Genomic DNA, 136132 nt, shown 5'->3' on the forward strand with positions numbered 1-136132 from the left:
GAGCCCGGTGCGAGAGTGAAGCTGACTGGCACGGCCTGTGTGGCCTGCAGAGATGACCGAGAGCTGCCCGACGGGGCCGGTGTCCTCCCCGGACTCCACCGCAGCCCAGCCCGGGCCTCGCTCAGTAACGGGGAAGGTGGGCGGCCTGCTGCTGCTGGGACATCGTCTGCTCTCAGGCTCTTCCCCCTTCCAGCCATGCCTTGCTTTGGAAATGGGCCTGGACACCTCCCAAATCAAGGTCAGAGGTCAGCCCACTTTTCTCTTTGCTCGCGAAGCCTGAGGTCCTCTTTCTCCTAGCCTCCCTGCCTCCCCGGCCCTCGTGGCTGGGTTTTCTGGGCCAGATCCACAGATCAGAAAGTGACAGGTGGTGTGGCTGCTGCCAGAGGAACAGAAGGAAGGAAGGTCCCTCCACCTCATGTACTTAGCATGTTTTCAGCCGGGGGCGAGGCCCACCAGTCCGAGGCCTTGGGGCCTACTCAGAAAGAGCTTGGGCTGGTCCCAGGTCCGCCCCCACCACCGTCTTCCCTCGCGATGCCAGCCTCCAGCCCGGCCCAGGTGCAGAGCTCATGGGAAGACGGGCAGCAGCCAGGCCCTGCTCCCTCAGCGCCCCTGGCCGGGAAGGCCAGGCGGGGCTTCGACAGTTACCAGGGGAATAAAGTCCTGTTGGCTCTCATGCACACGCACACAGCCCTGTTCTCTCAGGAGTTTTATTTCCTCAGCAACTGCTGCTCCCAGGGCTGGGCTCATGCTCGTGTCGGGCCAGGGCCCAGGTGGGCATCTCCCCCGGACTGGGCAACATCGGACGCCCAAGCCGAGTTCCTGCAGCGCCCACCCCAGGCTCAGGCCCAGGCCCACCCCGGAGGGAGTCTCGTGACTCCCAGTTGAAGTCGCTATAGCAGCCCCTCCCCGTGGGCCAGCTGGGCTGTGCGGCAGCAGGTTCCAGAACCAAGCGGTGAAGTCCAGGCCAGACTGGCCTGACAGCACCCAAAGGAGACTGTCCGGGTAAGACTTGGCCAGAGAGGCTTCCTGTCCTCGTCTCTGCCCCTCCCCCACTCCTCTTGGGTGAAGGCCGGCCACTAAGTGGAAGGAGAGTTGCGGTCCAGCAGGAAGGTGATGGTGTGCTTCAGCTCCTGGGCCTGTGCGGGCACAGGCATGTGAGGCCAGGGCTCCCCAGCCAGCCCCCTGCCTCTGCCCCCAGCCCCACCACGCCGGAGCAGTGGGCAGAGGCCTGGGCCCGCTCTCGGGCACACCAGGCCTGGGTGAGGCGCTTGCCACCTTCTCAGGGCGCAGAGGCCACGCACCTGCGGCAGCTCAAACCAGATGGTCTGGGGGTTGTCAGCCGAGCCATAGTTGAGTTCCAGGCCAGGGGAGTCCTCAGGCCCCAGTGGGCTCAGCACGCGGAGCCGCTGCAGGTCCCTCAGGGCGATGGAGTAGCACAGTTCCTGGGGCCGGGGAGGGGGGACAGGGGGAGAGATAGCGGAGCTTGGTCCCTCTGGGGGAGGGGTCGCTGTAGGTGGTGGGAGGCAAGTGGCCCAGGAGCCTGGCCCACCTGAGAGCTGGGGTCCACGAGGATGAGGTGCTGGCGGTTCAGCCCCAGCAGGCCAGGGCTGGGCAGGGCCGGCTTGCTTACTCTCGGCACCATGTAGACAGTGTGGCCAAAGAGGGGCAGCTCACTCGCGGCCTCTGCGGATGGAGGGGCAGAGCAGGAGCTCTGACCGCTGGGGCCCTGGGACCTGCCGGACTTTGCCCCCAGGACAGAGGAGAGGGCAGGGCAGGTGGAGAGCTTCCTCAGCCCCTCCACCCTCACCCCTTCCTTGCTGGGGCTCCCGCCTCTGCCCCAGCTGCCCCCTAGCCCCGGACCCACCTATGAAGCTGATCTGCGCTTCCTGAGAGCTGCATCCTCGCAACTGCCACAGCTCCTGGCCCATCAGCCTCTTCACAGCGGCCACGTTCATCTGACATTGCAGGTGCTTCGGCAAGTAAGCCAGTAGGTCTTGCCTAGGACACAGCCTGGTCAGTCAAAGCCGGGCATACAGCAGGTGCTAAGTAGATGAACCAGTGGCTACCGTGGGTGAGACCGGGGATCCAGACACATGAATGAGGCATGGGTTCTGCCTTTGAGGAGCGTGGAGGGGTGGGCAGGTGTACCCAGCCCCCCATTTGGTTAGGGCCACAAAGGGTACAAGTGGCCTTGACCTTGGAGGAGGGGGTAGGGGTGGTGGGGTGACAGGCGTGAGGGCTGTGTTCACACTCACTCTGAGGGGGGCTCCTCGTGGTTCCTGCTGAGGTGCTGCAAGGCAGCCAGCCTGGCAAGTCGGGCATCTTCCTGGGCGCTGACCAGCAGCTTCCCCTGCAGGTAGTCCCGCAGCACCTGAGGGGGGAGCAGTGAGGGGGCAGCTGTGCCCCAAAGCCCCACCTAGTGGGTGGCTCCTGGGCCTCAAGCCCTCCCCCCACCCAGGGAGGGACTCTCCCTCAAGCTGCAGCCTAGGTTCCAACCACCAGCGGCGCAGCAGCGCGGGGCCGAGTGGGGCTGACCTGGCCGTAGTGGGTGCTGACGTAGGTGGGATTATCGAAGTGCAGCGGGGTCTCCCAGCCGAGCCGCCGGCTGTGCAGGCTCACGTCCAGACCCACCACCTCGCTGTTGAGGTACTCCCGGGGCCACAGGGGCCGCACCAGCTGGCCTGCGCGGGGAGCCTGGGTCCACAGCCTGCCCTGCCGCCCGGGGCCAGCCCCGCCCACGACCCTGCCAGCCCCAGTGTGGGAGCTGCCTCCCCCGTGGCCAGAAGAGCGGACTTGGCAGGCAAGGCCACGTCCCTGAGTCCAGCCGGGCCACGCTTCCTCCCCAGGCCAGGTGGCCTACCTTCCCCTTTGATGAGGAAGAGGGCAAATTCCTGCACTTCATGGGGGTCCGTGATGCCCATCTGCCCACACATCTCCTCCAGCACTTCTGCTGCCACCTGGACATGCGGACAGGGCCGTGACGGGGGTGCTGGGGAGGGAAGGAGGCTGCAGCAGGGGAGGGATGTCCCCAGAACTGATGCCCACGGCTTCCCTGGGTCTCCCCAGCCCCTCCTCTGTGTCCCTGTGCTCACCGTGAAAGTGTGGGTGTTGGTCTTGTACTCCACACCCCCGGGCAGGTGAATTAGGAGCAGGTGGACTACTTGTCCTTTCTGCCAAAGCAGGTACGGGGTCAGCCCCCCAGTGGGCAGAGGCCCCGGCTCCCCCACCCAGAGGGAGTCCCAGAACACCCAGCCGCCTGCACCCCCTGTACCAGGAAAGCCTGCATTTCGCCTGGGGAGGGCAGCTGCCGGCGACCCCCGTACTTGACTGTGTGCTGGAGGTGCCCCTGGCAGCGCCGGGCCAGCTCTGCAGAGAGGAGCCAGGCTGGGGTCATGAGCATCCCCAAACCCCTCCCCAAGCAGCCGAGACCCCAGCCTGGAAGCCCCTCCCACTGGCACCTTGGCTCAGGGCCGAGTGCTGCAGAAACTTGGTCACGTAGGGCATCAGCAAGGTTGATGGGGGAAAGTAGCCTGTGAGGAGGCTGAGGAAAGTCCACCCTCGAGCGCAGAGTCTCCTGCAGGGCAGAGAGCCTGGGCTTTGGGCCGGCCGGGCAGCAGCACTTTGGGCCGCCCCCGAGAGGCCCACGACCGACCCCCGCCCGTCCCCCACTCTCACGGCCGGGGGTGTCCTGTGATCTGCTTCATGGCCTGGCAGTAAATCTCATCCCTGAGGTTCTCCTCCTGGCACAGCTGTGGGGAGAGGAAGGGCAGGGGGCAGCGGGTCGGGGGCAGAGCTGCAGTGCAGTGCAGTGCGGTGGAGTGAGGGATGGCGTGGGATCTGAAGTCGGAGAAGTCCTGCCAGTGGCCGTGGGCTGGGGGCCAAGTCAGGGTGACAGCCCACCGTCGTCTCTCGGTCTTGGTTTCACTCGGCTTAATAGCATCTGCACAGCTGGCCACTCAGTAAGTCGCCGTCTTTCCCCGCTTCCAGGCCGCGCTCGGCCCTGTCCTCTTTCTCTGGTCCCTCTGTCTTAGTCCTCTCTGCTGACCCCCCTCATCTCCCTGACTCCTAAGGGCTGCAGTGCCCTTGGGCCTTTGTCTGCTGATGACTCCCGGTGCCTGCCTCCAGCCCAGACTTCTCCCATGAAGCCCAGACCTTCCACTTGGCAGACTGGGACTTCAGACTTCACGCATCCCAAACAGATTCCTCCACCAGGCCGGCCCCATCCTCACTCAGGCTTCCTTGTGGTGACCAGCATTGCTCTGGCCTAGGCCCCCGTGTCCCCCTCGGCCCCTCGCTCTCACACCCACGTGCACTTCACAGCTAGCCCTGCTGCTTGGGGTCCTTCTTCTCCCCTCTGCTGCTGCCTCTGGGCCTGGGCCAGCCACGTCTCACCTGGGATCGTGGCAGGAACCCTCTCCTTGCCCTTAAACTCCCAGAATCGCAAATGACCGCCAGAGCGACCCCACGAAATGTAAGCCACGTCTCTCCTCAAAACCCTCCAGTGTTTTCCCAGATCTCGAAAAATCCAAGTCCTGACAGTGGACCACAAGGCCTCCCGTGACCCGGACCCTCTGTCCCTCCTGGTCCTCGCCTCCACTCTCCCCCTTGCTCACTGGGCTCCAGCCACACTGGCCCTGCTGGGGCTGAGGCTCACCCCCGCCTCTGCCTGCGTGCGTGCCCCCATGCCCTGCCCCCATGCATACGTGCCTCACTCCCTGGCCTTCTTCAGGTCTCTGCTCCAGGGTCACCTTGTCACCAAGCCTTCTGCACTGAAACAGCCCCTCCCCTGCTTTATCACTCCACAGCACTCTTTGCCCTGGACACGTTGCCTCAGGGTTTACCGAGTGTCTCCTCTAACCAGGCTGCAAGCTCTGCAGGGACTCGGCCTGCTTGGTTCACTGCCCTGCCGCCAGCACGTAGGTGCTCGATAACTAATTTTGGATGCGTTGAATGTATAGTGACCAGGGGACAGGGGGTCCCATGGAGGCCCAGGCAGGAGGACAGGAAGGGGCCCTCAGGGCTCACTGACTCCCCACAGCTTCCGGCTCACTTTCCTACCTTCAGCAGCCCGTAGAGGAGATCCAGGTCGTTCTTGCCCCGGGGCTTGGACTGGTCCCCCATAAACTGCATCAGAGCTGCGGGCAGGATGAAAAGCACGGTGAGCTGGGCTGGGGGCCTGGCACTGGCTCGTGCTGTCGCTGTGCAGGGCCATCTCATGCCTTGCTCTCAGAATGCGTGTGAGCCAGGCGGAGCAGCAGTCTCAGCTGTACCGATGAGGAGACAGGGTTCAGAGAGATCCTGTGGCCACCCAGGGCTACACCAAGCGCATAGCAAGCCAGACCCACCGCTGCCTTCCAGCCCAGACTCCACACAACCCACAGCCCCCTGGGCATGAGTAGAAGTGGGTGAGGGTCATGTGGTATAGGAGCCACCGGTGAGCTTCCCCGAGTCGGCGAACTCAAGGACAGAAGGCGACCAGGTGCCTGGGTCCCGGGCACTGCAGACATGGCGACCCAGGACACCGTGGCTACTTACCCTGGAAGCTTCCCACAGCCCGCCTGTTCACGTCCTCGTCACTGACACTGATGAGTGATGCCTGGATGGGAGCCTGCGGCCAAAGAGGCTGCCTGTGGGTCTGGGGCCATGGGGGCCAGGGGCCAGGTCTGCTGTCCCGGCTCCTCCCCACTGTCCCCCTTACCTTGCTGTACTGCACCAGGCTGGCCATGGCCTTCCTCTCGGCATCTTCACCTGTCTGGCCCAGCCTGAGGGGGCGGAGGGGAGGACAGCCCCGCTTGCTCAGCCCTCCCACCCCCATCCCAGGCTGGGTAGGGAGGGTGCTAAGAGCCCTGGCCCGGTGGCTCTGAGCAGGGAGTGTCCCACTTCAGGGACACTGAGGATGGGCGGGCATGGGGCGGGCCCAGGGCACTCACAGAGTCTGGGGCTTCCGGAAGTAGCACAGGGCAAATTCCTGCATGGTGTAGTCGGAGTCCGTGGGCAGGGTGACGCAGGCCACAGACGGGGACGGGCTGGTGGCCAAGTTGTCACTGTGTGCCTGGCTCCAGGGGTGGGTGGAGAACTTAGGAGCACAGGAGACCTAGCGCCACCTGAGTGTCACCTGGCCTGTCCAGCGGCCCTGCCCAAGCCCCCGCCCCAGCCCAGCCCAAGAGAAGCAGGCAGAGTAGCTGCAGTGAGCACACCACCAGAAGCCGGGACAGTCAAGAGCTGTTTATTGAGCACCTTCCAGGTGGCGCTGAGCTAGCTACCACGAGGGCCACACGAGAGGCAGACCGCCCAGCCCTGCTGGGGAGACAGGACAAGACATCGGGAGCCGGCAGAGAGGCGGCATCAGACCAAGCGCTGCCCACCAGGCTTGGGGTGGCCCTCCGCCGCTCTGGGGCAGTCGAGCCCTTTCTTTCCTCGACTCCTAGTTAGGCCTCGCCTCGGCGTCTCCCGTCTTCCTCACCTCCGACGCTTTATCCCACTCTCTGTGCTGCAGCTGACTCTTGTGCCGGCCATTCCTCTGCTCCATCGAGAAGGAAAAGTCCGGAGCAGCAGCCGGCTGCACTATGTCAGCAGGAAAGAGTCCGGATCGGCCCCCGGTGGAGCCAAACTGCCAGCCTGGGGGAAACATCCAAGGACGGTGCCTCACCCTCCTGGGCCCTCTGCCCGCCCACCGGGTGCCAGCCGCCCTGCTTGCCCCGGGGATACCTGGCTCCAGAGTGGCCACCGGCAACAGCTTGATGAGGTCCCCCCGTTGGAAGCTGAGGAGGCTGTGGTCGTCAGTGAGGTAGCTTCGCAGGGCAATGACGTAGCCGGAGTCCTGCAGGCGGGTGGGTGAGCGGCCAGCCTGCTTATGACTCCGTCCTGCCCGTCCCACCTGCTCCCCCGTTGGCGTCACTCTCCACCAAGCGCCCCCAAGTTCCAGCCCCACCCCAGGCAGCTTGAAGGAGCTTGGCTGACGGCCCCGAGTCCAGGCAAACCAGACGGGGTGCGACGCAGCGGTGTTGGAGGCCCCCCGCCCGGCGCCCTGCCGGCCCGCACTTGCCTTCCTGAGCTCGCTCAGGAGCAGCTCAACCATGGCCTTGACGGCTCCCGCCCGCACTGTGTGTAGCAGCAGCTGTTCCCTCTTCAGTGACAGCTCCAGGGCGGAGCCAGCCCGGCACTCCACACCCAGTACCTCAGCAAAGCTGTGCAGAGGGTGGGGCGTGAGCTGGGCGCCGTCTCGCCGGCCCACGCCACACCCCAGCCCAGGCTCACCTGTACGAGCGGAGAGTCTTCAGCTGGTCGGGGTGGAAGCTGGGGCCTTGGGTCACCTTGAGCAGTCTCAGCCCCCGGTGGGACACGGCCAGCAGCTGCACGTCGCTGCCACCCTCGCCCTGCCCGGAAGGTGGTTGGCTCACGGACAGGCTCCGGGCTCCCCGCGGCCGGCCAAGACACCCTGGGGCTGCTCAGGCCAGTGCTATTCTTCGTTGGTTCCACTGGGGCCCAGCCCACCCCCAGCTCTAATCCTGCTGCGGAAGGCCAAGGTGGCCTCCAGCCCTGGGCGCTGCCATCCCCAGCCTCACTGACCGAGACGGGGAAGATGCGGGAGAAGTAATTGGCCCAGTTGTCCCTGGCGGCCACCACGATGCGCTTCTTGACACTGTCCTCAGCTGTGTCCAGGGAGTCCAGGCCCACCTCCAGGTCTCCTGTTGGGCAGAAATGGCCCCAGGCCGTCCTCAGGCTCCCTCACAGCGGGGACCCCAGAGTCTACTCCCTCCCTCTGGGCAGGCCCAACCCCCAGCACTCCGGCTCCCTGACTCCAGGGTCCCTGCACCCTACGCAGCAGGTCTTTCATCCTGTGCCTCTCGTCCTGGGAGATCCGGATGCAGGACTCCGCAAAGGTGTCCCTCAGGATCTGGGGGCAAAGCCAGGCGGTCACCACCAGGTCCTGAGGCCACAGCCCACCCCAGAAGCAGCCACGCATGGAGGAAAAGCTGGAGAGCCCCATAGGCACGTGGGTGGAGCAGGGAGGGATGCCTGGCCTTCCAAGCCCAGGGCCACGTCCACCCGGAGCTCCCACCTGCCTCCCCCAAGCTGCTGCTCCTCTGTCAGCTGAGATAAGCTTCCCTGAAGGAACACGGGACTTGGGGGAGGGGGAGGGGGAGGGGGGGCAGCTACTGTAGAACCGGGGAGAACAGACACAAGCATTGGGAGCATCTAGAGGTGGCAAAGGGACAAGCACGAGCGAGCACCTGCTGTGTGCCAGGCCTGTGTTGGGTGCTGTATACGCTTTATTTTTAATCCTCGTCATAAGTCAAAAATGGCCCTTATTCTGAGGGATGTTGGGAGGATTAAATAAATGAAGGCAGGGCTTGAAACACACCAGCGTCCCGCAAGCGGGGCTGCTCTCCTGCCTGGGGTGCGGGCGGTCTGCCTGTACAGGTCCCAGGTGGGCTGGGCTCTCACCTGCTCACAGAGGAGCCTGAGGCAGTAGGGGTGGCTGAAGTTCTCCCGGGGGTAGAACACCTGGGCGAGGGCAGGGGCGTGTGAGAGTGCGCCCGGACAGTGCCCCCGCCAGCCCCCCTCCCGCCCCACCTCTGCCTCCCGGGCCGGAGGAGGTGGGGCTGGGGAAGCAGCCCCCAGTGTCTGTGTGTGGAGAGGAGATGCTGGGGCCCCAGGCTGGCGCCCCTACAGCCAGCGCCCCGTCCCCCACCCAGGGAGGCCAGGCTGCGGCCCGCCCTCGCGCCCACCTCCTTGCGCAGGAACAACCTCCAGGGGGCGCTGGCGTAGGAGAAGCACACGCTGCCCGAGGGCACGAGCAGCTGGGTGGAGATCCCCTGGTCCCCCATGGGCTCCACAAAGCCTGGCGGATAGAGGGGCCGAAGGACATCAGGCGAGGAGCTGCCCAAGCCGGAATGATGCAGGCACGGAGAGAGAAGACCCTCGGCCCACTAGGGCCCCACGTGGCCCAGCTCAGTCCACCTCCGCTGCCTCCCTCCCCCCGCTCCGTCCCATCGCCGGCCTCCATCTCCAGCTTCCCACGTTCCCCACTGTCCCTGACGTGCGTGGGCCCCCCCGACTACGTCAGCGGGGTCACTAAACTCCTGACGAGGCCCACGCCCCGTGACGGTCCCTCCGTGCCAGACAGGCCCCAGGGGTGCCCGCGCCCCCCCCCCCCCCCCGCAGGAACGCGGAAGCTGGGGCTCCTCACCCACGGCTCCAAAGTCCGGAAGTGCGAGCAGCTGACCTCGACCGTGAGCGCTGAGAGGCCCTTGGGAATCCTGCCCCCGCCCCCCACAAAGCCCACCGCCCGGGGATATGGGGTTTCTCACTGTGCGGCTCAGCTGGAGGGGTCGCTGGGTCCAAGGGTGGAGGCAGTGGAGGTGCTGGCGGAGGGGGGGGTCTCTGGGCAGTGGGTGGGTTCTGGCCAAACAGCTCTTGAAGGGGCCCCTGCTTCTCCTTGATGGAGTTGGAGGGCACACGCCGTGGCTGGCCCTCGGGTCGAGGGGCCACAGCTGGTGGGGGGCCCTTCCCTGGGCTGGGGGACAGCGTCTGCGTCTGGGGAGGCACAGAGAATACACCCAGGCTGTGACTAGCGGCCAGGTCTCCCCCGGGGAGCCTCAGGAGGGCTCTGGCGCGGAGCAGCGCGCTCTGGTCAGGACGGGGCCTCACCGAGGGCAGCGAGGAGGCACCACTGATCCCCAGCTTAGCCAGAGCCTCATCCTTAGGGTTGTTTTTCTTCAGGAAGATCTGGGGGGGCTTCCTGAGAGAAGGAAGAGACCAGGAGTCCACACGGTGACGCTGGGCAGCGGGCAGTCCCGGCCGTGCTCCCCCTCCCCACCACCGGGGCGCACCTGGGCGGCTGCGCGGGCACGGGCACGGGGCCTGGGCGGCTCTGGCATATGCGGATGATGTCGCGGATCTCCCTGCTGGGCTCCGCCTGCCGGGGCTCAGCGTCCGAGCTACGCACCACGGCTCTGCCCTCTGCCGGCCGGCGACCACCGCCAGGCCCTGCCTCTGTGGCTGGCTCAGCCTCAGCCTCCTGTGCAGCTTTGGCCCCATCTCGTGTCAGTGGCTTTTTCACTACTGGGGGAGGAGGAGGTGACGGCACTGACCAGAAGGAGAGGAAAGATGTGAGACCCTGTGCAGAACCACAAAGCCTGCCCCCCCACCCCGCTCCCCACCACCTGCTCTCGGTTCCTCTTCTTCCGGCTCCTCCTCCTGCTCCTCCCCCTGGGGGATCTTCACCTTGGCCGGAGGCCTCATCGTCTCCACCTTGATCTGCTGCTGCCCTGTAAATGCCCCAGATGGCCCTCGCTATTACTCTCCACCTGGCCCGCCCGTCTGGGCTCCTGGACAGGCCACACTGACCTAGAGGAACAGAGTACACCCCGCCGTCCCCTGGCCAGGATGGGGCGGTGGCTGAGTTTTTGTGTGGGATTGCCACCCCAAGGGCCCTCACCCAACTTCTGGAAATAGTCCCGTTTCTGCTGGAAGCTCGTGGGCCGCCGGGGCCTGTCTTCAGCCTTCTGTGAGGTCTCCTGTGGCAGGAGGGGAAAGAGAAGGAGCTGCCCTGCCAGACAAGTTGCCACTCACAGAGCAAACCCACTCGGATCCGTGGGGCTGGAGCCTGGCAGCATCTTTTCTGCATCTTCCCGCACCCCCCATGCCATGTCTCCCACTTCTGTGGCCTTGGAGCCTGCTGCCCCACCCCAGCCCTGCCACCTGCCTGGCCTCGGCTCTTCACCCTCAGGCAGGCACCTACCAGTTCCAGGTCACGCTCTGGCTCCTTCTGGGGGGTGGGTGTCTTCTTGGGCTTGGGGGTGATGGCTGGGGGTGGAGTCAGGGAGGCAGCTCCAGGGGCCTGGGCCTGGGCATGATGCTCCAGGGGCTGGCTCTGGCGCTGCTTTGCCTGCTGCTCAAGGGACAAGGTCATGGCCTGGGTGGTCATCTGCTGGGCCTGACGGAGGAAGGGTGGTGTGCCAGGTAAGAGCTGGCCTAGCCTCGCCCCACAGGTCTGTACCCACTAGGCAATCCATGGGCCCTGCCCATCCTCACCAGGATCAGCGCCTGCTGGTTGATGAAGTTCTGCTGCTGGACTGCCAGCTGCCTCGCGTCCACGCTGGGAAGCAGGGGCTGTGGCTGTGGCTGCGGCTGTGGTGGCACCACAACGGCTGCGAGTATGGCAGGCAGTCAGGGTGGACGAGCGCCATGGCTGAGCTCCCAGCCCTCTGCCCACTGTGCCCTCTAGGCCCCAGGCAACACCCTCCCTCCTCCAGTCCCTACCTGAGAAGGGACACAGTGGCTATAGTCCAGCCTTACCTGGCATGGCGGGGACCGCCCCCATTGCTGGCATCATGGGCACGGGTGCAGGCATCATGGCTGGCTGGTATCCGGGCATCTGCATCATCCCTGAGTACACTGAGGGAACAGGGCCCCACGCCAGGTCGGTCCCTACTTGGGCCCACAGACAGCCTCCCTTTAGCCCCAGGCAAAGAGAAGAGTACGGGCCACCAGGGTGCTGGCCAGAGCTCTGATTGCAGCTGCGTGGGGATCCCAGGCCGTGCTTGCCTGTGTTGCTGGGCAGGGAGGCCCTGGATGGGTGCTCAGCCCCACACTCACCCACGGGATAGCTGCCTTGCTGCATGGGCCCCATGGCGCCCCCTCCCTTCATGCGGCCACTCAGAGCCCTGCCTTGCTCCAGATCCTGAAGGGACAAAAGTCACAGGTCCCAAGGTCAGAGCTAGAGCCCTAGGAGGGATGGGAGGGGCAGCAGAGGCCCCAGGGGCGTAGGGGCAGCAGTGGGGTGGGGTCTGCGTGCAGGACACTCACGCTGAGGCACGGGGACAAGAGGTGGTCCAGGAAGCCATCCAGACTCCCTGAGGTCCGGGAGTCACCTGTGGAGGGTTACTGTCACCTGCCTGGGGCGTGGGGCTTCTGGCACCCCCATTCCCAGCGCTCTGCCAACCTCAGTGTGCCCACTCCCAGCCTTACCTGTGCGACCCCTGCTGGGCAGAGTTGGGGCTGGGCCTGGAGGGGGACCTGGGGGCAGTGAGGGGGCCTGGATGCCAGGGGCCGGGGGGATGTCCTCGGCTCTGCAGGAGATAGTGGGCCCAGCTGAGGAGGTGGCCTGGCCGGGGGGGTTCCCAGGTTGAGGCAAGGTGTAGAAGCTGCTGTAGGGGTCATCCCCCTGCGGTGGGCGGAGGCTTGGGGGCGGGCGGGCTGGGCCTGTGGCAGCACCTGTGAACCTCCGCGGATGACAGGGTGGCTGAGGGGGTCACCTACGACAGGATAGGGACAGGAGCAGGCCAGGGGTGCTGTGGGTGGCACCTACAAGCCACGGGGGGCGATTGGGTAGCTGTGGGGACCGGCCGGGTCCCCCAGATCCTCGGTCCGGCCGATCAGGTCCAACACGAAGTCGCAGCCAGCCAAGTCCTGCCAGGAGTCCTTAGAGTGCAGTGACACAGACCAGCCACGCGGGGGCGGATCCAGGCCTCTGGGTGAGACAAGGGCATGGAGCAGAGGGTGGTCAGCCAGGCAGGCGGACGACCATCCGGAAGGGACAAGGACCTGAGGGTGGGCTGGGGGGAGGGGGTTGTGGAAGGGGACAGGAACCTGGCTGAGGACCCAATGCAACTCACAGCCCTCTACTTTATCTGCAACTCACAGCCCTCTACTTCTACAGTGGCTCTGATGCATTTGTTCATTCAATTTGATGAGAATCTGGACCAGATCCAGCAGGTATACTCTCTACTTGCTCTCCGTCTTGAATCTACTGTCTGGACCCTGCCCACCTACCCCGACCCCTCGCCCCCATCCCGCCCCCCGGGGAGCAGGTTTTGGCCTTGGAGCAGCCGCAGGAGGTGCTTGGCGGGAGGGCGGGCTGGGAGCATGAGGAAAACCAGGAGGTGGACAGGACAATGGCCAGTGTGGGCTGCGCTCGCCCATCCCAGGCCCCGCACACCTGCTCTGCAGAATCCACCCGGCGAGTTGCTCCCCTGTGGTCCAGGACTCCACCTCGGCCGAGAAGCACTCCTCTGCAGGGACGAGGGGTAGGGGCAAGAGTGAGGGACAGCAGGGTCCACCCGGACGGGAAGGGAATACTGTCCCGTGGCGGTTCCGAAAGCAGGAGAGCAGGGAGGTCAGGGTCACATGGGGAGGGCTGAGGAGGGAAGGGGGTCGAGGGAGGGCGAGAGTGCCGGGCAGGCTGCAGCGTGGGCCTGGGGAGGCCCGAGAGGAGGCAGGCGTCACCGGTGAAGGTGAAGACATCCAGCGCCATGCGGCCCTGCCTCCATCCGGCCGTCCACTCGAGCTGGGTGGGCGGGTGGGCCCGCTCGGACCCAGGGGCCCGCTGCGTCTGCTGCAGGGCTCCCAGCAGCCTGTGCTGGCACAGTGCTGCCATGCCCCCGGGGGCCTGGTCGGACACGAATCTGCGGGCACAGCACAGGGCTGCCGTGGGTATGGGGTGGCCCGCTGAGCACACCCACGGGGCCCCCGCCTGCCGGGGCCCTTACTTGAGCAGCGGCTTCTGCAGGGTGGACACCGGGGGGAAGGCACCGAGCAGAACAGCCAGGAGGGCCCAGCCGCGCTGCCTCTGCTGCTCGTCCGGCTGGTGCCAGAGCTGGGCTGCGAGCTGACTGAAGAGCTCGTTGCGCAGCCCTGGCCGGCGCTGCCCCTGCCGCACCAGGTACTGGCCCATGGTCCGCTCCTGCCAGGGCTCCAGGGACGCGTCCCCCAGGAACCGCAGCATCTACAAGCACAGAGCGAGGGGAGGCAGGGCGTGGGGGCTCCCGGTGCCCGGCCAGCACCCCTTGCACGGGCCCACCCTGCCCCTCCCCAGTGTGTCACTCACCACCTTGTTGATATCCAGGGCATGCTGAGGGTTCTCACTGTCCAGCCGGGTCAGGGGTTTGGTCAGCAGCTGCCCAGGTCTGGGCAGGGATGGCTCCTGCAGGGAAGGAGGGCGACACAGTGCCTGAGCAGGGGCTGTTGTGTGCTGACCTGCCAGACACAGCCGCGGGGGAGCCCCAAGGGAGCACGCGCCCTGCGAGAGGAAGAGGGGCCGGTGAGGAAAACCATCTTAAAAATACATCTCGGGGGGCTTCCCTGGTGGCGCAGCGGTTAAGAACTCGCCTGCCAGTGTAGGAGGCACGGGTTCGAGCCGTGGTCAGGGAAGATCCCACATGCCGCGGAGCAGCTAAGTCTGTGCACCACAACTGCTGAGCCTGCGCTCTCTAGAGCCCGCGAGCCACAACTACTGAAGCCCGCGTGCCTAGAGCCCGTGCTCCGCAACAAGAGAAGCCACCGCAATGAGAAGCCCGCACACTGCAACGAAGAGTAGCCCCCGCTCACCGCAAATAGAGAAAGCTGCGTGCAGCAACAAAGACCCAATGCAGCCAAAAATAAATAAATAAATAAATTTATTAAAAGAAAAATACATCTTGGGACTTCCCTGGTGGTCCAGCGGTTAAAAGTCCCACGCTCCCAATGCAGGGGGCTGGGGTTTGATCCCTGGTCAGGGAACTAGATCCTGCATGCCACAACTAAAAAGGGTCCCGCATGCTGCAACTAAAGATCCTGCACAGGCAACGAAGATCCCGTGTGCCGCAGCTAAGACCTGGCGCAGCCAAATAAATAAATAAATATTAAGAAAAAAAAACCTCTCAATCACTCCTTCTGATTAGAAAACTAAAGCTCGTGCATGCGGAAAACTCAGAAAACACGGAAAAGGGTGAAGAATAAAAACCACCATTAACATTCCACTGCCAGATAAAACCACAGTTAACATTTTCGCCTCTTTGTTTCTAATCTTACTTTCTACGTGTAGGTACACACGTCATCTCCCCACCCTCCCTGTTTACAAAATTGGGATCGTACTCTACGTGCAGTTTTGAATCCCGCTTTTGCTGCCAACACTGTAGCCTGGACACTTTGCCTTGTCATTCAACATGCTTTAACGACATGGCTTCAATGGCAGGGCAGTGCCACAGGTGTAACAAAGGTGTGGCACTGCAGATAAGTAACCAGCAACACGTTTAGGTTCAACGGTTTCCGAGCAACGCAGTTGCATCCACAGCCCCGCGACAGGAGAGGGAGGAGGGGACTGGAGACAGAAGGACAGACACAGCTTCTGCCTGATGGGGGCTAACGTCTGGGCAGACGTGGGCATCAGCTGTGTAGAGCTAAGGCCTGGGGGCCCACCTGAAAGCCGATGGAGATGAAGCTGGAGAAGGGGAATTGGTCGATGTCGGGTGGGAGGGTCAGGCTGGGCCGTGCGGGAACTTCCGGGGGCATGGCCTCGGTGATGTTCTCGGCCAGGGTGTGCTGACAGCCTGGGATGACGTAGGCGGCAGCCCAGAAACGCCCAGGTAAGGCGCCTGGCTCTGGCGCCGCCTCCACCTCTCAGCATCAGCCCCCAGCTCCAGTGCAGAGGGAGCCGGGCAGTGAGCTGGGGGGACCCAGAGCATCAGAGGGAGGGACCACAGGGACAGAGCCTCCGCCCAGGAGGGGGTCATGGCAAGAGCGACGCCCATCAGGACTCACCTTCCGCTGTCTTCAGCATGACAGCCAGCTCAGCCGGGATCTCCAAGTGCCCCAGCTCCTAGCAGGGAGGAGCAATTGACCAGGAACTAAGGGAAGGGGCATAGGAACCCAGGGGCCCTCCTCACCCCCAGGGCTGTAAGCTTCCCCTCCAAAGACCAAGGATTCTAGTCCTGGACACTCAAACAAATAAAGCCCCCAGAGGGAAACCAAGAGCACCCCAGGCCTCTTCTTGGGGGACAATGGATGGGCCTGAGGGACAGGACCCATCTCGGCACCCCTGGAACCCCACGCTCCCCCTCAAGCCAGGCCAGGTTCAGCAGGCTCACAACCCGGCAGACACCCTCCAGCTTCCAGGCCACCTACCATGCTTGGCCCCTTCTTGGAGGCCCCGACGCTGTGCCAGCTGCACCGATGCCCAAGCTGTTGGGGGAGATGCAGGAGGAGACGATGCCCCCGTGAGGTGCCACCAGGAGCTCCCTAGAGGCCCCTCCCCCGCTCAGCAGTGCAGCTGCCCCCTCCTCCTCCCAGGAGGACCCCACACCAGTGGAGGAAGGGGTGCAGACCCAGGGGGCCAGCTGTCTGCCCCCAGCCCTCCAGAGCCCTCACTAGCCTTAGCGCTGTGGCTGTCTCTGCCCGTCTGCCAGGGCACCGGGAAGAGGAGGGAAGAAGGGAAGGAATGGTCCCAAGGGACAAAGTCCAGCCAGGAAGGGGCCAGAGAGTGGGGCAGTACGTGGGCATTGACCTTTGAGCTGTTTTATGGCCCTCAGATTGGAGTCACAGGGCAAGAGGGGAACAGTCCAAGGGAGGCCTGGAGGGGATGGGAGGCACCCCCAGCCAGCAGGGGAGAGTCAGGCCCTGGCAGTGGGCAGGGATGAAGGAAGGCGACAGCCTCCTGGAGGCCCCAGGCTACCCTGGCCAGGCAGAGGGGGATGGAAGGAGCTCCACCAGCAATGGTCTCCGAGGCCTCGGTCCTCGTGCGGCTACACTTGGAGGGTGGACACTGTCGGGATTTGGCCAACGTGGCCGGCAAGGCTGCCTGGCTTGTCCCCTGAGCTGCCCTGGGCAGGACCCATCCATGTGCTTCACCTGCCCTCTCCGCTGTCTCCAGAGCAGGCGCCGGCCCGCCAGCAGGATGGTGTTCAGCTGCCCCAGAGCTGCCCGCCGCTGGAGGTACCACTTCCTGGAGGCCGGGAAGGGGGTTGGTGAGGAGTCCAAACTCACAGCCGATACCTGAATCCTCCAAGCCAAGACATGAATGTAAAATCGGACCCCAGTGAAGCCCCCGGCTGCCGAAGGGAAGCAACAGGGAAAGGACGCGACACTTCGAAAGACCAGCAGGTAAACTGAGATGCTGCTGTGTCCGAGGATCAAGATCTGGGACTCTGGCGCCGACCACCCAGGCTCGTTCCCCTACCGTTTAGTCACTGCGGTCTTGGATAAGTTACTTTACCTCTCTGGGGTTTATCTGCTTTTGTTTTTTGGCCACGCCGCATGGCATGTGGAATCTGAGTTCCCCGACCAGGGATCAAACCCGGCCCTGGCAGTGAAAGCGCTGAGTCGTGGACTTCCCTAGTGGCGCAGTGGTCAAGAATCCGCCTGCCAATGCGGGGGACACAGGTTCGAGCCCTAGTCCGGGATGACCCCATATGCCGCGGAGCAACTAAGCCCGTGCGCCACAACTACTGAACCTGCGCTCTAGAGCCCACAAGCCACAACTACTGAAGCCCGTGCGCCTAGAGCCCGTGCTCCGTGACAAGAGAAGCCACCGTAATGAGAAGCCTGCACACCACAAGGAAGAGTAGCCCCCGCTCGCCGCAGCTAGAGAAAGCCCGCACGCAGCAAGGAAGACCCAACACAGCCAAAAATAAATAAATAAATAAATTTATTAAAAAAAAAAAAAAAGAAAGAAAGAAAGAAAGCGCGCACTGAGTCCTAACCACTGGACCGCCAGGGAATTCCCTACTTTACCTCTGTGTTTTATTTTCATCATCTCTAAATTGAGAAGTATTGTAATGCCTGCCCCACAATAAGATGAAATGAATAGAGTCTGGCATATTATTATTTAAGAAGCAGAACTTCTAAAAAATGAAAAAATAACATTCACTGGAAGTCTAACAGGAGATCCTGGAAGAGACAATATCTTTGAGAATTTTCCAGATATAAGAAAGACCAGACTCCTCAATGAAGGAGCCCTGAGCATGATAAATATTTAAAAATAAATCTATATATACTACTAGACATAACATAGATAAACAACAAGGATCTACTGTATAGCACAGGGAACTATATTTAATATCTTGTAATTACCTATAATGGAAAAAAATCTGAAAATGCGTATATATATGTATTATGTATGTATGTATATATTTGTAACTGAATCATTTTGCTGTACACCTGAAACATCGTAAATCACTATACTTCAATAAAAACATAAATAAATCTATAGCTTTTGTACATAAAAGGACACTTTCAAGAGAATGAAAAGAGGGCTTCCCTGGTGACGCAGTGGTTGGGAATCCACCTGCCAATACAAGGGACATGGGTTCGAGCCCTGGTCCGGGAAGATCCCACATGCTGTGGAGCAGCTAAGCCTGTGCACCACAATTACTGGGCCTATGCTCTAGAGCCCGTGAGCCGAAACTACTCAGCCCACATGCCACAATCACTGAAGCCCGCGTGCCTAGAGCCCATGCTCCACAACACGACAAGCCACCGCAATGAGAAGCCAGCACACCACAACAAAGAGTAGCCCTCGCTTGCCGCAACTAGAGAAAGCCCATGTGCAGCAACGAAGACCCAATGCAGCCAAAAATGAATAATAAATTAAATAAATTTTAAAATTTTAATTTAAAAAAGAGAATGAAAAGACAACCCACGTAATGGGAGACTACTTGCAAATCACACATTTGATAAAGGTTTAATATCCAGAACATATAAAGAACTCCTACAACTCAATGAAAAAAAAAAACAACCCAATTAAAAAGCAGGCAGAGGGGGACTTCCCTGGTGGCATAGTGGTTAAGAAATCGCCTGCCAACGCAGGGGACAAGGGTTCGAGCCCTGGTCCGGGAAGATCCCACATGCTGCGGAGCAACTAAGCCTGTGCACCACAACTACTGAGCCTGCGCTCTAGAGCCCACAAGCCACAACTACTGAGACCGCAAGCCACAACTACTGAGCCCGTGTGCCACAACTACTGAAGCCCACGCACCTAGAGCCCGTGCTCCGCAACAAGAGAAGCCACCACAATGAGAAGCCCGCGCACCGCAACGAAGAGCAGCCCCTGCTCACCGCAACTAGAGAAAGCCCACGCACAGCAACGAAGACTCGACACAGCCAAAAATAAATAAATAAATAAATTCCCATAGAAAAAAAAAAGCAGGCAGAGGACTTGAATAGATATTTCTCCAAAGAGATACACAAATGGCCAAGAAGTACATGAAAAGATGCTCAACATCATTAGTCATTAAAGAAATGCAAATCAAAACCACAATGAGATACCACCTCACACCCACTAGGATGGCTATCATTTAAAAAGCAGAAAATAACAAGTATTGGCAAAGATGCAGAGAAACTGGGACCTTCACACATTGCTGGTAGGAATATAAAATGGTTCAGCCGCTGTGGAAAACAGTTTGGCAATTCCTCAAAAAGGTAAAGACAGAGTTACCATATAACTCAGGATTTCCACTCCCAGATAGAGACCCAAAAGAACCAAAAGCAGAAACTTGAACAGTTACTTGTACACTTGTGTTGATAGCAGCCTTATTCACAATAAGCCAAAAGGTAGAAACAACCCACTGACAGATAAGTGGATAAACAAAATGCGGTCCATCCACACAATGGAACAATTTTCAGCCATAAAAAAGACATGAAGTTCTGACACATGTTACGACAGGGACGAACCCTGAAAACGCTATGCTTAGTGCAGTAATGTAAAAGGAATTTCTATGGGTCAACTTAGACGGCATATCTAGAATAGGCAAATTCAAAGCAATGGAAAGCATACTGGAGGTTACCGGGGGCGGGAGGGAAGGGAGAGGGAGGCATCATTGCTGAATGGGTATAGAGTTCCCGCTGGTGATGAAAACGTTTTGGAAACATATAGTGGTGACGGGTGCCCCCTTCTCCAAGGCTTCCCTGGTGTCCATGGTACTGCCTTCATTTTGTTCTCAGTCCTTAAACAATCCCCTTTGGGGCGACTGGAAGCTGGTTTACTGTCTGCATCTGACTCCCCAGCTAGCTTGGAAGGCACCATCTCTGTGCCTGTGTGAAGATGCTGGCACCTTCCTCCCTGTGTTGCCAGCACCTGGCCCAGGGTAGATGGAGAAGATGGTCAACCAACAGCTGTTGGATGGATGAGTGAAGACGGGCAGTGAAGGGTGAGTGGGGATGGAGCTAATGAGGCGAGAAGGGTGAGGGGAGCATCATAGGACCACGAAGCCCAAAGAGCCTGGAGTGTAAAAGTCCGGCCTACATCGAGGCTGGAGAAGTAGGCAGGGCCTCACACAACCTGATTCACGCTTTTAAAAGAGTATTCTTGCTGCAGAGTGGAGAACAGATTAGAAAAAAGAACAGTCAAGGAGTCAAGACCGCAGGTTTGACTGGCCTAGCAGGTAATGAGCTTCTCGTGGCTGGGGGTATTCAAGCAGAGACGGCATGGTGGGGATGCCAGCAAGGAGAGTCCGGTGCTGATGGGAAGCAGGAAGACTAGCCTTGAGGCCCTACGCCCCCCCGACCCTGCCCCACCACCGTGAGGAGGCCTACAGTCTCGCCCCACTCTGCACACCTGGCCTGGAGCCCACGCACGCGAATCCGTGGTAGGAGGCGAAGGCGTTGACAGGAGAGGCTGGTGCAGAGGCCTCGGTGCAGGGTGAGCAGGGCCTGGGCGCGCTGCTGGGCCCGGTGCCGCTCCAGCTGCTGCCAGCCCAGCTCCCGCAGTAGCACCTGGGGGCAGAGGTTTGGGCTGGGGGCAGGCCAGGTGGCTGGAGACCACCCTGCCCTTCTCCCGAGGCCTCAGCCTCCTCCTTTCTGCCAAACTATTGATTCTACTGGGGTGCCCGGGACACCCGGCCCACTCCATCTCCCCACCACCCAGAAGGACCACCAAATCATGAGTTGGTCCCAAAATGTTCCTCCCACTTTCCAGCCATACCTGCTGCTTCCCTGCTCATACACACCACCCACCTGGGTGGCTCCCAGGTGACAGAGGGGCGACTCAGCCCCAAACACCTGGTTCAGGATGGCGCCACATCTTTCCCGGTCAGAGAGCTCTTCCTGTCCCTCTGTCCCCAGGGCCCGGAACCTGCCCCAAGGACGGAGAACCTTGCGGAGGTCGGAACAAGCACAGCAGGGACCTCCCTCCACGCTCATTTGACCCCTGAATCCCTCGGGGTCTATTCAGTCTATAAGTAATTCAACAATGATTTGGAAAGCACCTACTATGTGCCAGGCACTAAGGAGAGTTTTGCTGAGAGGACAAGGGGCAGGTGAATGCACAGAGCCGTGGAGAGGTGTGCGGGTGACGAACAGTGAAAGGAGACGCAGATGGAGGAAGAGAAGGAGAGACAGAGAGAAAGGAAGGAGGGCGGGTTGGACGTCAGGCCCAGGGTCCCTGGGAAAGTGTGTCCATCCCCCGCTCCCCAAAAAGCCCCAGGTCCGCCAGCCACTCCAGGGGGCCTTCCTAGTGAGCCCTGGCCCTGAGGTGCCTGCGCCCCGGGGCTGCCCGCATCCTGGGCCCCTACCTGGCCAGGAAGGCCTGGAAAGGCACGCGAACGGGGAAGTTGGCGCTGCGGGTACACACGGCCTCCAGGATGCCCGCCTGGCGCAGTTGCTCTGCCACGTGACCCACATCAAAGAGGCCCGGAAGCTGTGGCCACGGGGCAGAGCCAAGGAGAGCTGAATTGAGGGGCTCAGAGCTGTGGGGAAGGTGGGGCAGGGCCGAGGAGGGCTGAGGGGGGCGGGCAGGGGTGGGAGGGCTCTGGCGCCAGGTGCTGGGAGAGCTCACCTTTCCCGGGTTGGGGTTGAGGCACTGGATGAAATAGACATGGCTCCTGGTGGGTGGAAGGGGCGGTCACTTGAGCACAGACTGGCCCCTCCATTCAAACTCCCTGGGGTTGAGTGTGGGGGGCCCTATTCTCACCTGCCCAGCCGGGCTAGGAGGTCCCCCAGGGAATGCTGGAAGCGAGAGGTCAGCGTGGGTTTGCCTGGTCCGTCCCCAGACTCGGGCTCTGCTTCCTGGAACAGGCTACCCACCAGCTGTGGGGTGAGAGGGGGCCAAGCCAGCTCACCTGGGCCTGTCCAGCCTGCCCCTCACCCCAACCCCCGGGGAGCCAGGGTGGGCCGGCCAAAGGTTCAGGTTGCCAGGGGCTTGAAGACCAGCTCCTTGGGCAAGGCTGTCAGGGTGGAGAGGGCAGAATGGGGGGACAGGGCGGCTGGCAGGGGCACCTGGAGCTGGCTCTGGGCAAGCATTTCCACCACAGCAGGGTCAAGATGATCCTGGTTTCTGTTTAAAAACTTGTGAACCTGCAAGAGATAATGTGGGGGTGGGGGGAGGGGAAGCCAAGGAGAGAAGGCTGGGTGTGGAAGCCAGTCCCTTTGCAAAATAATCCAGCCTCTCCCCTCTGAGTTATAAGGCCACCTTTGACACAACACTGTAAATCAACTATACTTCATTAAAAAAAAATGTTTTACAAAGGCCCCCTTTGAAGTTGGACTCATCTCACACCACGTACCAAAATTAACTCAAAATGAATGGATCAAAGACCCAGATGTAAGGCCTGAAACTATAAAACTCTTAGAAGAAAACAAAGGGAGAAAGCTTCATGACATTGGACTTGGCAATGATTTCCTGAATATGACACTAAAAGCACAGGCAACAAAGGAAAAATAGATAAACTGGATTTCATTAAAATGAAAAACTTTTGTGTATCAAAATACAGTACTAAGAGGGTGAAAAGACAGCCTACAAAATGGGAGAAAATATCACATAAAGTGGGTTAATATGCAGATTATGTAAAGAACTCCTACAACTTAACAACAACAAAAAAATAAAACAACTCAATTCAGGACTTCCCTGGTGGCACAGTGGTTAAGGATCCGCCTGCCAATGCGGGGGGCACTGGTTCGATCCCTGGTCCAGGAAGACCCCACATGCCGCATAGCAACTAAGCCCATGCACCACAACTACTGAGCCCACATGCCACAACTACTGAAGCCCACACACCTAGAGCCCGTGCTCCGCAACAAGAGAAGCCACCACAATGAGAAGGCCGTGCACCGCAATGAAGAGTAGCCCCCTGCTCGCTGCAACTAGAGAAAGCCTGCGTGTGGCAACGAAGACCCAAGGCAGCCAAAAATAAATAAATAAACCCCAAACCAACTCAATTCAAAAATGGGCAAAGGACTTGAATAGATATTTCTCCAAAGATACACAAATGGCCAAGAAGCACATGAAAAGATGCTTGACATCGTTAGTCATTAGAGAAATGCAAATCAAAACCACAATGAAAAAAAAACAAACAAAAAAACCCAATGAGATACCTCTTCACACCCACTAGGATGACTATAATTTTCAAAAATGGAAAATAACAAGTATTTGCAAGGATGTAGAAAAACTGGAACCCCCAATACATTGCTGGTGGGACTATAAAATGGTGCAATCACTGAGGAATAGTTTGGTGGCTCCTCAAAAAGGTAAACATAGCATTACCATATGACCCAGCAAACCTACTCTTAGGCAGATACCTAAAAGAATTGAAAGCAGCGACTCAAACAGTTACTTGTACACCCATGTTCACAGCAGCGTTATTCACAATAGCCAAAAAGGTGGAAACAATTCATGTCCATCAGCAGATGAATGGATAAACAAAATGTGGTCTATACATACAACGGAATATTATTCAGCCATAAAAAGGAAGGAAATTCTGACACATGCTACAACATGGATGAACCTTGGAAGCATTATGCTTAATGCAATGAGTCAGACACATAAGGAGTTTGTGTGTGTGTGTGTTATGATTCCACTTACATAAGAATAGGCAAATTTATAGATACAGAAAGTAGATTAGATATTGCCAGAGTCTGAGGAAGGGGGAATTGCAGCTTAATGTTTAATGGGTAAGTTGTTTCTGTTTGGGATAATGAAAAAGTACTGGAAATGGATAGCAGTGATGGTTACACAACATTGTGAATGTAAAGACACTGAAATGTACGCTTAAAAATGGTTAGAATGGGAAATTTTATGTTGTGTATACTTTACCACATTTTTTTAAAGGCCGTCTTTGTCACATACCCAGTTCTTTGTTACACTTTTGGGTCTGTTTATTGGGTTTTCACTTCTGTCTCATTGATGGGTCTGCTCCTTATCAATACCATACTCTTTTAATTGCTAGAGCTTTAAAATATGTTTTAATATCTGATAGAGCAAATTCCTCCATAATCATTTGCTTTTTATATCTTATTAGCTATTCTTATGCATTTATTTTCCATATAATACTTCAGAATAATTTTGTTAAAATCCACCTCTCCTTCTCTCATAAAAGCCCCATTGGAGTATTGTCTGGAATTACATGACTTTTCTAGATTAACTGGGAAAGAGTGAACATTATAGGGCTCCCCAACAGGAATGTGGCTTTTCCCTCCATTTTTAAGTCTTCTTTTGTGACCTTCAATACAATTTTATAGTTTTCTTTAGTCAATCTCCTTCTGTTTCTTCCTTTTTTCTTTTAGATGTGATTTTTTTTTGAGGTATAATTGACATATACTCCTTGTGTTTCACGTGTGGATAACTCCTGTGTAGTTTGTATGTTTTCTTCTACAACCAGAGCATGTCACCTCCTCCAGGAAGCCTTACCTGACTTGCCCCACCTCAAACCAGTCACCTGGTCCTAGCCTTTAAACCAGGCCCCCTCCCTTCAGCAGCTCTCCTCCTGGGTAGGTGTGCAGTAGTCATGAAACTCATAAAGGGGAGAGGAGAATCCCTTCAGTGAGCACCTAGTATCTGCCAGGCACCTGACCCGCCATTTCCATGTAATTGCATTAATCCTCAGGACAATGCTAGAGGCTGGACTCCCATTCCCCTTTTACAGATGAGGAAATGGAGGCTCAGAAGGAGAAGTAGACTGCCTGAGGTTATCAGAGCCAGGTCCCATGCATACACTCTGCCCCTCTTGGACTGGAGGGTCCCAAGGCCTTGACCCTCCCCACCCCATAATGCCCACCCAGAACTCAGTAAGTCATGCACTAGGTGAGGCCAAGGGGCCAGGTGGGGACAGATGGCCAAGCCTTGGAAGGGGCCTCCCCACACGTACCCCTCTCACCCGTCAGGTGACTCCCCAGGGTCACATTGCCCTCACTGATTCACCCTGATACCTGGTAGGTGACGGTCCCAGCATAATGCCGTACGGTGAAGATGGGAAGGGGCAGCTGGGGCTTGGTGTAATGCGGGTGGTCGCCGTGGTGGTAGTGGCACTTCTGCAGGAAGGTGTGGTCCGTGGCCTGAGAAGAGGAAGAGCTTCTCAGGCCTTTGCAGGTGCCATTCCCCTGCTGGGACTGTGCTTCCCTCCCCTGCCCCCCAAAACCACATGCACTGAACAGAAGGTGAGCTTTGGTTTTTGGTCCCCAAACTTCTTTTTCAGGAAGAGTCACTCCACATCTGAGTACTTATAAAGGGCACAGCTTCTATCCCAGGGACTATTTTGAAAAATTGGTTCCCATTTGAGAAAAAACACAGTAGCCTTGTATACCTCAGTCAATAAGATTTGGTGGCTTAGAGGACCCTTGATGAAATCATTTAAAAGAAATGGGGCTAGGGGAACTTTAAGGCAGATTTAGCAATCGTTCCTGGGAGTCTGGTCTCACAGTTACATGTGTTTCTGAACAAGTCTTTCAAAGATACTTTTAAAAAGCCATCCGGTAAGAGATTATTTTATAGTGCTAAGGAACTTATAACAACAAATACTTGGGGAAACCCTCACAAGCCCCTCATGGGGCCTGCACAGTCCCCACCACCCTGCCCCTCAGGCACAATTTTCCCCCTTCTGCAGGAGGACTCTTGGAGAAGTCGGGAATCTCACTCAGGATCACCCAGAGACAGGATTTGAAGCCAGTTTGGCCACTGCTTTCCCAAGCTGCGCTGAGGGCCTGTGGGCAGGGTCCCAGGACCTCAGCACTTTATTGCTACCCTGGGAGTTCCTGCTGGCTCTGGCCTGGCCACCAGGGCCCCCACTCCTTGTCCCCGACACTGAGGGCTCACCTGGGACAGCCATGTCTGGGCATCCAGGATATTCAGGAGGCTGTGGGGCTGGTCTACCAGGAGATCCAAGCAGGACTCCTGTGGAGGCTGGGTGATGGGCACCCAGGGCAACAACTCCCTCCGACACTCCTCCTGGGAACAGCCAGCATTTAGTTTACAGAGACCATCCATGTTCATGGGGGGACCTCATCTGAGCCAGAGCAAGGATGGCCCTCCCACTTTACAGATGAGTAAACTGAGCCTCAGAAGGACTGAGACGGCCCATAGCAAGGGGGCTTTGGGGCAGAGCTCTCGGTGTAGTACCTTCTCTTTACCAGGGATGGCCTCTGTTCTGGGAAACAGCTGGGTGTCCCCCTGCCACCTCCATGCCCAGCTCCCCATACCTCCTCCTGGGCCAGAAGCATCTGGCTAGAGAAGAGCTGCAGGCGCTCGCTGGCGAGATTGTTGCACAGCTGCTCCAGGCCGTTGACCCGCAGTGCCTGGGAGGGGCGCGTGGGCAGTGAGGTGGGCACCCACACGAGGTGGGGGCACAGGGCAGCTGGTCGGGGGTCTAGCACACAGGCCTGGTTCCCTTCATCCCCCTCCCACAGCTGCCCCCATTCTCCCCAGCACTAGGCGGGAGTGGTGCCCTAGGGCTGATGCTTCCTCCTCCAGGGACAAGACCAAAGATCCTGACACAGCATGCAGGCCACCTCAGCCCAGTCCCAGCCTCGATCATGCTTCCTCCCTCCAACAACCCACACCCCTGCCTTCTGTCTTAGCACCACTGTGAGCCTTCGGGCCTCTGATCATAGCCATCCTGTGGTCTAGAAGACACCTCTTGCTACAGCCTAACTCGCTGGCTATCAGAATGCCACATCCTCGTAAGCAGAGCTCCAGGCTGCCGCCTCCAAGAAGCCTTCCAGCATCCTTCCTGTTGGAATTACAGGCTCCTTCCTCTGTGCCCCTCAGCACTTTCCTAGTAAGCCCAGCAGAGCCCCCGCTTCGTGTAGCTTTGCACAGTTTTGACATGTTCTAAAATACACACAAGAGCACGCATGTGCGTACATGCGCACGCACACACACACACACGGGCAACGGTCATCCCCTCCTCAGAGAGCGGATAGTCACCAAGGACACACTGGAGAGGAGGAGAGAGCAGGGGACTGGGCACAGTGCCCATCCAAGGACTGAGGTGGGGGCCACCTCCTCTTGCTCTCGCCCCTCCTCCCTGCCTTGAGGAAACAGGATGTTCTGGAAAGGGGTGAAGAGCTTATGAAAAACTCAGTGTGATTTGGGGGATTCCCTCTCTTCCCTCTCCTCTGGGTACACAGCAGGCGAGGCTGACCCATCCGAGGGTCTTTCATTGTCTTAAGGGCTCCTGTGAGACTCTGCAAGGCCAAGCAGGCAGAACTCTCCAGAGCCGACGTCAGGGCTGGACAGGGCAGATGGCTGTACCTATGGAGCACGCAGCTGTCTCGTGGACCATCTTATGGTCAGAAAGGCAAGCAGCGCACTAGCGCCCCCACAAAGGGAAGCTGCTGGGGTCCCCAGAAATAACCAGGATGAGGTGGGCACCCCGTCCTGGGCCCCGCCCCCAGGGGTGACCTCAAAGCCGTAGACATCGACGACAGTGACAGTGACCACGCTGCCTCCCTCCCCGGGGGGTGCCAGCTGCACATTGGTTCTCCTCAGAAGCCAGGTGAAGAGCCGCGAGTACAGGGCCTTGGCCAGGGCGTCCCTGTGGGCATGGGGAGTGAGCCTCGTGCAGCAGGGGCCAGGCCTGCTCACAGCTCTCTCCTGTCCCCAGGGCCACCTGGCATTGATGGCACTTTCCACGGGCAGGGATCTCGAGACCCGGCCATAGGGCGTCTCCTGAGGGCAGAGGATGTGCATGTGGTACGTCAGGCCCAAGGCCCATACTAGTGCTCCCCAAGCCTTCGGGTGGACTGGTCAGGCCCCCGCCTCCCCAGGACCCCCGAGCTCACCATGACCCTCCTGGTGACAGCCCCCTCCAGGCGCTCGGGCGGCACCCGCAGCAACCGGGCTGCTGTGTGGATCTCAGCCCAGCTGGACACGGCAGCCACCTCCTGTGACTCCCTCTGGACAGGCGGGAGGGGGCAGGGAGAGCTCTGCTTGTGGACTGGCTGTTTCCCATGGGGCAGGGGCAGGGCCTTGCTTTGCCTGGCAAGGTGCCCTGTTACCCAAAGGTAGATCTGGGCAGGTAGGAGCTGGCTCCGGAGTCTGAGGGCCTGAGTGTGAATCCTGACTTTACCTCTCCACTAACTGGCGGCCCTGACAAGTCTCTTTCCTTCTCCGAGTCTCCACCGTCTTATTGTTAAAGGCGAAACAACAATTTTTATGTTATGGTGTTCTCAGGAGCAATGAATTAGAAAATATGTGCAGGGAATTCCTCAGCGGTCCAGTGGTTATAGGACTCGGCACATTCACTGCCGGGGGCCCGGGTTCAATCCCTGGTCAGGGAACTAAGATCCCGCAAGCTGCGTGGTGTGGCCAAAAGAAAAAAAAAAAAAAAGAAAATATATGTAGAGTGATCTACACAGTGCCAGGTACATAATAGCTGCTCAATTAATGCCAAGCATCCTCCTTAGGGTGGCAGTTTAGTGGGACAGGATCGGTATAGATGCAGAAGACCCTGGTTTCAGTTTTCTCATCTGTACGATGGGAGTTCATCTGCCTTCTGGGGCAGTGGTGAGGCCCTGATGGTGGCCCGGGGCCTTACTGTCTCCTAGACACAAGTGTTTGGCATTGTTATTTCTGCCCTCGTGATGATGCAAACAAGCCACCACCAATCCAGTGTCTCAGAGGGAGCTCACCTCTGAAGAGGAGAGGCAGATGTTGCCCAGCTGCAGGACAGAGGCCAGCACAGCCCAGACGGCAGTCAACTCCTCGGTGCACAAGCCCAGCACCTGCAGGGCCTTCACCAGTCCTGTGAAGTCCTGGGCATCCTCCTTGCCCCGGAGCCTGCAGGCCCGGCCCTGCAGAGCACAGCAGGGGTGAGGGGTGAGGAGTCTGGCCACCCGCAGCTTCCCTCTCCTCAGACCCTCCCCTGGGCAGGCCCCGTTGTCCAGCACCGAGGGGGCCTTCCCCCACCTGGTTGAGGTAGTAGTAGGTCTCCGGCCCCTGTAGGGAGAGCCGTTCCCGTTCCATGGGGTCCAGCCCCGCCAGCAGCTCATAAAAAACATGGAAGCTCCGCTCAGCCTGGGCCTCAGGGGAGAAGGACTGGCTTAGGGAGAGCAACGGCCTGGTCCTGTGCCCCAGGGGAGCAAGGACAAGTCCTGGGGAAGGCAGGCTTGGGGGCTGAGGGACCACAGCCGCTCACAGCGGCCCCTCCCTCTTTCCCGCTCTGGGAGCAGCGGGCCAGGTCATACCTGAAACACCACCCTCGAGGTCTCAAGCAGATAATGTGACACAGAGGCTCCCAGGATGACCCCTCTGTGGACACAGGACACTCAGTGAGGGACCCACCGTGGGCTGGGCCCAAGGGCAGCAGTCTCAGCTTCCCAGTAAGGGAAACTGATCATGGGTGACCCTGCCCACCTGGACCCCCGTCACTCACTGCTTCAGGCAGAGGCCTAAGACCTGGCCAAAGCGGCTGGCGTTGGCGTTGAGGACTGTCTTGGCGTGGCCAAAGCTGCTGAGCATGGGCAGCACGTCGTCCAGCTGGATGGGGGAGGGGCATTCAAGTACCCCTGGGAGCAGCAGTGGTGCCCACCGATCAGGCATCCCGGCCGAGGAAACTATGTCCCTGGCAGCTCTGTTGGCCCACGGAGGGGTCAGTCACCCCAGCCCTCCCTGCCCCCGCAGTAGGCAATGCCTGGGGATGCCCCCGAGGGGAAGCCAGAGGCCTGAAGACCACCCTTCTGGCCCAAAGGAGTAGCATGGTCCCTCTTGGATCCCTGGGAAATGGCGAGCTGCCCATCACCTGACATCCTCTGTCCCTTGTCTGCCCCTGCTCCAGGCTGCTTAGGAACTGCACAATCTTTCTGGAAGCTTCTGTCTTCCCAGAGCCGCTGTGCCCACTGCAGGAGGCAGAGGCTGGCAGGGTCTCCAGGAAGGGGCACATAGGACAATCCCATTGAGCCCGAAAGTGGGGATATGCCCACCTGGAAGTGATACCTGCCCTAAAGGAGACTCCCAGAAATGCAGAAACATAGACCTGGGGCGTAGAGACCAAACAGAAAAAAGTCCCCAAGATGCCTCGTTCAAGGGGCACAGTCTTAGGAAGTCCAGAGCTGTTGCCCAGCAGTGGACCAGACAGGCAGTTTCAAATGCAGACCTCACATCCCCTTCCTCCTGGCCTTCAGTGTGGCCTGAAAGTTCAGCCAAGCAGGGCAGCCAGCACTCACCCCAGGAGGATGCAGGTGCCCTGCCCAGTGCTCTGAGACAGGCTATAGGCTGCTGCCACGATGGCAAAGATGTGTCTGGGGGAGGAGGGTGGAAGCAGATGAGAAGGTTACCAGAGATGGGCATCTGGGGCCTCCTGGGCGTAGGCAGGTCGTGCCTGCCATGCCCTGGACCTCAGTCAATGGGACATGCTGGGGGTGAGCAGAGGGCTGGTGGGGCAAATTCACGTACGGGGTGGTGTTAGGGGTCTTCCTAGGGTGGTAGCTGGCCAGGACCTCAGGTGAGAAGAGAGGCAGGGGCCGGCGGGGGTTCAGAGCGAGCAGGAGGGGCCCCCCAAAGGTCTGGGAGGAAAGTGGAAGCTCTCATCAGAACATGGAGGGAGCAGGTGATGCAAATAGAGTGGAGCTCTGATGCCCCCGGCCCCTCCCCGCTCTGCAGGACCCCAGAGAGGGTTCAGCACCCAGCCCAGGGAGGAGAAAGATGGAGGGGAAAGCTCTCCAGGGGTGCCCGGAGGGCCCTCTGATCCCTGAGGAAAGGGAATCCCAGCCCACCATCCCCTCTTGGGTCTCCCGTACATAGATTCGGCCCAGGTAAAACCTCTTCTTGAGGCACAGCAGCACGGAGCTGTCGCACACCGGCCTGTAGGGAAGCAGGGTGGAGAAGCAGGGAGTTGGGGGCAGAAGATCCTGGGTTAGCGCTGCTACTGGCTTCAGAGACACTTCCACCAAGTCATGCACCCTCTCCGAGCTGGTCCATAATACAGGGGTCCGGCTGCTAAGCAAATTACCAGCGCCGTGGGCGCTACAAGCAGGACCAGGCTGCTGACCCAGAGGGAAGCTTTGTGCCAATTAGAGAAGGAAGGAGCACCTGATTCTCACCCCTCACCTGCCCCTTCCAACCAGACGACCTTGTGTGGCAAAATCCCATGTAAGGATACAATTCATAAAAGAACGGGGGTAGGATGGGATACGAGTAAGTGTGACCCAGGCATGGCAGGTTTGGGACCGCGCCCGCTCACCGCAGCCGGGCCAGGTCCTCGGTGTCTTCCAGGCCTTCCCCCAGGCTCCTGTCCTCGGCGCTGGGAAAGGGCGGCGCCTCCAGGCCCGGCCCGAGGCTCAGCTCCAGGTCCTTCTCCAGCGCCTCCTCGGTCTCATCCTCCGGCTCCCATCGATCCCTCAGGAACCTGCAGGGGCTCGGGCTCCTCTCCCGCCGCAGGCGGGTCTCCAAGATGAGTCGGGGCAGCAGTGCTTCGGTGCCAAACCCAGGGTCCTCCCGGGGGTCCTCGCCCTGTGCCCAGTGCACCGGAGCCTCGGCTCCCAAGGTCTCCGGCTCCGCTTCGCTGCTGGAGCCTCTCTCGAGTGGGGGCTCGTCGGAGGGAGTCGGGCCGAGAGAGCCGTGGCAGCGCCCGGCCACCCCTTCTCCACTCGCCCTGCGCCCCTCACTGTCCCCTGAAGCCCCCGCACAAGACGAAAAGTGCCCCTCCCCAGCGGGGGCGTCCGCGGACGCTTCCTCTGAGCTCTGGCTGCTCGAGGTCCTCCCTGCCCTGTGGATCCTGGGGAACATGACCGCAAACTTGGGATCTGGAGTCGGGTCCGCGTCCTCAGAAGGGTCGTCGGGGGCTGGCCTTTCCGCAACCTGCGGGGAACTCGAGCCGCCACCAGGGGGAGCCCTCGGTCGCCCGCCCAGCCCAGCTACGCCCGCCAGGCTCAGCTCTAGACCGCGGCTCAGCCCCGGCCCGCGGCCCCGCCCCTCGCCCGCCCGCGGCCGGAGCTGCAGCCACCGCAGGAGGCCCAGGCCCCGTGCCACCCGCAGGAGCCGGTCCTTGAGGCCCGAGCGGCAGGGACCCGCGGCCTGGGGAGCGGGCCCTGGCGGGGGCCTCGCGCGAAGCCTGCCGGGCGCCACCAGGGCGACCAGCGGCGCTGGGTCCCTGGACCCTTCTCCTCCAGCCCCCGCTTCGCTCACGCCCTCCTCCTCTCGCACCTTCCCCACCCCCTCTCCGACCTGGGTACGCTGACCCCGGGCGGTCGAGGCCTCGGCTCTAACGGCCTCGGGGCCCCTCGGCTCAGCCTCGGGCTGCACCCCACTGTTTCTCGCGTCCCGGGCCCGCCTGGGATCTCGAGAAGCCCGCGAGCTCCGGGGAACGCACGCGCGGCTGCCCTCGAGGGGACTGGAGGCCGCGGCTTTACTGGCCGGTTCAGCCTCTTCGGCCTCAGTGGACCCGCTTGTCGTTCCTGGGGCTGCCCGTACGCTCCGTCCAGGCCCGGCTCCCTCCAGACTCAAGTCTGTGTCAGTCTCGGAATCCTCGGTTTCTCCCTGGGGCCTCGCCCCCGACGATTTTTCCGGGCTCCGGGGCCCGGCGGGGGGCTTGTCACCGCCTCTGCCGTCGCTGCCCAGGCCGTCGCTGCTCGGGCGTTCTCTCGGCGCCTCCAGCGCTGACTCCGGACCGGTTTGGGTGCTTCCCGAGCCCATGTCCGTTTGCTCCGAGTTGGGCCGCTGCTCTGGGGCCCCACCGCTCTGGCTGCCGCTCTCCAGGGCCTCGCGGGCTTCGCTGTCCGGGCAGGAGCTGGCCCCGTCTCCATCAGACGTGTCCCCATTGAGGCTGCGGGTCTCTTGGTGGCCCCGCTGAACCGAGCGTCCCCGCCCTTTTCCTCCTCTCCTGCGGCGGTCGCGCCCGCGTGTCCTTCCTCCTCCGAGGAGACCCTTCTCCTCCAGGCGCCCCCCACGGCCGTCCCCAGGCTTGTGGTTCTCCTTAGGCCCGCATCCCCGACGCCAAGCGCTGCCTCGTCTCCCCGCAGCCTCCGGTGGCGGCCCAGCCTCTGGCCGTCTGCAGTCGCCGTTCTCCTCTACGGTGGGCTTCCTGCGGCCACCGGGGGTCTCCTGGCCCCCCGCGGTGCAGGGATCCAAGAGTGGTCTTGCCCCGTGGGCTTTACCGCGGCCCTGTCGGCGCTCCCGGCTGGGAGCGCTGTCCGCGCTGGCCGACCCGGATTCCTGCTCCCCGGAGGTCGGCCTCCCGGGTCCCTCCGGCCGCTGGGGCGTTTTGCCCTTGCTCCTGACCATGGTTTGTTTCCCGGCGTCTCCTTCCTGTCCTCTTCCCTAGGAGCTGGCTGCCCGCAGGTGCCCTCGGCAGCACATCACAGGTTGCGGCTACAGGCTCAATCTACCCGCCCCCGCATCTCCCGCTTTATGCGTGAGCATCAATAATGCAGGTGGCTGCGGGTCCTGACCTCCTCGGCCAACAATAGAGTGGAGGCCACCCAGGAAAGAGGAGCTGCAACTGCGGACAAAGGCCGTGGACAGGGCAACCGTGCCGCCTGGAGTTGCTGCCGGCCAGGTCAGCCTGGCACCACGCCAAATCGAGGGGGCCCATGCTCTGCTCCCGCCTCACTGCTTCTTCAGCAGGGCGTGAAGGGGTGCCAAAAGAACCGTCCTCCTCGTCCTGGGGTCTCTAGGGGAATCCGTCCTCCTCCCTGCATTGGCAGGCGGATTCTTAACCACTGCGCCACCAGGGAAGTCCAGGTTACCCATTTCTTGTATTGCCTTCAAGAGCTATCCACGCACAGAAAAGCAAGTATTCTTTTTCCCTTTGAGCACAGGTGGAATCTTTTCTAGCTCATGGCTCTCCACTCTGCTTTTTCCAATCTAACAGATTAACTTGGAGATTTCATAATAGTGCATAATGATCTTCTTTTCTTTTTACCACTGCATAATAATCCAGCAAATGAACGTGCCATAGTTTAACCAATTCTTTATTGATAGTGTGAAAATTAATCAAGGGAAACCTTACTAAAATGGAGTCCAGAGGCCAGAAGGGGGAGCTCTTACACGCTTACCCCTCCACCTCAATGCAGATCCCAAGGGAAAGAAATGTACTTTGTACTACAGCCAGCTGGAGGAAAAAAGATTTTCTCCTTGCCTGGCACAGCTCAGCCAATGAGAAACTGTCAAACTAAGACAATGAAAAGCCACTGTGCTTCAAATTCCCAATTTCCTCCAATGGTCTTTTTGTTTATAACAGCCTTTCCCAACTTCCCCTTCTCCTCTATAAAAAAGTTTCCTCTCCTTTGCTTTAGCAGGGTTGCGTGTTGCTGGCCATAGTTGCTATCCTGTGTTGTAATTCTTTGCTGCTCTTGAATAAACCTGTTTTCCTGGTAAAATAACTGACTTTTTAAAATTGCTTTAGGCTAACAGACTTTTATGTCTGAAACGGAGGATGCCTTCATCTCAGCTTTTGCTTCAGTTACAAACAACATTGACTCCACCTGTGTCCAAGCAGAATCAATTCCTAGAAGTAGAATTGCTGGGCCATAGGGTATGTGTATTTGTAATTTGGAGTGCTCCAAAATTTCCTCCATGGAGGCTGTATCAATTTACACTCCCACAAACAAGATAGGAGGCCACCCATTTTAACATGGCACTGAGGCATGGTGTTACCTAACATTTTTGCCACTCTGAAACGTGACAAATCTCAGTGTCTTTTAAATTCATTTCTCTGTGAAAATAAGCAGCTTTCCTCCATCTTACAGCCTTTTTTTTTTTTTTCCTGAGACCTGTCTTTTCTCATTCTTTACCCATCTTTGTATTGATGCGGATCTGTTTCTTGATGGTTATACTGTAGTTAAACCCAGGCAGGATTCATGAGCCCTTTTTGGATGGCCCCAGGGCTCCGGGGCACCCAAGATGGAGTCAGATGAGATCTCCAGCCAGGGCCTGTGACCTGCCCCGCAGGGCTCCGTGCCCCTGCTGACCACTCACTCTGGCCTCTCCTCACCAGCAGCCCCGCCCAGAATCAGAGTGGGGGAGGTAACATTCCAGATTGTGGCCCTTTCCTTGGTATGCTCTCCAGTTGGCTTGTACCTGCCTTGTACCCACCTCTCTGCACATCTCCTGGAGCCAGCCTCAGACCTGGGTGGAGCGGCTGCAAGCACTCACGTTACCCAGGAGGGCCACTCACAGCCCAGAGGCCTGGTTTGAGCAAGGAGTTGAAAGTGACTTGGCCTTTGCCAAGGAAGCAGCCTTCTAGTGAAGGAAGCAGCTGTCCCAAAGGAACACAAGCTCATGGGTAACATCAGTTACCATGTAGCTCATAAAACTGGTGTCTTTGTGAAAGTCTGTAAGCTGTGCTTCCCCACCACCAATACTGACCAAGGCAAAGGGCGATGAGACTCATAGGGCTCGTTTCACCTGCAGAAAGCAGGAAGTGGGGTGATGTGCTCACACCATGGGTGATTACACAGCACTGTCAGCAACACACACGGGTTATTTCACAAACGCAATGGTGAGTGAAGAAGCCAGAAAGAGCTATAGAGTCACTGTATGACTCTATTTACATAAAGTACGAAAAGAGCAAACTGAGCTAGTTATAGAGTGGTGCCTGGGGTGGGGGCTGGGAGGTTGGTAGTGACTAGAAGGGTCACAAGGGAGCCTCCATGGGTGATACTGTTTGTTCAGTTGGTGGAGGTTTATCGGGTTGTACTCCTATGACTTGTGCTATTCTGTATGCGTTTTATAATTTAAAAGGTAACACAGAGAAAGAGCTCACTGGTTTGCCCTGGACTAATAATAATGATGATGTGCTAGGTACTGTTCTAAGTACTACACTTAATTTTTTTTTTTTCTTTTGGCCACGCCCTGCGGCCTGTGGGATCTTAGTTCCCCAGCCAGGGATTGAACCCAGGCCCTCAGCAGTGAAAGCACGGAGTCCTAACCACTGGACCGCCAGGGAATTCCCTGAATTCACTTAATTCTTGAAAGCACTCTAAGAGGTTGGTGCTATAAGGATTCCCATTTTATGGATGATAAGACTGAGGCACACAGCTGAGTGTCAGAACTGGAATGCCAGGAATTCCCTGGCAGGCCAGTGGTTAGGACTCTCTGCTTTCACTGCTGAGGGCCTGGGTTCAATCCCTGGTTGGGGAACTAAGATCCCACAAGCTGCACAGCGCGGCCAAAAATAAATATATTATTATATATATAAAAAAAAGAAGTGGGATGCCCACTCAGGCAGTCTGGCTCCCAAGACCTGGCAAAAGAACATGTGTGAGGAGCTACCATCAGCTACACACAGAACTTCCATTTGTCCAGCCCATTACAATGTGTCCTGTGAGCTCTGGGGGCAGAGGGAGAGCTCCACACCTGTCTCTAATCTCCTACCTTCTCCCCTGCCCTCCTCTCCCTCTGGTTGATCCAGGACAGAGCTCGGATCTCACTCAGCTCCGTGGGCGTGGCCACTTCTGATCCTCTGAGTCTCAGTTAGTTCTCTTCCCAAGCTTCATTTCATTCAAACCCCCCAAAACCCTAGGAAGGAGATATGGTCTCATTTCACAGATGGGGAAACGGCACTGAGAGGGTAAGTGGCTTAAAGACACACAGCCAGTAAGTGAGAAATTGGGGACCCAATTCAAGGGTCCCGCTATTCTTTTTCTTTAATTAATTAATTTATTGGCTACATTGGGTCTTCGTTGCTGCACGCGGGCTTTCTCCAGTGGCTAGCAGGGGCTACTTTCCGTTGCGGTGCGCGGGCTTCTCATTGTCGTGGCTTCTCTTGGTGCAGAGCATGGGCTATAGGCACGCAGGCTTCAGTAGTTGTGGCATGTGGGCTCACTAGTTGTGGCTTGCGGGCTCTAGAGCACAGGCTCACTAGTTGTGGTGCACGGGCTCAGTTGCTCCACGGCATGTGGGATCTTCCCGAACCAGGGCTCAAACCCATATCTCCTGCATTGGCAGGTGGATTCTTAACCACTGCGCCACCAGGGAAGCCCGGGTCCCGCTATTCTGCTCCATGACACTTCTGCTGAGAATTGGCTTCAGAACCAGACAGGCTTGGTCCCTCCCCTGTCCCACTTCCTGGCTGTGTGATTTCCAACAATCTCCGGGGAACTCCCCTGGACAAACCTGATAGCAGGGCAGAGGGGCCCCAGCCCCAAGCCCAGTTCTCCCCTTTGCCTCCTCCTTCCCACTCATTCCTTCATCTGCTTTGCTCATGAGGACTGTGAGCTCCTCCTCCGGTCTGTGCAAGCCCTCTTCTGACTCCACTCCACACTCCTTCCCTCCCTCCTGATCCATTTCCTCCTCTCCTGGCCTCACCCACCTCACAGTAACTTTCACCTCCTTTGGTTGGGTGTTTACTGGGAGCCAGCTGCTGTGGGATGTTACAGATTCTCATTTAATCCTTTCAGTCCTCTGAGGTCGGCCCTATTATCACAGCCCATTTTGGAGATAAGTAAACAAAGGCGCAGGAGTGAGGTCATCTATCCAAGGTCACACAGCCGGTCACAGGCAAAGCCAGTGATGGAGGGTTGGATCCGCCCGACTTTCAGATGTAGGTGAACACTGTCTTCCACCGCTGGATGCCGAAGGCCCTCAGATCTAAGTCTCCAGACTGGCTGCCTGTGGTACGTCTCCAGGGACTTTGGTTTTTTTTTTTTTTGCGGTACGCGGGCCTCTCACTGTTCTGGCCTCTCCCGTTGCGGAGCACAGGCTCCGGACGCGCAGGCTCGGCGGCCATGGCGCACGGGCCCAGCCGCTCCGTGGCACGTGGGATCTTCCCAGACCGGGGCACGAACCCGTGTCCCCTGCATCGGCAGGCTGACTCTCAACCACTGCGCCACCAGGGAAGCCCCCTCCAGGGCCTTTGGAATTGGCAGTGACTCCTCCCACTCACTCACCGGTCTATCTGGCAGCCATCCTGGTCAACTCAACCTCTCAATACCTCCGTTTCACCACTCCCATCACCTCTCCCTGGACACCCCACTTCTCCCTTGGGGCCAGCCCAGCTCCCGTCAATCCCCTTTCTAGAGCACGCCTATCCATAAAAATGGTTGGTCTCACACTCCTAATATGAGAACTTTTCTTCTGAAATATTTGAACCACCAACGTAAGCTAACGCTTCAAAGCATAGTGTACGCAAGGCAAATCTCGTCCTTAATGCGTGCGGGGTAAATCCATTTTCAAAGAGCCCTCCTGGATTTTCAGGTGCGTGTGTGCTTGTTGACTTCTTGTTCGAGCTGATTAGCTGGATCATTGCGGCAGTCACGAAGCCATGGAGGTGTCGGCTCTGCCATTTTCTTCTCATTTGTTGGCGTTTGCATTGTTACTGTGATCTTCAAGTCTTGGTTTCTTGGCAGGAAACTTCGTGTCGCTTGTCCATTAGTGTGAGGTAATTTAGGCCAATTGAATAAAAGACATGGAAGCCCCCCTAAACTGGCAGTCACAAAACCATACCTGTCTCCCTAGGTGGGGAGCCCAGCTCTCTGGGTGTGATGTTCCCACTCCTTCCTTGGCACCCACTTTTGGCGCAGGATCCTCTGACCCACAGACTGAGGACCCCAGTGCCAACCCAAGTTAGAGAAGACATCCTATGCATCAAACTCTAAGATGTTCTCCCTGACCCTGACAGAGGGCCTCCCCCATCATTAGCCCATTGACCTCGAGGTCTCATAGGAACCTGGCAACAGACCACGAGGGAATACCGTTATCCCATTTCCCAGGAGAAACTGCTGCAGAGCAGGTAAGTAATTTGCCTGAGTGGAACTTGGTTGCTGTAGCTGCGGCTGAAGCTACAGTAGTCTTTAGAAGAATAAATCTCCTCATGGAACTTCCCTGCTTAAAGCCCTCCAGAAGGGACTTCCCTGGCGGTCCAGCACCTCCATTGCAGGGGGCGTGGGTTCGATCCCTGGTCTGGGAACTAAGATCCCACGTGCCACGCAGCGCGGCAGAAAAAAAACGTCCTTCAAAGGCTTCCGCTGTCTCAGGATGGAGTCCAGACTGTCTTGCAGAGGGAGCAGTTCTCCCCACCTCCCCCACGCCCGTGGCTTTGCCTTTATCTGCCCAGCATCCTTTCTCCACTTCTTCCCAGGACAGCATTTTCTTCCTTTGGGGAGCTGTCCCTCCCACTCCTCGCGGCTCTTGGGGCTCCATCTCAGTAAGCCCCCACTATTCCTCTAAGGAGAAACAAGGGATGCTTGAGTGGTCCAAGTTCCAAAATGCAGCGACTCTTGAGCTGGACGTGCTGGGCCGGAGGGTGGGTGCAGAGGATGCTCCCACGGTGTGTCCGTCCTGGGACCTGGGCCTCAGCTCCTCCTCTGCTCCCTGAGTAATCCGTGTCCTTCCAACAGGCCCTTTCCGCACTCAGGCCAGGGTGGGTTCCTGCGGCCCGTGGCAGTGCCCTCACCCTCACGAGGCTCCTGGACTGGCCCTGGCATTTTCAGCTCATTTCCTGCTAGCCACCCTCAGCTCTTCACTCGTTCTACGGCGAGCAGAACACTCCCTCTCGTGCTGCTGTACCTCCCCGCCCCCAGTCCTCTGCACCGAACAGTCTGCCCAGCCAGCTCCCGGTCACCTCTCCCGTCACACTTAACGTCACCTCCCCAGGCACATTTCTCACAAGCCCCCAGATCTCCCTCGTCTTAACACTTCCTGCACTCGTAAGGACCCCACGAGGGCAGGGATCACATTGTCTTGGCCACCTCTGAACCCCAAGCACCTGGCGTATAGCTGGTGCTCAGTGAAGACAGGTGAATAAAGATGTAGCCCAAGTAGAATCAAACCCCGGGCTTATAAAGACCTTAACTGCCCCCCATGCCTCAGCAGCACCCCATAGTCCTTCCCTGAAGTCCGGAAGAAGCCATCGGGCCTGAGATACTGTGTGCATCTTCCCCTCCGAACAGCAAGGGAAGGCCAGCCAGGGGCAGCTAGGGGCCTCCCATTGCCCCCCACCCAGGGATGCAGTCAGACTCAGTTCAGTTAACTTTTACCATTTATTCCCAAAGAGAGAAGGCATATAGCGTTCGGACACAACCAGATACAGTTTGATCTGATTCAAAGAGCTTAAAAAACAGATTCTCCTGAGCACCAGCCTGGTCCAGGGGACGGACCCAAGGGGCAAAGGCAAGGAACCAGCTAACGATCATTTCTATTTACGTGGAAAATCTCTGCACAATTAAAAAAGTAAAGTCGTTGGGCCAGTCCAGTGAAGAGGTAATAAGGTGTTTATTAAAAACTTTTTCACCCGGAGGCAGTTAACATTTATAATTTAAAACCCAGCCCACTACAAAAAGCGGGGAGACGGGGATAAAAACTGTGCAACATTGACAAAAGGACCGAGAGGGTCAAGGACCGAGGAGGGAGAGCCCCAGGGGCCTGGGGTCCCTCCTCTCCCAAGGCCAGAAGCAGCAGCAGGGTGGGCACTGGGGGTGCCCCCAGCCCCTGCACGGCCCAGTGTACGGGCCTCTCCAGGTGGGGCAGTGCCCCCAGGAAGAGCCGTCAGTAGTGTGTGTTCGTCGTGCAGAAGGAGATAGAGCCACAGCAACTCAGGAGCATCCTGGGTGGGACGGGGGCCTCAGTCACCCGCCTGAGCCCAGACACGGAGGTTTTCGGGCAAGTGGGGGTGTGTGTCAGGGCTGGGATAGGCCTAAGGGCCTTGGGGAGCGGGGACAGGGGCTCCTGTCCCTCCTATCCCTCCCTAGGAGCGTGCCCCACCCCACCGTGCAGCAGCACCCAGAGCCCCTACCTCCCCCATTGCTGAGGCCGTACCCCACGGCCACTCGTTGAGAACGCCAATCACCACAGCTCCTGCGTGGGCAAAGACAGGGCCGTCACCGTCCACGGGGGCTGCAGACAAGGACCCTCATTCCCAGAGCTCCCCTGGAACGTCTCCCGGCACCAGGGGCCCAGCCCTGCAAGCCTGAGAGTCACTCACCCTCGGTCTCCCTCCAGCGTGCTCTGGATCTCCTTCAGGACTCCTGCGGGGCAGGGGGGCAGGGGTGGGGAGCAGAGGCGTGGTGAGGCAAGCTGGGGCTGGGCCAGACACCCCCCTTTCTGCCCCTTCTACTGATGGGGTGAACGGGCCTGCCCTCCTTCAGGAAAACGGCCCTCGTTCCCACCCTGGCCTTCCAAGCACGCTCCCACCCCCCGCCCCGCACATCCCCCCTGCCAGCCAGCCCACCAGCACCTGCCCTGACTCACTCTCGTCATTGAGCAGAGCGTGCTCCATCACAGGGCCCGACCTCCTCTCTGGAAGGCAGAGGCCAGGCCAGGTGAGCCTTGGGCCCTCCTCTGCCCCAGCTCCCTGCTTCTGGGGGTGGGGTTGCTGAAGCCTGAACCCAGGACTGGAAGGGAAGCTGTTTCGACTCCCAGCCCGAACACCGCCTGCTCACCTGGGATCCCCTTCCCTCCCCAGGTGTGCTCACAACGCCTCGGCCCCCACACGCCCCTGGCCCCCAAGAGGCCTGTCTTACCCTCTCCATCACTCTGGCTCCCTGAGTTCCTGTGGAGAAGAGACAGTAAGGATGGGGGGCCACTAGGCTCCCCGTTCTGGAAAGCCCTGGTCCCGTGAAGAATGAGGTCGACTGACGAACTTGCGTGGGAGGGTGGGGCATACAAAGCGGGGCAAGGAGGCAGAGCTGGGAGGGTGGGCTGAGTTCACGGGGGAAGGGGACTCTGACCAGCCCCCAGGGGGCACCCCAGGGAGGGTGGGGTGAGGAGGGGCTGGAGCAAAGGCCACCTGGCCTCTTACCCACCTGGCTTTGCCCGAGGCCTTTTCAGGGCCCGACCCGTCGCGGGGGCGGCTGTGGTTCTTCGTTTCTGCTGAATCCACCAGGCACCGGGGCTCAACCAGCCACTTGGTGGAGAGAGAGAAGCGCTCAAACTCGGAGGGTGAGATCAGGTAGAAACCTGGTGGATGGAGAAGCCTGGCAGGTGAGGCCAGCCTGAGTCTCCCAGACCTTGTGGCTGCCAACAGAGCTGCCCCCCCAGGGGGGATTAGGGGCCAGAGGCTCCCGAAGTTCTCTGCCTGAGGAGCCTGGCCTTGACCGGAATACCCCCGACTGCCCTTCCCAGCAGCCCTCGCAGCAGAGCAGGAGCCCCAAACGCAGCCCTGCGGGCAGAGGTCCCAACGTGCCCACCGCCTGCACACCTTGGCCATATTTGGTGAAGACGCAGGAGGCGATGCCGCTGACGTCCTCCCGGCGGATGCAGCTGTACCGCACCTGGGGCTTGAGCAGGGGCAGCGAGACCACCTGGATGTCGCCCAGGTTGGTGAGGACAGCCAGGTGATGTTCCCCGTAGTCCTCGGCTCGACAGCTGCCGAAGCGGGCCGCACTGACCCGCCGCACCCGCGAGCCCTCCAGGGCGGTCAGCTTCAGCTTCAGCCTGGCACTGACCTTGGGCAGCGCGAACACCTAGGGCACAGGGCAGCCAGTCACACCTGCAGCCAGACCAGTTTGCAGAGCTTCATCCAGTCAAACGAGGACTTCCCGCTTCCCTGCCCGATGCTGCCGCTGGGCCTGGCCCTCAGATGTGTGGTCGCTGCACTCAGACTGCGAGGACGCCAGTCCCTGTCTGTGTTTTCTGTCCCTTCCCCAGACACAGGTCCTGCTTCAGTGTCCCCACCACTGACCCTGGGGCCCGGGGGCTCCATCAAGACCCCGCTTCTTTCCTGTGCCTCTGCAGCCCTCACACAGCAACTACAAACACTACGTTAAGTGAGTCCCAGCCGTTGTCATTTGTGCTGGGGATTCCTGGGGGACCCCACCTCCTCCCATAAGGCACCTTGAACTGCTCCTCCGACACGACAAGCAGCTGGTGGCTTCCCTGCATGTCGGGGCTCTTTGACAGGTCGTGGGCCACTTCCAGGGGCTCGGGAAGGGGCACACTGTGTCCGTCCAGCACCAGGATCCCCACCACGGGCGCTCGGTGCATCAGCTGGATCTCCTTGGCTGCAGGGACGGAGGTAGGCGACGGGGCTGGTGGTTGGGCGGAGCACGAGGCTGGAGACATCATCCCGCTCCCAGCCGAGGCAGACAAGTGCTCTCCCCCCGGCCAGCACTCACCCTGCTCCGCCCGCACCGGCTCATCCATTCTCCGCTCAGCGGGGGGCACGCGCAGGGCAAAGGCGTAGACGGTACCTCCATTGGTGCCAGCCCACAGCGAGGGGCAGTGGCGGGAGCCTGCCAGGAGGCAAAGGTTTACATCTAACCCCTGGCTCTGGGTGTCAGGGGGAGCCAGGAGACCTGGCTCACTACCTGTGTGACTCCAAGGTCAAGTCAGCAAACTTTCATAAACCTCAATTTCTTCCTCTGTAAAATGGAGCTGCTGTGGGCCCTGCCTACCTCCTGGGTGTAGACGAAAAAGGCTGGGAAGGCTCTCTGACAACCCAGAGCCCCATGCAGATAATCCCAAACCTGGGACAGCTCGGCCCTCGAGATACAGCAGCAGACAGCCCTCAGCCCACCCTTGCCCTGGCAGGAGAAGAGAAACAGCCAGAGAGCTTCTAGAGGGCCTACTGGGTACCAGCAGGCATGTGGCACGTCCCAACGCTCGCAGCCACTCTAGGAGGAAGCTATCCCTCCATTTTACAGGGGGAGAAGCGAGACCCAGAAAGGCTAAGTGACACGTCTAAGGTCACACTTCTAGAGAGTGGTGGAGCCTGGATACGAAGCCAGGGCGATCAGACTCGGAGACCCAGGCACGGGAGGGAAAGGGGCGGGTGAGGGCTCCAGTCTCCCCTTGCTCACAGGGGGAACCCCTCTTAGGGGTGCACCAGCCAGCAGCCTCTGACACGCCCTCACGCCAGAGGGCCCCCCACCTCAAGCTGGCCACTCACTGTCCCGCAGGTAGGTGTCAGCGAAGTAGAGGGTCCGGACAAAGCCCGTGAAGGAGTCCTCCGCCGAGCGGGCCTCGATCTTGCGCTGCACTGGCGCCAGCTCCATGTTCTGCAGGCCAGTCCTCTCTGCCCTGCTGCTCCCCTCCTGCACCTGCAGTCGAGTGGGCCAGGCCTGAGGGTGGGCTCTCGCCTTCCTTCCCGGGGGCATCAGATTGCTCAACAGCGAGCCTTCCGGGAAGACTGGCCACAGCCCCTGCCACCGCCTGCCTGGTAATACTGACTGAGGACGTGGCCCTGAGGCATTACACACTTTCACACTTAGGGAAGCCGAGGCACAGAGAAGCAGTGCGACGGATCCGAGGTCACAGGGTTGGTGGGGGTCGGGGGTGGCCCAGAGCCCGTGTCTGTGGCCAAAGCAGGCGGGGCAGGGAGGGGTGGTGGGGACCTGCCGCTGGCTGCTCCGGGCTCTGCCCGGGCTCGTGGCCGGCCCCGGCCTCACCTCTCCTGGAGGGCCAGCAGGCCGCCGCTTCCTGCTGGACACCCGGCTGCGACGTATCCGGCGGAAGGACTGGCGCAGGGACTTCTTTAGGGACTTCACACGGGACAGCGGGCCCTCCAAGGCTAGCTGGTCATTGGGGTGCAGCGTGCACCTGGGGGGACCATGGGCCATCAGCGTGGCCAGGGCCTAAGGGACCTTGCCAATCCAGGCACCAACCCCAGACCCGGCCACCCCGGGAGGTCTGCTCACTTGACAAAGACCTGCCGCCGCTGCTGGTGGTCAAAGAGGCCAAAGCCGTGGCTGGTGCCGAAGGCCACGAGCCGCCACTCGGAGTGCAGGGCCAAGGAGGTGACCACAGCCGGGGGCTGGCACTGCACCAACACAAAGGGCTGGAAGCCGGGCTCGAAGTGCACGGGCCCTGGGCGGGCACACAGGCGCTCGTGCCCCTTCCAGCGGTAGCCCTCCTGGTCCTGCAGCAAGTCGGCCTCCACCTGCTCCACTGCGTGCTCCGCCGCCTCGTCATTCAGCTCCAGCACCAGCACCTGGGCAGGGCGGCAGATGGGCTGAACCACCCCCCGGCACCAAGGGACGGACGGCAGGACCTCAGGGACCCTAACGGCAGGGGCGGCAAAGGACCCAAGATCCACGCCAAGGCCAAGGATCAGAAGTGCCCAACCTCTGGCTCTTAATCCTGATTTCTGGAGGAGAAAGGCCTCCCTCTAATGGGATCAGGGAACTTCTATTCACTGGGAGAAGTCAGAGCCACAGGGGCAGGTGATGCACCAGGGGGGCGCTCAGGAAGCTGGTTCCTGGCCCTGCTGCCCCCCAAGACTGAGAAGGAAGCTCGTGGGCCTGGACGCTGCCCAAAGTCACCTGATCAGCCCTCCCCACGGCTCCGCACGCCCAGCCCGGCCTGCTACCTGCCCTGCTGTGCCGGCCACAGCCAGGTAGCCACTGTATCTGCAGAGGAAAATCTTCTGGATGCCCAGCCGAGGATCGTCGCTGTAGGGGTCGAAAGAGCCCACCTGACAAGGGAGAAGAGCTCCGTGAGGGGCCATAAGCGCTGGACCTGGCCCATCCCCGCCCTCCCTGGTTCCCAGGCTCCGGGCCTCACCTTGCGGAGGGGGGGCCACTCATCCTCACCCTGGGCACTGAGGCTCTCGTTGGGGTCTGTGTCGGTGAGGAACACCCGTACTGTGCTGAGTTTGTAGAGCAGCCGCAAGCAGACGCCCGAGGCATCCCAGAACCGCACTGTGCCGTCCTCGTGCCTGTGGGCAGAGCCCGCCTGCCGCCCGTGAGAAGGATGCCGGGCCAGAGGTGCCCGGGACTGGCACGCACACCCCCCGAGCTCTGCTCCCACCCCACACATCCCACTAGGCAGGAGAGTACGATCAACGTCACCTACCCCGTGAGCAGCAGGTCCCTCTGGGGTGGGGCCGGGGCCAGGCTGGTGCCACCGTCAATGGGCCACTCCTGGAGGAGATGACGGAGAAGTTCATGGGCGAGCCTGGCTCTGGGCTGGGGCGGGGCTGGGGCCAGGGCCAGACCTACCATGGTGGAGAAGTGTGTGTTCTGTCGGCTGCCAGCAGCGATGATGCGCTCCCACAGCTTCAGGGGGATGTTGGAGACATGGTGGGAGCAGGTGATGGCGGAGCAGTGCAGGGAGGCCAGGTAGGGAGGCTGGACCGGCGGCCAACCAGCCGTCTGCAGGTCAATCACGACCAGCTCCTCCTCAGCCAGCACTACCAGGGCATAGGGGTCATCAAGGGCTGTGGGGACAGGCCAAGGGTCAGGGGCTGCAGGAGCCACTGGGAAGCAGTCTGTCCAGCCTGGCCCTGTAGAATCTGAGGCTCTAGGGTTGGAGCCAGGGCACCCACATTTTAAAAGCAAGCTCCAAATCCAACAATGCATAAAAAGAATTATATGCCATGACTAAGTGGGATTTATCCCAGGTATGCAAGGCTGCGTCAACTTTCGAAAAACAATTAATGAAACCCATTGCATCAAGAGGCTAAAAAAGAGAAATTGGGAACTCCCTGGCAGTCCAGTGATTAAGACCCTATGCTTTCACTGCCAAGGGTCTGGGTTCAATTCCTGGTCGGGGAACTAAGATCCCACAAGCCGTGTGGTGTGGCCAAAAAAAAATCACATGATCATAGCGATAGATGCAGAAAAACTATTTGACAAAACCCAACATCCATTTATGATTAAAAAAAAAAACTCTCAGTAAACTAGGAATAGAGGGGAACTGCCTCAACTTGATAAAGAATATCTACAAAAAACCTACGGCAGGCTTCCCTGGTGGCGCAGTGGTTGAGACTCTGCCTGCCGATGCAGGGGACGTGGGTTCGTGCCCCGGTCTGGGAAGATCCCACATGCCGCAGAGCGGCTGGGCCCGTAAGCCATGGCTGCTGAGCCTGTGCGTCCGGAGCCTGTGCTCCGCAACGGAAGAGGCCACAACAGTGAGAGGCCCGTGTACCGCTAAAAAAAAAAAACACAAAAAAACCCAAAACACCTATGGCTAATGTAATACTTAATGGTGAGAAACGTGAAGCTTTCCCACTGAGATCAGGAACAAGGCAAGGTTGCCTCCTCTCACCACTCATTTTCAAGTACTAGCTAATGCAATAAAACAAGAAAAGGAAATAGAAGGCATACAGATTGGGAAGAAAGAAGTAAAACCGTCTTTGTTCACAGATGACATGATCATCAATATAGAAAATCTAAAAGAATCGACCAAAAACTGGCCCTGGCTCCCACCATGCTGTCAGGTAGGAGGAGGGAAGAAGAGGCTGAGAAAGGAGGAAAAGCAGGTTCAGAGTCTCCCTCCAAAGGGCCACTGGTGAGGCTGGGAGAACACAGCTCAGGGTGTCCTGAGCAGGCCTGCCTCCCTCACCTGGAGGCCTCGGGCCTGTCAGGTCAGAGTCACCTAGGGAGGAGGCCTGCCCTCCTGGAGATCTCCCGCCAGGCCTCCTCTCTAGGTTTTGACACCAGCCCTTTCTGGTCTTGCCTGTCACCCAATTTAGAAAGCTGACTCAGGGCTTTCTTGGCCTGGGTGAGTTCCAGGAGACCAGCTCAGCTGGCCCACACTGCTACCTGCCCCACCCCACAAGGAGGGCTTCACCATGTCCAGGCCAGGAGCCCTTTGCCTCAGCCAGGTGGGTGTTAAGCCCAACAGTGCAGACCTGCCCACCTTTGGGCCAAGTCCCAGCTAAGCTGGGGAAGGGCAAAGAGAGCTTGGGGTGGATGGGAGGCATGGCCAGCAAGGACAAGCCACAGGCCAGCAGGGAAGGAGAGGGAGCAGCCTCGGGGACACAAAGAAGAGGTGCAGTGGGACTTAGGGACTCAGGGGTGGCAGCTTTGGGAATGCCTGCAGGCCCTTCCTCTTTGTTTATGGATGGGGGTGGGCCGGATCCCCACACCTCCTGGTGGCCTGCCCTTCACACTCACTCCCGCTCACCTACCAGCCTCAGGGTTCGCCTCAATGAGGACAGTGAAGTCGATGACGCGGGAGGTGAAGTCAAAGGCTGTCTGCTGGCCGTTGTGGATCACTGAGATGCAGTGGCGGTCCCCATAGCTGGCCCGTGGCATGCCGCCCTGGAAGATGGTGAAGGGCAACCTGGCAGGCACAGAAGAGCAGGGGGTGGGCTGCTGATGCCGCCCCAGAAGCCAAGGGCTGAGCCAGCCGTGGGGTGGCCCTGTGACTGGCCTCTGCAGCAGGGCCTGGCCTGAGGGCTGGCCTCAGTGTAAGTGCTCACTCAAGGTTCCCAGGAGGGGCTGGAGCGGACCCCCGTCTCTTCCCAACTCAACAGCCCTGGAGAACTTGGGGGCCAGCAGCGGAGCACGCAGGCTGCAGGCTTTGAGTCTCCGCCACCACTCCCGTTTCAACCAGAGTGCCCTCTGTCCCCCTTTTCTGCTTATACATCCGGTCTCCCTGTATGATTCTGTTTGAAGAAACAGGTCTGATCCTAAGACAGAGTTTGGAACCTGCTGATCTGAATCATCTCTCCAGGAGGGTGGAAGGGAAAGAATGGGAATGAGTTTTCAGGAATTAGTCGGAGAGAGGTATGAACAGCACCCCCCTCCCTTCCCTGGAGACCCGGATATGAGACCTAAAGGCAGTCACTAGGCACCATCTCCCCCAGGCAGAGGTTTGAGCAGCCTTTCCAGCTCCCCAGGAAAGCTCTAGAAAGGGAACAGGACAGAGCACTGATACCTACCCCTGCTTGGTGGTCAGCCAGAAGATTTTGGTAATAGCTTTGCAAGGAAAAGGGCCTAAAAGAAAAGGAAATACCTTGAACGGCCCTCCCGCTCTCAGAGGCCCGCGGGTCTGCAGCACAGATCCCGCAAACCTGCGGAGCAGATCTAGGCTCGGGAGTCTTGCTGTGAGCAGTTCCCAGAGAAAGTCACAGCGCGTGTCAGAAAACCCGCTGTGTGGCTTCGGACACAGCCTTCACCATCTCTGGGCCCCAGGTTTTGCTTCTATGAGTTGGACACCTACACCTGAAAGCAGGAGAGACCGACTGGGGCCAGAGAGGACAGCGCCTTGCTCACTGGAAGGCGGTCCCAGGTGGCGGGCAGAGCACTGACCGTAAGGCACACAGCTGTGCAGGGGCTCCGGTTGCAGGGTGTCACTGGACACGGGCCACTGGCAGTAGCTGCCGTCAGAATGGCAGCTGACAATCAGATGGCCGTCCCGCTGCCAGCAGACATTCTCCAGTTGCTTCACGGTGGGAAAGGAGAGAGAGTGCGCGAAGGCTGGGATCAGGGGTGCGGTTCCATCGCCTGCACCCCCATGCCTCAGACGGGGGCTGGATGTGTTATGTGGGGCCTGGGAGAACCATGTGGCACCCCTACCTGGCTGCTGAGGAAATGACAGAGCACACAGCTGCCCTGTAGGTCCCAGATGACGACAAGGCCCCGGCTGTAGCCAATGAGGATCTGCTTGGGGTCCCGAGGATGTTCCTGCAGAGCCTCCACCATCTCAAATGCCCGCCTGTGGCGGACCTCCTCTGGCAACCTGGGCGAGGGGAGCACCGTGAGCCCACGTCACCGTCCACCGATGGGGCATGGCTGAGAGCATGGCACAGCCATGCCCGGCATCCCCGAAGCAGCGGGCACGGAATGTGCCAGCATGGAAAGGCTGCCAGGATACATCATCAAGGGGAGAGAGAAGCAACGCATAGAACAGGGCAGCGATAGAGAAAACCCCGTAAGGATGCAAACGCAGGTGGCACAACTATAAGGAAAAGCAAGGAAGTGGTTTCCAGAAAAGTCGATGTGGTGGTTACCTCTGGGGGAGGGAGGGAGCTGTGACAGAGAAGGGCAGGTGGGGGACCCTGGGGGGGGCTGGCAAAATTTTGTGTTTGCCCAGAGTTGGCTGCAGAGACGCTCACTTAACAAGAATCCATTAAACTGTACATTCAACCCTAGTGCATTTCGGCAAGGTGTTGGTGTTTCATAAAAAAAAAAGAAAGTTTTTAAGACCTACAAAACAAAACTCTCTATATCAGTTGGCCTGGTCTTGAGCCTTGACCCCCTCCTCCTTTTCTGGGCCTGGAATGCTGATGTGAAGTTTGGAGGTGCTACACCAACAGAAGACCATGAGGTGGCAGGCACAGGACCAAACGCCAATACCGAGCAGGGCGAGTAGGAAATGGAAACAGCCTGGATCCCAAGGGCATTTCTACGCTCAAACCCAAACCAAACCCTCTACATTTAGAACAAGATTTAGACCAACAGGAGGGGTTCCCAGGGCACCCAGGCTGGGAAAGCCCAGCAGGGGCTCCTCCTCGACTAGACTCCCACCGGTGCGGGTACGGTGGGCACTGGTACCGCCACACACTGAGGAGCAGGTCCTTCTACCGTCCTGCCCACAGGCCAGGCGCCCCGGCTGAGCACCAGCTGGGCCTGCCACCCTGTAAACAGTCCTGCTCTGACCATGGTCACGCTGCCCTGACTCTACCATGCCCAGTGCTCAGAAGGACCCGGCCCCAAGCAGGAATCCTCCCAACCCAGCAATGCCCAGCCCTGCTTGACCATCACCCGGGGCCTGACGACTATGAGTGTTACAAGCCTGGTCCAGAGCCCTTAGGAAGGTCGGGCATGAAGCAGCTCCACAGCCCAGCACACTGGCCTCCTCCCTGCCCTTTTTTTTTTTTTTTGCGGTACGCGGGCCTCTCACTGTTGCAGCCTCTCCCGTTGCGGAGCACAGGCTCCGGACGTGCAGGCTCAGCGGCCATGGCTCACAGGCCCAGCCGCTCCACGGCATGTGGGATCTTCCCGGACCGGGGCACGAACCCGTGTCCCCCGCATCGGCAGGCGGACTCTCAACCATTGCGCCACCAGGGAAGCCCTCTCCCTGCCCTTCTTCACTGCAGAACACTCCACGGCCATCAACCTGGCTCCCGTGGGCTCCTGCTGGACTCCTCCATCCCCTCCACACCCAGACCTGATCTGACTCCCTCTCTCCCACGGACACCACCATTAACGAGCAAAGATTCTGAAACGGTCTCAAGAAACCTACAGGTTGTGGCCGCCGGGGATTCGGGGCCATGGAGCCTGCATGCAAACGAACGTGGGCAGAGACTCCAAAGCACAAGCACCAGCAGAAGCTGATGCAGACAGGCCTGGGCCCCGTCTGCCCCACTGTGGAGCCCCGGGGCTCTGAAAGAGGCGGTACCCGTGCCGAGGACACTGGACTGAGAGTTGCTATCATTGCACAGTCATTTTGAGCCTTGTTTTCCTTTTAAATGAGGCGACAAGTTACTCCCAAGACCCCTTTTAGTGCTGGGATGCTAACTCTTTTTTGGGGGTGAGATTCTCAATTGGGGGGACAGGTGGAGAGCTGAGAGTCTGTCCTCCCATCCCTACAGACCTCCCAGGAGAGAAATCATAAGCTCCTGAGGCATAACCGGGATGGAAAGGAGAAGGCCACTCGAGGGGACAGGTTCCTTAGGGCACGAGGGTCTCCGGGCCTGGGGCTCACCGCTGCAGCACAGCATCTGAGCTGATCGTCTGGTCCTCCAGCGCGCGGAAAGCCGGCAGCTGCACCACGAACACACTGCCGCTCTCGGTGCCCAGGTAGAGCAGCTGGCAGGAGGAATGCGGCAGGACCACGGTGATCTGCGTGGCACTGGGGGCGGCCCTGCAGAGGGAATGATGGCCCGTGAGCTGGCCCTGCCCAGGCAGGGGGGACCCACAGATAGGATCCCCCACTCCCTCAGCGGCCCCAGGGAAGGCCATGCCTGCGGTGGGGAAGCAGGCCGGTGAGGTCCTTTGATGGGGTCCAGCTACTCAGGCCCGGACAAACATGCTGTTTTTTTTTTCTGCCAAGACAGGAGACAGATGGCAGAGAGCTGAGGCTAAGAAGCAGAAAAAAATCCCTTGGCGCCTCCCACGTAGGGGATGGGGGGAGGCAGGCCACAGCCCTGCCAGCTCCTCCCAGGGCACCCTGGAGTTGGTGCACGGGTCAGGCTGGCTAGGAGAGCAAGAAGACTGAGTTCTTACCCTGGGGGGCCACGCAGCGTGAAACTCTCATCTTCCTGCAGCTCCGACACCCCGCCTTTGACCTTCAGGCTCCACAGGTGCAGGCTGTTGTCGTCCAGCAGGGTGACCAGCTGGCACTAGGCAGGAAACGGGGCAGAAGCGTGCTGTCTCGTTAACCAGGGAGGGACAGCATTCACCGTGACCTTTACACACTGGGGCGGCCCAGCCTGTGCGGGTCATTTCCAAGAGCCCCAGAACCAAGAGACCCCCGGCTCCTGTTAGGGTGGCCGTGAACCGCAGCTGGGGAAAGGCGGGTTTGTCCCGGGTCCTCCCATCAGCACCAAACCCAGGGCCACCAAACGACTGCCTTTCCATACGTCCTTTCTGGAAGATGGGAAAGTAAGAAGGGCACGGGGGCAGGGGGGCCTCACCTGGCCAGGCAGGAAGTGGATCTGCACTACCGCATTGTTCTCACGGTGCAACCCCATGAACTCCACCCCTGGGGCACCGTAGCTGGGAGTAGCAGGCTCAGGAAAAGCTCCACAAGGCAGGACCCCACCCCTCGGCCTGCCCGCTGGGCCCACGTGGCAAGAAGTGTAAATACCCAGCAGCAGAGAAGGGCTGCTGGGGGCGGGGGGGGGGGGGGGGGGGGGGGGGTGTTTGGGGGGGGGAGGGGACAGCAGGGGGCCTGCCCTGAAGGCACCGGGCCAGTAACCTGACCCCTGAGGGTAAAGTGAGCCAACCAGGGAGAGCTGTCGCAGCCAGGAGGGGTGAAGCATTATCCTGGCAACTCTTAGGCTGTTCACTGTCCCCCTGTCCCCCGCCCCACTGAAACCCATAACCTGAACTGCAACAGACTGTCAGCTACCACGTGGTGGCACCTGTGAGAAGACGCACAGGGCACCCGTGGGCCCACCTACGGCAGCCATGGCCGTGAGCCTTGGTGCTGAGAATCGTAACCAGGATATGGCCGTGGCCTGGCAATGATTAACCACCTAAGGGAGGGCTGAGTCGGTGGAAGCTGGGCCTCTGCCCTCCAGTGTACACACCCCCGGCAACCTCGTGCTGCTGACTTGCACCCCCAGGCTCCCTGCACCTGCCCTGCAGCAGTGGAGGGAGTTACAGCTTTACTGGAGGAGGTGGCAGCTGGGCTCTCCACGGGTGGTGCCCCACCTCCCAATTCCCCTAGGTCCCACCCTCGCTCACCCTGGGGGCTCAGGCCAGATTCAGGGGTGGGACTCCCAGACGCGTAGTGCAGCCTTAGGCCAGAGGACCCAAGCAGCGATTCCCCATCCTGGGACCTGTGGCCTTGCCTCTGAAATGGACCCACTGGACCACGTCCAGCCTCATGCCAGGGAAGGACTGTCCCCACCAACTAGGAGTCCACTCTCCTCTCCGGTGTGTGTGTGTGTACACGGGGTGTGTGCAGGGTCGGGGGTAGAATCTGGAAGAGCATCTGGCTTAGCACAGCTCCTCTAACCCAAGGCCACCCCGTCTCTGGTTTGGACTGAGCCCTGGGCCCAGTCTACTGATCCTTTGGGGGTGGGGCCCATCCCCGGCCTCCACTTACTGCATTCGGGGCTGACTCCTAAAAGGGTATTTGGAACGTCCCGGGAACAAGAGGGGTCATCTGCAACTTGCTTTTCTATGGAGAGTTGGGGGAGTCCTTCCTGAATCTCACCAATGCCAAGGCCCCTGGCCCTTCCAGGGCATCCCTGGGTGGGAGCTGGGAGAACGGAAAGGATACAGCTTGATGGCTCCGGAGCGGGTGCCAATGGCCAGGATGCGCAGAGAGGGGCTGTAGCCGAGGGCGCTGGGCTGGTGCGGGAAGCCATGCTCCACCGTCTGCAACGAGAACCAGGCAGGCATGGGCCTGTAGACACGTCCCCTCTGCCCCTCCATGGCCGGGGGCAGGGGGTCAGTGCCGGAGGGAGGAGCCGCAGCAGAGAGCCACCCCCAGCAGGAAGAAGGAATTCAGTCTCGTTCAGGTCCCCACCCGGACCCACCTGGGCCCCACCCTCAGTCCATTCCTGACCCGGTCCTTGGCCATGTGATGCTCCCTGGGAGCGCATTCTCCCGGGACACCGTGCTGGCCCCTTGCTCTCCAGGAACTCTGACCTGGTTCCTCCACCACCCGTACTGTGGGCCACCCACCCAGCCCTCCTGCAGGAGTGCGGGGGAAGCTCTGCGGGGCTGGCACAGGAGAGGCACCAGGTGGCTCAGGAAGCCCAGCTGCACTGCAGCTCCAGGCGGGCCCCTGGGGTCCGACGGAACCCACAGCTGCCCTTCCCGACTCTGGGCCACCCGAGGCTCCTCCAGCACTGAACATTTGCTCTGTCTCAAGTGCCTCGTTGCCACTATGAGTTCTCTTCCACCATCTTCCCAGGGAGGAAGCTTCTGGAGTGTTGTTGCAGACACATACCTTGGCTCAGTTCTTCTTATAGAAATAATACACATTGTAGAAAACTTGGAACATATAAAGGAGTTTGAAAAAGAAGACAAAATCACCCACACTCCCCAAACTGGAGTAACCCTTCCTAACAAGGGTGTGTATCCGACTGTAAGCGTGTATGGGCCTATACTTAAAAACAGACACCTCAGAGAAAGACAAACACTGCATGATATCACTTATATGTGGAATCTAAAAAATACAACAAACTAGTGAATATAACAAAAAAGAAGCAGACCCACAGATATAGCAAACAAACTAGTGATTACCAGGGGGAAGGGTATTAAAATTTTTTTTAGATTTTGGGACTTCCCTGGTGGTCCTAGTGGTTAAGACTTGGCGCTTCCACTGCAGGGGGTGAAGGTTCAATCCCTGAACTAAGATCCTGCATGTAGCGCGACAAGGCCAATATATATATATATATATATATATATATATATATATAATTTTTTAATGTTTTAAATAAAAAATATGAATAAAATAAAAACATATAGGAAAGGACAAAAAAAAAACCCCAGAGACCTTTCTGGGACCATGCCACATGAATATACATACAGACACATAGCTCTGTGGTCTGTCTTTCCACCTATAACCAGCCCAGGCTGTTAAAAGCAGTAAAACGACTTTTATTTTTCATTTTCGTCACACGGTATCGGTATGGCTTGCAGGATCTCAGTTCGCCAACCAGGGATTGAACCCGGGCCACGGGCAGTGCCGAGTCCTAACCACTAGACCACCAGGGAACTCCCTAAAACGACTTTTAAACGGCTGAAGAATATTCCTCAGGGGGAGGTGCCCTAACGCACCAGGCCTCTGTTATTGAACATTTACTTTGTTTTCAGAGGTTTTGTAATTGCCAGTTGCATCGATGACTATTCTTGGGCTCCAATCTCTGCCTGCAACTCAGTATTTCCTTAGGCAGGTGTCCCAGGGGTGGAATTACAGATTAAAGAGGTATGGATGTAAGCACTAGAGATTGAGATTGACAAACCATCTTCGGGAAGGTTTTCAGTTGTTTCTCAGTCAGCTAACCCCACTCTGCCCCACCCCATCCAACCCGCCAGGGGATAATGAACCTGTAGAGCTATAGATTCGAGCAGGACAGAGGATGCCAGCCAGCGATTTCAAAGTTTTGTGTTTTTTTTTTTAAACCATGGAGACTGCCCTGCAGAAAAAGGGTGTCCCAATGAGGCAGCTCTCCTTAGGCCCAAGGCTCTACTCTGGGCTTCACTTGGCCTCCAAGGAGCAGAAACAGATAAGTCCTGGTGACAGCTGGAGCGACAGCTTAGCAGACCCAACTGCTTTGCTGCCTGCCTGCCTGCCCACCCAGGCCAGTGGCTCGTGGAAGAGGGGCCCTGTGCTGGGGTTGGCCCAGGGATGAGAGCTCCAAAGAGTGCCTATTCTGGGGACACGTAGGTGTGAGGGCCCCACAGGCTTGGTTCTCTGCCAGGAACACAGTCTGCCCTGCAAATGGCTGTACCTGGAAGGGTCAGCTGGGAGGGCAGCAGCACACCAGCAGGAGCCCTCCCCACCCCCACCCCCCACCCCCGGACCCCCCAGGTTTCTGTTCAGCTATGTAAAAAATGCAGAGCCTGGAAAAGCCTTGGGGAGATAGCAGGGTATCTGGAATGTAAACATTTCCCAGGAAAAGGAGGGCAGGGCTCCTGACTCGGTGTGGGACGAGCTTCCCCAGGAGCCCCCACTAGGCCTTGGCTGGCCCCAGGCTGCTGGGGCCTCGGGAAGTCAGAGGCCCGAGCTCCAGAGAAGGTTCCTGGGATGACAGCATTCTCCCATCATCCCCAGCAGCCGCAGCTTAGGATCACAGTGTCTGGAATTTGGAGGACTCTGGGGGAAACACCCAGCAGGAGCCTGGTGGCCAGTATAACAGCCACAAGCCGTGTGTAGATCCTGAGCACTTGCAATGTGGCAAGTGCCACAAAGGAACTGAACTTTTAATTTTATTTAATTTCTATTAACTTAAATTCAAGGATGGATCCTTAACTCAGTAATTAGAAAACTTCCCAGGTATGTTCTTGGGTTCCAAAGGAACAGGGGCTGGAGTCAGGCAGACCAAAGCTTTGAATCTCCTCTTTCAACTGTAAATCTTCCAAACTCTAAACATAGATCACATATTCCTAAAGAAAATTTAATGGCCAAATTGAGATGTGCTGTAAGTAAAAAATGTACCTTTGTATTAACAACAACAAAAAAATACTAAGAAAAAAATCTAATATCTACTGACTACATGTTGAAACAATAATATTTTGGATATATTGGATTAAACAGAATATGTTATCAAAATAATGTTACTTGTTTAAAAAATTTTATAATGCGCTTCTACAACATTTTAAATTACATATGTCTCATATTATATTCCTATGGGACCGAGGTGCTACCCTAGACATTTTTACCTCGGGCATCAGCAGGAAAGTCAAGCCAAAGAGAAAACAGTCTGCAGCTTTTTGTCAGGTGCTCAGGCCACACGTTATCCTATCAACTCGCTGGCAGGAAGTTCTCCTAACATCTCCCCTGAGTCATACCTGCTGCGGATCAGCTCTTTTCCCTAACCCAGAGGGAGACAAAGGTCAGGCCCATCGTTCAGTCACTCATACTCATTCCTCATTTCTTCAGGGTCCTGAGGACACTGTGCCACCCCTCACTCCCGAACCACCTTCTTTTCCATAGGCTGGTTTAGAAAGAACAGGAACTGAGTCAGGCCCACGAAACTTAGAATCCCCAATACCACTTAAAAGGTGACAGGACGAGCTGCTTTGCCTCATTTCACGGTAAACGGGATGATGCGAATGACTGCGCTGAGCGGGGCTGTCCTTGGCTCCAACAAGACGAGCCTCAGGACAACCACCTGACCGCCGCTGGAGGGCTCAGCTGGCCTCAAGGCGCACACAAACCTTGCCTCCCTTCAAAGGTTCTCCCTCATGCCTCCCTTCAAAGGTTCTCCCTCATGCCTTCCTTCAAAGGTTCTCCCTCATTCCCTCATATCCCTCAGGGCATCTTCTCCAAGTTGACCAAGGCTCCCTCAAAAACAAAATAAGGGGAGGGAGCTTCATGGTGACCCTAACTGGCTGGGGCCAAGAGGGTGGATTCAAATGTAAATAGCGTGGTGACAGGGGATTCCCCAGGTCCTAGAGGGGAAGCTACCCGGCTTCAACATGCAAATAAGACCCACAATCCCTGAATGAGGCAACATGATATGACGTAAAGCGAGTCATGAGGTCAGGGAACTGGTCAAGAAAGGAGGTGCGGGGACCCCAGGCCAGTTACGAGAGGCCCAGGGGGTCTTGCTGGGAATGAGGAAGGGAGTGATTTGGATATGGGGAGAGAACAGAGGTCAGTTAATTGAGGGGAACGGGGAGGAGCTGGACGCCCAGGGCCCGAGAAGCCTGGGGAAGCAGGAAGTTTCCACGAGGCCCCTCTGCCTGCGCTCCGGCTGCCTCCCAAGGTGGGGTGCCCTTCCCATCCCCTGGTTCCCCCTCCCTCCGACTCCTAACAGCCTTTTAAGACGTGGTTCCCCCCACTGGAGCAGCAGGTCCACATGGACAGGGACCCCTCCAGGCTGGTTTAGGGTTTAGGCACAGTTCCAGGACCCCGGAGCATAGAAGGTATCTGACCTCCCTTAAAGAAAGCAGCCCCCGGGACACAGGAGGCGCTCAGCCCCAGGGGGGTCCTGCTGTGGACTTCCAAGGCACACAGCGACCCCGATCAGCCCTCCGCCCAGGACAGCGGGCCCGGGTTCCAGGGCCGGCCCTCCCAGCCAGAGACCCCAGCCGCCTCCAGCTCAGGTTCAAGCTAGGAGGCTGACCAAAGTGGGGTGTCCTCCCCTACCTCCTGAGCTCAGCATCCAGCCTACCTGGCACTGCCCCCACCCTGCTACCTGGCTCAGGTGACCTCTGCCAAGGGAAGAGAGAACAATGAACTCTTTTGACAGAGAGCTGGGAAAGGAGAGATTTCTGGGAGCCGTCCAACTGCAACATTAGCCCGGTGTGGGAGAGAGAGAAAGCCCGTCTGTCTCACACCGGCTCCGGGACCCCATTTCAGGTTCCCGGAAGGGAGACAGCAAAGGTGGTTTGTCTGAGAGCGAGGGGGCCCTTTGTCCTGCCCCCAGCAAGGGGGGACCCTGTCCAAGATGGAGGGCTGAGGAGTCCCTAGCACTTGCTGGGGGGGCAGGAAGGAAGGCTGCCCAGGGGCACGGGGTGGGAGGGTGTGCAGGGGGTGGGCTGGGGGACAGGGAGGCACTGCCCCGTACTGGGTGTGGTCAGCCCAGATTCCTGGCGGTGGCAGCAACCTGGCCCTCCCTGTGCGGCTGTCACCTGACACCAGGGGCCCAGCCATGCAAAAGCCAAGACCAAACCGCCTGGCCCTGGACGGGGCAGCTGGTCAGGAACACACTGTTTGTTCAGGGCCTGGGGTGGGGGAGGGTGGCCCAGGCAGGAAGGGCGGCCAGCGGGTTTCACCAGGGGAGGCAGGGCCTCGAGGGTATTTTCAAGGAAGGGGTTTTAATTTAACATGAGCTTACGTCCCCTTGTCTCCTCGGAGTCACTTCCTCCCTCCTGAGGCGCCCAGTGGGTCCCGCAGTCCCCTCATTTGGTCCTCAGTGGCCCTGCTGGCACTGCCAGCTGACCTCTGTCTTCCCAACAGGCCTGAGGACCCGGCATCCGGCACAGGTGAAGAGACGGAAGGCCGCACCCCGAGGCCACACGGCTGTGGGCAGACGGAACCGGCAGCCGCATCCCCAGCCGGTGCCCCCTCCAGGTTCTCAGGCTGTGCACGCCTGGAGGCCTCAGTTTCCTCACCTGCAGAGTGGGAACAGCGCCCACCTGTGAGTCGTCAGGAGGCTGAGGCGAAGGCGAGGCAGACCCTGTAGGGCATCAGCTGTGTGTGGGTGCCATTCAAAGCAATTTAACTCACTCAGCCCACCAGTCTGGGTGTAGGGGTGATTACAACGCCCACTTTACAGATGAGGAAACTGAGGAGCAGAGAGGTTAAGTAACGTTTCTGTAGTCACTCAGTGAGGAAGCAGCACAGCTGGCATCTAGACCCAGGCCGCCTGGCTCCAGGGTCCCCGCCCCAACCACTGCACCACCTGGCCCCTTTGCTGCTTGGCATGGAGCCCGTGGTGAACCAGAGCTGCCCCTCGGACAATCAGTCCCCAGCAGGGGGTTCAGAGCATCTGTCCACAGACACAGCTCCTTCCCAGGTACCAAAGCCGAAGAAACAGGACATGCTGCTCTCGGCCCGCCGGGGGCCATGTCCCTGCTCTCTCTGAGGCACCTTGCTTGGTGTGGGTATCAAGGAGTTGGGCCAGATGGTACTGGAGGGAGAGGCCCAGCTGGTGTCTGCAAGCCTCTTGGGCTGGCCTATGATGGTGCCACCGTCCCACCTCCCAGCTCACTGCCCTGCAGACCGGCACTTCCGGGATGGACACTGCCTGCTTCCCCAGACGTGAGGCTCTGAGCTCCAGCTCTGTGTATCCCACTGTCTGCTGGGACCTGCCCTCACCTGAGGGTGCCAAGATTCTCCAAACTGAGCCTCGAGCCAGATAACATTCACAGAGCTGTGCTAATACTGGAACCACTAGCCACTTAGGCCCTTCAACTCATACACTAACTCGTTTAATCCTCACACCAACACTGTGGGGTGGCTTCTGTTACCCTCTCCACTTAGAGATGAGTGACTTGTCCAAGGTCACCCAGCTGGTGAACCCAGGCAGTCAGGTGCCGAGGTTGGCGCCACTCACCCCTGGGCAAGACTGCCTCTCGATAAGTGGATGATCATAATTGTTGCTATTCTGTCGGAATCGAATGTATCACTTTCCTCAACCCTGCTCCTCGCCCCTCCTGGGCTCCCCAACCCAGGGGGTGGCACCACTGCCCAGCCAGGATGCAGGACAGCTGCCTCCCTTCCCTCCTACGCTCCGTCTATTACCAGGTCTCATCAACCTCTCGCCCTAAATAAGCTCTCAATCAGGGGCTATTTCACTGGCCAGGGGACACTGGGCAGTGTCTGGAACATTTCTGGTTGTCACGTCTTGGGGAGGCAGGGCCAGGGATGCTGCTAAACAGCCTCACAACTCAGTGGGCCCCAAAGGCCCCAAATGTCAATGGTCAACCCTGCGCCCCAACCCCACTGCTGGGCCCCAGTCAGTCAATGCAACGTCTCCTAAGTGCTCTGAGCTTACCTGCTCCTGACTGAAAGGTAGGGGAAAAAAAAAAAAGGTCCCAGAGTTACCTCCTCTAAGTCATAAATGAGATCGCTCACTCCCCTGCTCAAAACTCACCAGGCTCTGGCGTGTCAGACCCAGATTCCCAGGTTCCAGCCTCCCTTGATCCCACAGCTGAACTCACAGCCAGGGGGCCGGGGCAGGGCTGGCGTGGGTAGGGCCACCCAGGCTCCCAAACCTTCCAGGATCTGGACTCACCCTCCAAGCCCAACCCTTCGGGCTCCACCATTCACCCAGAACCTAGATGAGATGAGTCTAAGCCCCACCCCTCCCCAACAGCCCCCCCAAGACGTTCCCCTCCCAGGAAGTGGAATTTTAGACCATCAGCCCCCTTCCTTCCACCAGACTATAAATGTCCTGGAGGGCAAAGGTCTTGTCTGAGATTCCCAAAGCCCCAGCGCTGGGCTGTGTAGGTACTCAATGCATGTTTCTTGGAAGTGAATGGGAGGAAGAAGGAATTCCAGGAGCCTCCCCTCCCCCTCCCCAGCCAGGCCTGGGGGTGGGGCAGTCCAGTTTGGGGGCACGGGGTGGAGGGGGGGGGCATGATTCTTCTGCCCCAGCCCCACCCCAGCCCCACCCTGCTGCTGTACAGTTGGAACTTGGGGCGGGGGTTCACCCTCTGCACTGAGCCTGTCTATCCGGTTTCCACTGGAATTGGCCACCTTTTTGGGGTGTGAGATCCCAGCATCATCAAGGGCAATGGAAGGCGACAGGGGTCACCCAGGCGCCGAGGCGGATGCTGAGGTTCTGAGACCCACACCCAACACCCATGGGCTGCTCCCTCGTAAGTGAGAATGGCAGGCTGCTGGGGCCCAGAGATCCCCCATTCATAACATATGCACGCCCACATCCCAAGGCCCAAAAGCCGTGCCCACAGCTTCCTTCCCCCAGTGGGAGGAAGTGTTCATTTAGGGAAGCCCTGATCCCAGAGGCAGTAGCCTCACAGCCACAGGTCAAGAAAATCAGAGGAAACCTGCAGAGCAGGTTGGGACCCTGACTCGCCTCCAACAAGCCCCCGGGAGCTCTCTCTCCCTGGCAGGCAGGCAGCCCCTGAAAACAGCACCTGACACTCCTGGACCACTGTGCTTAGCACTTCAATGATCTAATTCCGTGTAATCCTCATAGCAAGCCTACGCAGTGGGTGACGGGCACAGGGTCATCCAGCTTCTAAGTGGCTAAGCTGGATTTGAAGCCCACCCGTCAGCATGTCCTGGAGGGGTCCTGGGACCCCTGAGGGGAAGAGCATCTTGCTGCTCCCCTTCCTGCAGTCCACCTTCCAGGGTGGAGGGAAGCTGAGGCACGGAGGCCAAGGGCCTAGATCAAAGCAGAGGTGAGAGGAGCGAATTACCCCGAACCGGCTGCGGATTGCTAGGTGGCCTCGGAGCTAATAAACCACCCTGTGTTCCTTCCCCTTTACAGGCCAGCCCCCAGGGAAGCCCCATGATCGTGGGTAAGAGGACACCCGCTTGGGGGGCCTTAGGAGCAGGTGTGGAGCTGGGGTGGTCAAATGCCAACCCCCACCCCCACCCCCCGCCGACACCTTCTCCCAGGTGCCTCTCCCCACTCACCCAGGCCTACAGCCGGCCAGAAGGAATTATGTGTTCTGCCTGCAGGGAAAGCTGTGTTTTCCTTTGAGGGTAATTTGAGGAGGGAGGGAACGGCCATGGCCTGTGGCCCCAGGGCTCCAAGGAAACTGGCATCACAGGAACATCCTTATACTTCGCAGGGTTCAACGCACTTTCACCTTTCCCGGCCCTAGGCCTGCTCCATAACCCCGTGAGGAGGGAGGCAGGACAGGTTGTTTTATCCCCATTTTACAGGTGGGGAAAACTAGGCTGGAAGAGGCGGGGTGACCTGCAGAGGTCACACAGCCAGCGAGAGACATGGGACAAGGAGAGCTGACTCCTGGGCGTCCTGTCACCCTTTCCCAGGAAAGCCTCTAACCAGACCCCATTTCCAAAATCCAATTCCCAGGAGGCATAGCAGGCAGTGCCAAGTAAGTACCTTAGTCCAGGTAAAAGCGACCCCAGCGCCAGCCCCAGCCTGTGGGGAGGGTGATACCTTTTGTTTGTTTGTTTGGTCACGCAGCGCAGCTTGCGGAATCTTAGTTCTCCAACCAGGGATCGAACCCGCGGCCTCAGCAGTGAGAGCGTGGCGTCCTAACCACCGGACCGTGAGGGAATTCCCTGGGCACGTGACACCTTCGTGCCTGCCATAAACGCCCAGCTGGCCCTCCACTCCCCTTACCTTGTTAAACTGGAAGAGGTCCCGCTTGAGCCTCTCCCTCGCAGGGTCATGTCCCGGCCTCAGGAACCTCCTCATCTTGCTGCGCGCAGCCCCCTAGGGAAAGGCAGGCAGCTGCTGAGCACCAGCCAAAGGAGGCCCGGCACCCCAGAGCCCGACCCGGCGCCCAGGCCCGCTCGCCCAGCTTAGGCAGCTTCTCCCCAAGCACAGCAGGCGGCCGCCCCCGGGGCCGGGCCAGCTTCACCCTCGGCTTCCCCACGCCTCACGCCCCATCCGTGGAGCGCGGTTCCCTGAGAGGAAACCGGAGGGAGCTCTGGACCTGGAGGCCGGAGCTGGTTAATGCTCTGACGCTTGCTCCCGGCCACCTGTGGCCTAATAAAGCCAACAGGAGAAGCCGGGGGAGGAAGCCATTTAGCCCGGCTTTATGGGAACAAGGAGGGCCAGAGGCCCTGAGGTTTTAAAGCTTAATTGTTAACCTGTTTTCTGAAAAACCATAAAACTCTGGCTAAACAGAAAGGGCAACTTCACAAGCCTCTGTCTCCAGAGCCGGCTGGAAGGTGGGAATGCAAAGGCTGTCCACCTGGGCTCCCAGATCAGAACCCCGATGGGGGAGGGGAAATGCGCTGACAACTCCAGGCCAGGGCCCAGCAGAGCTCCCTGCGGGGGGTATGGGGGGGGGGGGCTGCACACCTGGGCAGATTCTTCCTTCTAACTTCAGGGAAGGCTCTCCAGCGACTCTGGGCTTAGGCTGCTCCCACCCGCCACAGCCGTCTGGAACCTGAGTGAGTGAGGCGCAGAGCACACAGTCGGGGGGTTGCTGGCCCATCCCACCCCACAGCCGGGGCCCATGGTGGAGCTGGGTCCGACCGCACGGCTGCTGGGGGTCTGTCTCTGGAAGCCCAGGCTTCCAGGCTGCCCCACCTCCCACCCTCAGCTCTGGCTCTCCGGTTCCAGCTCCCCTGGGGCTCTGATGGGGTGTGCTCGGAAAGGCTCCCTTTCCCAGGGGCCCAATGGAGAGTAATCAGGAGAAGAAATCTGCTCCCAATAAAGAAACCAGCTCCAGGCCCCAAAACTGTCCTCCCACCGTAGAATGCATTCCCAATCCAAGGGGAACTATTTCTGGCTCATCCTTGGGGGAAGGGGGTGGGATCACATGTGCTCCAGCTTCCGGCTTCCAGGAGCACAACCTCCCACTGACCACAGGACACCAAGGCCCGTCCTTGGAAACACAGGGGCTCAGGCCCACCCTGGAAATGGTCCCATTCGCACCTGACACTATAAGGGAAGGAGGCAGAGCCAGTCCCTGCCCTGGAGGAGCTTACTCTGGGGTAGGGGCAGGTAAAGACAGGACAGTGCACAGTGCCAAGTGCCCTGATGGAGAGGCACAGGGGCACCCGGCCCAGACTGGGCAGCAGGGGAGTGTCCTACTGGAGAAGAAGGTAGTTAAGCTGAGACCCGAAGGATGCCCTGAAGTTTCTGGCTTCTTGAAAGGTGACAAAAATTAACCATCAGGCCAGGACTTTGCATATGAATGGACCCTGGCAGGCACGTGCGTGGCAGAGTTGGAGGGACTTTCTGGCAGAGAGGCATGTCCCAGGGCGATCCAAGCATCTCCAGCTGGGAACAGGCGGAGACCAGCCCTCTGCACGCCTCACCTTCTGGGGACCCCGAAAAGGCCGCCACTTGCGAGAGGGTTGGAGAGTAGAGGTCTGTGCCTTCACATTTTGGGGGAGCCAGAGCAGAATGGGGAGCCCCACTTCTCCAAGGAACAGCAGGTAGTCGGGAAACTCCCAGGTGCTCACTTGACCCGAGGCCCCGCAGTGGGTTCAGGGAACAAACACGGGAAAGTCCCGGAGGCTCCTGGGCCTGGGAGTGAAAACAGACTCGGGGCCTGCAGCGACCTCGGCCTCCTGGACAAACAGCTGGGCTGGTGGCCTCGCATTCCAGCCATGGGGGAGGGTAGCGCCAGCTCATCAATCTGCCACCCCAGGCTCCTGGCGATGCCCCGTCTCCCTCTCCCGGCCCAGGTCACCGGGTCAGAAGCCAGAGGAGGCTGGGAGGGACGCCCTGGAGGAGGAAACAGGCCTGCAGACTCCAGGGAGAGGCCACCTGGGCTCTGCCCCGGGGACCCTCTCAGGCTGCAGGGTGGGGACAAGCGGGCACAGGGCCATCTGTGCCAAGGACCCACACAGGCTCAAGGGTGACACCGCCCAGTCCCAGGGGCAGACGTGCAGGTAGGAGGGAGGGAGACAGGATGCGGAGCTGGGTGGGAGAAAGCCCCACTCGGGGAGGGAGGGCGGGCACTCCATCCACCCGGCTGCCCCTGGGAGCCCCTGCTGCCTACCAGGCACTGAACCAAACCTTTGTGCGTTAGAACAAGGTGCGCCTAAACCTCATCCTGGATGCTCGTTCTCCTTCCAGAAGCCTCCCTGGAAGGTGAGTGGAACATCCCCACGCGGCAGACATGGAAAGAAGACCACAGAGGCTGGGCAACTCATCCAATCACTAAGAAGGTACCAACAGAACTGAGATTTGCCCCCAGGTGTGGAGAACTCCTCAGTCTTAGGTCTCTGGGAGGTAGCAAAGGATGCAGACAGGACAGAGGATGCCTAGTCACAGCCGTGCAGTTCCAAGGCGCAGACACATGCAGACACACACACTCCCACATGCCTTCAGCTCAGAGCCCAGCAAGCAGTGTGGGTCCTGGCCTCTGGTGAGGTCTGGCTGGGCAGAGCCGGGGACCCTTGCCTGGACCTGCCACTCATTCCAGCCAGGGGCTGGAACACCACTGGCCTCGGGTGACGGAGCCAGGACCTTCAGCGTAGCTCCCAGTACAGAAAAACTGCCCATGTCAAGGCATAAAAAAGTGCCATTGCTTCTTGAAGGCGGACAGGTCTGGGACTGGCTGGACTTACCTCCAAGCAAACCCTCAGCTCCACTCACCCCAGGCAAGAGGTTCTCTGCGGAGAAGCTTCAGGAACCTGAGCCTGGAGCTTCCTGGTGTGGAACAGATCCTACCTACTCAACCCACTCCTGACGGGGGTGGGGAGACGTAAGGGAAAGAGCCCAGGGCTTGGGACCCACAGCCAGGGCTCAAGCACCACAGCTCAGCTCCTCCAAGCTGGGTGGCAGCTCCTCGAGGTCCGGAGAGCTTGTCTGCTGCAAGCAGTGGGAGCAACGGCAGAAGCCATTGCCTGGCGCGGAGCAAACACTGTCTGAGGACCGGGCATACGACCGTGACAGACAGACAAGATCCTCCAGTTCACCAAGCTTACATCCTGTCAGGGGAGCGCGATGACTAAGAGGTACACAAATCAGTCAGCGGGATGGTTTCAGAGAAAGCTCAGGGCCTACAAGAAAATAAGGGAAGATGCTCAGCTCGAGTGACCAGGGTTTGGTGGTCAGAAGGACTCAGCGAACCTTCCCGAGTCTGGGTCTGCGCATTTGCCGTTCCTTCTGCCTGGGGTTCTTTTCCTCCAAATACTCACGAGCCTCCCTCCCTCGCCTCCACTCCAACGTGCGCACGCTGAATGAACGAACAGAGGTGATAATACCTCCACCCAGTCCTGAATGGTAGGAAGTGGTCAGCCGCGGGAGGATTCGGGGCAGGGCGTGTCAGGCAGCAGGCTTCCGTGCCACGAGGGGCTGGGCGCAGGCAACAAGGAGGGATGACATGGGTCGGAAGGGGGGCCTGGTGGGCCACAACAAAGAGCTTCAGTTTGACTCTACTGGGAACCCCCTGACAGTCCTGGGCAGGGGCCTGATGTGGTCCGCCCTCCCCTCCCCCACCCCATGTCCCCTTCTGCTTGGCCCTGTGTCCATCTCCTCAGCCCCCGCACCAGCCCCATTCACTGTGGTCTCCGTGCTTTTGTCTCCACGTTTCTCTCTGATATAACCTTGCCCCTCAAGCAGCATACAAAAAATCACCTTCCCAAAATCATCTCCCCCTGACTCCATCCGGACCACGTTCACCATGCTCCCTCAGCGCTTGACTGTGCCTTATGCTAACATGATGCCTAAAACCACTGTGGACTCGGGCACTCGTCTAGCTCTGTGGACGGTCTCCCCCGCCTTGTCGTGCTTGTCATTAAGCTGCTAGGAAAAATCAGAAGCAACCTAAGCGGCCAACAACAGGGGGCAGGTGAAGGGTGCTCAGCCCGACGATGGAAAGGGTACAGTCATGAAAAGGGCAGGAGACGATGGCCATGGAAACATATGTCCTATGTATCCAAGAGTCAGGTAGAGTCTATTAAAAATATTTACATAAGTCGACAACACAGTGGAAGGGTTATGGGATTACTGGTGATGCTTTTTCTTCTTTCTGTTTATCTGCCTCCCAGGCAGGGGAAATAAGAGGATCACACGGGAGGGGCCCAGGTGCTGGTCAGGTGTGAGGGCGGCCCTGCGCTCACAGTTGGCACTCAGTCCTGCTGGGGGATCGCTCCTGCCCCGCCCACGGCTATGGACACCAAATGGGCACAGAGGCAGGGAGTAGACAGGTGGGTGGAACCAGCTGTGTGGCCTCATGTTTCAGGCGCCCCTGGTCCGGGGCGAAAGGATGTTACTACTTGGCAGGCTATGACCGGTGAGGCGGCTGTGAGCTTCAACAGGAAGGCCTGGGAGGAGCTGGCAAGCTCTCAGGTGCTGTGTGCTTCAATGACGCTTTTACCGTGAGGGGTGTGGGGTAAGAGAGTTCAGGGGCCCCCCAGGCTGAGAAGCCCCCCAAGCCTGACACCAAGAAGGGTCTGAGGCAAAGACTGGGGAAGGAAGGAGCTCCGAGGGTCCCGGCTTCCTGCGCTGGGGGTGCCACCTGGCTAGAGCACAACCCGTGCCGGGGGTGCTTCCTGAGAAGAAACACCTTCTCCATCCCCTGAACTTCCAAAGATTGCCCAACCTCGGCCTCCATTCCTGTCCACTGTGCCCTCCGTCCGTGTCCAGACCTACCTCTGAGCCGCCCTCCCTGCTCTGCCGGGCTCTCTGGTCCCTCGGTGGTGGGGGGGGGGGGGCGCGTAGGGTACAGGGCTGGCCGGGCCATGAGGCTTGCTGACCTGCGGCTGATTCGTACTCATTCTCCCCACAGGTCTGTGCCGTGTGCGTGGAGCTGGCCTGAAGAGTCCCCCGCGGACAGCTGACCTGGCGATTCCCTTCGCTCTCACTGCTCTTTCATTCAACACTGTTGCCCGCCAGCGAAACATACCAGGGCCTAGAATTGGTCTCCCCACACCCTGATGCCCACCCCGGAAAAAAACAGGAGAGCTGCGTACTTGGCGACAGGCTAGCAAATTCACACCCTGTCTTCCCTTCCCATCCTCTGCACATAGACCCTGCCCCCACCCCTGCATCTCAGGAGCTCAGGGCTCCTGAGTGGAGGCAGTGGAGGCAGAGAAGAAATAAGTGCAGGCGAGTGGGCTTGTCTTGGCTCCCCGCTCTAAGCAGCAGGTCTGATCGTGTCACAGGGAGGAAGACGGGGGTCCCCAGAGCAGACGGCTCATCCCACGCTGGCACTGTTTGGAGTGCCTGGGCTAATCTATCCCCAGGAGACCAAGGCTTGGCCAAGCTGCGTCAGCCTGTGCTGGAGGTGTGTGATGGGCCAGCCCCCTAGAAGGTCCCTCCACAGCCTGGGCACTTCCACTGAGCTGCTAAGAGAGGCTACATCCGGAAGCAGGACTCTGGACATCTCAGGCCCACGGGAGAGAAGGCTCTTGGAGTCACACTAGCACCTGCTCGTGTTCACGATCTCCGGGAGCACTCACGGCATGAGGTGCAGTCCCAGGCTCCCCTCTGCTCGTGCTTCCCACAGCCGGCTGCTGCTAAGCTGCCCTCCCTTCCTCGACATCCTGCGCGTAGCTTTGGCCTCCGTCCGCCGGGCGTGAGTTCGCCCCTGCACCTCCCACGGCGGGGAGTGGTAAGAGAGGGCTGTAAGCAGCTGGGGCAGCTGCTGACCCTTGGGCACCTGTCCGTCCCAACTCAGATGCCCACGGCTGCTTTGCCAGCGCCTGAGTTATCCTGGGAAACCCAATCTCCCAGAGGCACTGGGCAGCCCCTGGCCAGCAGCTTAGCAACCAAACCTTGGCAGAAAGGGCACCTCTGTGGAGGTGGGACTAGAACACCGAGAGCGAGGGGGTGGGAACCACAGAATTGTTGTCGCTGCTGTTAGGTAATGAAAGGGATTGAGAGGGACTGTGGCCAGATGCTACTTGAAGAACTTTACAAGCATCGTCTCCTGTAATTCTTACAATTACTTACGAAATAGCCAATTCTGAGAGCTATGGAGCCCAGGCAGTAAGAGTCCAAGTCCCAGTCTGAACGCCAACCAGGCTGCAGACCGTCTGCTCAGTTCAAGCCTCCCTCCCAGGACAAAGGGGCTCGCCGAGAGCAGGCTGGATGGGACCACCTGGGGTCAGCAACTAGAGCCTGACCTGGCCCTCCACCCCTCACTGTCCGTCCCACGGAGCCACAGGCCAGTCCCACAGCCCTGGGAGGGCCCTCCTGCCACCCCCAGGCTCTTCCTGCAGGGTGGAGTGGGAAGTCGTCCCCACATGCGTGCGTCCTCCCCACATCCCCATCCTGGGGGCCTCAGTCCCCTTCTGCAATCCAACACCAGACTCTCTCCAGGGAAGTGACAGACTGGATGTGGTCAAGCACAAGGAAAAGCAAAGCAGTTCTGGGGAGAACACTGACAACTTGCCCGGGCTGGGCGTGGGTGGGGGTGGGCAGGCTTGCCTGGCTCATCCCATCAAGCTCCATCCCACAGCCTCCGACTTGCCTCAAGACTTGAACGGCTGACCCAAGCAGCTTCCAGGCTATGTCATCTCCAGGGGGTTGGGACCGGACCCCGCCTGACCTGTCCATGGTTGTATCTCCTGTGCTGAAATGTGACCTTTTTGATGAGGCCCATCCTGACCACTGTTTAAAGTTGCAACCTGCCCCCCTCCCAAGGGGTCTTGATCCCCGGCTTTAGTTCTTACTCTATAGCTCGTATTGCCTTTTAACAGATTATTTACTACCTACACTCATTTCCGGTCACTCACACTTCCCATCCTTTAGAATTTGAGTCCTGTGACGGCAGAGACCTTTGCTTGGTGCAAGGATTATGCCTGGTGTCTATACCACACCGCACGAACAGAGGCACCAATAAATACTTGTTGAATAAATGAACAGCTGGGACTGAATGGGGATCAGGTAGGCAAAGGTGTTCTCCAGTCAGGAGCCACTGACCCTAAAGAGTACTGGGCTGGGGCCCCACGGGGTCCTCAGGGAACTTCCCCGTCCTGTTCTCAAGTCTCTGACCAAGGCCAGGGCCATGTGCCTATCATGCCTGACATCCTGCTTGGGGATACCCTTACAGGTCCTGCCTCAGCCCCAGGCTCCAGGACACCCAGCTCCTTGGCAAGTAGATCCAACAATAACATTATTTACTAGAATCAAACAGTCCTGTACCCAGTCCCTCTCATCAAACCCTGGGAACACCGAGTCAGGTGTCTCGAGAAAAGTCTCCTGTCTCTGCTGAATTCCTGAAGGGTACAGTCAGGTATCTAGCAGCTTCCCTGTCCCCACGCCCAGAGGAGCCTCTCCTAGCTCACAAGAATTCACTGTGGTCCCTGGGAAGGGGAAGGGGAAGGAGTGGGGTGACTCTTCAAAGGACCAGTTTCCTCTGAGAGGCAGGGCAGGGAGGGAAGGCCACCCCCAAGGGAGCTGGGCAAGCCCCATGCTGACAGGGCACAGGGAGAGGAGGCTTTCCCGGGGGATCCTAGGGAGCCAGGGCTGGAGAAGAGCGAACAGTACTGGTGGCCCTACTGGGGGACGCCCAACTTCCATCCCATACCCCACTTTCTCCCTGAAAACTACTCCTGGGCAGGGGAAAACAAAGTTGCCAAACAGACCTGGCATGCCTCAGGAGACCCAGGGGGAGCCCTGATGGTGATATCGCCTGATGAGATAAGAAGGTCTCTCCGAGCTGAGTACTCAGGATAAGTGAGTCCAGGCAGCCAGTGCTCTTCAGGGCAGCCAACCCAGGAGCAAGGGCCATTGGCTTCTCGGGCCTCCACCCTGGCCCTCGATCCAGGTGTCTCAAAAGCTGCCTCTGCCACGTCAGGAAGGACCCCCTTCAGGGAACACCACAAGGCCCCTGGAGGCTCTTGCCAGGGATGCTCAATGTCTCCAATGCGGTAGATAGGGGGTCACAGACTGATGGCAGAGAAGCCAAACTTTCCAGCTCCGTGTACCGTTTTCTCTATGGGAGGGAGGGTCCTCGGGCCAGGAAGTCCTGGCAGGAGAGGATACCCCTTCCCTAAATGAGGTCGAAAGGAGGCACTATGGAGCTCACAGAAAATCTCCTTAATTACAACAGAGCAGTGCAGGAATGAGCTACCCCAACCTATCCGCCCACCAGGGTGCAGAATGTATACAGCCAAGCCTTCCCCTGAGCAGAAAGCAAAGCAGAGGAGATAGTACACACACGCTCCTCCCAGGAAAGGCCTGCCAGCGGGGGTCCGGCCGTTAGGCCTCACTCCTGGCTTTTCCAAGGAGCAGCAGAAGTCCCAAGGGCCCCTGGAACCCGAAGTGAGGTTAGGAGAGGCCACTGCCCTCTACCTCTGCTCTCCAAGGAGCAACATCCTCATTCTAAAAGTTCTGATCTCCAGAGGCTTTCAGAAATCAGGATTTCTGGACAGAGAAGCCAAATTCCCTCACAACCCGTCAGGCACATCCGAAAGGCCCAGGCATCTGCCCAAGTTCCCGCAAGTGACCATGCTCTGTATGCTTCGTGGGGACGCTAAGCAGCCCACCCTCACCTGGCGCCAGCTATGTGCCAGGCCACACGTGTTTATGACGTTTTTCATCCTCTCGTCAACAGCTGTAAAAATAAGGCTTGCTGAGTTCTGGTTAAGTGACAGAGCCAGGGTCCTCCAGCAAGAAACCGGCAAGGCACAATTCAAAACTACACCTGAGTCGAAAGACACTAAAAAACTTAATGAGCACTATATCTGAGGAAAGTCCGTGAGGCTCGAGGGAGAAGTTGTTTTCTGTCTTATTTTACACTTTCTAAAACACTTCATTTGCCCCAGTGGGCTCCTATTGCCATTTTTATTTTTTAAACCAATGGGGTCAGCTGGGATTAAGGGCCTTTTTCTTTCTTCTAATGCTACTGTGCATTAAAGCGCTACTAAGTACTAAGTCACTAAGTTACTAAAATTATATTAATCTGGAACTTCCCTGGTGGCGCAGTGGTTAAGAATCCACCTGCCAATGCAGGGGACACGGGTTCGATCCCTGGTCCGGGAAGATCCCACATGCCGCGGAGCAACTAAGCCCGTGCACCACAACTACTGAGCCCGCGTGCCTATAGCCTGAGCTCCGCAACAAGAGAAGCCACTGCAATGAGAAGCCCGCGCACCAACAAACAGTAGACCCCGCTCGCCGCAACTAGAGAAAGCCCACACACAGCAACAAAGACCCAGTGCAGCCAAAAATAAATAAATAAAAAAAATAAATTAAAAAAAATTATATTAATCCGCTGCTAAAGGGGATACTCCATTGCCTCAAGGAAAAGTAGGGCTGCAGGATGACCCCAGACTTTGGAAACACTGCCCAGTGGCTCCCACAGACAGTGGCCCAGTCTAACTTCAGAGAATAGGAGCAAGCACTGGTCAGAGCCCCCAGAGCTGGGTTTGAGCCCTCACTGACATAAGTGAGCACTGGGGGCAGATGGTTGAAGAAAACCAAATCTGAATCCCCTGTGCATAAAATAAAGAGGTTGGACCATTCCCATGCTTCAGCTCACAAAGACCCAGACTGTTCCTCAGAAGCCACTTCTGACTTTGGCTTCCCCTGGGCTGGGCTAGGGCTCTTCTGTTCCGCTGCTCTATTCCTCCCACCTGGGGTTTCCTGTCTCCCTGACACACTCCTCCCCTCCCTGCTCAGAATTCCCCTCTGCAGCCTGACAGGACCTTGAGTTGTAAACTCTGCAGAGGCTCCCTAGAGCCCTGGCACATGGATCCCCATGGGGACGGCGCCGAGTCTACGCCCCGCCCACCTCACCCAAAGCTCACCTGTCTCAGGTGAGAGCCTCAGGAGGCCACACCACGGCTCTCCTAGTTACAGTCGGTTCTCCCCACAGCCAAAGCTTGGTGTGTCTGTGAACCGTCCAGCCTGAGCAAACCAAGAGCAAACTTTGCACACTTTCTTTGGCAAGACGGTATTTTTCACTTCTTGCCAAGCCCCAGTGTCCCGCAGCGCAACCCAACCCCCGTGGTCTTGGAGAAGAGACTGGGTCTCCGTAACGTCCCCTAAAGGTATCCAAAGCCGCCTGAGGCGGAGAAAGGCCCCAAGACCCAAGTCCCTTCCGCGGGCTTCCTGTGTCCGGGGATTAGGAGGCACAAAGGGCCGGCAGGGAGAAGGCCCAGATGGCAGGAGCAGGGGCTAAGCCGCCAACGTAAAGCGCTCCGGCCCCCGCTCGCGGAGAGAGGGCCACTCTGGAGACGCGCGTCGCCTGCCTTTCCGGCCAGGCGCCTTACACGTGGGGCCCGAGACCCGGGGACTCCGTCTCCGCCCGCAGTGACCCTCGCGCCCAGCCGGGCCGAGCACCTGTTTCCCTGCTCTCCAAAGCCAACACTATTGTGCAAACCCGAAACCCAAATTCTGTAATCGCGGGCGGATCAGGCACAGAAAAGTTCCCAGCGGCACTTTCTACAGGTGTCTTTCTCCCAGACGAGCGGAGCGACGGGATCCGGAGCGAGGCGAGCGGATCCGCGCGCAGCCCTCCCCGCCCAGCCCGGAGAAGCCAGGGGTCCCGGCCCTCCCCTGCCTCCCCGCCCCGAGTGGCGGGCGCCCCAAGTGGCGGGCGCCCCGAGGGGGCGGGCTCAACTAGGTGGGTCCCGGCCCTCACCTCACCTGGAACTCCAGGCCAGCCCCCGTCCGAGGGCCTCCGCGTCCCTCGGCGCCGGCCACCGGCTCCGCTCGCTCCGCCGCGCGCCCACGGGCTGCTGGGCGGCAGTCTCCTTCCTGCTCACCTCCGGCGCGGCGAGCAGGGGGCGGAGCCGCCGCTATTTACATAAAGGGTGAGCCGGACGGGCCCGCGGAACCCGGAGCGCAGCGCCCCAGCGGCCCGCCCCCTGGGCCTGGCCCCACCCCCGGTAGCGCAAAGCCTTAGAGGCCGAGCGCAGCGCGGGCGCCCTCGGGGAGGGCGGGGGCCGTGCTCCGGCCAATCCGCGGCTCCGTGGGCCGCGGGGGCGGGGCCGAGGCCGGCGTGAATATGTACGAGGCACTGCCGGCCCGCCCTCGGCCTCACCTGGGCGCACCTGATCGCAGGACGCCACGCCGCGCCCAGTGTCCCGCCGCCTCCCGGAGGAGGAAATAGTTCCCGGAACGCGCGGCCGCCCCGGGCCACCTCCTAAACCAGGGGAACGGTCCCTCCCACAACCTGGCCCCGAGCTGCCCCGGAGGGAGGGGCATAGCCCGGCCGGCTCTTCCTGTCCGGGTCCCTCAGAGCAGACCCCAATCAGAGAGGGTGACCGGCGAACACGGGGCCAAGTTTCGGGACCCAAGAACTAGGTGGTTTGGGGACTGGGGTGTCGCCGAGGCGCCTCCTCTCTGGGCGGCCTCCAAGCCTGGACCTTCCTCCGAGTCACCGGCAGCAACAGCGACCGGAGTTTTCAGCACGACGAGGGAGGGGATTAGGAACGAGGAGAGACAGGAGCAGAAGGGGCGCGGAGGCCAGGCCCGAGGCCTAGGCGTGAACTGCACGCTCCACCGCACAGCTCAGAAAGACTAGGATTCAAGCCACACCGACAGGTCGCCTCTCGGCCGCCCCTCTACCCGGACCTGGCTGCGTTCAGGGAAGGAGCAGTGGAATGCCATCTTCCCTCTTCGGACCACCCTTCTGAAAGCCAAGCTAGCTAGAAGTCAGTGACTTCCCAGAGAAAGGGTCGGGTCGCATTCCTGCCCTCCCGAGGGCTGCTCTTAGCTCTAGCACCAGAGGACGAAGTACTCTCTGTGGGTGGATACAGCAGGGGTGAGTGCCTGGGAGCCAGTTCCACGGACAATGGGATGGTGGGTAGGGAGGACTCGTCCAGTATATCCAGCCACAGCAAAAAAGGGATCTATTTTTTAATGGCTTTGGCTTTATCGCAAGAAGCAGGCACCCTCTCATTTAAAGGCACAGAGTCCTCTCTTCTGCCCCGCCTCGCTGGTCTCTGAAATCTAGTCCTGAGTTCCAAGGGGATTTACTGCAAGACAGCAATCTCAGGCCTGGGGCATGGAAGTGCTGCAGCAGCCAGGTAGCGGGGGGCAAAGCTCCCCTCTCCTGCAAGCATCAGACACCCAGGGCCAAGGCCCAGACTAGCCTCTGAAGCTACAGGTCAGAGTCTGGGTGTAGGAGGCAACTGAGATGGTCCCTGAGAGCAGACAGTCCAGGTCCCTCAGAGCAGACCCCTGGCCCGGCCAGAGCTGCGTGGTCAGTGCTCCAGATCCCTGGGTAGCGTGAAGTCCCTGAAGCTGTAGAAGGAGATGTCTCCGTGATCCACCAGGGCAAAGATCAGAGGAACATCCCCGCTCTGGTAGGACAACCGCTTGAGGGTGCAGAGGTCTGGGACTGGCTCATCAAATCTGCGAGAATCAAGGTTAGACTGAGACCTGAACAGAGCCCACCCATAGGCTTTGAGAACCCAGCCCTCTGAGGCTCCCAGGGAAGGGCAATTGTAAGACAGGAGTTGGGGGTACAAGAAGTCTGGCCCCTGGGCTCTCCTGTCTGCAAACTGCACGGCTCTGATTAAGTTCTCCAAGTAACACCCAGAGCCCTGGTTGGGTAAGGGGACTAGGAAGAGTAAGAGTAAGTTCTCGCCACTCTTGGCCTGGAAATCCCTCTGATTCACATCCCTTCTGCTGGGTGAGCCTGGGACTAAAGTGGCACAGGAGAGAGACTACTCGAAAATGCCAGGCATGAGAGGTGAGGATTGGGAAGCCTGGGTTCCTGTAGCACTAACTGGCTATGGGGCCTCTCTCTGGACCGCTGGTTCTTCTCAGGGACTGACGAACTAGCCAGGGGCATGGAGAGGAGGTCCAGCTGGTTTACAAGAGAACTGGCAGCAGCCCGGGGGAAGTGCTCGCTGGTCCCGTACCCACTAATGCACATCCGGACATAGGGCTTGCCAGGGTTTTTCTTTCGGAAGGTGGCCACGGCATCGGCCTGGTAAACATCAAAGCTGATCTCCAAGCCCCCAGACTTCTCCACCAGCCTGAGGACAGAGTGAGAAACCTTAGGAAACGGGGGCTCTCCTCCCCCATCTTTTCTTTCCACACCACCCTTTCGCTCCCCCAGTTCGTCCAGGGGGACTAAGGAGGGACAGCTACCTTATCTGAGAACCTCGGGAAAAATCTACTCTTGTCTCTCACTCCTCCCTCTCCCCTAGATATACATGAATATTAGCCAGGGTAGGGGTCTCTAGAATGATTCCCCCAGCTCATGCCCAACTTCAGGAGTAAAATCCCAGCTACCAACTCCTGCCGGCACCCAAAGTACTGTGGAGACAGGCACTACCTGGAAACTCACCGCGCGCCTCCATCAGCAAGGTGTGTCGTCTGCAGCACAGAGATATGCTGAAGGACTGTGGCTACAAGGATGGTGAAAATAAGGCGTTGGTGAGGGGAGTCAACCCTCCAGACTCCCCCTGACATTTCTGAATCTGCCATCTAGTTTAGGGTTGCCAGATTTAGCAGATTTCTTTTTTTTAGTATAGGTATGCCCCATGCAACTTTTGGAATATACATATACTAAAAAAGTTAGTTGTTTATCTGAAATTCAAATTTAACTGCTCTGACAACACTACTCTAGTTACTTACAACTCACCATGTTCCCATTAAGGACGGTAGTTCTGAATTCATTAACACAATTCTTGCCTATTAGTTCTCTATTCTTAACATGCAGGGCATACAAGAAGCTTTCTATTTATTTGACCAATATATCACCCCCTTGTTCTCCTCTGACAGAGGTGGGAGAACAGGGAACCACAGCCAGTTGGTGGCAGAGCCACTCCACATGCATCTCGTTTATGATTTTAAGGATGTGGTTGTAGTTTTCATTCCTCCTCGCCTCTCCTTGGGCACTGACTTGCCATTTCTAAACCTTCCCAGCTGGGTCTCTTTGCTGCCTCCCAGAATGGACTATCCTTGTGGGTTCCACTCCACTGACAGCTCTCTCCTCCCCCACCTTCCTTAAGCCTCCATCAGTTGTGGTCAATCCATGCCCCCTTCAAAGTCTTGTGGCCTATGGCAGGATGAGGGGGTACCTGGGGAGTCTGCCTGACCGGGACTCAGCAAGGGTGAGACAGGCTGGTCCCACGGGTGTGGGGGGCGGCTCTGGGTCTTCTGCAGGTGCCGCCTCTCCAACAGCTGCTTGTACTCCTGCCAGCTGGAGCAGCGCTGCACCTCGGGATCCGAGTTTACATCCTCCCGGAAGTGCTGGGCCTCCTCTGCCTGTTGCTCCCGTTCCCGCCTGGAGAGCTTCTCCTTCCGCTGGTTTAGCTTCTGGCACCAGGACTCAGCGTCTGTCTCCCGCCCTGCCACGTTGGCCGGGAGCAGCTCTGGGGCGGGGGCAAGCAGGAGGGTATGGCGACTATCTGAAGCCATGTTGGGGAAGGAGATCTGCTCAAAGTTCCAGCGTGGCTTGCAAGCCCCCTTGACCCCGTTCTCCATTTTGCCAGTCTCCTGGCTGCACCGCACCCCCTCCCTGGCCAGCCCAGGGCAGGGCTCCAGGGACCCCAGAAGCTGAAAGGGGCCCATGGGGCCCTTTACGGGGCTTGACTCCTGGGATTTCTCCTCTGGGCATCGGCTGTTCTGGTTGCGGGGAGGTGGGCTAGAGGTCGCCAGGCTCTCGGGTGTCCTATCCACCCCCTGCAGGGGGTTCTCCAGGGCCTTGGGCTTCTTATTAATGGACCTGAGGGACGTGGGGAGGAAATGCAGCACATCTGCTCCTGACTGCTGAGGTGCACGCGACCCACACGTGCCCTACTGCCTCCCTGAGCCCAAGCCCAGCTCTTAAGCCCAGGCATTCTCCAAGGCCCAAACACCAGCACTCCCTCAAGGCTCTCCCTGGGGAGTGGCCATGTGGGGAGCATTACTGAGAGCTGGAGCTCCTCCTCTTCCTCTTGCCATTCCGATCCTCCAAGCGCTGGACACTGCCATCCAAGTTCAGCTGCCTCTCGTAAGGGGACAGGACAGAGCTGTGGGTGAGAATGGGGCAGGCAACAGATCCACCTCCTCAGTCTGGTGCTCCCCGCGGAATGTGTGAGGGACTGGCTCAGAGTAAGTCATGGGCCAGGGCTAGAGCCATAACCAAGGGCTAAGGCCCCAGACAGACCTGCACACGGGGTACGTGGGGGCAGACACAGGGGCCTGTCCATGCAACTTTGTCCAGGCCTCTGGGTCTCACCAATGGCACCTTTGAACAGAGGTTCCCTGAAACCAGGGCTCCTGAAGAGCCAGCAATAAATAATTAATCCCTAGTGAGAAAAATCAGGAGGACGAGAAAACTTGGAAAATCAAGAAAAATGAAAATAAAACCCATAGATACTACTGTAACGTTGTTTCTTACAAACACGCATACTGTCTTTCTCCGTGTTTCTCCCTCTCAAAAATGACATTGTACTAACATGCTACTGTGTAGTCTTTTTTTACACTCAACAGTATATTATGGACATTATTCATTCTTCCCTGCCATGAGTTTTTTATGTGAGGCTGTACTGTCCAATACGGTAGCCCTAGACAAAAGGGACTATTTAAGTTAAATTTAAATCTATTAAAATTAAACAAAATTAAAAATTCAGTCCCATGGTTACACAAGCCACGTATACTGGATAACACAGACACAGACCATTTTTGTCACTACAGAAAGTTCTATCAAATAGCGTTGCTCTAAGGGATAAACTTTAATCTGTACGACCATGCTTTCCCTGTTGGGCTTATAGTATGTTTCCAAAATCACTGATTTCGCAAAGTGATGGTGTTTCATGTAAGCTCCCCACTAAATACAAGTTCTGTGGGGGCAGTGATTTTGCTCTCTGCTATTCCTCGGCAACCAGCATAGGGCCTGGCACCCAGTAGATAGTCAATAAATATTGTTGAACAAATGACTGAATGAATAAACACGTTTCACAGGTGAACTTACACACACATCTGTGACTGTTTCCTTAAGATATGTTCCACTTTCAAGAATTAAAGGGTGTGCTTGTTCTACAGCATTTGTGACATACTGTGAACCTGCAAAGGCTGTACCAGTTTCTCCTCCTGAGTCTGAAAGTCTCTGTGGCTCTTAGCTGTGCTGGATTACTAAGGTGCTGATGCTCAGAAGACCCAGAAGAAAAGAACATTTAACCTAGCAAAAGGAATGTGAAACCCTACTCAGCTGTTAATTCCTCACTTGGTCCTTCATTCATATTTTCACTTAACAAATCTGCTTGCACACCTACTAAGTGCCAGGCACTGTTCCGGTACTGTATCTTCATTCTCACGCTGAGCTGTAGGTGCTCAGTTGTTATCTGTGGAGTGAACGGGCTGAAGATGGGGCTCAATCTGATAGCCCAGGATAAGGTGAAATGACCCAGATTTGTCCCAACATGCTTCTCAACAGAGCACCTCCAGCCTGTTCAGAAAGCTGCAGTTCCCCAAGGATTCCAGGTAAGGAGAGGCCACTTTCTACTCTGGGGCCAGTCAGCCAGGTTCCAGGACTAGAATAAATTCGAGGGAAATAAGATAGGGATTTACCTTGCTTGGAATCGTCGAAGCACATAGCCCAGTCTCTTCAGGTGACTGAAGACCTCAAAAGATAAAAAAGTAGAGGTCAGACGTCCACTTTTGAAAACAAGTAGTTTCCCCAGACAGAAGCCATTCACCACACCCCCAGATTCCAAACCTGGGACTGGTAGGACCATACTCCATTATAAACGCTTTCCCCAAACTAAGGTCTCAAGTCTCTGAATTCCTGTCTCTCACTTACTGTGGGCACAAACGACATTTAGCGGTTTCTTAATTTAAACGCAAATCCCAAAAAGCTGATAGTTGATGGACCAGGAAAAAAACTACACCCTAGAATATTCTGATACCAAAGCTGTCACCAGTGAAGCTCCTGACTACAATAAAGACAAGATAGCAGAAGGTGGTGGACACCTGGCCGCCCCGCAACACCTCCATAGATGGGTGGGATGGGGGGAATAGTCTTTGGATGAACCACATGTTCATCCTTGTGTCCCTGTATCCATATCTGAGAGATGTAGGCAGGAATGCCCCCAGCTTGCTTGATCTCTCAAGCCTTCAACATAGCCAAGCACTTCTTCCTGGAAAGACCTTCTCTTGGCGTCTGTGATGCCACCTCTCCTGTTTTTTCTCCTGCATTGCCAGACCCTCTTCAGTTCCCTTATCTTCCCCCTGACCTCCTCAGGTTAGAGTGCCCCAGGTCTCAGACACAGCCCTCTACTCTGGCCACACCTCCATACAGCCCAGTGGGGTTTGAAATACCATCCATGCCATCATGGTGTCCACATTTCTGTCTCTAGCCTGGTGCCCCTCCTCCTCTTTGTCTTTTTCCTGGCACTCAGCTGTGAAGTTAATCATCCATTTGCTTGCTTACTTATATTATTACCCAAGTGCCACCACTAGGATGTAAGCACCATGACAACAGAGCCCTTGCAGGTCTTGTAGCCTCAGCACATGGCTCTGTGCCTAGCACCTCGGAGGTACTTATAAATACTCATTAGTTCAGTGGATGGGTGGCTTCTCTCCCGCGAGAGGGTGGCAGATACCTGGTACTGCAGGAAAGTCACAGTGTCCTCAGTCAGCAGCAGCTGGTAGGCTTCTTGGATAGACAGTGGAAGGTCTTGGTGGAAGAGCTGGATAGAGCCCTGGAAGCGGGGCCAACAGCTCAGCTTGTGAACCGTCCCTGCAGTGGCACAGCCAATGAGGCAACTTCCCTGCTCCGATATCCGTGTGCTACGCCCCCCTCATCACAGCAAGAATAGGGCCAACCAGGAAGGGGAGGGGGGAGAGGGAGGCAGCATCAATAACTTCGACTGGAATGCCTGCTCCCTGGGTGGTATTCGTGTCTCCTGCTCTAGAAATCAGGTTACAAGCTCCCTGAATACTCAGTTGTATATACTTTTTCTCCAATAAAAACGTCCTTCCGGTTCCTTGGTCCCAACCCCTTCTCCACTCTCCCAGGGCCCCACTCACACACTCCAGCAGATACAAGGCCTCTTCCGGGTGAAGCCGCTGCCGGCCCTGCTCTGAGAAGCCCATAGTCTGCCAGAATTTACCCTGCGTGGGATCCAGACCAAATGTCACAAAGGAGCCAGGAGGGCAGAGAAGGCGGATCCCCTGTCTCTGAACCCCACCGCTCACCGCAGGAGACTTCAACTCCACGAAGCCTTCTTCCGGTTTCCACTCGGCGGCCACCAAACTGCCCCTGGCGAGGAGTAGGGAGGGGTCCGTCTCAGACTACCGGATTAGTCTACCGGGTCCGTCCGCCCCGGCTTTGCCCCCACCCCGGCCCGGCCCCCTCACAGACGCTCCACGCGCTCCTCCGCCAGCAGCTGCCAGAGCTCCTCGCGGCACACTCGCAGTCGCTCAGCCTGGGCCGCTGAGCCGTCGGGGAGGAAGTCCTTGGGGCCATGCGAGCGCTGGGGCAGCTTCTGGGACCTGGAACGGGCAGCGAAGAGCTCCGGGGCACTGGGGAAGGAAGGGACGCGGGGTTAGCGCCGCGCAGTCGGGGCCGCTCGGCCCAGGCCTGGATCCCCGTCCCAGGTGCCCGGGCCCTTCCCGGCGCCCACTCCGCTGTCCCGGCGCCTCCCCCGGGCCGGGCCGCGCCGCACCTGAGCACGCGCCCGGCAGGCACCTCCACCGAGGCTGACTCGGGTTCGGGCTCCATGGGGTTGCGGTCTGCCGCTGCGCGCGCGCGCGCGCGCCCCGCCCACGCCCCGCCCACCGCCGGAACTCCGCGCGGCCCTAGCGCCCGCGGATCCTACCTCTGCTCCTCGGGTCTCCGGATCAACCCACCTGCTTTCCACCTTCCTGGGTGTCCTGGGTCCTAGAGGCTGCCCACAAACATGTGCCTCGATTCCGGGGGCGGAGAGCTTGCAGGTTTCTGGATTGGGAGGCGCTCCCCTCTCCTATCCCCAGCCCGCCTCTGGGCTTCTCTCTAGTAAAACTTGAGGAGCCCGGCGTTAGAAAAGTGTAGTATGAAGAGTCAAAAGCGTGACCCTTCCCTCCGCAGCCCTGGGCTGCTTAGTCCCCACCACCCAAGCTGGACAGGGAGGTTAGAAGAGGGGGTTTAGAGAAGGGAGAGCTTTGGGTTCCTGAATTCCACCTTCACAAACTGAAGGTCACCGAGGGCTGTCAGGTGCAGTCTAGGGAGGTTCGGAGTTCCTTCAGGGTCTTCCGTTAGGTCCCTTCCTAGGGGGTCCGAAGCCGGGTTTCCAGGGCCGGGGCGGGTTGGGGGGAGGCGCTGTCCGACCCACGATGGTGCTGAAGCGCCACCCCAGCCCGTCATTAGCACCTCCTCAAGGCTGGGGTCCCCGCCGCCGCCACCGTGGGTCGTTCCGACACAGTCCGCTAGGTGGCACCATTGCTCCGACCAGTGGCTGTCGGTCGGCGACTCTGGCCGCGGGCGGAGGTCGCCGCGGGAGTCCCGGGAAGGGCGAGGGTCAAAGAGGAAGGGGGTCTTCCCAAGTGGGATTCCTGGGTCTCGGTTCCCAGATCCCTTCACATCACGTCTTCTGTCCCACCCAGTCACAAACAGGGTATCTCACCATTCGGTCTGAACTCTAGAGCCCCGGGTCGCCCGGGGCTCCGCAGCCAGGAGGCAGCTGCGCGCACTCTCTGCCCCACCCACGCCGCTTCACCTGGGCGCATGCGCTGACCCGGCCAGCGTCCTCGGTCCGGACCAGAGAGAGGGGGCGGGGCCTGACGCGGATCGGGGCGGGGCCGTAGGCACTGACTGACAGTCCGACTGCGCTGCCGGGACGGTCCCTCCGCTCCCGATCCGGCCGGAGGGAGGGGGGAGGGGCGGGATTTCCTGCGGGAGGCGCCAAGCCGGCCTTGGAAAAGGAGAAGGAGGAGAAAAAGGGTAAGGGGGGCAGTGGGAGCCGCCGTCCAGAGTGCCAGGGACCGAGCAGGACCTGCCGGACCCCCGGCGGGGAGGCTGGGAGAGGTGAGACTGCGGGGACTGATCTGGGGGTCAGCACGCTTGAGGGCGGGCACAAACTAACTTTTCTTGCGGGATCCGCGGGCGCCTTCATCTGTCGTGTCCTTCCGTCCTCCTCGCTCCCCTGTACCGTCTTCCCGCATCAATTCCTCCGGCGCTTGGCCCTCCCGGTCCCTCCCGCCGCTTTGTTCCCCGGTCCGCCTCGGCTGGGCTGGGTTGGGGGGTTGCGCGGCGCTGGACTGGCATTCCGGGGGGCGGGGGAGCCAGCCCGACCCCATGCACTGCCAGGGGAGCCCTCCCCCAATGTCGGCCGCGGGCCTTGAGCTGGAGTGCCATCTGGTTTGGGCTTGGGACTTTTGGGGAGTAAGAGGACCCCAGCTAGGGCCCCAGGCCTGCACAGGTCTCACGCCACAGGACTCGGGCAACAAATTCTCGGCCACCTAGGAACTGACGTAAGCTTTTCCAAAGTGAAGTCTGGGCTCTGGGCCTCAGATTCAGGCTTGGGAGGGCAGGCAGCCCCATTTACCAGCAGTGCCCCGGCTCTCACCTCTGTTCTCCGCCCAGCTGCTTCCCCATCCCACACAAGGGGTGAGGATGGGTCAACAACAGGTGCTGTAAAGCCTCCCTGTCCTGCAGGCAGACACCCCGCCAGAGATGGGGGGCCCTAACTCCCCAGTCCACCCTCTGAATTCATAAAGAGCCCTGGGGCTAGGGCATCTTGCTATTACAGCAAAGCTTGGATAGGGGAGGTTCTGGGGGCAGGCACCTTCCACAGGGAGTGACCCCTGCCCGTCTGCCTGTGCCTGACCCTCCCAGGCCCCACCTCCTGGCCCACCAGTTGTCTGTGGGTGTCAGAGCCTCAGGCTGTGGAGAACAGGCTGCTGGCCCGACCTGCCCCAGTGTCGTGCTGCCAGGGCCCCTCCTGCCCCAGGTTGAGGTGCTGCCAGGCCCTGGGGCCTCAGTGACTCAGCCTCCCCCTCCCAGAACACCACCTCCCCGCTTCCAAATACTCCTCTCATGCATGGCGGCTCCCTCCCCCTTTTGAGTGGCTCAGCCCCTCCCTTGATTCAGAAGGGCAGCCAGGGTGATTGGGGGACTCCCTGGAAGCCCTGTCTGTTCTTTCTCTGAGCCCTGCTTCTGGGACCCTTACAGACTCTGGCCCAGCCTTCAGCAGACCTTCAGCGGACCACACCTTCTGCAGACCCCTGAGACATGTCCACCGCTGCTGACTGAGGTGTGAGGGAATGCTGGCTGCTCTCTGGGTGGGCACTGGTGCTCCTGAGCCACGTTGGAAAGATTGGCGCCCCCAGTCCTGGCCCATCCCTGGGCTGTCGGAAGCTGCAAGCTGATATCCGTTCAGATTTCCACACAGCCTCTGCCCCCTCAGAGATCAGCTTTCCCGCTTGTGGTGGCAGCTCACGAAGCACCTTGAGGGGGTACCCGTCAGCGCCTAACAAGAAGCCCACTGCCTGGGACACCAGACACACTCCCCCTGGACGCCTGGCCCTCCAGAGGGCCAAGGGATGGCACCCTGACACCTCGGCTTAGACCCGTTTCCCTGCCTCTGCCCTGGACTCCTGAGCTCAGAACCCAGCCCAGGGACCAGGATGGGTCGAGAACAGGACCTGATCCTCGCTGTCAAGAATGGAGATGTGACTGGTGTGCAGAAACTGGTGGCTAAGGTCAAGGCCACAAAGACAAGTGAGTACTTGACGGGGTGACTATCCAGCTAAGACCCTCCCCGGAGAGCCAGGCTGTGGAGAGAGGCCTGGGCGGTCACTCCGACCTGGGGACTTGGGGTGGGAGTGCCTCTGTGTGGGAGAGCCAGTGAGGAAGTTGGGTCCCCCTTGCTGTGAACCCTTAGGCAAGTCACTTTACCTCTCTGGGCCTCAGTTTCCTCACCTGTAAAGTAAAAGGATTGAAGTACATTCATTCTAAGTTTTTTGAGTGCCTATTGTGTGCCAGGCTCTAAGCACTGAGCCGCAGCAGTGAACAAGACAAACGAAAAGTCCTGCCCTCATGGAGTTGCCTTTAGCAGGTGGTTTTTCCAGTGTGTTCTTTGGAGCCGTGGGGTTTCTGGCAGTGAGTTGGGGAAGACTGAATAGCTAGAGCTCAACCTCCACGCCCACCCCCCAGTTCAACCAGAGCATCTCTGTGTTTTTGTCAGCTTGATGGAGATATCTGTTAAGATAGCTTTTTAAAGGGAACTCTGCTTAAAACAAAGTTCAACATTATCTAACTGCTTACTAAAGCCCCCATCCCCCTGACTTATCTGCCTGTGTCCCCTGGGGGGGGTGTCCAAAGTTAATTTTCTGGAGGTCTCTCTGCAGCCTGGGGTCTCTAGTCGACAAGGTTGTGGGAGCTCTGTACACAGGTGGCCACACCTGACTTCCATCTCCTGAGTATCTCTGCAGTGAGACCCTGCAAGGAGAGTAGACCTCTGGGCTCCAGGGCAAGCTCTCTGGACTGTCCCAGGAGGACACTGGACTTGTCCCCTTGAGTTCCTGGACCAGCAGGGACAGGAGATGGCTCCTGCCACCAGATTTGGGCTGGGGGAGAGGGTCCTTCTGGAGTGCTGGGGCTCTAGCCCAAGACACAGCTTGGCCCTCTGCACAGGAAGGAGTCCCCCAGGCTACCTGAAGATGTCCAATTATCCCCACCCACACCTGGGAGTGTGGGGTGCCGGAAGGAAGGATTTTAAGGGCCTGGGAGTTGTGCACGTGTGTGAGTGTCCCCACTTACACGCCAGGGCAGGACACCCGGGGTGTAGGGAGATGGAATCGTGAGGGGTGCTCTCTGTGCCCTGGGGGAGTGGATGCAGGGTGAGCCCGATGGGGGAAGGTGCCAAGGAGGGTCCAGGGAGGGCCCTGGAGGCCCCAGGGTGGGAGCCACTGCCCCTCCTCCCCTCACCTCTGTGTTGCTTTTGGCAACCTGCCCAGTAGGGCCTTGGTTGAGCTGCTGCCGGCCTCACAGCCCTGGGGCCTCAGACCTCAAAGTGAGGCCCTCAGGAGGGCAAGTGGCTGGAGGCTGGTGGCAGAAACCTTGCAGCCAGGCTCCTAGGCTCCGGGAAGGTCCCCTGTGCCCAGAGGGGGGAAACATCTGTGGAGGAAGATGATCCTTCCCCCCACTCCCCAGGGGACTTGCACAGAGTGTAGGCACAGGCACAGAGCGATAGGGTCCTGGAACCACCTGTCCCCCCTCCCAGTCCTCTGAGAAGCTGGGAAAGCTGGTGACAAAAAGGAGATCACAAGGTGACCTTTGCAGACCCTACAGTTTATGAAATATTGTAATCCCCTCTATTCCCTGGGAGATGGGTACTTCTACATGCACTTTACAGATAAGGAAACTGACACTCAGAGAGGGTTAGTGATTTGCCCAAGGTCACACGGCCATTGTGTGGCAGATCAAAGACAAGCCTGAGCCCTCTGCCCTGTGCTGCCGCACTCGGCTGCCCATCAAAATTATCTAGGGATAGTTCTGCAAGTACAGACTCCCCGGTCTCTCCCAGAATTACAGAATCATCACAGAGAGCCTGGGACTCTGCAAATCCGAAAGTTCTTCATGTGATTTCTGAAGCAGTTCTGAGAAGGGAGGCTGGAAACCCCTGCTCCATACCCAGAAAGGCAAAGGAAACTGCTGGAAGGGAGGTGGCAGGGCTCCCTCTTTTCCCTCTGCCGGTGGCTAAAGCTTTCTGGCTGTCCGGAGAGAGGTGCTCCCTCAGCCTGCTGCATCTGATATCTGGTCACTGGGGGCCGGCTTTCCCTGCCTACCCAGGTCCTCTTCAGGGAGCAGGTGGCTGGGAGGAGAGGGCTACAGTTGCCCTGGTCTTGCCTCTGCCCTTCCTCCCACCCTCCCCTGCCCCCTTTTTTGAGCTGTCTCCTTCTCTGGCCAGAGGAAATGGAGTGGGCTGGGGGCGGCCTGCTGAGCTCACATCCTCTGCCCGAGCCTAAATCAGGAGGAGCGACCCTTCCACCCGCAGAGCCAGGCCTGGGAAGAAGGTTGTACTGCAGGGGAAGTGCCGGGAGCCACTGCCAAGAACCTAGGACCCTCCACCCTCCCACCAAGGTCCCCAGTTCAGTCACTCTGAGCCTCTCCCCACCGCCTTTCCGGCCATTGTTCTGGAAAGAACAGAGCCACCCAGCCTGGCCCTGCCCCTGTTCCTGTCCCTTCTGTCATGTTGTCCTGCCACTCCCCGGAGGGGCTGCCTCTCACCGCCGAGCTGCCCCAGCCCAGGCTGTCCAGGCTGGCAGTAGCTGGAGGGACTTTCTGTGCCTCTTCCCTGCTTGACCTCGTTGTCTTCACTGAGGCTCAGAGAGGTACCAGGGCTGGCCAAGGTCACACAGCCAGTAAGAGGGAGAAGAATTTGAATCACGCACTTCCTGCTTCTAGGGCCCCTGTTCTTTCCACTGCCCTGAATGGTTCTGTGTGACAAGGACTTTCCAAGGGGGCTACAGGAAGGCTGGGAGGCCTGGGTTTCTTTCCTGTGGCCCCCACCCCCTCACCTCTTCCATCACTCTTTGACTCCGTATTTACCTTTTCGCTGTAGCGCACTCGCCTCAGCCCTAAGTGTAGCTGTCTCCCCCTTCCCATCCTGTGCTCCTCACTGCAGGCTTGGTCCCTCCCTACTGGAATGAGGCCCTGTCTTGCTGGGGTATTCAGGGGCCCACCAGGGCCTGGGGGGCAGGCCTGGACCAGCATGCTTGGCGCCCTGCCCAGCCGGGTTGAGCCAGGCCTCCTCCTTCCCGGCAGGGGTGGGTTCCAGCAGGAGGCAGGGGCCCGCCTGTGACAGGCACTCTCCTTCCCCTCCGCAACACTCCTCGGGGCCCACCCCCTCCCACACCGTGGCTCACACGTGGAGCACACCTGTCTGAACCCCGTCCCTGTCACCGAGAGGGGGATGAACCAGCATCCTCCCCTTGCTCCCCGGGGCACAGAGCTCTCTGCTAGGAGCCTGTGGGTGCAGAGTCAGCAGTTACTCCCCTGACAGGGGCCCTGGGGGGACTGTACCAGCTTTCGCTGGAGGACAGCCTCTTGGTAATAATGGCTAACATGTAAGGAGTGCTGAATGGTGAGAGCTCCCGTCTTTCACAAGGGTCAGGCATTGTACTCGCAACCCCCGTGAGCAACTTGTGTGATCAGCCCATTTTACAGATGAGGACACAACCCGAGAGGTCAAGTGACTTGTCCAAGATCACACCGCTAGTATGTGGCAGAGCCAGGGCGTGGTGAGGTCTATGTGAGGCCACCTTCCCCACTATGCTCCGCTTAGGGATGACCCAGGGCCGGGCAGTGTGGCCTTTGAGTCCAGCCCTGGCATCCGCCCTCTACTCTCGAGCTTCTGGTACCCTCTCCTTTCTCTCCCAGCCCCCTCGGCCCGTGGGACAATGAGGCTCACTCCTTGGCCCATTCAGGCAGGAATGCCAACCATGCTTTCGTGGGACTGTCCTCTGAGGGCACAGCATGCCAGTCCCCCCCATCTCCGCCCCCTTTGACCCTATAAACAAGCGGGGCTGGGGGCCCAGGGAAGCCAGGCCACCGCTGCAGCGGCGCCCTCCAGCTGATGGGCCAGGGTGGGAAGCCATAGGGACTGACAGCTAAAGGGCCATGGGGCAGGTGCTTTCCTGCACTCCAAGAGGTCAGCTGGAGGCGGGAGGTGGGCAGGGAGGGGGCGCTGGGTCAGGTGTGGGCAAGGGCGGCTCATTCGAGGGTGCCCTGATGCCTCCCGCTCTGATCCCCAGAGCTCCTTGGCTCCACGAAGAGACTCAACGTCAACTACCAGGATGCTGATGGGTGAGCGGGAGCCCCCGTCCCTCTTGAAAACTGTGGGGGGGGGAGGGGGAGTGGAAAGACCTGGGGCCTAGAGTCCCTTCCCCTCTCAAACTTGGCCCTTGAAGCGTGTTTGCCGAGAGCTCGGGGCCCTGCCCGCGCGCCTGCCCGTGGAGCTATCCCTGAGGGAGGGGAGGGGGCCCTGGTGCCTCTCTGAGAGGCCTCCTTGGGTCAGATTCCTGCTGGGCCCCCCTTTCTCCCTGGAGGGTAGGAGCCCTCGGGCTCCTGCTCCCACGGCCCCCTCCCCTGGGCCGGCTGTGAGGGAGGCCAGACAAACAGGCCTCTCAGCGCAGACACTGAGCCCTTTCATGCTGCAGCCCGGCTGCTCTGTGCTCCCGTGGCAGGGCTGGCAGGGTGGGGGGCCGGGGGTGCAGTGGCAAATAACTCATCCCTGACAGCCCCGAGGATGGGTCTGCTGTGGAAGACCAGGATTTGGGGGCGGGGGGCCGCTCCCTGACACCCCCAACCTTGTGTCCCACCACACCAGGTTCTCGGCTCTCCACCACGCCGCCCTGGGGGGCAGCCTGGAGCTCATAGCCTTGCTGCTGGAGGCTCAGGCCACCGTTGACATCAAGGACAGCAATGGTGAGAGCCCAGTGTACCCGCACCCCAGACCCTGTGGTCAGAGTTTGCCCCTGCTACATCGTAGCCATGCTAATAGATGTTGGCATAGCTTCTCTGAACTTGCAAATCTTCAGTCTTCACAGCCTTCTGGGGTAGTGGGTGGTACTGACATCCCATTATCCAGGTAAGGAAGTTGAGGTTACATCACCGTTACAAGGTCACCAGATCATCCGTGGTGGACAAGGTGGGATTCTGGCTGCAGCCCCAGACAGCCGGACCTCTCCCTGACCAAACCCGGGTGAAGCCAGCTTCGCTCCTCCCCTCCAGCTGGGGTGGCTCCAGACTCTGCTCGGTTCCCTCCCCCGGCCCCACGCCACCCCTCGACCTCCTCTAGAAGCCCCTTCCCTCTGGCAGGCATGCGCCCGTTGCACTGTGCAGCCTGGCAGGGCCGGCTGGAGCCCGTGAGGCTGCTTCTGCGGGCCTCTGCGGCCGTGAACGCCGCCTCCCTGGATGGGCAGATCCCGCTGCACCTGGCTGCCCAGTATGGACACTATGAAGTGGTACGTGGCCCTGCCAGCCTACAGGGGCACGGGAACAGGGAGAGGGGGGCTGGCAGGGGGGGTGGCCAGGCCAGACCCCTCACTTGGCTCCCTCCACCCCAGTCAGAAATGCTCCTCCAGCATCAGTCCAACCCGTGCCTGGTCAACAAGGCCAAGAAGACGCCCTTGGACCTGGCCTGCGAATTTGGACGGCTCAAGGTAGGGCCTGCTGCCCTTGGGGTACTGGGTTCTGGGGGTCTCAGGAGGAGGCCCTACCTGAGTGCTGATTGCTGCAGGTGGCCCAGCTGTTACTGAACAGCCATTTATGTGTGGCACTGCTGGAGGGTGAGGCCAAGGACCCATGTGACCCCAACTATACCACACCCCTGCACTTGGCTGCCAAGAACGGCCACAGAGAGGTCATCAGGTACCCACCGAGGCCCCCCCAGCATCCTCATCCGCCGGGACTGGCGACGCCCCTCAGTGCCCCGCCCTGCTGCCCTCTTCACCCTCGCTCTGCCTCTCTCTCCCAGCCCCCAGCAATCGGCTTCCTCTCCTTCCCCACCCCCTGCCCTCTGCCCCAGTAACTCACCCTCCCCTCCACAGGCAGCTCCTGAGAGCTGGGATTGAGATCAACCGCCAGACCAAGACAGGCACGGCTCTCCACGAGGCCGCGCTGTATGGCAAGACCGAGGTGGTGCGGCTGCTCCTGGAGGTGCGTGTGGGCCCCTGGTCAGCCCGCGGGTGTGGACCCCTGGTCAGCCCGCGGGTGTGGATGGGTCCCCAGCGGGTGCCGGGTCCAAGACCGGCTGGGGAGGCAAGGGAGGGGGTCTCCACTGGCAACGTGGTGTTTTGCATATGGGTGGGGGCCGTGCAAAGTGGCTGGAGAGCAGATGGACCTGGTTCAAGCCCCGGTTCCGCCTTTTACTAGCTGAGTGACCTTGAGCTCATCCATGACCCTATCTCTGAGCTTCCACTTCCTCCTCTGTAAAATCTGAAAATAGTTAACTACCTGCTGGGTAGCTGTGAGAATTGGGAGACGCGACAAACCAGGCGCTCAGCACAGGCTTACCCCGCACTGTTGCACCCAGGGTGGGGTGGACGTGAACATCCGGAACACGTATAACCAGACGGCGCTGGACATCGTGAATCAGTTCACCACCTCCCAGGCCAGCCGTGAAATCAAGCAGCTACTGCGGGGTGAGCGTGCGGGGGAGAAGACCCAGCCCAGGGCATCCGGAGCCACTCCAGAGGGTCCCAGGAAGCGGAGCAGGAGAGGATGCCATGCTCCTGGGCCCCGGGCTGGTCTGGGGGGTCATGAACAGGGGACTGGAGGGGTGGGAAGATGCCCTAAGGACCCTCAGATGACACCTGTCCTCCTTCTTCTTCTAGAGGCCTCAGGGATCCTGAAGGTCCGAGCACTCAAGGATTTCTGGAACCTCCACGATCCCACTGCCCTCAATGTCCGGGCAGGGGACGTCATCACGGTGAGGACCCAATGCAGGCATTCCTTTGAGAACACAAATGATTGCTGTCACCTCCTTGGGCACCTACTGTGGATCAGGCTCTGTGTTAGGGTCTTTATATGCACGACCTCGTTGAGTTCTTCCCAATCCAGGTAAGGTAGGTGCTCTTACCATTTCCTTTTGGGAGCTGACAAAATTGAGGCTTAGAGAATGAAAGCAGTTTGTCCAAAGTCACAAGCTAGCAAGCAGTGGAGCTGGGATCTGAACCCAGGCTGACTCCAGCCTCTTGTTGGTATGCCCTGGAGGCACCCAGGGGATTGGGCTGGATGCTGGCGGCAGGGCCAGAGCTGTGGGCCAACTTGGGCACCAGAGGCCAGCTCCCCGGGGGGAGGGGAAGAGCTGGACCGCAGCTGCAGGGCTGGGCGCTTGGTGCAGCACGTGACCATGGCCTCGTCCGTCCCCCGGCCCAACTGCCACAGGTGCTTGAGCAGCATCCCGACGGCCGCTGGAAGGGCCACATCCACGAGAGCCAGAGGGGCACGGACCGTGTGGGCTACTTTCCCCCGGGCATCGTTGAAGTGGTCAGCAAGCGGGTGGGCGTCCTTGCACCCCGCCTCCCCTGTGCGTCCACCACCCTGCGCCCAGGCCTCTCCAGGACACCACAGCCCCCTGCTGATGACTCCCTGCACCCCCTTACCTATGGCCAGCTGCCTCGGGTGGGCCTCAGCCCAGACAGCCCAGGTACCTCCTCCTGGGGGGGGCAGTGCTGGGTACTGGGGTAGACATCTGGCTCTGGCAAGCTGCCAGTCAGCTGTTGGCAGGGCCAACTGGGGCTCTAACCCCTTGGCTTCTGCCCCCCACAGCAGGTGACAGGAACAGTGTGGGCAGCGAGGGCAGCGTGGGCAGCATCCGCAGTGCTGGCAGCGGACAGAGTTCCGAGGGCACCAACGGCCACAGCACCGGCCTCCTTATTGAGAATGCCCAGGTTTGGGGGCGGGGGGGGGGGCATTGGTTGGGACCAGGGCCGGGCCCCCCACACCCACTGCCAGTTCCCCAAGTGAGAGTCAGCTCCTTCCCTGTCTCCAGCCACTGCCCTCTGCTGGAGAGGACCAGGTGCTGCCAGGACTGCACCCCCCGTCCCTGGCAGGTAGGAAGGGAGACTGGGACCTGGGTGGGCTAGGAGCGGTGCACGTGGGGACGCTGAGGGCTTGGCACCCCTTCGTCCTGCCGCCCTGATTCCATTTCTCTCCCTCCTCGAAGACAACCCAAACCACCGCCCTCTAGCCAACTACCGCTCCGGGGAGCAGCTCTTCACCCAGGACGTGAGGCCGGAGCAGCTGCTGGAGGGGAAGGTGTGACCTGCACTGGGGAGTGGGCTGCGGGTAGGGGTTGGGATGGGCCTCAGTGTGGACTTAAGTCCCTTCTCAGACCAGGCCCCTGGGGAGGCTGGGGTCAGTGGCAGGTCTGTGGCCTTGGCACCCCGCCCCCGCCCCCGCCCCAGCAGACTCAGCTCCATTACCTTCACCCCTCCCCCACACCACAGGATGCTCAGGCCATTCATAACTGGCTCGGCGAGTTCCAGCTGGAGGGCTACACTGCCCACTTTCTGCAGGCTGGCTATGACGTGCCGACCATCAGCCGCATGACACCCGAGGTAGGTGCTGCAGCGGGAGGGCAGTGCAGGAACCAGCGGGCAGAGGAGGAGGCCTGGCAGCATGACTCTGTGTGGCAGGACCTGACGGCCATCGGGGTGACCAAGCCCGGGCACAGGAAGAAGATCGCCTCAGAGATCGCCCAGCTCAGCATTGCCGAGTGGTTACCCAACTACATCCCGGTGAGTGGGCGACGGGCACGGGCTCCCACCTTCCACTGCGGCTTTGCACCGCCTTCCTGGCTTGGGGGCCGACGGTGCTGCTTTTGCAGGCAGACCTGCTGGAGTGGCTGTGCGCGCTGGGGCTGCCGCAGTACCACAAGCAGCTGGCGAGCAGCGGCTACGATTCCATGGGGCTGGTGGCTGACCTCACTTGGGAGGAGCTGCAGGAGATCGGAGTCAACAAGCTCGGTGAGGACTGCCCTGGGCCTCTGGCTGGGCCCCCGCGTGCCCTGGAGGGTCTCCAGAATGTTTCGGGGGTCCAGGAGGGATGAGGGTGACCCTTCCCAGCCCCAGCTAACCCTTCCGCCTCTATCCACCCCTCTCAGGTCATCAGAAGAAGCTCATGCTGGGGGTGAAGCGGCTGGCTGAGCTTCGGCGGGGCCTACTGCAGGGGGAGGCCCCAGGTGACGGCGGCCGCCGGCTGGCCAGGGGCCCGGAGCTGATGGCCATCGAGGGGCTGGAGAATGGGGATGGTCCGGCTGTGGCTGGCCCGCGCCTCCTCACCTTCCAGGGCAGCGAGCTGAGCCCAGAGCTACAGGCGGCCATGGCAGGGGGTGGCCCCGAGCCGCTCCCCCTGCCCCCTGCCCGCTCCCCCAGCCAGGAGAGCATCGGGGCACGCTCACGGGGGTCTGGGCACTCGCAGGAACAGCCTGCCTCCCAGCCCGGTGCCGGAGACCCCAACACCCCACAGGAGAGGAACCTTCCAGAGGGCACAGAGCGGCCCCTTAAGCTTTGTTCCCCACTTCCTGGCCAAGGGGCCCCCCCTTATGTTTTTATGTACCCCCAGGGCTCACCCTCCAGCCCAGCCCCAGGGCCGCCTCCTGGCGCACCGCGGGCCTTCTCCTACTTGGCCGGGCCCCTGGCCACTCCTCCAGACCCGCCTCGGCCCAAGCGCCGGTCCCACAGCCTGAGCCGCCCCAGCCCGGCCGAGGGGGAAGCCGAGGGGGAGGCCGAAGGGCCAGTGGATAGTGCCTTGGGCAGTTACGCCACCCTCACTCGGCGACCAGGACGCAGCGCCCTCGCCCGGACCAGCCCCAGCCCGACCCCAACCCGAGGGGCGCCCCGCAGCCAGTCCTTCGCCCTGCGGGCCCGCCGCAAAGGCCCCCCGCCCCCGCCCCCCAAGCGCCTCAGCTCCGTCTCCGGCCCCACCCTGGAGCCGCCGCCGCCGCCAGATGGAAGCCCGGCGCCCAAGGAGGGGGCCCCGGGGCCCCGGAGGCGAACACTCAGTGAACCCACGGGCCCCTCGGAGCCCCCCGGCCTGCCCGCCCCGGCTGGTGCCTCATCGGACACGGAGGAGGAGGACCCAGGGCCCGAGGGGACACCCCCGTCTCGGGGCAGCTCAGGGGAGGGGCTCCCGTTCGCGGAGGAGGGGAACCTGACGATCAAACAGAGGCCCAAGCCGGCGGGCCCCCCACCCCGGGAGACGCCTGTGCCTGCTGGCCTCGACTTCAACCTCACAGAGTCAGACACTGTTAAGCGGAGGCCCAAATGCCGGGAGAGGGAGCCACTGCAGACGGCACTCCTGGCCTTCGGGGTGGCCAGCGCCACGCCCGGCCCCCCTGCCGCCCTGTCCCCGCAGACCCCCGGCGAGTCCCCCTCGGCCTCTGCCAGCCCTCCCCGGCCTGACCCTAGCAGCCTCCCAAACCCCGGAGCTCCAGCCCCTCTCTCTCCCAGCCCCCCCACGCAGCCCCCCGTGGCTCCCTGCCCGGGGCCGGCTCTGGAAAACAGTCGGCGGCCCGGGGAGATGGAGCCCCCGGCTCCCCCTGCTGCTCTCCTCAAGGTGCCCGGAGCAGGTATGAGGCGGGACCTGCGGGGAGAGGGTGGTGTTGGCAGGGCTCGTGCCCAGCCCAGCTGAGTCACGAGCCAACCTCTTTGTCTCTGCAGGAACAGCCCCCAAGCCTGTGTCTGTGGCCTGCACCCAGCTGGCATTTTCCGGCCCTAAGCTGGCTCCCCGGCTCGGACCCCGCCCTGTGCCCCCTCCAAGGCCAGAGAACACTGGGGCCACGGGCGCAGGCCGGGCCCAGCAGAGACTGGAGCAGACCAGCTCATCCCTGGCAGCTGCCTTGCGGGCTGCGGAGAAGAGCATTGGTGCTGAGGAGCGAGAGGGGTGAGGGGTGCTGGGTGCTTCGGAGGGGGAGAAGGCGGCCTAAGAGCAGCTCCACCCGAATCCTGAAGCCTTTTCCCAGGGTTCCGGGAATGATGGGAGGGGGATGTCACCGTCACGTTGGGCAGATCCTCAGGCTGGGGGGCCCCTATCGGGATGGGAGGAGCCTGGGCCTGGGGTCACCCGGATCTGACCTGCAGGGAATCCTGGTGGCCGCCACTTAGAGGCACATGAGCTTGGGCAAGTCACTTCTCCCTGTGAGCCCCAGCGTCTCTGTGCAAGGAAGGGAACGGTAACTCCTACTGCCTCGGGAAGTTGTGAGAATTAGGAGGAGACGCACACAAAGTGCGCGCACCAACCACGCTCTCAGTAGCAGCCCCCTTGCCCAGGGCCGGCAGGGTGCAGACCGCTGGCTGATCTGACCTGCTCCTTCCCCTGCTGCAGCCCCCCGGGCACCTCCACCAAGCACATTCTGGATGACATCAGCACCATGTTCGACGCCCTGGCTAACCAGCTGGATGCCATGCTGGACTGAGCCGGACCTGCTGGCAGCTCGCAGCAGTGCCCACCGTGACCTTCCTCAGCCACCGCCTTTCCCCCGGCACGGACGCCGCCCCTGCCTCCCTAGCGGGGTCCCTCCTGCTGCTCCAAGCCAACGGCTGTCGGCACTAGGGCTCTGGGAGGCAGCCCCCAGGGGAGCTGAGGGGACTCGTCAGAACCTGACACCTCAGCAGAGCCCCCTCCCAGTGTGTAACCTGACGGGACGGCCCTGCCTTTTGGACAGGGGCCCTGGTGAGAGCTTCCTCTCCAGGAAGAAAGAGGTGGTGGCCGGGCTTCTGGGGTACCTCCTCTTGTCCCCCCAGTGTCTCAAGCCCCTGTGCCAAGGCCCTCTGGCCACCCACTGTGCTGTCCTGGCGCCGAGAGGCTGGAGGAGGCGGTGTGTCTGCCCTGGTCCCCCGCAGGTGTTCACAGGACATGTAAACAAGCGGCCAGGCCAGCCTCCGCCGCCGCCCCTGCCTGCCCTCAGTGAGGCAAAGCTGGCGGGGGTGGGAACAGTGGGATTCACAGGTCCCCCGAAGTCCAGACTTTCCCAACTGTAAATGTTATTTTTTAAGCAGAGAGAAATGCATATATTTTAAATGGAATTTATTCTATCTATAACTGCCTGAGGGGACGCAGTGGGGGAGGGGCTTCGGACCACAGCAAGAGCACCCACTGCCCGCCTTGGGGCTGGAAGCCTGACCTGGTTGGCCCAGGCCCCGGCTCTGTAACCATTAACCTCTTCCCCCAACTAACACCAATGAAAGTGTCATTCCACGTGATCGGGCTGTGTGTTTGGATCTGCGCCACGGACCTCTGAGCCAGGGGTCGCGCCTGAGCCGGACCCGAGCGCTCCCACGGATGCGCAAGGAGGAAGGCTTGGGCCCTCCCCTCCTCACCTTTGCGGAGGGGCTCCGTCACTGGCCGAAGCCCTGGGTAGGTCCCTTAGGGGCTGCCTCATGGACCAGCCACAGGTTTTTCTTCAGGAATTTATCAGTTTTAATACAAACCAGTCTGTATTCATTCCTAAAAGGCTCATTTCCAGTAAAAAATAATACACCAGTGAAAACATTCTCACAGGATAACTAGGGCCGGGGCTGAAAGGAGCCCTGGGCTGTACCCCAGGACTGGCTTTCTCTGCCAGCTTGAGGGCAGGCACAGGAGAAGGTTCCAGGGCCAGGCGGGGGCTCTGCTGCACCTTCAGATCTGTGTGTGAGGCTCCCGCCCGCAACAGAGGAAGGGAGGGAAAGTACTCGGGGCCAAATCCAGGCCCCTGCCCCAGGAATACAGGATGAGAGGGGCACAGGGAGGATGAACCACCACCCCTGCCTTCAACAGTGGCCTAGAGAGCTGTTCGGACCTCCCACGGCTGCTCTCCCACAAAAGGTGGAAGCTCAGCCCCATGGCTCATAGCTCTGCCTGAAAACCCAAGAGCAGAGGGCGCTGCATTCGGTGACCCTGAAGGGGGGCGGCCCACAGGTGGAGGGGGCTGAGGGCCCCTCTTTTAAGCGCACGAGGTCATACATTCAAGAGTCCAGGGGTGCTCCCCCTGGTGAGGAAGAGCCAGACTGTCCTGACGCCAAGGCCACAGCTCAGCATCTCTTCAGTAATTCCCAGGGGGGCAGGACAACAGCTGGGTCTGACACCGGGAGTTGGGCCTCCAACGCCATAGGGCGCAAGAGCAAACCCTGAAACATTCATGATATCAACTCCCCAGACTCAGAAATGGGTCTGGCTTTAGCCCTAGGATCCAGGGCAACTATGACCACCACGGCCAGTGGCTCAGAAGGGAGAGTTCATGCCCAGCTTAGTTTCAAACTGCAGTTTCTGTCGCTTCTGGTAGCGGACCCGGACCCTGGTAGGGCGGGAGATTAAAGTCCAGGTTAGCGCAGACCTCCAGACCAGGGGACGGGCAGGACACCCGAGGAGGAGGGCGGGACGGCAGTGGGAAGGCAGGGGAACGGTGCCCCTGGAGGTGACGGGCTTAGGGAACACACCCAGGCCCAGAGGGGGCACTTAGCCGGTGGCTCACCGAATCTCGTGCAGCTTCACGATCTCGTTGGTGACCACCACGAGGACCAGGGAGAGGCAGCCCAGGAGCCACGTCAGCAGAGGCACGTCCTCCAGGCCAAAGTGGACGTGGCTGTCCCTGTGTGTCCACAGCTGCAGGTCCACTGCTGTCTGGACCACCTGCCCCAGCAACCTTCAGGAGGTGGCAGCCCTGCATCAGCGGGGTCTCTTGCTTCCTTCCCTGCTTTTCTCAGCAGGAACAGCTTAAGGAGGGCACCCTTCAACCCCTGGCCCAAAGCCCGCCCTCAAATCACAGCCCCGCTGCAGCCACTCCCCTGCTCCCACCCTCCATCCCAGAAAGACTCACACCACGGGCACGGTCACCGCCCACCAGAGGTTTGTCAAGGGGCTCTTTCTCCACAGGGGCTTGGTGCGATGCACGTGGGTGATGGAGATGAAGACTGGAGAAAATGGGGTCAGTGGTGGGTGTCAGACTTCTCACGGCCAGAGGCCTGGTCCCCAGGGTGCCTCACCAGCCCCGGGGAGCCCCTCACCAGTGTGCAGGACGGTCAGGGCGGCGGCGAGCTTCTGAGCCGGCAGCAGCCCGTTGGCGAAGTCGTCAAACCAGGCTGGAGCCATGTCGGCGTGGCTGCCAAAGCAAGGTGTGGGCTCAGCTTTTCCTCTGGGCCCCGGGGAGGGAAACCAGGGCGGGGGTGTCAGGATGGGACCCACCTGGGCAGCATGATGGAGGAGCAGTTGGTGAGGTTACGGACCCGGGAGCTGTCGCAGAAGCTCTGCAGTGTGAAGCCAAAGCAGATGAGGCACGAGCTGATGGTGAGGCTGAACTTGAGCAAGAAGCAGAGCAGGAAGTAGTGCTGGGTCTGCGGGAAGAGGAGGCCCGTCACTGCTGTGGCAGCCGCCCCTCTGGTGCACGGATTCAACGGGGTCCTCAGTCAGTGGGCGGGCCCGGGGGATAAGGAGCAAGGATCTTGCCCAGCTCTGTACCACCCCTCCCCCTTGGTCTGGGGAAGTTCGGATGGAATTCCTCGCCCCCCCCCCCGCCCCAACCCCACTTCCCTCCCCCAAGGCTCAGCCCCCTCCATACTGACATTCCTCAGGAAAAGCCCAGGCTCACAGGGCTCCACGTTGCTTACCTTCTTAGGAATGGACTGAAGGTTTTTCCCCGTTGCCATAGACATGATGGAGCTATGGGGGGGCTTCCCCAGCAAAGAGATGCTGAAAAGCAGGAACTTCAGTGAAGGGTGGTGACTGAGACCCTCTGTCCCCCAATTCTCATGTGGGAAGGACTTCGGGAGTCCTGAGAGTGAGGGCAAGTCTGCTGGGCAGATGGGATAAGACAAGGGAGACAGTGCCCCCGGGCCTCCTGTACCAGAAGTGAGCACTGAGCATGGCTTCCTGAACCTGGGCTCCTGGGGACACGCGGTGACATCCCAACCCTGCCTGCCTGGGCACGGAGGGGCGGCCAGGCCTCTCACCTGAGCAGAGGGTAGCAAAAGCAGGACAGCCACAGGATATCGGTGGTGCTCAGGATTGGCGGCAGCTGGACGAGGCAAGAGAGGAACTGGACCAGGAGAAGCCAGGAAGCACGATGAGATTCTGGCAAAGAGTAAGACACTGGGAGCCCCAGGGCTGACTCGCCCTGTGCCCAGACGGAGACTCACGTCCTGGCTGAGAGGAGACGGCGCTGGAGGGGTCACTATTCTGCCGGCGGGGTCATCTCCAAAAGCCCAGGGGGTTCACAGAGGCTGTGGGGGCCCCCCAGCTGTGCTGCATCCTCCCAGCCTCTCAACCGGCCCTTGAGTGAAGGAGTGAGCAGGGAGGGGCGATGCCCGTGCCGGCCCCACCTCACCTGGATGACCACGAGAGTCAGCTGGCACTGCAGCAGGAAGAGGAAGCACTTGCGAATGCCGTAGGTGGCGTGCCGAGCCTAGGGACCGGGAGGGGCAGGTTGTGGTCTCTCTCAGGCCCCACAGCTGATAAGCTTCAGCCAAGAGCCAGATGCCCCAAACGTTCCCGCTAGGGAGGGGCGGAGGCAAACTCAACCGCCTGGGAGAGCTTCGCCTGGAGGTGAACCACCCTTGGGAGCTCAGGCCGGTCCTGCGTCGCGACTGCCCGCCCCAAGCAGGACCTGCCCCCCTGCTCCCGAGCGCCCCCCACCCCGAGCCCCCACCTGCTCGATGAGCCGGATGACGCTGATGGTCTCCTCCTGGCGGAAGGTCAGGGAGCAGGGCAGGCTGTTGAGCTGCCCCGAGAGCTGCAGAGGAGAAAGGCCGTCCGAGGCCTGGGCCATGCTGGTGCTGGTGGCGTAGCCAAAGGTCTCCCAGGAGCAGCGGGACGGGTACAGGGGATCCAGGGCAATGCTGCTCAGCGTACGGGGGGAAGCATACCCATCAGCTGAAGCGTGCCAAGACCCCGTCTCCCACGGGACTCAGTAAGCACCCGCTCCCTCTTCTCCCCGCCAAGTCCAGGCTCCTTGGTCCCGACCAGGGCAAGATCCGTTGTGGGGTCTCCGGGAGGAAGAGGCTGGCCCCCGGCTCTGGGGTGTCACCCTGACCTGATATCGCTCTGGAGGAAGAGGCAGCTGTTCCGCAGGTTGGCAGAGCTGCCCAGGCAGCAGGTCACCTCCCCATATTCCTGCATGATCTTGATCATCTCACACATGGCTGAGGGGGCAGAGTCGGGGGGCACGAGAGTCAGGCAGGCGAGCCCCACGTGGGGTGCTGGGCAGAGACCCCCAGGACAAAGCAGGAGACAAGGGAAAACAGGCCCCTCTTTGGGACCATCCTGCCCCCAATTTCGTGAACATCGTATGAATGCTGTCACTTCTGACTCCCTAGAACGGGCCACCAAGGCTCCAGCCCGCAAGACCCCCAGCTCCTCCCAGCCCAGGTTCCTCCGCTCCCTGCGTGGGAAACAACATCGCTCCGGAGCCCGCGGGGTGCCCACGCACCGGCAGCGCTCCACACGAGGGCCGGGCTGGCCGAGTAGCCGCCACCATGGTACTCACTCTCGGGGGTGCAGTCGGTGAAGAGGGGCACGAGCAGGGGCACATTGTCGATGTTCTGCAGGTGGGGCCGCACCTGGTGGATGCCCCGGGGCAGCTTGGCCTGCAGAGAGCAGAGATGCCAGTTGCCTCAGGGTCCCTCCTCCCTCACTCCTCTGCCCTGGACAAGCCACGGGCCAACCCCAGGGCTCTGGGGACACAGACACCCCCCCACCACCACATCGTACCCGGTTGCAGTCCTCCAGGAAGCTGGGGAGGTCGCTGTCCGTGGGCTGGAAGCTAATGAGGTCCGAGTGACCCTCCTCCTCCATTAGGAGGAGCCCTTCCGCATCATCTCGGGACACTGTGGGGACAAGAGCCTGTCCCTCACCTTGGGGCCAGACTTCTGGGGGCCTTTCCTCGCCTTGCAGATGACGCAAAACTTCCTGTTTCGAGGTGTCCTCCCCCCCACCCCGTCGACTGCCGTTGCCGCAGGGAGATCAGAGCCATCTTTCAAGGGAGGGATCCATGGAGGCTCTTTCTAGTTGTAGCCCCAAGGAAGGGGAATGACCCACACCCACCTCGTGTCCACACCAAACCTTTGCCCTCACCCTGATTCAGGTCATCGTGCAGGGATCCAGTGTGGCTTGGACTGGAGGGGGGGATCTCAGAGCCGGGCATGTCACCATTGGGCGTGAGGGAGATGTGACAATTCCAGCCCGTCTCCAGGCCCATCTTTTCTGCAAACACCTGCACCGGGAAGATGGCAATGAACAGATGGGCCCAAAGGGTCGCGTGGGGAAAAGGGTCAGTGGGAGCAGTGGGGGGGGGCTCCCCCACCTTGCTTTTGAGCTCATCCTCCAAAGAGAAGTAGACGAAGCGGATGCAGGCGTTGACCAGCCCGTCGATGAGGCGCACGATGTCCAGCCGGGCCTGGTACTGGGAGGACACCATGCCCATGAAGATCTGCCCGCTCAGGGCCTGCATGCAGTCTTCCTTCTCCAGCACCTCCCCGATCCCTTCTTCAGGAGGCACAAGGCACAGAGCCCGGCCAGGACACGGCCCAGGCAGGACACCCAGGAACCGGCAGATCGCAGGAGGCAGCCCGGGGCCACGCATGCAGACGCCATGCCCAAATCAACAAGCGCGTGGGCCCCAGGGGACCACACACGCAGCCACACACATGCACAACCAAGACATCGAGAAGCCAACAGACACAGGGGAAAAGACAAGGAAAGGTGCTCATCAGTCAGGTGACAATCCCTGGTCCAGGGCTAGGGGGCGGGCCCCACCCTCAGCAATGGCTTCGGTTCATGGTCTCTGGGGTCATGAGACCCCAGAAGGCTGTGTGTTTGGCGGAGTGGGGAGGGGTGGGTGGAGCTCTGAGTCCCTCTGCTCCAGCAGGCTTTGTGACCCGGTCCTTTGTCTGACTCAAATAAGGCTAATGCTCTATACACGCTACTGCTTTATAACCTTCAAAGAAAGCACTTTGCTATCTGTCATCCCAGTGGAGCGGCACAATGAACCCGTGAGCAGGGCAGACAAAGCACCTGGTTATAGATGAGAATAAGGGACTCGCCCACGTCACCAGACAGTGAGAGCCACCGCGGTGTTCCAGGTCCTCTGCTACGGTCTGGTCCAGGCCGCTGGAAGCCCTCCCGGCCCCCGGCCCCCAGGCACAGGGCCCACAGTACCGTCTGAGCTCCAGCTGCCGCGGCGGGCACTCAGCTTGATGGGAACGGTGCTGGGCAGCTCGCACGTGGTGAAGATGCTGCTCCGGCCGGGCGCCTGCACCAGCTCGATGCACTTGCCGTTGAGCTGGGACGACAGGGCACAGCTCATGGGCTTGTAGGAGAAGGCAGAGCAGTAACCAGACAGGCAGGCTCGCTGGTAGAAATCCAGCACTTTCTTTCTGCCGGGGAACCGGGGTGGAAGTGAGGTGAGTGGTCCTGGGATGCCCCACCCCTGGGAGCCGGGCAGGCAGACCACCAGAGCTGACTGCTCCTGCCCCTGGCCTCTGCTTCCTTACCTACCTGTCGGAACCCGAAAGAGGGTAAATGTCGGCTCCATCCCAGAAGTCTGTGCAGGCCTCCAAGACCACGTCGGCCGTGCCGTGGGACAGCATCTGTTCTGTGCCTGAGGGCAGTGGCGGGGAGAGGAAGGCCAAGCCATGAATGCCCACACCACCTCACCTCCGGGGACATACTGCCACCCTTGAGAAGGGCACTAAAGGAGCCCCTGGGGGATGGGAACTCCCCAGGCCTCATGGCAGCAAACCTGTAGGCAAGGCCACTGGGTGCATAACGCAGGCTCTAAGCTGCCGGTCCTCCAGACAGTCCCATCATCTGTGGCCACCACCATCCCAGCCCCCGTCCCCGAAGCCAACCTCTGCCACGTTTGAGATCTCGGCAAGAATCTAATGCTCGTCGGCCCAGCGCTCCCTAAATAAGGACACCCTGAAAAGAGCCCCGCCCCACCCAGCTCCTGGGAGGTTTGGCCTGATGCAGGCGGAGCCGGGGAGGCTCACTGGTGGTGGCGTCCTTGGTGAAGAGGCTGATCATGTGGCTGAGCGGGGGCCGCCGCTTGGTGACACAGGAGAGCCTCCCCAGCGAGGTCTCCTTCATGGTCTCGGCACTGGGGAGGCGGTAGAGCGCAAGGTGGTTCCCCTGCTTGAAGAGCTCCTTGGCCCCGGGAGTGAAGCCTGCAGGAGGAGGGATGGCACGGGGCCTCTGGGAGGAAGCCCACCCCCACACACCACCCTCCCTGGCGGGGAGGGAACCCCAGTCAGGCTGGGCGGCTTCCCTCCACGCGTCCATCCCACAGGCAGTTATCTTCCCGGATGAGGAAGCGCCGTCAAGCGGCGGTGCCTGGTTAAAGGGGATGATCAGGGAATTCCCTGGCGGTCCAGTGGCTAGGACTCTGCGTTCTCATGGCTGAGGGCCCAGGTTCAATCCCTGGTCGGGGAACTAAAATCCCACAAGCCTCGTGGCACGGCCCAAAAAAAAAAAAGGGGGTCGATCAGAAGCCCAAAGGGTTGCTGGTGCTCTTGAGCAAGGCCACGCCCGGGCCTGGCATGTTTGGAGCCAGGGGCCCAGCCTCTTGGAAGAGGCCGGCAGCTAGCCCAGCCGCCACCCCTGCGGTGGCCACGTACCAATGAGGCGGGCGAGCTCGCAGAGGCCCCAGGGCACGTGCACGGGCAGCACGGTGCTGTGGCTCTCCTGCAGGGCGATGTTGCACAGGTGGTCTGAGAACCGGCACAGCCGCTCGGTGACGCTGGCGTTGCACAGGTTCAGCAGCACGTTGAGGCCCAGGGGCTTGAGGGAGGTGAGGTGGAGCTGCCAGTTGGAGTCATCGAACTGGATGCAGGAGGGATTCTGCTGGTCCTGGGACAGGCTCAGCATCTCCAGGTGGTAGTCACACACGAAGTCCTCGGCTTCATAGGGCTCGCCCTCCAGCCCGTGCTGGGTCTGGAGGAAACGTGGAGGGGAAGAGGGGCCTCAGGCTGGGAGGGATGCGGCGGGTGCCCCCGAGAGAAGGCACCGCCTCCCAGCAGGGCGTGCTCGTGCTCGCGCTCTCCCATCCCTCTCGAAACCCCTTCCCTGTCCTTCCCGGCTCCTGGCTGCTTCTAGGATCTGTGCCCAACAACACTGTCACCAGCTCAGAGGAGGTTGTCCAGACCAAGCAAGAAACAACGAAGCACCTTTCTCAGCCAGGGGAAACATTTTTAGAAGGAGCCACCGGCTTTCTGTCTTTTGTACTTTTTTTTTTGTTTTTGGCCGAGTGGCATGGAGGATCTTGGCTCGATGGAACCCGCGACTCCTGCAGTGGAAGTGCTGGCACCACTGGACCACCAGGGAAGTCCCGGCTCTCTGTCTCTTGAAGGTTGTGATTAGGAGGAAGGGCCTTGCCCCAACCAATTACCACCATCAGAGAAACATGGAAAATGGGGAAGGGCCTACTTCATGGAAAAGCCGTGGGCGAGGCCTCAGGAGGTCTGAGAACAGAGGCCAAGACGGCTGTGCTTCGGGCTCCATCCGTCCAGGCCGGGCTGCACCCCTGTGGCCCCTTCGGCAGGGGAGGCCAGGACGCCCTGCGGCTGACAAGCGGGCTGCTCTCCGCCCTCTCCCCTCACCTTGCCGGGGTCTTCTTCACCGCCTTCTATGTCCCTGCTGAAGCTCACGCTGGAGCCGGACAGGTGTTCGCTGCGGCCGTGAGCTCTGTGGTGAGAGGAGGGCTCGGGGGCCTTGGGGCCATCGCCTGGCCAGTTGCCGCGCTCCTGCTCATTGGAAAGGTGCAGGGTAGGGTTCAGGGAGCCGGCCAGGAGGGCGTCTCGTTCACGGGGCTGAGGAGAGCAAGGAACACAGGCCTCGGACCGGCGTCCCGACGGCTGCCACAGGCCAGTGAGGCAAGGCTGTTTCGTCCCCTCAGGGTGTCATCTCCGAAGCAGATCCTGAGGCCTGAGCCCTCCTCCCCGCTCCTCGCCTCGCCCTCCCTGAGGCTACCAGCCGGGCCCAGGCCATACCTCCTCCTCCACCTCGGGATGGCAAAAGGAGCGCGTGGACAGGTCATCCGTTAGGTCCTCGTGGCTGCTGTGTGGGGGCTCCACCTTTCCGCTGAAGAACAGCACGGTCTCCGGGCTGGGGTTGGGCCATGACAGGATCCCCTGTTTGTCCACACAGCACAGGACCTGCAGGGAGAGAAGAGGACCGGGAAGGGGCCTTGGAGGTCCCCAAGCCGCCAGGGGCCGCTTAAGTGACCAGACACGGCCAGAGAGCAGCCTGTCGAGGCCAGGTCCTCCCACGGGGCCCCCCTCACCGTGACGGAGCCCAGGCTGTGCAGCAGGCTGGAGCTGTGGCTCAGCGTAGGAGACGTCCCCTGGATCACCCGCAGGAAGTGGCCCCAAATGCAGCGCAGCATCTCCTGAGGGCAGAGACAAAGCCCGCGAGGCCGGCTGGGGCTTGGCCGTATTTCCCTGGAGATGGCCTCTGGGGCCGACAGAGGAAACGGTCCCGGGAGCACCAGGAAGTTGGGTGGAAAAGCCTGTGTCCAGCACGGCAGTGACACATTACCCATGTGGGACGGGTGGACTGAGGGGCTCCAGGAGCCCGTGGGAGGCTCAAAGGCCATAAAGTAGGGGAGTCCCAGGGTTCCAGCAGGGGCCCTAGGGAGCGCGGGCTGGGGGTACGGGGCCTGGAGCAGAATCCATCCTGGGTGAGTGTACCTGAGAGGAGACGGCTTCGGTATAGCTGCTCAGAGTGTCCTCCGAGAACTTGGCCAGCTGTGCGGAGAAGAGGGTGTGAGACTCGGGGAGGAATCTGCCGGCCTCTCACAGGCCTCCGAGCTGGCGGGTGGGGCCTCGTGCCAGCAAGGCTCCCGACGCCTTTGGTGAAGGACTCCCGGGCAGCCCTTGAATCCCCCATCTGCTGACAGCCCGGGTGGACACTCAGCCACCCCCGGGGCCTGGTCTGGAGACCCGTCTGGCTGGAGAGGGCAAAGCCCTTGGAGAGCTGCCCAGGCCCTGCCTGTCGCTGGGCCACGGGGTAGGGGTGGGGCTGGACTTCTGCCCTGTCTGCTGGGGCACAGCCGACTCTTTTCATTCCTGTCTTTGGTTCTTTTTGCACTGTCCCCCGACCCCCACCCGCCCCGATGCCTCGGAACAACCTACCAGGGAGCTGGGGGAAGCCTTGCTCATCTGGGCCAGGACACGGGCTTCTCCACAGGCAGTTGCCAGGACCCAGAGCACAGGGAAGAGCAAGGGGAGGATGGGCAGGACGCCATTCACCTGGGAAGGAGAGAGCCACACAGGCTCCCTGAGATGTGCTGGCGGCCGGACAGAGGGAAGGGCTTCCCCGGCCCTGGGGCCCTCCCCTGAGTAAAAAGGACAGCTAGGGGCAGGAAGGGAGGAAGGGAAGCAGGCGTTCTGAAGCTAAGCCTAAGAGACCCCTGGGCTGCAGAGAGGGAGGGGCAGTCAGGGCACCACGAGGGGACACAGTCTCAGGGGAAAGAGGAAAGCGCCACAGAGAGGAGAGGGCGGTCGTCACCTGCAGCTGGAGGAGGGTGTACTGCCAGGTCGTGACACCAGGGGCATTCAGCACAAAGCGCAGGGCGTTGGTGATGAGGAAGCCAGCCTGTCGGGAACAGGAGAGACGCTGCCTTATCCCCCACAGAGAGGGACCCAGGCTCTAAGGCTCCCCGTCTTCTGCCCACTCACAGCCCTGCCCCCGGCACTGGCCGGCTCACGCTGGGACCCTCTAGTCTTCACTCACACGCTCGCTCGTCCGAGTCTGGCCCCCAGGCTGCCCCACTTCCTGGCCCTCCCCCGCCCTGTGTGGCCCCACCTCGCGCACCAGGACCACGGGCACCGCGCAGTGCAGCATCACTGACTGCACCGTGAACCTCTCGTTGTCCAGAGCGGTGACTGGGCGGGACAGGGCCATGTCCAGGCACCACCTGCAGAAAGAGGGGATACTACACTCGGGCGAGCCCTGCTCGGGGAGAGGCCAGAAGCCCACCCCTTCACCTAGCATCACTGGGTCCTGCAATTCCCTCCTATCCCTTGGCCCCGGCCGAGTGGCCTCCTGGTCACTGTGGCCAGGGGCTCGTGGCAGCCTCTGAAGCTGCCCCCTCGGAGTTCAGACTGAGAGGGGGTCAATCACCCAGTCGAAGAATTCTCACAAGACACTAAAGAGAAGACCTTCCGGAGATGCCTGCGCTACGGGACCTCAGTATGGACAAGGCGCCTTCCTGTCACCGGCCCCACCACGCCCCCTGCTCACAGGAGGCACCGGGCTGAGAAGTCAGGGGACAGGAGGAAGGCAGGGCGGCGCCCTCACCTGATGTTGTCAATCACAGGGGTCTCGAGGACGCGGAAGAGCCGGTGCTGCTGGGGGTTCTGTGGCCCTTTCTTCACTTCTCCCCGGGGGGAGGGGGGCGGAGAGAAAGGTGGAAACAGGTCTCCCGGCTCCAAGACGATGTGCTCATCATCCTGCCAGCGACGAAGGGGAGGAGGTCGAGGGTAATTAATGGGTTCCATGGAAGCCGCTCTTCCTTGACCGTTCTAGCTAAGTGGAGACATCTCATTGGGTTAGGGACCATCAGTTAGCACGGAGTCAGTTAGGGTGGGGCCTGGGGGACTGGATTCCTAGCAGCTTGAGGATCAGACAGAAGAAAGAACAGGACAAGGAGAAAGATGTTCCAGCTTTTCTCCATTCTCCTGGAGCCCTTGCCAAGAAACCCAAGAGCTGGGCTGGAAGCATCAGGATTAAGCCCAGGGACCCTCCCACCATTGCCGGTGGACACTCCCACAGCATTTCCAGGGAAGGAGAAAAGCCTCCAGCTACCTTGATCCCCCTCAGAGAAGCAAACGATTCTTGGCCAGGCCTCAGAGCTATGATGTCTCCTTCTACCAACAGGCTAACTGGCAGGTTGACGAGATGTCCATCTCTGTAGGCCCAGTGTAGGGACCAGGATGGTGCAAAGGGCATGTGAAGGTCTGGGTACATGGCATCTAGCCACTTGATCTCCTTGCCATCCCTGAGGGCATCTGATGAGAATGGAAAGAGGGAAACAGCCTCACCCACCGGATCCACACACCAGCCAGATCCAGCACACAGCTATGAAGCTCTGTCTGCTCTTCTCCCTTCCCCAGACGGCCTGCGTCAACCCACGCCGCTCATTCCAACACTTCCCCTCTACGAGGTCACCTCCCCACCACCCCAGCGCGGGCACTTGCACCTCCTCTGAACACCTGAAGCTCTTATTCTTTGTACCCCGCTTCCATTCAAACACATTTTGCTAACTTTGCTAAGGGCTCTGAGGGGTGTGCTGAGCTTCATGAGGGGTACAAACGTCAAAGATTAAGCCGATTTGGTCCCTGGCTTTGAGGAGCCATTAGCCTTCCTGTCCGCCCCAGGCCACTGCCTGGGTACCCATAGCCGTCCCACGGCTCTCGCTGCACCACTGAGAAGAAAGCAGGGCATCCTTATCCCCTGAACGCTGACCGCAGGCAACGCCAGTGTGCTGGGGCTCCTGGCTGGGGCTCAGGACGGGAGCTCCAGGGCTCTGACACACCCCAGGGCACCTTTTCCCACCTGACTCGCCTGCCCCTTGGCCTCACCTTGGATTTGGTCAATGATCCCTCGGAGTCTCCGTTCTACCTCTCGGCGCTTCAGGCGATCTTGCCGCCCAATGAGGACGAGGTTGAGGAGCAGCAAGAGGAAGAGCGCAGAGGCGTTCACCAGCTCCACCCCGTGGCTGGCAGGGAGAAGAGGGGGCACTGGCGGGGCGCGGGCCCGGGGGTCTACAGCCCAGCCAACCCAGGGCCCCACACTCCCTCCCCAGTCCCTTCTGAAAAGAGGGTCTCCTTCTGGTTCTGACATCAGCCGGCCAAGGGACTGTGGATCCCTACGTGACCCAGGCGCTGACTCTGGGGGCATCTCCCCTCTCCCCGGGATGTCCCAGGTGGGTGTGGAGGCGGGAGGGGGACAAGCCCAGACCCTGCGCTGGGAGAGGTGCGAAGGAGCCCCTCCCAGGGCCTTGGGCCGCGTACCTGCCAGCCGGCTGGCCCCCGTAGCAGCCCAGCAGCAGCAGCACGGCCAGGAGCATGAGCGAGGCGCCGGGCCAGTGGAAACAGGAGCAGCGGTTACTGTGGTGCAGGAAGCTGCTTCTCCACAGCTCCTGAGGAGGGAGGGGCAGGAGGCCAGGGAGTGAGAGGCCCGGGGGCCAAGCGAGGAGGGAGGAGCCAAGATTCTCTGTCCCGCATCCTAGCTGCCTTCCTCCCTCACCCACCCGACTGGAGAGCCCAGGTGGCCACCTCTGTCTTCTCGCTTTGGTCTCGGCTGGGGTCAGGACATCACTCTGAAAGGAACCCCGGCCTCTTTCTGATTTTTAGTGATGCCTCAGTCGGGTCACACCGTCCAGGGTGACAGGGAGAGTCATGGCCCCGAGAATGTGCTTCCCAAGCTTTTCCACCGCCCCAACTAGGCTCTGGACTCCCCATGAGGATGTATCACCTTCCATGTGAGACATTTCTTCCGTTCTTTTAGGTGTCCGTCCAGCACCGCCTCCAGCTGCTCCTTCAGGATGCTGAGGGCCTTCTGGGTGGACAGGCCCAGGGCCAAGGGAGCCTCGCCCTGGAGGGAAGCAGGAGGCACTCAGCATCCCTCAGGAGGCCCTCCCCGCCCACCTCCCCAGAACCTTCCTCCCTTCTCCCAAATCCTCACCCTCCCTCCCTCCACTAGCCCTGACTCCTCAGGGCGTGAGCATGTTCAGATCTCCACCAAATTAAAAGACGTTCAAGTACACAGTGCCCTGCTCCTCAAAGCCAAGTTTAAAACAAAACCCGAGGGCTTCCCTGGTGGCGCAGTGGTTGGGAATCTGCCTGCCAATGCGGGGAGCACGGCTTCGGACCCTGGTCTGGGAGGATCCCACATGCCGCAGAGCAACTAAGCCCGTGCGCCACAACTACTGAGCCTGCGCTCTAGAGCCCGCGAGCCACAACTACTGAGCCCACGGGCCACAGCTACCGAAGCCCGTGTGCCACAACTACTGAAGCCCACGCACCTAGAGCCCGTGCTCTGCAACAAGAGAAGCCACCCAATGAGAAGCCCGTGCACCGCAATGAAGAGTAGCCCCTGCTCGCCGCAACTAGAGAAAAGCCCGCACGCAGCAACAAAGACCCAAGGCAGCCAAAAACAAAAATAAATTAATTAATTAAAAACAAAACAAGGGCTTCCCTGATGGCGCAGTGGTTGAGAATCTGCCTGCCAATGCAGGGGACACGGGTTCGAGCCCTGGTCTGGGAAGATCCCACGTGCCGTGGAGCAACTAGGCCCGAGAGCCACAACTACTGAGCCTGCACGTCTGGAGCTTGTGCTCCACAACAAGAGAGGCCGCGACAGTGAGAGGCCCATGCACCGCGATGAAGAGTGGATCCCGCTTGCTGCAACTAGAGAAAGCCCACACACAGAAACGAAGACCCGGGCTTCCCTGGTGGTGCAGCGGTTAGGAACTCGCCTGCCAATGCAGGGGACATGGATTCGAGCCCTGGTCCGGGAAGATCCCACATGCTGCGGAGCAACTAAGCCTGCAAGCCACAACTACTGAAGCCTGCACGCCTTAGAGCCCGTGCTCCACAACAGGAGAGGCCACCGCAATGAGAAGCCCGTGCACTGCAACAGAGACCCAATGCAGCCAAAAGTAAATAATTAATTAATTAATTAAAAAAAAAAAAAGCAACAAGAAGAGAGAGTCTGGTCTTATAAAAAATTTAAAATAAAAGAAACGAAGACCCAACACAGCCAAAAATAAATAAATAAATAAAATAAAAACCAAAAAAAAAAACCCAAAAAACAAAACCAGAAACAAACCTTTCTTTACTCAGTGTCTTCTAACTCACCTTTCACTCAACTCCCAACCCACCACCAACAGCATCCCCCAGCCCCACTCAGACCGTGCTCACCACTGAGCTCCCGACTTATTGCACTGGGGCCATCTTTTCGGATTTCCCGGGCCAGAAAATATGTATTGTTTAGGTGGGCAGAAGAGAACTAACCTGGAGATTCTGGCTTCACGTTGTTCCTAGTAAAAAACATTAAGGAAAAACCCCACCGACTTCTGTTACCACCATTTCATAAAAGGGAGGCTACTGTAACCCTACAACATTGGGAAGGACACAGTCTCAGAAAAAGAGACAGCTGCTGCCAGGAGAGGACCTGCACTGACCGCACCGCACTCTCATCTCACCGCGGGTGGGTGGAACGTGGCATGGACAGGGGTGGTTCCCAGCACTTTGTCCTATGTGACCCCATGGCCTGACCTCTCCCATTGAGACCCCTTGTTCCTGGGCTTCTCTCCTGTTTTGTCCTGTCCGTCTACCCCAGTCCATCCTACGACATCTTCTCCACAACTTTATGTGCGTTTCCAGGGCAACCTCAGCCACATGGATTCATCTGCCACCAATAAGCTTACAACTGCTAAATTTCACCTCTAGCCTGACCGCTACCCCGAATTCTGACCCGTTCCCTAAACTGCCGCACAGCTGTCTCATGGGTACCTATGAGTTGACACGTCCAAACCCCCGAAATTACCACCTGGCCCTCCCCGCCCGAGCCAGCACCCCTCCTACAGTTACCATCACCCAGGCACCCCAGCCCCTCCCCGCAACCTCTGCCTCCCCCTCCCACCTCCCAGTCCCCACCTTTTCCAAACCAACCGCTGCACCCCAGCCAGTGAGCGCATGTCTGATGAACTGACCCTGTTTACCTTTAAAATCTAGCCCAGACTCCTGAGCGTGGTCTGGGATCTGCCAGCTTCTCCAGCCTCCTTTCCTGCCATTCCTGTCACATGCCGGACTCCCCCAGCTCATGTGTCAGCACCTTTATGGATTTTCCTAGCCAAGAACACACTCCCTGCCCCAGACAACTCTTACTTCTCCTTCGAGACTCAGCTCAAACACCACCCGCTCTGAGAAATCTTCCCAAAACCCAGGGCTGCACATACAGGGGGAGGTTTGTATTCCAAAGGCAGCCCGGGCAACCTCGCTCACAGGCGGCATCATGGAGGACTGTCAGTATAGATTTGCCTGTCTGGCTCTCCCACCAGACTGCCAATGCCTTGAAAAGGGTACTAAATTCTTCCATCTCCACACCCCTCCACCAACCACTAAGACAGTACCTATCACAGGGCAGCAGCTCAGTGAATGCTTGCTGACTGATTGAATGAAGGAATGAACGCCCATGTAGTTTCACTGGTCCCAATGACACCTTCGTCAGGGTTGTCAACCCAGGATCTGTAGCAGAAACACCTGGAGCTTTTACAAACGTGGCTGTCCAGGCCCCACCCAGACCTAGTGAATCAAAACTTCTGGAGGTGAGGCCCAGCCCAGATTGGATCTGATGCACAGATCCCCAGTTGGGGGTCCTGGAAAAAGAAGGCCCCCAGGAAAGGCAGGGCCAGGGGGAGGAGTGAGTGTTTCTCAGGGGCCACCTGAAGAGCACCAATGTGGGCTTCCTCCAGGGAAAGTTCCTGAGCAAGAGGCACAAAGGCCTGGACCTGGGGCACCAAGAAAGGGACTGGGCTTATCTACTGAGTCCTGGCCAAGGGTCACTGAGCCAGCGATGCTCTGGCTGCCTGGGCTCATGCCCTACCCTCTTCCCTCCTATCCCCGGGGTCCTGCCCCGGCTTTGCCCACCAACGTTCTGGATTTCCTCCTCCCTGCCAGTCTCCACGTCCACCCACCCCCTTGGCAGGCTTGACCCTCGCCAGACACACATCTCCACGACTAGGAGTTGATGGACTGGGGGCCATATCCCCTGGCTGCAGACCTGGCACGGTGGGAGGCCCCTGAGTGGAGACCCCATGATGGCCTGTCGCCAGCTCCCTCGGCCTGAGGAATGAGGACGGGCTTCAGAGCGGGCCCGGCCCAAAGACCTCCCAGAGCCCTAGCCTAAATCTCACCTAATCCCTGCTCTCCAAGCTGGCTTTGGGGGATTATGAGGATGAGAGCTGCTGCATCTCCGAGGGGATAACTGGTTATTTCAGCTCAGGAAGACATGGCCCTCCGGGCAGGGAGCCGACACCCCGCAAGGGCAAACACTGTACTGCAAAGCACCCACCTCCCCTGGCAGGGGTCCGGGGGCCTCCCTGAGAGGCCGTGGTCCAGGGCAAAGGAGTGTCAGGCAAGGCCTGCAGCTCTGCCTCCTCGGCTCCTGGCATGAGGGAAGAAAGCCTCCAGGGGCGGGAAGGAGGAAGAGAAAAGCAAAGCGGGACCACAGGCCTTCTCATGTCCAAGGCAGGATGCCTGCCCCTCTCAGCCCAAGAAGGCCCAAGAAAAATAGCGTTTGGGAGGCCCAGCCTCCCCTCCCCTTTCCCCTTCCTCCCTCAGGCTCAACCTGCCGAGCTCCCTCCCTCCCCGCAGTGGGATGTGCAGGTTCCCAGGGTGGACTTGCCTAGGCCAGGTCTCCAGAAATGATAAAGTGAGCAAACCTCCTGCGGGCGGGGAAGGGCTGGTCCGCAGAGGTGGAAAGGCTGCACGCCAAAGGGCGGAAGAAAGGAAGAGCTGACAAATCCCACGGGGCTGCACAATCACCCGGGAAGCTGCTCGGTCTGGAATGAGCGCCAGGCTCAGGAAGGCAGGGAAAGGCTAAGGGGAGCAGCCAGAGAGCCCGGGCGGCGGGCTCCCTCCAGCCAGGCCTTTAGACCGAGGACACTCAGGAACCGCCCTCTGCTTGCCCTGTGGCTGCCCTGCACCTGCTGCCTTATTTCCGGCACTCCCAAACCCCCTGGGCAACCCCACCCAGCAACTGTTTCTGCTCCTTCTCTTCCTCCAGGGTCTGAGAACCTGTCCCGTGCTCCTCTCCAGGTGTGGGAGGAGGGGCCAGAGGGCGGCAGATGCTCCCGGGGCAGGGCCGGCAGAGGCGGGAGGGGCCCTGCAGAGCTGAGGGCGTGCATCTGCCCCCGCACGTTGTGTCTGGCTTGGAGCACCAACTCCAGACTGTAGATTAAAGACAGCACAACAGAGGCAAAATAAGCCATTCTGTAATTATACGCCTCCTGAAGAAAGTGCCTGCCCGCACAGTGCCCCGGGGCCAGGACACAGCCCTCAAGGCCAGCCAACCCTCCACGCCCCAACCCCACTTCCCACTTATCCAACTGCCGTGGCCGCCCGCTGAGGCCTGATGGCAACTCTTCACTCAGTCTCCGGCAGGAGGGTCCCGGGTATGGGTAAAATCGCTGTTTCTCTCATTACCCCATGGCTTTTCCCCGACGCGGTATGAGAACTGAAGCTGAGGAAATTGGTGAGAGACGTTCATGCTTTCCAAAGGAAATTCAGAAAGGGCTCATGCGTGAGCTAGGTGGCCTTTCTCAAAGCATAGAGATAGGCTGGCACCCAGCGTGCCCGGGCACCCATGGCAGGGCGGGCGGGGTGGGGGGGCGGTCTGTGCAAGGACGGGGATGGTGTGAGAAATAAGAACGCCTGTCATACACGTGCCATCTGAGGTCTGCTCTTCTTGCCTAGCAGGGCCAAGAAGGGTGAGGAAAATCTGCCCCAGACTTAAGTACCCAAAGGCAGGAAGCAATTTTTCCTACTTCCCAGATGCACAGAAACTCCCACTCCCCAGCCCCAGGCACCTCCAGGAGATTCCTGGGGCCAAGGAGCCAAGGTTAAGCAAGGCCTCTACACCAGAGGGGAGGCGTGGCCCTGCTTCTCCCCTGACACTGAAGCTTTTCGGGTAGAAGCAACCCCATCCCACTGTTTTAAGTGCTCAACCTCAACTGAACCCAACAGAGGAACTCGAGGCCATAGGAGGTGTAGGCTCAGGAGAGGCTGCCAGCACGCACCCATCGCGCCCCGCTTCATCGTTAAAGGGGGACACGGGCGGGGCCTGGGGGCTGGAGGAGCAGCAGGTGGTGACAAAATTCTATCTGCTAAATCAGAACTGCAAGGAATCTGCTACCGAACAGAACCAGCTCCCCAGGGCCCAAAGCTAAGCATCTGGGTCCGTCTAATGAGGCTTTAAGAGCCAACACGCCTGGGCTGTTTCCCAGGTGGCCCAGAACCAGAAGCCCCCAGCCCCCAGTCCCTGTCCTTTCGGGACTCCCCTGAGGTTCCCTCAGCACAGCAACTGTTTTCCTTCCCATCCTACCTGTTTCGGGAGAAAGTGGAATCTAGGTCCCCTAGGCTCAGGTAGGCAGACTGTGAATTGGCCTTGGCCTTTGGCCTTGGCAACAGCAGATAACCACTAATTAGAACCAGCTGGCCCCTTCGCCAGGTTTCCCCACGGTCACAGCCTCCTTGGCCGGTGCAGGTGAGCGGGGACCCACAGCTGGACTCCACGAGGTCTGAGCCAGTGAAGCAGAGATTTGGCCACTATCCACCAGGGTCTATTATAGGCGTCACCATAAATCTCTTCCGAGTTTGGCCAGACACAAATCGACTCTGTCTACAGACAAGCAGCTCAAAGCCTCAAGCAGAGGCACCTCCTCCTCTTCCTCACTCTTCCCAGCTCATGCTGACCTGGGCACTTTCGCCTGTCTTCTTTCTCACCTCCTGCAGCCAAGACCTAGGAAGAAATCACCCCAGCCCCGTTGGCTCCCGCCTCAGTGACTCATGTGGTCCGGCGAGAAAAGCCTCCTTAATGGCCCCGAGGAGGGGTGGCATCCAAGCCTTGTGCCTGGAGACCCAGGTCCCAGCACACCTTGACAGGATGCCCCACGGGGAAACTTGGGCTCTGGTCCCGCTCTGGGTGACTCAGGAGCCTGGCAGGCAGCTACACACACGGGCTTTCTGGCTCCCATCCCCAGCCTCCTTCCACGGTCCTCGCTACCTCGTAATCCAAGCCGCCTCCGGCCCAGCTTCCATCTTCAACCGTTAACCCAAAGCCTCCGACACAAAGCGGGGAAGCGGGCGTGTGGAACGGGGGCATCAAGCCCAGCTGGCATACTCACTTTGTTGCCTTTGCCCTGGTGGGCAATCCATAGCTCTGCCCGTTTAAAGAGCATGGGGTAGAGCCTGAGCCACAGCGAGTCAGCCACAGAACTGCCAACACTGCTCTCGGAGAGGAAGAGAAGGAGACAGAGAAAGACAGAGAGGGAAAGAGCGAAGAAAGAGAAGAGAGAAGAGAGCTGGAGCGCGTGTGAGCGAGGAGCGGGGCGGCAGCGGAGCGGAGCTTCAATCTGCTGATTAATTTAGCCTGTTTCCAGTCACGCTGCAGATTTAGGGAGGGAGGAGGAGGAGACCGGCTGCCGGTACAGGAGGGAAGGACGGAAGGAGGGAGAGGCTGCGCAGAGGGAGGGAGGAGGGAAGGGGCTGAGAGGAGAAAGTTGGTAGGGGCTCTGCCAGCTGTCCAAGGGCTGGGCCCGTTCATCAGAGGAGGCGCCGGAGGGTAAGCAGAGGGCGACGTGCCTCCCAGGGGTTCGGATGCGCCCACCCCCCACCCCCACCGGAGGAGAGGCTGTGCAGGAAGTGGCTGCCGTCGGCCCGGAGCCCCCAGGGCACCCGCCAGCATCGAGGAGTACTTGGCCTCTCCCCCCGGACTCCCTTTCCTGGGCAAGGTGAGGAGCCCCACTTGGGGGAGCCCCCCAGATCCCTTAGAGACTCCAGCATGGAGTCACGCCAACAACAGCTCTCTCCACAGTCAGAGCTGCGGGAGGCAGGGGGGCTGCTTATTAATAGCAGCACATCCTACGTGGAGGGGGAAGGACCGGCAATTGAGAAAACTGGAGCAGTGACTTCTCGGAGGGCAGAGCAGGGGGCTGGGAAGTGAGAGGGCAGAGGAAGCCAGTGGAAGAGGGAAGAGCCAGCTGAAAGGAAGGGCTCTTCCAACACCTAGGACCCAACATCTTCCCACCAGGTGGGAAGGGGGCTCCAAGAGCCGCTAATCAAGGCGAGTGCAGAGCTCAGCCAGGAGCCGATACCGCCCAGCCGCATCCAGACACACCTGCCCAGGTGCTGCTGGGACCAGGACACTGCCTGCAGACGCCGGGCCTCATCCCAGGAAGAAAGAGGAGGCTGGTGACCTGGGCTCCCATCTCCTCCCGGGGCTTCAAGCAGAGCCTGGGCATCACTCTGCGACCCCGGCTTTGACATACGGGAAGCTGTCAGAACAGATCCCCCTGGGTGATGTTGGGGCAGGAAACTTCTCTGGCTCCATCCAGGCCACCCTGAGGATGGGGCTGGAAAACCTTGAGGGAGAGGAAATGGCCTAACAGGTCCAGTAACCGGAGCACGGGCTGGAGCCTGAGACCATTTCTCCAGGGCCCTGTTTCCTAGACGACACCATCTCATCGGCAGGGAAGGGAAGAGACAGCCTCAGCCGGGAAGGGAAGAGAGAGCCTCTACCGAGTTCCAGCCGGCCTCTCCCCTCCCCCTTCTCCATCACAGCTCCCTGTGGGCGCGGGTGCACTGCTTGCACGTGCGCGCACACGCACACACACACACACACACACACACACACACACACACACACCGCCAAACCCTGAGCTGAATGGGAACAGGAAAGGAGGGGTCCAGGCAGTCCAGAGGTTAAGGGCAGGAAGTCTCCGTGAGGCCAGGGAAGGAGGGGTCGGCTTCCGAGACAGGCACTCTGAGGACAGCTGCCACCTGTGTAGTCGGGCTGCAGACTCAGCAAACTGCCGAGGAGACTCCTGTCCCTTGCTCCCAGGTCACACTCCCCTTTAGCTTTCTACCAAGGCACTGCTCTGGGGGAACCACACCCAAGCAAACACTCTCCCTCCTGTGCAACAGGCCCTAGAAGAACAGCTCATAGGGTCGAACCCAGGTATTCCGCAGCACCCCCCAACACAGCCCTCTGGCATCTGGCCCCCCTCTGACACTACCCACTTCAGCAAGTGAAAAGGGAAGCTCTGCATCTGGGGAGAAACCCAGACCATCACTGCCACGGCACATCCACCATGGGCTGGAGGACGGGAGAGGAGGGTCTGCAGGGGACACTGAGGACAGGTAGGTCACAAAGAGAAGGGGGGCAAGGTGCAAAGGATCAACCAGCAACAGCCAAACTGATCCTGGGCTGTAGCCAGGTGACGAAAGGCCACCTTACCATCAACTCCCAGCACGCCAGCTTGCCCACTCCTATGTCTCCAAGAAGGCTTCCACTGTTGGAGGCCCCAGGGATGCACTTTAGAAGCCCATATTTACACAACTCGCAAGGTACCTCAGGTAGAGACACCGTCAGATCTGTTACTTAGCTGCTTGTCCTATTAATTCCTCAACTAGACAGTAAGCCTCTCCAAGCCAGAGGCCATCCCCCAGGGCCTAGGGTTCTACCACCTGAAGGAAGCATTCCATAAACATGGCTGACGATGGTGGTAATGGTGCTTTCTAGGTCAGGAAAGCATCTATCCAGAAAGAAAAAGAAGAGGATGAAGAAAAACTCTCCCCGACAAATGCCCCTGAGAGATATCCAGCCTGGGTTCACAAGTGTTCTTCCTCGGGCTTGAGAGAGAAGCCAGCTGCTGGACCACAGAACTTTGTTTCCCCGATTCACTAGGAATGGGTGTCTCAGCCACAGGCTGGAACCGGAGGACAACACTGTCCTTTGTTGTGGGACATTCAGCCCCACCCTAGGCAGGCCACCACATTGCACAACATCATGGCCTTTGCGTGTGTGGGTGCTCCCTGGAACTGAGTAGCGCGCAGCTCTTGCAGCTACACAGCAGCCCTGCACCCAGGTTAGGGGACGGGCAAGTGTAGCTTTCCCTGTGCCCCAATCACTGCTAGGATGGACACCTGCAGAGCAGCCAGAGGCATCTGTGAACAGGAGGCTGAACACCTCAGCAGTCAGCCGGGCACCAGGTCTGTGTGGACCCTCAGCTCCTTCCCCAGTCCTCCCCAGACCTCCCCATATCTCTTTGGCAGGAAGATCACTATCCATAAGTTCAAGTCAATAAATATTTACTAAGCCCTTGCTACATGCCAGGCTCTGTGCTAGGAGCCAGGGACACTGAGATAAAGTGGGACGGACAGATGGTGCCAACACAGCGCAGCAAGTATGATGGTGGAGGTGCTGTGGATGCTGAAAGGAGGGACCCTGGAGGGATGAGGAGGACGTATCTGGAGAAGGTCATGCCTAAACCGGGTCTTTGTTTTTTTTTTTAATTTGGGCTGCGCCGGGTCTTAGTTGCGGCATGTGGGATCTAGTTCCCTGACCAGGGATCGAACCCGGGTCCCCTTCATGGGGAGCATGGAGTCTTAGCCACTGGAGCACCAGGGAAGTCCCTAAACTGGGTCTTGAAGAAAGAAAAGTAGGAGTTTGGCAGGAAAAAGCGTGGGGGGGGATTTGGGGGTAACGGCCTAAACGTGGAGTGTGTGCCCAAACTCTGAAGCGTTCAGAATTACCAGTGGTAAAGGCCGAGGCAGGGGAGGTGAGGGATGCTGGGCCGATGGGCAGGAGTCGGATTATGGAGGGCTCTGGACCCCACGCTAAAGGTTGCGGCAGGTGGTGTGATGCCTTTTAAGCAGGGGCGACAAAAGGCCAGCTCTGCGTGTTGGAGAGCCTTCCCCGCCCGCCGAGTGGAGGCAGGGGTCAGAGACAGAGGGACCTGTTAGGAAGGTGTGGCAGAAGGCCAGACAAGGTGGGGACTTCCCTGGCGGTCCAGCAGTTCAGGCTTCGCGCTTCCACTGCAAGGGGCACGGGTTCGATCCCTCGTTGGGGAACTACGATTCCACATGCTGTGCAGCGCAGCCAAAAAAAAAAAAAAAAAAAAAAGAAGGCCAGGCAAGGACCTAGAGGAAGGACATCCCCCTAGGGCAATCCTCGTCCCAGGAGAGGGATGCTCTGTTGGATGACAAATCTAACTCCACGTAAAGATGGTATGCCTGGAGGCTGGGGTGCCTGAGCCAGGCTGGGGGAGGATGCCTGGACCCCCGGGCTGCTTACCCCCAGCTGATTCAGCAGTGTGTCTGGAGTCTGACTGGGGAGCTCTTCTCTAACCACAGAGAGGGTGCCCAACTGAGTACTCAACCCAGCTCAGCAGGCTGGAGCAGAGCCCAGCAAAGGGCAAACACATGAAATTACACACCCCTGGGCAATGAGTGGAAGACTGGCTCAGAGCCAACCCCAATCAGAAACCAGCTCCCATGCGGCTGTGTTAACTGGTCCACCCTTTGTCCTTGAGTCCCAGCTCCCTGAGCCTGTGTTCCACCCAAGCAATAGTACCGTCCAGGGATCAGATCACGTACCCCAAGCCTCAGAGCTGTGCCCCCTCCCTCACTTTTGGTGTAAAGCCTCCACATGAGGACCTCCCAGGCAAACACAGGTAGGGAGAGTCCAACAGAGACACACAGACAATCCCAGTTAGGGAACCGATCATGGCCTACCACATGCTTCTCCTTCAGGTCCATGGGCCCAGGGTACTGCAGGCATGCCCAGAGGAAGGTGGTCACCCCCGAAAGGAAGGCTCCTCCCCAACATGTACGAACCCCAGTGACTCTGTCACAGTCACAGCATCTGGGGAAAAAAAAGAAAGAGGTCCCGTAAGGCCGGGTTGCTGGAAGGGGCAGCTACTGTGAAACAAAACAGTATCATCTAAACAGTCGAGCAGGACATGGAGAAGACGGTGCTGGTGACCTCCAGGGCCCCAGCCTGTCCTGGCAGCAGTCAGCTTTACAAATTCCACTCTCTGTGGCCAGGAGGGAGAGGGCTACAGCAGGGATGCTGGAGAGCTGCAAGCTTTCCCTCTTTTAACCCTAATTTTCGGAGGCATGTATGTTTTGTTCCCTGTGTACTCTTTGACTTGCTGACTTCCAGCAAGCAGGAAAAGCCATGGCTCATCAGCTCTTTATTTATTTAGGCCACATGTGGGATCATAGTTCCCCGACCAGGGATCGAACCCATGCCCCCTGCAGTGGAAGCACGGAGTCCTAACCACTGGACCGCCAGGGAAGTCCCATACCTTCACTTTTAAAGAGGTGATGAGGGACTTCCCTGGCGGTCCAGTGGTTAAGACTCCGTGCTTCCACTGCAGGGGGCACGGGTTCAATCCCTAGTCGGGGAACTAAAATCCCACAGGCTGGGCACGGCGTGGCCAAATTTAAAAAAAAGTGAAGGTAAATTGGAATCTAGATACAACTTGAATAATCAGGTAAATGGTGGGAAGAGCAGCAGAGATGATCAAAGTAGAGACATGCTCACTTCACCACCACCAGGAGCACAGCTGGGAAACACACGCCACACATGCCAACGCATACATGCCCACAGTCAGCGGGCCTCTCGAGCGGTCGGCCAACAAGGAGTGCTCAACAGGGACCTGGACGGGTGTCCACGAGGATGGGGGATCCAAGGCGACAACAATCTAGAAAATGAAGATTAGCCTAACCTCCCCACCCACCACTCCCTCCCCACATAACCCCGACTCTCACCCATCCATCCTGGCGGCCAACACACCTTAAATGATTTCAGATCAGTGTTTGGGTAAAGAGTGCCACTGAGTAATCTGGTTCGGTGCCAGCTGACTACTTGAGGAGAAAGAACTAACCTGCTAACTGGGGCAGTTCTTTTGGGGGCCTGCAGCAAAACCTACGTTAAGAGGAGCTGGTCAGAAGCCCAGGAGAACTGATCCATAAAAGAGCTGTCTAGAAACAATTAAAAAAAGAAAAAAGCTGTGTCCAGAGGACCCCAGGCAGGAGGCCCAGGCTCTGCAGGCACTAAATCCGACCCACGATCCCATCCAATTCCTCGCAAGACGTCACAGCCCTGCACTGCCAGGTCTGTCCCTACCTCTGCTTTTCCAGCCAGGGCCCTCAAAGCTGAGCTAGCCCCGGAGGGTCAGAGACAGACAGTGGCGCTGGGAGCAGCACCGCTGTGCAGTGACATTTGGTTTTTGGCAGCCGACGGAAATGGGATCCTGAGAGGCTGCATGCACTTCTGCCTAAGGCCGCTCTGACTCAGGCACCCTGGCCCTGTTTACAAGTACAGCTCAAGGTCCCCATGACATCCCATGCCAGCAGGGGCTGGATGAGGCAGTCACCACACAGGGAAAGGCACCAGGAGCCAGATGGGGATCATGCTTAACTCCTTCTGCCAACACTACAGGAGTGAAATAACTCTGCGGCCGGATGGAACCACAGCAGTTCCAAAAGGGCAGCCAGGAGCATGACATTTTTCTAAGAGTCTCTGTTTTCCCATCACTCCATACATGGGATTCTGGGAGACAGTTGTCCTTAGCTGTCTGATCTGAAACCAGCAGCTGTATCCTTAAAGGGCCAGGTCCACTCCCCGCCCATTGTGAAAGAAAAGCACAGGCTTCAAAGCCAAACACTCGTGGGTTCAAATCCTGGCTCCATCACGTATCTAGTGCCAAATGACCTTGGCAAATCACCTGTCTCTCTGAGCCTCGGTGTCCTTGTTCATTGAATGGAAGTGATGATGCCTATTTCACAGCTATGCGACAGGAATTATGTGAAATACTATATGCGGAGGGCCTAATACAGTATTTGGTACATGATGTGCCTTAAAAGTCGCCATTACTATCATCTACTATCATTGGCAAACAAGAGCTATGAAGAAAGAGTCCCCAAGGTCAAGAAGGAGAACTCAAAAGTAAGGAGAAAGAAAAGGCATAAAGATTGTAAAGAGGGAATTCCCTGGCGGGGCAGTGGTTAGGACTTGGTGCTTTCACTGCAAAGGCCTGGGTTCAATCCCTGGTCGGGAACTAAGATCCTGCAAGCTGCGGGCATGGCCCAAAAAAAAAAAAAAAAAAGATTGTAGAGAAATAAGTAACACTGTCTTTATTTGCAGAAGACGCGATCATACACGTAGAAAATCCTAAGCAATCTACAGATAAGATATTAGAACAAATAAGTGCGCAAGGTTGCATGATACAAGGTCAAAATATAAGATGCAAATATAAATTAAATTTCTATATGCTATAATGAAATATAGGAAAATTAAAATGTGTAAATATCACTTATAGTACCAAAAAAAAAGAAATACTTAGAGATGACTTTAATGAAAATACACATAAGTCCTATCCACTGCTGAGAGAAATTAAAGACCTAAACAAAGAGAGAGCTATACCATGTTCATGGAATGGAAGACTTAATGTTAACATTAATGTTTTAATATTTAAATTAAATCATATTCATATTCATACATTTCTATTTATCAGTATTAATATAATAGGCACCCATCAGAATGACTAAAATGAAAATGACCGACAGTACCTAGTGTTGGTGAGGATATGAACTGATAAACTGCTGGTGGGAATATAACATGGTATAACCATTTAGGAAACCATTTTGGCTGTTTCGGATAAAATACAGGTGACTCTTTAACAAGGCAGGGGTTAGAGACACTGACCCCTGACACCACCCTCCCACCCCACAAGCGCAGTGTTAAATCCACATGTAACTTTACAGTCAGCCCTCCAAATCTACAGTTCTGCATTTGTGGATTCAACCAACCATGGATCATGTAGCATTCTGGTACGTATCTAGTGAAAGAAATCCACATATAAGTGGACTCATGCAGTTCAAGGGTCAACTATATACACTTATTATATGACCCAGTAATGGAAAAATTACATACAAATGTTCATAGCAACTTTATTCAAAATAGCCCCAAACTGGAAATAATCTAAATGTCCACTCAGGTGAATGGATGAACACACTGTGGTAAATCCATACAATGGAATTCTACCCAGCAACAAAACAGAATAAAGTACTGATATACACAACAATATGGCTGAATCTCAAAAACATTTGATGAGTGAGAGAAGCCGCACATAGGGCTTCCCTGATGGCGCAGTGGTTGAGAATCCACCTTCCAATGCAGGGGACACGGGTTTAAGCCCTGGTCCGGGAAGATCCCACATGCCACGGAGCAGCTAAGCCCATGTACCACAACTATTGAGCCTGTGTTATAGAGCCCGCAAGCCACAACTACTGAGCCTGCATGCCACAACTGCTGAAGCCCGTGCACCTAGACCCCACGCTCCGCAACAACAGAAGCCACCACAATGAGAAGCCCGCACACTGCAACGAAGAGTAGCCCCCGCTCACCACAACTAGAGAAAGCCCATGCGCAGCAACGAAGACCCAACACAGCCAAAAAAAAAAAAAAAAAAAAGCCACACACAAAAGAGCGCCTAGTGTATGATTCAATTAATATAAAATTCAGAACAGGCAAAACTAATCGATAGTGGCAGCAAGCAGATCAGGGGTTGCCTGGGGGCAGGGGAGGGAATGACTGCAAAGGGCACAGGGATCTTTTGTTTAATATCTTGACTGTGGGTGGTGACTACAGGGGTATATACATTTGTCAAAATTTTTTGAACTATATACTTAAATAGGTGCATATCATTGTACGGAAATAGAGTTGCCTCCATAGAGCTGATTTTCCAAAAGTACAGGGGAATCCGAGCTCAACTAACCTCTAAAATGCCTAGCACGTGCAAGATTTGGTAGATATAAAAGAGAAGGGACAATGAAGCAAACATTTATCCAGCACCTGTAGTGTGTTACAATAGCAAATACTTAGTAAGTATAAGGAATAGTCCTATCTTCAAAGAAGTATAAGATGCGGTCCCTTCCCTAGAGGGATTTATAATATAGTGGTTTGGGCTATTATGAAAAAAGATAACAATTCGAGTTGGCATTGACATACTAAATGAGAATTGTAAACGGGTGCTTACGAGTAGGAAGAGGAAGGGCTACCCAAGCAAGAGCCACAAGTCCCAACCAAGGCACCAGGGAAGAAATGCAGGAGCCTTTTTTTCTTTTTAAATTGGGGTATAATTTACAATGTTGTGCTAGTTTCAGGTGTACAGCAAACTGAATCTGTTATACATATACATATATCCACTCTTTTTTAGCTTCTTTTCCCATACAGGCCATTCGAGTATTGAGTAGTGTCCCCTGTGCTATAGAGTTGGTCCTTATTAGTTATCTATTTTATATATAGTGGTGTGTATGTGTCAACCCAATCTCCCAATTTATCCCTCCCCCCGGGAGCCTTTTTGAAAGAGAGTGATCTGACCTATTTGGTTAGAGCAGAAGGCCTGAGTAGGTCAGACTGAAGAAATAAATGAAGAAATAAATGACCACATAGGACAGGGAATCAGGGGCCCTTGAAACAAAGACACCCTGAGGAGTCACTTAAGGTTTCTGAGTAGGTCCCACGATTTTAAAAGGGTGGAGAATGGATCAGAGGGGAAAGGGAAAGAAATTATAGGCAGAAGAGTTAGAAGAAAATTACAATAACCCTGGTTTGCCATGACGGGTATCTAGACAAAGGCGGCTATGAGAACGAAGGGGTCGATGCTTCTTGCTGCCAAGCTCAGAACCAACATCAAAAAGAACTAGCGCGGGGACTTTCCTGGTGGTGCAGTGGTTAAGACTCCACCCTCCCAATGCAGCGGGCCTGGGTTGGATCCCGGATCAGGGAACTAGATCCCACATGCATGCTGCAACTACGAGTTTGCAAGCTGTAACTAAGAGTTTGCAAGCCACAACTGAGGAGCCCACCTGCTGCAACTAAGACCCGGTGCAGCCAAATAAATAAATATTTTTTAAAAAAAGAAAACAAAGAAAAAAGAATGGGTGCCCAAGGTTCAGGTTGAGGGCGAGCTGAGGAGTTGGCTGTCCTTACCTCTTCCGACACAATCTTCATGAGCTCTGCTGGCACTCTAGGCACGCCCAACACACCAAAAACACATTTTGGTGGACTCTACTCAGCTGAAAGTGTGCTGATGGATGCATGGACATTCAGTGGGAGGGAGGTTTTTAATCACAAGTCTCGGGGTTCTATCCTTGGTGGCATCCTAGTCAATATCTTTATCAATAACTTGGGTGAGGAAACAGATGGTATGCTAAACAAATTCTTGGACAGCACAAACCTGGAAAGGAGATCAAAGTCAAGCTCCAGGAAGATCTCGACAGGCAGAAACGATGGGCCAAATCTAATAGATTCAATTTAACTGTAAGAGATTCGATATTAACTCCTACCCTTAGGTTCAAAAACTACTGTAGTAAACTACTACAAATGGCTTAATTAAATGCATTTTCAAAATAAACGGCATGGCCGCCCAGAGTTCACTCACATTTAGTCTGCATTAACAGATATGCCAAGTCCCCCCAAAGACAGGGCTAAGTCTCATTCCTGTGCATTTAAGAGCACACCTGAAATATTTTGTTCATTTGTGCATCACACACTTTAAGAAGGACACTGACTAAAATGCAAGGCTTCCAGAAAACAGCAACCAGTTTGGAGAAACTATCACATGAGGATTAATGGAAGGGACAGAAGATGCTTGGCCAGGACACCAAAAACACATCAGGTTAGAGCAGAGACAGAAGGGCATGATGGCTGCCAGGGGAAAGAAGGGCCAGGCTTACTCTGGGAGGCTCCAAAAACAGGGACTAGATTAGGGGGAGGAAGCTATACGGAGGCCGACTGGGACTTAATATGAGCAATATCTTTTTTTTTTTTTTTTGGCTGCGTGGCTTTTGGGATCTCAGTCCCCATCAGGGATTGAATCCATGCCATGGCAGTGAAAGCCTGGAATCCTAACCACTAGGCCACCAGGGAACTCCCAAGCAATATCTTTTATACATATTAGAACTGCATAAAAAAAATGGAAGAGGCCACCTTGAGAGGCAATGAGCTCCCCATCACTAGAGGGATCCAAGTAGAGGTGGGGAATTATGGAGCTAATAAATACATCAGGTAGCAAATAAGAAAGAGATGGCTTTTTATGGTCTCTTCTAACTCCGAGACACTATGAAATCAAGAAATCCAGTAGCATCTACCCATGAAAAGATGCTCAACTCTACCCACAATAAGAGACATTCAAATTAGACTACCCCAGGGGAACAAAGCTGGAATATTTTCACCACTGGACATCAAGGTTTTATAAAGCTACAGTAATCGATGCAGTGTGGTATTGGCTTGGTAATAGAGTCTAGAAATAGACCCAGACATATATGGTCAATTGATTTTCGAAAAAAGGTATAAAGGCAATTCAGTGGAAAAAAAAGTCTCTTCAACAAATTGTGCTGGAACAATTGAATATTCAGATGCAAAAAAAAAAAAAAACCTTGTAAATATAGCTTGCACCACATACAAGAGTTAACTAAAAATGGATCATAGACCTAAATGGAAAAGTGAAACTATAAGATTTCTAGAAGAAATAATGGGAGAAAATCTTTGTAACTTTGGGTTGGATTTCTTAGAATCAATACCAAGAGCATAACCTACAAAAGAAGATATTAATAAACTGGAACTGAGTGGCTGAGGATAGGAGTGGGAGGAAGAATTTTCACTGTATATACTTTTGCGCCTTTTGATTTTCAAACCATATGAATGTACCAAATGTTTCTTTAAAGAATCAGCAACCTCTCACTCCTGGGGATATATACCCACAAGAAGCGACAACAGGGCCCCAAACAGATATCTGTACTCTCATGTTCACAGCAGCACTATTTACAATAGCAAAGGTGGAAGCAACCTAAGTATCCATCAACAGATGAATGGATAAACAAAATGTGGCCTATACATGCAATGGAATATTATTCAGCCTTCAAAAGGAAGACAATTCTGACACATGCTACCACATGGATGAACTGTGAAGACCTTACGCTAAGTGAAATAAGTCAGTCACAAAAGGACAAATATTGTATGATTCCTCTTATTTGAGGGTCCTAGAGTAGTCAAATTCCTAGACACAGAAAGTAGAATGGTGGTTGCTGGGGACTAGAGGAGGGGGGAATGGGAAACTAAGTGTTTAATGGGGACACAGTTTCAGTTTGGGAAAATAAAAAAGTTCTGGAGATGGATGGTGGTGACGGCTGTGTAACACTGTGAATGTACTTAATGCCACATAACTGGTTAAAATGGTAAATTTTGTATTACGTATATTTTACCACAATTAAAAAAAATCGGCAACTTCTGGGAATTCCCTGGCAGTCCAGTGGTTAGGACTTGGTGCTTTCACTGCCGAGGCCAAGGTTCGATCCCTGGTTGGGGAACTAGAATCCCAAAAGCCACGCGGTGTGGCAAAAAAAAAAAAAAAAATCAGCAACTTCTGATTTTGCAATTGGTTCTGGCTTACATTACAAGAAATATTCACCCAGTGCATTCCATGTCAACTTTAGGGATGTTTATGTTTTTCTTTTTTCAAATATTTATTTATTTAGGCTGCTCCTGGTCTTGATTGGGGCATGCGAACTTCTTAGTTGAGGCATGCATGCAGGATCTAGTTCCCCGACCAGGGATTGAATCCAGGCCCCCTGCATTGGGATTGTGGAGTCCTACCCACTGGACCACCAGGGAAGTCTCTATGCTCTTTTCAATACACCTTTGAGTCTCTCTCCAGTATATATCTTTTTGCAGGTGTTTCCCAATATTTTTCTCTTCACCTTCCTACTAAGGAAGACTGCTATCAGGAATCTCTTTTTGAAGATGATCCTGAAATTAAGAGAACTGGGTTCAAATCATTACACTCTTTCTAGTTTCCCAAAGGCTGCTGTGAGCCCTGAAAGGGTCTCCTTCCCTTGGGCACCCCTCATTCCCCATCACTCTAGGCCTTTGGATGCAGGCATCAGGCCGGGTCTAAATCTGGTCCTTAACCTACTTGCCACGCCATGTGATCCTGTTTACTACTGGCTCGGCAACCACAGACAAAGCTTATTATTACACGAACCCCTGGTCACCAAACCACACATTTCTGGCTGGCTGGTCCCTTCGGAAGAAAAACATTCCTGCTGCAGCCCCGGCTTAGCCTTTAGTTCACCTGTGTACTGTAAACAAATCTGGGCCTGCTCAGAAACCAGAGTTCAAACAATATTTTTAAAGGAGCCTAGCTTTTAGGTCAAGAAAGACGCTCTCGTGAAACCAACGCTGATCCAATAACCAGATAAAAAAGATTAGCACATGTTGACTGGCAGAGAAGTGCCAACCACGACTGGGAACCTTCTCACTTAAACACCAGGAATGGATTTGAGAAAGGCTATTCTCAGAGCTCAAACTCGACTCAGGTGAGGTTAAGTCAAGCCTTGGGTGTAGGTCACATTGACAATAGCGCTACTCCCTCGCCCCATAGAAATTGTTTCCCAAGCCCAACACTGGGGAAGCAGCAGTGGGAGGAACCGAAGGATAGCGACTTTCATTTCTCCTGAGTTCTGCAGGAGTTAAGCTTTCCGAAAGGCTGATTTTCAGCACTTGGAGCTGGCACTCCCTAGCAACTTCTCAAAATAGAAATGTGAAGGGCTTTCTGTTTTCTTCCATCTCACCGCCCAGCCCTGGCTCTCCCGGACTAATCTTCTGATGTCAGGTCACCACAAACAAGGGGTGGGAGTGGAGGGTAGGGTAGGGGTTCAAGGGCAGTTAACTCTTAATTCTTTGGTGTTTGGTTATCCAAGGGGATGGTCTGTACTCCAACTCCCTGGCCAATGCACTTCTCCATGGTCTCCACCAGTTTCCCTGTTTGTCGTTCTGACAAAAACCAGTGAGCAAGGAAGTTACAGCTGACATGGCAGTTGAAATAAGCCTTGCAGAGTACATACAGTATGTGGATTTTATGTGAACATTTACCCCCAGTTCCAGTTCCAGTTAATGACAGTCTACGTTCTGATGTCTTCTGATCTTTACAGTTTGTTTTTTTTTTTAACTCCATGGATCATTTTTATTTGACTTTTTAGAAAATGAACCTTACTTGTGCCATTTAAAAAAAAATTAAAACTACCTCGTTGGATTACTAAGATCAGCTCTTCTTTTACCAAGATCACCATAAAGACATACCACCATGGTATTTCTTCTTTCTTCAGTGCTTCTTAACCTTTTTCTGCCTCTGCACTATTCTTAAACACAATCACACTCTCATTCATAACACCTCTAATGACACTACAGTGGTTCCCCCAAACGGAGGAAGGGCTACCTTGTCCTGACTCTGCCCCTCCCTGCCTTTCCTGAGAACCACTAATTTACACCCACAAACAGACTACAATAAATATTAATACAAGAAATCAGCCAGTGAACTACCTGCTGGTTACTTAAAATTAAAAAATGCAAAAATATATTGAGAACCTAGTAAGTCCTAGACCCCATCCAAGGGATCCTTATATATAGACCACCTCACTTAATGCCCACAACCGCCCTGCAAAGGCTGAGAGAAGTTAGGGTACTTGGTTTTCTCAGATCACACCTAGGAAACAACCGGCTCTAGTGGATAAAGGACTCAAGAATCTGGACTTCAGAGTTCCAGTCCTGGGACCTTGATGACCCTGGCCCTTTGCCTCTCCCAACAGTTAGTCTCCACATCTGTAAAATAAAACGTTAAAATTCCCTCCTGACTTCCATCTTCTAAGAGTACCCAGGCTTAACTGAACTGTGTCACTACAGCTGAAGTGAGGGTCTTGGATAAAGCATGAGAAAACTATCATCGTCCCCAGTACACAAAATCACACACAAGAAGGAAAAGGGATTCGATACAGAGCTCCCTCCTTTTCTTCCCCAAGAGCCACACACACAAAAAAAGAGGGTGGGATGTAGCAGCACGTGACCAAATCAACGAACACGCCAAAGTGCAGCCCGTGGTCACACACCAATGAAAGAGCAGGGTTTCCCTCGTAACTGGCACCGGGCAGGGCCTCACACAGCAGCACACGAGGGAATTTAAGAACTGCCTTCAGCGGTGAGCAGCAGAGGAACGAGAGCACAGCAGAGAGATCAGTTTATAGGGTAGGAAGTAATGTTCCTCTGGTTGCTTCTAAGGAGTCTTTAAACAACTTTTTGGAAAGGCGGAAGGGGGCGGGGGCTGGTGGGGGGGGGGGCAGGCAGGGCATGCTCCAAACTGCAACGTCGCTGCTCAGGGTTGAAAAGCCCCTCCGGCTCCATCCACCTGGACACAGGGGACGTAGTCAGCACGAGGGCCCGGACGGCAGCTGAGAGCGCGCGCAGGGGAGGCAACCGTATGAATTGGGGACGGGATGGGGACTCCCAGAGACCTATAAATAAACTGAACACCAGCGCTGGAAGCCTTCTGGGCCGGGGCCCAGGCACCGCAATCCTGGGGCAGGGAGTCTTTGTTGGCGGGAGGCTTCGATTTCCGACGCCGGACCCCCAGAGGGCCAAGCCAGGGCCGAGGGCAAGTGTGAGCACCTGGGGGAAGGAAATGGCCAAGAGCTGGAGGCAAGAGCCAGTCCCTTGACTCCTCCACCGAAGGGATTCCCCCGAGACCGTTACCTGGGTGCAGACCCCAGACTCCATCCCCTCACCCAAGAATCCCGAGGACGCGGAAGGCCGAGCCCCACGCCCCTTTGCTCCCCTTGCTTCGGGCCACGGGCCTTCTAGTACTTACCGGGCCCGGGGACCAGTCTTCCTCGCCCGCGTCCTCTCCCCTCCCTGCCCCCTCCTCACTTCGCGTCCCCTCCTCCAGGGGCCGCAGCCATGTCCGTTACTGGCAACTCCAAGGGGGTTTGCCTCCTTTCTCTGACAGCGGAGTCGCGGGCTCGCAAGCTAAAGTCCTGGGTGTCGATTGGTCGCAATCCGAGACGGGCGGGGATTCGTGGCTTTTTATTGGCTGAGCGGAGCACTAGGCTGTAGCCACAACCTCCCCTCCGGGAGCCTGGCGGAATTAATTGCCAAGTGAAGCCGGCGGGAGAGCGCGCAACCACTGTCCATCTTTTTTTTTTTTTTTTCCCACTGTCCATCCTTGAACGTCATGCCGTAGCGTTTTCTGATCCAGAGTTCCTGACCAGAGGCGAGGGCACGGCTTTCACCTAGGTTAGTTTTCCTATGGAATTATCCTAAAAAGATCAACGGGCCGTCCCGCCCCCCCGCCTTTCTTTTTAGCCCTTTGCAGAGCGCCTGTGTCTCCAAAGCTCCCTCCTTGTTGCTGGGAACAAATGCCTCGAGACACCTCGCTCAGAGACCTTGGAGGGAGTCCCTCTGGGACCGATACTGCTTCCAAACCGAAGCTGGAGAATCTAAGGCAATACTGCAGTTTTTCTCCTCAGCTCGGCTGAACTCTAAAGGGAAAAACAAGTTTAAAAAAATTTTTTTTCTAAATAATTAGAGAAGTCGCCTGGGAGACCTCTCTTGGGAAAACAAAGCAAGCCTGTGTCAGTATTTACTTCTGTTTTCCCAGAGATCTAAGTCTGGAGAGTTGTTTTTTTGTTTTTTAGGCTGTTTATAAAACTGGAAGAAGGTCATGGCTGGTCCTGGGAAGTAAGAGCCCCTTCTCCCTGTTAATGAATTTGATTATGTAATTAATCTCTCTTGCATTTCAGCTGGACAAGAAGGTGCCATTTCAGTGCCTAATCTTGTATGTTTGAACTGTTTTAGCTGTTGTCTAAAACTGGTAGAATCATGTCCCTTTCCTGAACACAAAAATCTTCTGCTGTTTATCTTCGCCAATAGAAAAAGTCCAAATCTCTCTGCCTGACATCCAAAGCCCCTCATAAATCGACTCAGGCATACATTTCCAGGCTTAACTCCCCACAAACCAAACTACTCCTGCAGCCACATAGATTCACCACCATCCCCTAAATGCCTCTGGGACCCTCCCACCTCTGCTTCTTTGCCCAAGAGTTTCCCTGTGCTTTGTAGGTTCCTTCCTACCAATAAAATCAATGTTCAAATCCACACCCATCCTAAAAGTCTACCCCAAACACTACCTGCCCAAAAGCCTTCCCTAACTTTTAGTCATTGAAACTCTGTAGCACTGAGCTTTTCTGTGTGTCTCCACTGCTGCCTTTACAAAAGTATGCTTTGCACAGAATTATTTTTGTAAGACTTCAAGCAACCTGAAGGCAGCTGGCTTATCCTGGCAGTCCACACAGCACCTTATTTGGAGGCTGGTACCCAGTAAATGTTTGCTGAACTGAACTAGTCAATTGCCTGTATCTAATGTCTTTTCACTTCATCCCAGAAGGTTTATATGGCTGCATTTGGAAGGTTAGCAGGTGTAACATAGTCATCCTGCCCTGCTCCACTTTGTACCCCAGTCGCCTCTGGCCATACTTGTTTCTCTGTTCCGTTGGGTTTTATGAATATCACTCAACAAATTTGAACTGAGTGCCTACCAGTTTCAGGGGCTGTGCCACAGTCCTTCACTGTGCACTGACCATCCCCTCTGTCAATCCCCCCAGCTATAAAACTTTGCCTAAGATGGGACTTCCCTGGCGTTCCAGTGGTTAAGACTCCTTGCTTCTACTGCAGGGGGCACAGGTTCCATCCCTGGTTAGGGAACTAGGATCCAGCATGCTGCACAGCATGGCCTAAAAAATAAAAATTAAAAAAAAAAAAAAACAACTTTGCCTAAGAAGTAAATCAAATCACTCGATCCAGGGCTTCCCTGGTGGCGCAGTGGTTGAGAGTCTGCCTGCCGATGCAGGGGACGCCGGTTCGTGCCCCGGTCTGGGAAGATCCCACATGCCGCAGAGCAGCTGGGCCCGTGAGCCATGGCCGCTGAGCCTGCGCGTCCGGAGCCTGTGCTCCGCAACGGGAGAGGCCACAACAGTGAGAGGCCCGCGTACCGCAAAAAAAAAAAAAAAAAAATCACTCGATCTAAAACATACTGATATACCCACTCTAAATTCACCCTGGCTAGACTTTTTGTGGCTTTGAGGTCTCTATGGCCATGTCTTCTTGGTTGTCTAGTAACCCCAGGCAGCTGTACCAATCCTTCTTCACTTTTCTGGAGCTTTCTCTATCTCTCCCTACCAAAATGACCTTGATGGGAAGACCAAGGGCTTCCAGTGGAGATGTCCCATCCACTTCATCTACTCCTATTCCCCTTTCAACATTCTTCCAGGGAAGAGATACTCCTCTTCCTTTCCCCATCTGTATCCTCAATCCCTTGCCTCACCCCAGCCTATTTCCCATCTCTAGGCTTAGCTTATGCTGTTTGCGGTGCCTGAAATGCCCTTCTCCTTTCTTTCGAACTCCCGATCATCCTTTAAGATCAGATTGGCTTGTGCCTGCTCTGTAGATAACTGTATCATTTCACTTACCACATTGTTTTATATCTTCGACAGCAAAATAATATTAATAATACATTAGTATCCAAGGTCTCTTTCTCTCCTCCTGGATTCTGTCTGTGCCTGTTAGGTTGCCAGATCATTGCACAGTATCAGAAGAGTAGAGGAAAGGTAGGACTGAGAAAGGCAAGCCTTGAGTGATTGGGTTTACTTTGGATAGGATGCAGAGTTACCGGCAAATGAGAGCAGTTGGGTTTGAAAAGGGAGCAGGAGAAAGTGAAGAGAGAAGAGCCAGGATGGTGCGGGGTTAGGGAAGAGCCGGAGGAAGTTTGGAGAGAGGAAAAAGAGAAGTTTTAGAGCAGAGTGGGAAATGCCTTAGGGGAGTAGGTGGAATACCTTTCCCCTGTTAGTCTGATACTGTACAGTGAATGACCTGAGAACCTAACAGGTAAAGACAGAATCCCCCTTAGCGGAGAGGAGGAGGGGAAGAGAAACGAAGAATAGGATTTTAGGAAGGTTTCTCATAAATCATTTATGTAATTCCCCCTTTGACGTTTTTCTCAAGAGACTACAATAAGATCTGAAGTTGCTTTGCAATTACTTTTGAATGCCAATTATCATTTCTTTGTATGATTCTGTATAGATACTGGACGTATCCATCCCTAGGCTTTATGTAGTTAATAATATTGTCTAATTATATGTCATTTCTCTTCCTGTGAGCCCCTTGTGTCCAAGGACAATGTCTTCTTCATCTTTGTGTCACTGTTGGTTAACAGAGTGCCTGGCACACAGTAGGTGTCTGATAAATGTTTGTTGAATGAGTGAGCTGGTGCTCAATTATCCTCTCTAGCATCTTTACTTGCTTCCTCTCTATTGGATCCTTTCCCCTAGCTGTATAGACTTTCATAGTTCTCATCTCTCCTTAGAACAAAGAGGGAGGGGGAACAGTAGAGGGAAAAGAGAAGGAGAAGGGGAGAAGAAAGAAAGAGAGAAAGAAGGAGGAGGAAGAAGAGCCCTTCAGTACTAAATGGTCTGGGCTATGTGACGCTTCTCTGCCATATAGCTAATGAATCAATCAAGGAGCAAGAAGCTCCCTCTCTGTGAACCTAAAACTGCTGTAAAAATACGAAATCTTAATAAAAAATTAATTAGAAAAAAAGGGGACTTCCCTGCCAATCCAATGGTTAAGACTCCATGCTTCCACGGCAGGGGGCACAGCCAAAAGAAAAAAAAAAAAGCTCCCTCTCTCTCTGTGATGTTATGTCTCTGTTAGACTAGCCAGTGTAGTAACACCTGATGACTTCACCTTAGCTACTACAGTCAACAGAGAATCACTGCTTCATTATATTTTGTGGCCCTGGGGAATATTTAAGAGATGTAGCTGAGGGGCTTCCCTGGTGGCGCGGTGGTTGGGAGTCCACCTGCCGATGCAGAGGACACGGGCTCGTGCTCCGGTCTGGGAGGATCCCACATGCCGCGGAGCGGCTGGGCCCGTGAGCCATGGCCGCTGAGCCTGCGCGTCCGGAGCCTGTGCTCCGTAACGGGAGAGGCCACAACAGTGAGAGGCCCGCGTACCGCAAAAAAAAAAAAAAAAAAAAAAAGAGGCGTACCTGAAAAACTCAATGTCGTGTGACTCTAAGAACCATGTTTCAAATATTGTTAAATCAGCCTGGAATAAACTCCTTCAAGACTGACCAACGTGGGCTTCCCTGGTGGCGCAGTGGTTAAGAATCCATCTGCCAATGCAGGGGACACGGGTTCGAGCCCTGGTCCGGGAAGATCCCACATGCCACGGAGCAACTAAGCCCATGCGCCACAACTACTGAGCCTGTGCTCTAGGGCCCGTGTGCCACAGCTACTGAGCCCACGTGCCACAGCTACTGAAGCCCATGTGCCTAGAGCCTGTGCTCCGCAACAAGAGAAGCCACCGCAATGAGAAG

At 57.9% G+C, this 136132-nt stretch overlaps 6 protein-coding genes across 26 annotated transcripts in view; 2 read left to right on the plus strand and 4 right to left on the minus strand.

Annotated features, from left to right (window-relative positions):
• Window positions 1-193, plus strand: part of RECQL5 (RecQ like helicase 5) — a 37548-nt gene extending 37355 nt beyond the window's left edge. For both annotated transcript variants that reach the window (XM_029213386.1, XM_029213388.1), the window contains one exon: window positions 1-193. This exon is cut by the window's left edge and continues 45 nt beyond it. In XM_029213386.1, the coding sequence (XP_029069219.1) occupies window positions 1-56 (56 nt within the window). In that variant the 3' untranslated portion in view covers window positions 57-193.
• Window positions 194-850: 657 nt separating this feature from the next.
• MYO15B (myosin XVB) lies at window positions 851-33184 on the minus strand. The gene is given in 63 exon segments (XM_029212893.1): window positions 851-1136; window positions 1302-1442; window positions 1550-1683; window positions 1865-1998; window positions 2256-2371; window positions 2536-2681; window positions 2861-2957; window positions 3093-3170; window positions 3272-3366; window positions 3459-3574; window positions 3676-3749; window positions 5059-5135; window positions 5536-5608; window positions 5699-5762; window positions 5931-6076; window positions 6464-6618; window positions 6709-6820; window positions 7046-7187; window positions 7258-7376; window positions 7570-7688; window positions 7822-7897; window positions 8449-8508; window positions 8733-8845; window positions 9315-9534; window positions 9655-9745; window positions 9837-10092; window positions 10170-10274; window positions 10445-10523; window positions 10730-10942; window positions 11041-11156; window positions 11305-11403; window positions 11605-11689; window positions 11809-11879; window positions 11977-12077; window positions 12317-12478; window positions 12947-13019; window positions 13234-13412; window positions 13497-13732; window positions 13835-13930; window positions 15184-15314; window positions 15526-15583; window positions 15889-15945; window positions 16612-16705; window positions 20315-20472; window positions 20713-20830; window positions 21270-21394; window positions 21533-21578; window positions 21668-21783; window positions 21973-22050; window positions 24898-25023; window positions 25781-25912; window positions 26164-26259; window positions 27368-27500; window positions 27576-27634; window positions 27748-27861; window positions 28597-28758; window positions 29152-29215; window positions 29340-29443; window positions 29706-29828; window positions 30126-30204; window positions 30359-30468; window positions 30703-30766; window positions 31146-33184. Coding segments are annotated over 63 exon segments (9201 nt in total). The 3' UTR covers window positions 851-890.
• Window positions 33185-40095: 6911 nt separating this feature from the next.
• LLGL2 (LLGL scribble cell polarity complex component 2) lies at window positions 40096-73648 on the minus strand. Of its 14 annotated transcripts, none has more exons than XM_029212281.1 (29): window positions 73536-73614; window positions 72695-72794; window positions 64301-65995; window positions 63336-63423; window positions 62649-62741; window positions 53462-53559; window positions 52146-52227; window positions 51736-51851; window positions 51215-51373; window positions 49084-49246; window positions 48817-48949; window positions 48447-48501; window positions 47691-47845; window positions 45778-45995; window positions 45632-45699; window positions 45341-45494; window positions 45147-45251; window positions 44476-44768; window positions 44227-44377; window positions 43728-43878; window positions 42955-43071; window positions 42674-42840; window positions 42039-42303; window positions 41644-41797; window positions 41362-41390; window positions 41090-41137; window positions 40824-40866; window positions 40658-40696; window positions 40096-40445 (listed from the first exon to the last, which is right to left on the minus strand). In XM_029212281.1, the coding sequence occupies exons 5-29, from the start codon at window positions 62721-62723 to the stop codon at window positions 40388-40390; spliced, it is 3096 nt and encodes a 1031-aa protein (XP_029068114.1). In that variant the 5' UTR covers window positions 62724-62741; window positions 63336-63423; window positions 64301-65995; window positions 72695-72794; window positions 73536-73614; the 3' UTR covers window positions 40096-40387. The 14 variants fall into 14 exon arrangements, 13 of the variants coding, with proteins under 13 accessions (XP_029068114.1, XP_029068115.1, XP_029068108.1 ...); XM_029212282.1 differs by having other exon boundaries at window positions 40635-40696; window positions 73536-73613; XR_003791989.1 differs by having other exon boundaries at window positions 40635-40696; window positions 41090-41232; window positions 45632-45995; window positions 73536-73619.
• Window positions 73649-74744: 1096 nt separating this feature from the next.
• Window positions 74745-82516, minus strand: TSEN54 (tRNA splicing endonuclease subunit 54). Of its 4 annotated transcripts, none has more exons than XM_029213203.1 (11): window positions 81684-82516; window positions 81192-81356; window positions 81030-81093; window positions 80862-80945; window positions 80435-80533; window positions 79401-79453; window positions 77759-77860; window positions 76928-77574; window positions 76192-76252; window positions 75761-75877; window positions 74745-75248 (listed from the first exon to the last, which is right to left on the minus strand). In XM_029213203.1, the coding sequence occupies exons 4-11, from the start codon at window positions 80925-80927 to the stop codon at window positions 75098-75100; spliced, it is 1296 nt and encodes a 431-aa protein (XP_029069036.1). In that variant the 5' UTR covers window positions 80928-80945; window positions 81030-81093; window positions 81192-81356; window positions 81684-82516; the 3' UTR covers window positions 74745-75097. The 4 variants fall into 4 exon arrangements, 3 of the variants coding, with proteins under 3 accessions (XP_029069036.1, XP_029069034.1, XP_029069035.1); XM_029213201.1 differs by lacking the exon at window positions 81684-82516 and adding an exon at window positions 81500-81563; XM_029213202.1 differs by lacking the exon at window positions 81684-82516 and adding an exon at window positions 81500-81563 and having other exon boundaries at window positions 75761-75897.
• A 195-nt stretch (window positions 82517-82711) lies between these two features.
• CASKIN2 (CASK interacting protein 2) lies at window positions 82712-96645 on the plus strand. 2 transcript variants are annotated; one of them, XM_029211516.1, is made up of 20 exons: window positions 82712-82836; window positions 83983-84531; window positions 88569-88620; window positions 89144-89241; window positions 89635-89780; window positions 89883-89978; window positions 90056-90186; window positions 90366-90474; window positions 90851-90959; window positions 91152-91246; window positions 91705-91966; window positions 92089-92210; window positions 92312-92372; window positions 92486-92577; window positions 92769-92879; window positions 92958-93059; window positions 93149-93287; window positions 93425-94891; window positions 94983-95205; window positions 95647-96645. In XM_029211516.1, the coding sequence occupies exons 2-20, from the start codon at window positions 84438-84440 to the stop codon at window positions 95735-95737; spliced, it is 3600 nt and encodes a 1199-aa protein (XP_029067349.1). In that variant the 5' UTR covers window positions 82712-82836; window positions 83983-84437; the 3' UTR covers window positions 95738-96645. The 2 variants fall into 2 exon arrangements, with proteins under 2 accessions (XP_029067349.1, XP_029067348.1); XM_029211515.1 differs by having other exon boundaries at window positions 92769-93059.
• A 236-nt stretch (window positions 96646-96881) lies between these two features.
• Window positions 96882-116425, minus strand: TMEM94 (transmembrane protein 94). Of its 3 annotated transcripts, none has more exons than XM_029211514.1 (31): window positions 116204-116422; window positions 109768-109887; window positions 109305-109432; window positions 108873-109009; window positions 108097-108299; window positions 107590-107741; window positions 107104-107206; window positions 106798-106884; window positions 106422-106538; window positions 105978-106034; window positions 105572-105676; window positions 105279-105443; window positions 104889-105098; window positions 103908-104223; window positions 103284-103457; window positions 102790-102892; window positions 102451-102668; window positions 101597-101775; window positions 101368-101506; window positions 101005-101120; window positions 100781-100880; window positions 100328-100436; window positions 99944-100133; window positions 99623-99700; window positions 99249-99334; window positions 98907-98988; window positions 98485-98633; window positions 98307-98401; window positions 98120-98213; window positions 97775-97945; window positions 96882-97597 (listed from the first exon to the last, which is right to left on the minus strand). In XM_029211514.1, the coding sequence occupies exons 1-31, from the start codon at window positions 116255-116257 to the stop codon at window positions 97525-97527; spliced, it is 4110 nt and encodes a 1369-aa protein (XP_029067347.1). In that variant the 5' UTR covers window positions 116258-116422; the 3' UTR covers window positions 96882-97524. The 3 variants fall into 3 exon arrangements, 2 of the variants coding, with proteins under 2 accessions (XP_029067347.1, XP_029067346.1); XM_029211513.1 differs by having other exon boundaries at window positions 101597-101778; XR_003791909.1 differs by lacking the exons at window positions 96882-97597; window positions 97775-97945; window positions 98120-98213; window positions 98307-98401 and having other exon boundaries at window positions 99249-99369; window positions 101597-101778; window positions 116204-116425.
• Window positions 116426-136132: the final 19707 nt, after the last annotated feature.

The sequence above is a fragment of the Monodon monoceros genome, unplaced genomic scaffold (assembly GCF_005190385.1).
Source record: "Monodon monoceros isolate NGI ecotype Baffin Bay Population unplaced genomic scaffold, NGI_Narwhal_1 Super_Scaffold_9, whole genome shotgun sequence".
Classification (NCBI taxonomy): domain Eukaryota; kingdom Metazoa; phylum Chordata; class Mammalia; order Artiodactyla; family Monodontidae; genus Monodon; species Monodon monoceros.

Excerpts from the sequence above, each read along its gene's own strand:
- CASKIN2 (XM_029211515.1), top strand. The coding sequence starts at position 84,438 with ATGGGTCGAGAACAGGACCTGATCCTCGCTGTCAAGAATGGAGATGTG. Across the intron at positions 88,621-89,143 it reads AACTACCAGGATGCTGATGG|GTTCTCGGCTCTCCACCACG; the intron begins GTGAGCGGGAGC and ends CCACCACACCAG. Across the intron at positions 93,288-93,424 it reads GATCGGAGTCAACAAGCTCG|GTCATCAGAAGAAGCTCATG; the intron begins GTGAGGACTGCC and ends CACCCCTCTCAG.
- TMEM94 (XM_029211513.1), bottom strand. The coding sequence starts at position 116,257 with ATGCTCTTTAAACGGGCAGAGCTATGGATTGCCCACCAGGGCAAAGGC. Across the intron at positions 107,742-108,096 it reads CTTCTCTGAGGGGGATCAAG|GATGATGAGCACATCGTCTT; the intron begins GTAGCTGGAGGC and ends CGTCGCTGGCAG. Across the intron at positions 99,335-99,622 it reads TGACTCTCGTGGTCATCCAG|TTCCTCTCTTGCCTCGTCCA; the intron begins GTGAGGTGGGGC and ends CTCCTGGTCCAG.
- TSEN54 (XM_029213201.1), bottom strand. The coding sequence starts at position 81,555 with ATGGAGCCCGAACCCGAGTCAGCCTCGGTGGAGGTGCCTGCCGGGCGC. Across the intron at positions 81,094-81,191 it reads GAGGAGCGCGTGGAGCGTCT|GGGCAGTTTGGTGGCCGCCG; the intron begins GTGAGGGGGCCG and ends ACTCCTCGCCAG. Across the intron at positions 80,534-80,861 it reads CCTTGTATCTGCTGGAGTGT|GGCTCTATCCAGCTCTTCCA; the intron begins GTGAGTGGGGCC and ends CCCCGCTTCCAG.
- LLGL2 (XM_029212278.1), bottom strand. The coding sequence starts at position 62,723 with ATGAGGAGGTTCCTGAGGCCGGGACATGACCCTGCGAGGGAGAGGCTC. Across the intron at positions 51,374-51,735 it reads ACGCTGCGTGGCCCCCCAGG|GGCCGCCCCCAGTGCCACGC; the intron begins GTAAGAACTCAG and ends TTCCCTCTGCAG. Across the intron at positions 41,138-41,361 it reads GAGCCAGAGTGATGGAGAGG|AGAGGAGGTCGGGCCCTGTG; the intron begins GTAAGACAGGCC and ends TCTGCCTTCCAG.